The sequence below is a fragment of the Pavona decussata genome, unplaced genomic scaffold (assembly GCF_977016875.1).
Source record: "Pavona decussata unplaced genomic scaffold, jaPavDecu1.1 SCAFFOLD_119, whole genome shotgun sequence".
In the NCBI taxonomy this organism is placed as follows: domain Eukaryota; kingdom Metazoa; phylum Cnidaria; class Anthozoa; order Scleractinia; family Agariciidae; genus Pavona; species Pavona decussata.
In genome coordinates this window covers 1,023,618-1,147,500 of record NW_028145533.1, presented here as the reverse complement: position 1 = coordinate 1,147,500, position 123,883 = coordinate 1,023,618, and the positions used below count along the sequence as shown (strand labels likewise).

The 123,883-nt window shown below is 39.4% G+C and overlaps 6 protein-coding genes and 1 pseudogene across 10 annotated transcripts; 3 read left to right on the top strand and 4 right to left on the bottom strand.

Annotated features, from left to right (window-relative positions):
- Nucleotides 1–511: 511 nt before the first annotated feature.
- On the bottom strand, nucleotides 512–1,315 carry LOC146469782 (uncharacterized). Its single transcript, XM_085122856.1, has one exon. The coding sequence runs from the start codon at nucleotides 1,214–1,216 to the stop codon at nucleotides 512–514; it is 705 nt and encodes a 234-aa protein (XP_084978982.1). The 5' UTR covers nucleotides 1,217–1,315.
- Nucleotides 1,316–4,769: 3,454 nt separating this feature from the next.
- Nucleotides 4,770–32,792, bottom strand: LOC146469781 (nuclear factor related to kappa-B-binding protein-like). Of its 3 annotated transcripts, XR_014867164.1 has the most exons (31): nucleotides 32,536–32,792; nucleotides 27,656–27,733; nucleotides 26,930–26,985; nucleotides 25,623–25,690; nucleotides 25,332–25,402; nucleotides 24,500–24,556; nucleotides 24,327–24,379; nucleotides 23,534–23,596; nucleotides 22,938–22,968; nucleotides 22,144–22,183; nucleotides 20,798–21,027; nucleotides 19,882–19,966; nucleotides 18,807–18,963; nucleotides 17,745–17,838; nucleotides 17,311–17,337; nucleotides 16,625–16,724; nucleotides 15,909–15,974; nucleotides 15,472–15,554; nucleotides 14,827–14,870; nucleotides 14,505–14,565; nucleotides 14,050–14,130; nucleotides 13,268–13,411; nucleotides 12,168–12,224; nucleotides 11,215–11,338; nucleotides 10,684–10,757; nucleotides 9,760–9,907; nucleotides 8,522–8,872; nucleotides 7,870–7,932; nucleotides 7,187–7,304; nucleotides 5,082–6,377; nucleotides 4,770–5,044 (listed from the first exon to the last, which is right to left on the bottom strand). XR_014867164.1 is itself a non-coding variant. In XM_085122930.1 (30 exons), exons 1-29 carry the CDS (start codon nucleotides 32,632–32,634, stop codon nucleotides 7,204–7,206), a joined length of 2,706 nt encoding a protein of 901 aa, XP_084979056.1. In that variant the 5' UTR covers nucleotides 32,635–32,792; the 3' UTR covers nucleotides 4,770–6,377; nucleotides 7,187–7,203. The 3 variants fall into 3 exon arrangements, 2 of the variants coding, with proteins under 2 accessions (XP_084979056.1, XP_084979055.1); XM_085122930.1 differs by having other exon boundaries at nucleotides 4,770–6,377; XM_085122929.1 differs by lacking the exon at nucleotides 5,082–6,377 and having other exon boundaries at nucleotides 4,770–4,860; nucleotides 7,227–7,304.
- Nucleotides 32,793–32,831: 39 nt separating this feature from the next.
- On the top strand, nucleotides 32,832–48,601 carry LOC146469780 (histone acetyltransferase KAT7-like). Of its 2 annotated transcripts, none has more exons than XM_085122932.1 (14): nucleotides 32,832–32,965; nucleotides 33,373–33,529; nucleotides 35,238–35,366; nucleotides 37,069–37,181; nucleotides 37,892–38,305; nucleotides 39,420–39,530; nucleotides 40,401–40,679; nucleotides 41,795–41,971; nucleotides 42,602–42,691; nucleotides 43,130–43,270; nucleotides 44,140–44,233; nucleotides 46,742–46,888; nucleotides 47,024–47,130; nucleotides 47,958–48,601. In XM_085122932.1, the coding sequence occupies exons 1-14, from the start codon at nucleotides 32,951–32,953 to the stop codon at nucleotides 48,069–48,071; spliced, it is 2,088 nt and encodes a 695-aa protein (XP_084979058.1). In that variant the 5' UTR covers nucleotides 32,832–32,950; the 3' UTR covers nucleotides 48,072–48,601. The 2 variants fall into 2 exon arrangements, with proteins under 2 accessions (XP_084979058.1, XP_084979057.1); XM_085122931.1 differs by having other exon boundaries at nucleotides 35,235–35,366.
- A 340-nt stretch (nucleotides 48,602–48,941) lies between these two features.
- LOC146469779 (cysteine-rich motor neuron 1 protein-like) lies at nucleotides 48,942–76,808 on the bottom strand. Its single transcript, XM_085122933.1, has 17 exons — nucleotides 76,489–76,808; nucleotides 74,522–74,821; nucleotides 72,695–72,910; nucleotides 71,956–72,025; nucleotides 71,238–71,443; nucleotides 70,003–70,056; nucleotides 69,010–69,195; nucleotides 67,865–67,924; nucleotides 62,628–62,693; nucleotides 57,641–57,697; nucleotides 55,677–55,892; nucleotides 55,310–55,354; nucleotides 53,824–54,045; nucleotides 52,836–53,048; nucleotides 51,783–51,852; nucleotides 51,029–51,084; nucleotides 48,942–50,359 (listed from the first exon to the last, which is right to left on the bottom strand). The coding sequence occupies exons 2-17, from the start codon at nucleotides 74,799–74,801 to the stop codon at nucleotides 50,334–50,336; spliced, it is 2,043 nt and encodes a 680-aa protein (XP_084979059.1). The 5' UTR covers nucleotides 74,802–74,821; nucleotides 76,489–76,808; the 3' UTR covers nucleotides 48,942–50,333.
- A 3,121-nt stretch (nucleotides 76,809–79,929) lies between these two features.
- Nucleotides 79,930–103,215, bottom strand: LOC146469778 (uncharacterized). Its single transcript, XM_085122925.1, has 20 exons — nucleotides 102,862–103,215; nucleotides 99,077–99,505; nucleotides 98,227–98,273; nucleotides 97,897–98,010; nucleotides 97,038–97,097; nucleotides 96,046–96,172; nucleotides 95,066–95,197; nucleotides 94,151–94,217; nucleotides 93,105–93,210; nucleotides 91,843–91,892; nucleotides 90,679–90,796; nucleotides 89,971–90,086; nucleotides 88,617–88,716; nucleotides 88,162–88,312; nucleotides 87,245–87,311; nucleotides 86,543–86,603; nucleotides 85,585–85,694; nucleotides 84,949–85,075; nucleotides 83,886–83,927; nucleotides 79,930–83,085 (listed from the first exon to the last, which is right to left on the bottom strand). The coding sequence occupies exons 1-20, from the start codon at nucleotides 102,947–102,949 to the stop codon at nucleotides 82,246–82,248; spliced, it is 2,952 nt and encodes a 983-aa protein (XP_084979051.1). The 5' UTR covers nucleotides 102,950–103,215; the 3' UTR covers nucleotides 79,930–82,245.
- A 4,176-nt stretch (nucleotides 103,216–107,391) lies between these two features.
- LOC146469777 (E3 ubiquitin-protein ligase DZIP3-like) lies at nucleotides 107,392–111,786 on the top strand. The gene is made up of 2 exons (XM_085122855.1): nucleotides 107,392–107,519; nucleotides 111,126–111,786. Exon 2 carries the CDS (start codon nucleotides 111,151–111,153, stop codon nucleotides 111,784–111,786), a length of 636 nt encoding a protein of 211 aa, XP_084978981.1. The 5' UTR covers nucleotides 107,392–107,519; nucleotides 111,126–111,150.
- Nucleotides 111,787–117,894: 6,108 nt separating this feature from the next.
- Nucleotides 117,895–119,645, top strand: LOC146469776 (uncharacterized; annotated as a pseudogene). The gene is made up of 2 exons (XR_014867153.1): nucleotides 117,895–118,231; nucleotides 118,480–119,645. The product of XR_014867153.1 is annotated as an uncharacterized LOC146469776 (transcript).
- The last annotated feature ends 4,238 nt before the right edge of the window (nucleotides 119,646–123,883 follow it).

Genomic DNA, 123,883 nt, shown 5'->3' with positions numbered 1-123,883 from the left:
CGAACTTCGTCAGCCACAATTCAAATTTGAATGATAAATGGTTAGCATTAGCATCTAATATGATTAGTATTATTTATCATATCAAAATGTATTACAGTGGTTTTCCGAATTGAGTGTGCAAGGTACTCTCTCAGCCTTGTGATAAAGAACGTCAACTGATTATGTAACAAACAAACAAACGCGAAAGTCGTAGATGTTTTACGCTTGAAAAGTAACATTGCAAAAATGCCTTTTGCTGTTTGCTCCTAAATCAGGCAGTCTGAAGAAAAGTTATAACTTTGGGTTTCGATAAGCACTGTCAGATGGTTAGGTCTCCGCAATTACCATATATAAATTAATTACCAGAAATTTAGACCCCCTATGGTCTGACGCCTGATAAGCTAGCGACCACCTCCCGTAAGCGACCACATATCCTAGACATTCTGGGTGGTCGCTTACGAAAGATTCGACTGTATATCGAGGAGAACCCCAACCATACCCCCCCCCCCCCCCCCCTCTCCTCACCGCGGGCCTAATAATCACATCCTACTGGTTTTACCACTTTCCACCAGTTGTATGGATATAAGTGTGTCATGATCTCAACGCCACTTCTAGGTACTGAGATATTGAAAAATCCAAACTTGACCTTAGGCAGCGGTGGTTCCACCAATCGCGAGGGAAACGTGTGGTACAGTTTGTAATTGATTGGCATCAGCCATGAGTGGAGATCAAGCCTCGTCATCACTCCATTCATATCGTAAAAGACAAAGAGGTCTAGCGTTGGCCACGAACTGTCTTTCTCAGATATTACAATCAGCGAGCTCCGCCACAGACTGCTCTCAACGGAAAGCCCAAGGACGGTAAACAAGGCTTTAAATTCTTCGAAAGTCATCTGGCTGAAATTGCCGTCGCCGTTGATCGCAAGATCAACATCGTCATCCCATGGGAGGGGACCCTCTATACCACGCAAGGGTCCCCATATGGAACCGTACATTAACCAGCAATCGATTCCCACGTTTTCTAAGATGGCGTGCACTTTGTAAGTCAGTTGCACTAGTTGACGTATTTCTTCTCCGGAATTCTTGCATTTTGGCGATGGGCCCCACGGCTTATTGCCAGTGTAACGCCCTGGCGCCATGAGGTTTATTTTAAAGAACACTACAATGATAATAAACAATACTCCAAATCTGACTGCTGTGCAGTTATGCTGAATCGAGGAAAGTCCCGTTCTCTTCATCGTGATAAAGCTCAATAATTATGGCAGGCAAACTAGGAAAGAACAAACAGAATAAAAATTCTCATTTGGCATATCTAAAGCCAACGTCTTGACAATGTTAGTATATTATGGCCCAGTTCAGATTTGATACCTGTCATGTGCTGAACCAAATGGTATTTGCAGGAGATTCCACAGTGATACGATCAGATACGGACGTTTGAGTCAATTTGGTTCCACAGATTTGAATTCAGAACGAAAAAGTCTCAGGGGCATTATCTTGCTGTAAGAACTTGTGAAATTCACAGTTACGTAAAACAAAGGAAACAAAAACATCAAAGCAATACAGGGAAGAAAAATAATAACCTAACTGCGTCCAGGTCTCATGAGGCCGCCATCTTTAGTAATCAGTATGCAAACATTTTTGCAAGGCGAACTGTGATGGACATTATTAGCATAAGGACGTTTACAAGAACGGAGCGACGAAGCAAGATGTGCGAACTCTAAGTACAGCTGAGACATAAAGTATAAACGAGAGTCCGAAGAACTCAGAGAACTGCATCTCACAAATCTAAGATTTAGAGAACAAGGATGCGGGATTTAACAGAGCAATATTTCGTTGTATATTTCAACAACATCATCAGGCAATGATCACAAATATGGTTACAAAAAACAACGCAAGTGATTTGAATTTACAATTATGTTAGAACAATTGTAAGTCCCTGGACGCCTTCAGTTCCCAGTTCAGATTGGGCCGCGCTAGGATGTTTTTAAAATCATTAAGACCTCTTTTTTTAAAAAAGTAGCACATTCCAATGGTATTATCTTGTACCGTTTGTATATTAGATGATCTTTTGTCTAGAGAGTGCGGAGAATCAAGCTGGATTCAAACAACGTCCTGATAAACTATTAAAAACCTTCACGCTTAGATAGGTGCTCTTTAACAACTGTATTGTTGTCAAACTCATGCTCTAGTAAGCGTTTCTGTAGTGTTCTATTAGTTGAATGTATGATAATCCGCAACGTGGACATTTAAAATTATCCACAACAAAAGATTTGCTTAACAGCGGTATTTTATCCTTCAAGGAGGTAAAAAAAGGAAAGTTTAGCTGTCTGCTACAAACTGAACGACTATTACAGAATCAGATAGGAAAGCTTGATTCAATTTAATGGATGGTCTGAAATTAAACGAGTGCAGTGTTTTCCAAATGGAAGACCGGCCATTCCACTGTGTCAAAAGCTTTTTCAAAGTCACAATTAGTTATTAGCAAGAGATATTGTGTGCTGCAGTTTGATTGGTTATGCCATCAATTAATCTTATATTTTCTCCGATAAATCTTCCGTTAACAGATTCTTCGGAATCTCTCGACGCGGATTTAGTTTTCGGTATTGTTAGCATCCAATCAGGATAGTTATCCGTGTCGAGAGATTCCGAAGAATTTGTTAACGAGAAGAGAATATATGCTTCAGTGCCATGCATCAAGGACACTTCGGAACGCCTCCAAAGAGTATTTAGATCGCACGAGGTTACACTTGTCCACAAGCCTTTCAATTCCTTAAGATCACAACTAGTTCTTGATAAGGACAAAACAGAAAATCTTAAAAAGTGTGGAACAGTCTATCACATCCATTGCGAACCGCGAACCATGTGATAAAGATTAAGAGTATGTGGGCGAAATTTCTCGGTCGAGAAAAGGAACATCTTTCTAGGAATTCGTCAGCTTTTCATGCGTTGCCGGCTTACGCCGGGGTCATTCAGTGGATTCCAGCAAAACAAACGTTCTTGGGACGGAAAATAACACATTCAAACGTCGCATAAGGGAGGCAATTGAGATAAAATTACCTAAGCCAGCGTCTATGACACCATCTTAGCTCCCTCGGGATCATCATATAACCCTTCTTAACACTCAAATTTGCATTGTGGCTGACGAAGTTCGGTGTATCCGAACGAAATATCCCAATTTTAAGTTTTAATTGCGCTCTGAGTACATAATTTTTTATATTTTAAAATCATGATTCCAGAGCAGGAAAACAATCTTTTTGATTCTATTAGTGAATTGTTTGTGTTCATTTTTGTTCCTGTAAAGCGCATTTGATCATGCATACATTATTATTATTATCATTATTATATATTATTATTATTATTATTATTATTATTATTATTATTATTATTATTATAGGGCGGTGCCTCATTTTGCTACTGCGCATCTGTTCTGCGCATCTCGGGATGCCCGATAAACTCAGACTACTTGAGGACTGAGGTTACAAGAACAAAGATATTTTGTACGGTTTATGAATTTGCGGGAAAAGAAGAGCTTAGCAAGGTTTTTTGAAATCCCAAACGAAAATTAGAAAATAACCACGTATTTTCCAGAGGTAATTAGGCTTCAATTTGGAAGGAAATGCCACACATTGTTTTGTATTTACAACCTTTTTAGAATTGTTGCTGATTAATAATAATTATCTATGAAAATACATGGTTTATTTATGCCAACAGCCCTTGTTGAAATCTGCTTTTGCTGCATAGTCCCACCTGAGCGAAAATACCTCTTTATAAGAAAGTATCGTTATAAATGGCGGGAAACAAGCAGTGCTTGCTTTGCTCGGGAAATGTGCAACAAGATCGGAAGTCGTGGGGAAGCGAGGTTTTGATTGGCTGTATTTCTGCCTCCTATTGTCGCTTTGATTAATCAGCGATGGACGTGTTCCACGATTTTGTGGAGTATTTTTTGTGTTCTTCAAAGGAGACGGGGGTTGGGGGAAGGAGGAGGTTGGTTGATAATAGGGAGCTTAAGCAACGACGACGGCAACGGCAACGAAAACGTCACCCGAAAATATATCTTTGTTTCATTTGGGCTACTTCGCGATTATTTCAACCCGCTCAACTTTTACAAAAATGGCGAACTATCCAGGACCCAAATTGGTAGGAGTGGCGTACACGGTAAGAAAGAAAATGAAAAATTCGCCGCCGTGCGTTCACGTTCTCCACAAAACCTTAAATGTGGTAATTTCACGTTGTTGTTTTGCAGAGGACGGCAAAGAAATGTACCACGTGCAGAGCGATTGTTTTAGCTAATTAAACCTATTGTTTTGCGGCGTTGTCGTTGCCGTCGCCGTCGTCGTTGCTTAAGCTCCCCCTCTAAAAAGCGCCAAAATATAAAGCAACGTATGGGATTTTTTTCCTAAATGGAAGCTTAATTATCTCTGAAAAACGCATGGTTACCCCCTATTTTCTTTTGAGATACCAAAAGCATTTGCTAAGTTCTGCTTTTTCCGTATTTTTTTAAACCGCGCAAAAATATCCCTGTATTAGAAGGCAATACCCATAGGAAACACGAGTATCTCGAGAAGCGCAGAACGAATGCACAGCAACAATAGTAGGCACCGTCCTTAAAACGCCCTTCTGTGCAAATTCATTTCTTAACGATGACGGTATTCTCGTTCTTATATCCATTGTCAACCGGTCACTTTTTTCCTTTTCATTAGACAGATGTGGCAAAAATTCTTAGGATTCTCAGCAATTGCTGTTGATCTATCGAGAAATGGCCCATGTTTACAACAAAAACAAAGACAGCTATCCGTTAAATCAATTTAATTGATTTTGATAAACATTTTAACAAGGCTTGTAGTCTAATCCACGTTGCTGAAGTCACTGTCACTACCAGACCCTGAAAAAGAGGAATAATCGTCATCAAAGTTAATTGCAATGAAACAAATGGACACTTTTATTGGGACCTGGCAAATCTAGGAGGACTCGTCATTTGCAGAACTTTCAAGCCACAAAAGTGAGTTCGCAAACGAATTCGGTAATAATTTCAAAGAAAGGTTGTATGTCTACTTTTTAAAAACACCCTCAAAACGGCGCATATAATTTTTCAGAACGTGTCACTTAGAAAAACTTGTAGGATAGCGCATTCCATTGACAAACTGTTCGGTATAGCTGGCCAGTTTTGATTAATAGAAAGCGCCCTCGAACGGCAATCAGAAGTTTAACGTTTCTGTTTTGACGAATTCTGCAGCCGTTACATCCGTAATAACAAGTCACCGGAAACCAAATCACGCAGCCTCACTCCCAGGGGTGATCGGGCTTACCGAGCGAGCCGAGCTTCATGTTGCAAGCTAGGGACCGAAATCCAAATTGACCAAAGGCAAATGGTGAGCACGGGGTGCAATATTTTCATTTTCAGTCGCCGACTGCAAGAATTTCCCACGCAAAAATTCAAAGCAAACCATTTCAACAACCTGGTGTCACGAACGTTTTGAGTGAACGACATTGAAACGTTAATAATTAGAAAGGTCAATTGAATATTAGGTGTAAATTACTTTGACAGCTCAAAGCTTAAAAGCCTTTTGTACGATTGTAAGTTTAACAACGCATTTTATGTTTGACGAAAACGAGGTATTTGGAGGCCACGTCGTTCCCAAAGTCTTTCATCACTCCCTCTGAGGTGGGCAGATTAAAACCCTGGGAACGAGATTGACATGGAGCCTGGTCGGCGCCATGTCTTTGTTTACTGTTTAAACCTGAAATGTGTTACATACAGAAAACCAATCCACCTAAGGGTTCTAATCCGACGCATGCGCAGACGTTTGACCATGGCGGAGAGCCAGATTTCCCAATCAATTCAAGGGTGGCGTCACATTCGACTACGCGCCAATAACGACTGTAGAGGAGGGTGCAAAATAAGCGTTTTCCTCAAGTATTTCCAGTCATTCTCGAGAAGCCAAAACAAAGCAATGAAGTAATGTTTAAAAAACGAGCAGGAGTGTTTTATCGATAAAACACGTGCTGCGAGGTTTTGAACGGCTTCAAAAACATTCCTGGAAAAGCGTGTGTCAATAGAGTTCATAACAATTATGCTTTTGTGAACGTTGGAAATTAGCATACGAGAAAAGCACCGCATACTAATAAGGAGTGATTTATCAGCTGATAAAACACCGCATCCTGATAAGGAGGAGGTTTATAGTCACTGCACGTGATGTATTATCGACCATTTGATGGGTCAATAGGTTTATGAATTATCAATTAGTTTTTGAATGGGGGGCATTAAACATCCAGTTGTCCGCAACTGACGAACGTTTGCGTTCAAGTACCCTTGTCTCTTATATTTAGGTCACTGGTCATCGGATCTAGCCAGACATAGCGTAAGTTTTAAATGATGGGCTGAGCGTAAACCACATTAGCCTCCCACGCAGTCGTTTTTAGGGGAATCGTATTTCCTCCTCCCCACAAACGCCTGCTTACCCAAGCGCCACATTCCTTTCCGCCGCTAAGCCAATCACAGTGAACCTTCTAAAATCTGGAAGGTTGACCTTGACCTCAGAACGCCTCTCTCAGGAACAGTGAAAACATCACAACGGAGACAGAACTTGACCGAGCTTACGTGAGCTTTTAGCACCGTGTGCCCTACGTTCAAAATTTCTCGTGTAAATGCCTATCAACTGACTGCAATAAAAAAATTCGTGACGGTTTGCCGACTGGTTACGCAAAGTCGCTTTAATATTTATCAAGCTTTGCCTTCAATCTTGTCGACCTTGTCAATGTGGAGGAAACCGAAATATTACCCGATATGTCGGTAAACTTTAAAGATTTTGCAGTTGAAACTCGCTTTGTTGTTGCAATTTGTTTCACAAGAAGCGCTTGTATTCACATTCGATATTTGTTTTGGTGTTTCAGCCATGACCAGCCATTCCAGTAGCGAAAAAAAAATATATATATATTCCAACTTAACTCCCGCATCTCTCAAGACTGTATTAAACAGAGACTGTAGACACTGTACAAAGCTCGCGGGAAACGGAAGCGACCATTGTAACCAGCAATTTGATTTGATGTCATTAAACAATACCTCGATGGTAATTGGCTAGGGTGCTTGGGGAGTAAAACAATGGGAAAGGAATGTGGCGCTTGGGTAAGCAGGCGTTTGTGGGGAGGAGGTAATACGAGTCCCCTAAAAACGACTGCGTGGGAGGCTAAAACCACATCTGCCTAATTACCAAATTAATTAAACACTTTAATTTAAGCACGACAACTTACCCTGCTCGCTGCTCGTTTCTCCGCTAAACTTTGGCTCGTTAACCTGACTGTTGTCAACAGCATCTTCCACATCATAAGCTGTGGAAAGAATAATAACATGCCGGTCATCCTTAAGCCATTTATGCGAAGAAGGCGCGAACACTTAGAGCTTTGATAGAACTGTTGGTCGGAAGATCAGAGGGTTCGAGGCTCCCTCTTATTCCTTTACACAAGAAACTCAACTTCACATTCCTGACCCGAGAAAAATCACGAGAGTTGATAAGGTAATTTCTTGGCCACCGTAAAAGAGTTTCGAGTGCTGATGGATTCGCTCTAAAATGGGCTAACACTCGAAAGGCCTCGAAACAACAAAGCACACCAATATTTACACTGACTATCAAGAGTGACATGTTCTTGTAGTTTAAGGTAACCATTTGTTCGTAGCTTGCCGTTTGATATGTGCTAATGAGGTAACATGTTTACAATGATGTCAGAAACGATTCTCCCATAGATAAGTGGTTGAAACCAATTCCCGCTTTTGGTCATTTTTTTTTATTCAGAGCCCCAAAACCGACAAAAAAAGATTGCCTTGGACTCCGACGGCGTGTTTTATGCCCGCATCGTATAAGCTATTCTTTCAGCATTGCAAAACATTTCAAATCACCTCCGTGGTCCACTAACTGGCTGTCCTGTTGGTCTGCAGCTACAGCAAACATTTGATCTTCACCTAAAGAAAAACATCACTAAGTTAGGTCCGATTTATTTGACGTACATCAGCGGAATGGAATGTCATTCAAGCGCCAGACACAAGCTTACTCGGAAAAAATAATTCCAATTTCCACTAACAGGAGTCGAACCTGGCCTCCCGATTATTGGTATGCCTGTGTCACTGCTTGAACATTCTCATTTATTTACTGGGCTTAAAATATGTCATCACATTTTATTTCATTGTGCTTATGCCACACTTAGACACTCAAAGCTCCCATAAATCTCCTGAACTTAGTTTTATGGCCTTAGCCCCCAAGAGTCTCCTGAAGCTAGTTTAATGTCCTTAACTCCCACGAGTCACCTGAACCTAGTTTATGGCCTTAGCTCCCATGAGTCTCTTGAATCTAGTTTAATGGCCTTAGCTCCCACGAGTCTCCTATAGCTCAGTGGCAGAGCATCGGAAAGTCGTAGGTTTGAGTCTGGGAATGAAATATTAAAGTGTGACCATTCAAAATGAAAGGAAAGCCAAGCGAGTTAGACTTTCCTGTGGTGCTTTATTCTTTAACATTTTAGTCAGGTAAATATGAAACAACAAAAGAGGAACAGACCTGGTAGTGTTTTGCCTCCTCCCTGATGCATCTTAGCTTCTCTGTCTCCTTCACTGCTACTCCCCGCGGTTCCACTCTCGCTCTCATGATCACTAACACTGCTTCCATCTGTACTTTCTTCGTCGCTGCTCCAGCCTTCTTTTCGCGAGCCTTGTACCTCATGCCCCGACTCATCACTGACTAACGCATGAGCCGGCAGCTGAAGAGGACTTCCGCTACCAGTCTCATCAGCGGTATTCAGCACGCTTGTATGCGTGTTCAGGGCGCTTGTAAACTTCCGGCCAGGTGAGTCAGCAAGACCTGGGTCTGCGGTGTGTTGAAGTCTTGAAGGAGCATTCATGGAAGATTGATCTGCAGTGATATAAAATGGTCTCAAGATTTAAACTGATTACTACGTAGTTTGTTCAGTTGGTCGGTACTGTGTATTGACTTTTTTTAACGCCTTCAATTAGTAATTCGTGTATGTATGTCCTTAACACCGCCTGCCTAGATTAGCTCGCTATTTGCAGGCGTTGTTCATTGTAAGTAACTATTTGGAAAACTTTTTTTTTTTAATTTTTATTAGCATAATGTAACACTACTAATACAATACTAAACACTGCTAACACTGATTTACACTAATAGCGCTAATTACAGTACTGACTGTACTTACAATATAAGCATACTATGTACTAACAAAAAACACTATTTACAATAATAACACTGTATCTTCACTACCAACTTTTTTTTATACAATATTGCAACTGACATTTTTACATTACAGTACAAAAGCCACTTACATTGCACTACTAAACGTTACCTAGATAACAACCCATTCACGCACTCCTCTGGTTTTGGTTTTCATTGTTAATTATTTACAACATTGCGGTATGAATAAGTAAGCGAAAAGAAACGATCGAAAGAAAACGACAAAAATAGAACAACAACAACAAAAAAAGTAGTATTCTATAACATGACCTAGCGTTACAGAATCGGCTAATGCAGTGAGTCAGGCCGAGGTTTGCCTTAAATAGTGTGACACAATATGCTTAACTGACAAGACAGGTTAGCCTAATAAAGCAAGGTTCAGCGTGACAGAATGGCTTAAATCAGTGCCACAGGATAGCCTAACAAAGTATATGCTAGTATGAAGAACTCCCCTAAAAAGCGTGACAGGATTGTGACCTGAAGTGAAAGGTTGGCGTAGAATTGTGTGACAAATAGACCCATAAGATTCAAACTGTCACGCAAATACCTACCGTGATCATCTTGTGGGAAGGATGTGAGCACTGACACTTGTGCTGACATCTGCGCTGTGTGAGGCGATATCGACACTGAAACAGGTTCATCCGGTTCTTCTGGCACAGGCACAGGCGGGGGAGGGGTGGGTGCGCTTTCTTTGTTTTTCTGTCGGACAAAAAGCATGTGACTCTAAAGAGGGCACTTATTTGTTTTTTACACAAACATATGCATCTACGACTTAAATAACAACTGTACTCTTTTCTTTATAAGAGCAGGAACTCTCTTCAGCCTTCTGTTATATCGTAAACGAGTCTAAGTTCTTTTAAAGTGTCTCTTTAAAATTATCTACGATCCTGATCACTATTATTCCTGGTTTTTCTGTTACCTGTTTTGTATTTTAATGTATATATACGGAGAGTAGCATTTGAATGGAAATTAGATTTCCCCTTGCATCCCTTTGTTCTTTCATGTTGTAGTTCAATTCTGTTTTATTTTGGCAACACATTATTAAACATTAAAAATTAAACCCATTTTGTGAGAACATAAAGGCTGAGATTGATCCAGATTTTAAGAAGATCATAAGAACGTACGCAAGCTGAGCCTGAATAAGAGATAAAACATTCTTTTTCAGTTCTACACGTTAAAAACATTCAGTTTTGGTTTAGCCTCGGCAGCAAAATCAGACATTCTTATGTTAAAAAAGAGTACAATGAAAAATAACAAAAACTAGAACAGAAACGATAGTACCAATTTTTGAAAAGCTTTGCACTTAGCCTCGCTTCATTCCATAATGAGGTTAACAGCAACTCGGAAATTCCCTATTCTTTTTTGTGGTGCGATTTGTTTCCCAGATTTCTCCAAAGCACATTTTTTAAAAGAACTTTATCTTTAATGTTACTTTCTAATCGATTAAACGTTTAACAGTGTTCCCTCTCCCTTACCGTTTGTCTGGAAACTCTGGGTTTCTGTAACTTCTTTGCTCGGGCTGCCGCTGCATTGGCTTGGTGAATTTTCTCTTCATGAAAACAAAATTAAAGAAACTATGAGCTTCATAAAATCGGTTCCAATTCAACCACCAATATGCTGCGCGTTTTCATCAACTTTCGTCAGCTGTTATTGACTATCCAGCTCTCTTGCCAACTTTCACGAGTTCCACGCTCTTCCGAAGTCTCTTATGTCCTTTACACTCTAATCGAATTTCATGCATTCTTTCAAACTCTAATTCGCTCTGCGCTCTCATCAGCTTTGACGCGCATGCGCTAATGTCAACTGTCATGTCTGTCATGACCTCTTATCAACTTTCCTCTGAACTCTACACTCTTATCAACTGCAATGCCAAGGTATCGATTCTCATGTGCTTGGTCAAAGCCAAGTGTTTCGTTAGTTTCTCTAGTAAAACGTTCTCCTGCTTGCGTTCACATTACAAATGAAATAATCAAACGATTTCGCACGCTCGTTTCTCCAGATCTTACCAAACTCTTCCTCTGAACGGTCGCGATGAAGGTAAATCCACACTTTTCTGTTGCTATCGTATTTCACGCAGGGATCCCGTTCATAATGAAGCCTGTCCAAGGCACCACTGACTACTGTGTGAATCTTCAACGTGCAAAGGAACAAAATCAGTTTTGTGTGAATATATTAACACAAGTAAAATCTCCAAGAGTCTTGATTATCCCAACATTAATGCAATCTGCAATTCGGAATTTTCTTTTCCGATTATGCCTGTGTCACTGATTGCAAAAAGACATCTATCATATTTATTCACCAGTCTTAATACATAACATCCACTTCTTTCACAGCAACGTTCCTGTTGAGATATTCAGGATCGCTCTTTAGCGTAAACTTTAAAGCAAAGGATTGTGCACAGTCGCGGCCCTTGCAACATAAATTCTAGCACTATTGGTATCAACTTTGCATATGACGATAATTCATAACCAGTCCCTCAACTAACTATTAAGGTGGACTAAGAGAATTGTTGCTTCACATCACTGACCACTTAGTAAAGGGAAATATTAATTACTTCTTTGAATACAAAAAGAAGGGAAGCATCTTCAAGAGCCTTGAAAACACCACTACCGACCTTCTTGACATTACATTACTTCCGATCGAAAATGCGATAGAAAATCCAAAACCCAAACCGATTCACCACCAAAACTCCATTAGTGAGTACATAACAAGAAGTTAGTTTTATTATCAGTTTCAAATATCCCAGTCACTTTATGCTATAAACTTCAAGGGACGAGAGAAGTGGATTGCTTTAATCGTAAAGAACGTAGAAAAATTTTGCCTACTCATAAAATTTCTTGCGACTGTTTTTATGCAATATGTTTTTGGGTTAGCTATCCCCTCGCCTCTATAGAAGTGGATACACGATCGGATCCTTTCGGCATAAAAGCTGTGTGTATGCATCTTGGCCTTTACCAACCTGGGCGTCGGATGAATTTGTATTGAGGAACTGAGAGTCTTTTAACAGCTCACAAACCTACAAACGCAAAGAAATTACAAACAACAGTGAACGCATAACTTCGTGTCATTTAGGTGCAACTGGATATTGTTGGGACAGCTTGGCCGAGCGGTTATAGGGCATCGGACTGGTAATCGAGAGGTCTCGGGTTCAATTCCCGTGCTATCCGCAAGCTGGAGTTGTTTTGGAGTTGTTTTTTGTAACCCCGAGTTCAACGCCTGGGTCGCGCTTGTAAATAGCCAGCTGGTCCGCTGGTTATTATGAATATCAACATCATCATCATTATCAAAATTGAATGTCCGGCTGATTACAGCACAACATTTTGCCGTCCTGTTCTGCAAACTCAGTATCAAGTATGTGTGGTACATGAAAGTTTAAAAACTCGAACCGAGCTCGAAATTTCTTTCTTACGATAGTTTATGAGTTTTCTTTGATAATTGGCACGAAGCCTGTTTAAAACACCAAATAGCCAATGCCAAATTCTAATCCAGAAATAGATGGATTCATTGGAGAAAAATCCGCCTCGAAAGCACACTCTGAAATGCACAAACTTTGTGAAAGCCAAGGAAAGATCTCATTGTATTCACTGGTGTCTCAGCTACAAAAAAAATAATGTCAATTAGCTCGAAACAAGAAGTAATGCGCTAGCAAGCTCGTGGCAAAATGGTGGCCATTTCAAGGTCATTTTCTCTATCCACTTGCTGATTGCTTGACACTTTTCGTTTAGTATACACATAAAAGTCCCGTATGTGTCCCAGCGTCCTGTGCGATGACCGACAGCTAGGAAGGCCTTGCACGAAACGCTGAATAGTGTCCCAGAGTCAATTCACTAACCATTTACACTTGTAATTTTCAAGCTCTGTCGCTAGTTGGCAAGTACACACAAAACGAAACTCAATGAAGTGTTAAAAAACGAGTTCAATAGTCGGTGTTAAAGACTTCCAACAACGTTTATTAAACTCAGTTGACGCATGCCCGTGTAACCACGAGGGCAAAGAGTTGTTGGTTACAAGTCTACACGTTTTATTAAATTGGCCTCAGGAGTTTAGAAAACAACTTACCTCTGCTCTAGTCCCCTCTCCGTTTGGTAGCCTGGACGCGGCATCTCGCACCAGCGTGAGTATGGTGACGTAAGGTGGACGCGTTGACGTGAGAAGCGAGTGTTCACGAGCCTTGTTAAGATTGGTGTCTTTACTGAAAACTCCCTGAAGAGAAATGAAAAATCATTTATATGGAAAATTTCCATAGAATATAGATGTTCAACTGAAAGTTCCGTAATGCTTTCTCCTACTATACTGATGAGGACGTTGCCTCAAATATGGTGTCTGCATGTTGTTAAGTCCGGGTTTAACGTTCCAACAATGTTCTGCAACAATTTCCGCCTGAACAATTTTAGGTGATATTTGACCCAACTTTGTTCGGTTGGATGGATGTTTACGTTATGTTAAACTACGTTTATTGATATTCGCCCTTCAAAACTGTTATAATTTAACAATGTTGTACAACAAAGTTGGAATGTTTGAAAGAGGTCGTAAAAATGAAGATTACATTTCCAATACGATAAAGGTTTATAAATGACGAAGAGCGTAACAAATCCTGGCTGGGACCACGATGTCTTGCTTTCGTTTATGGATGTGACAGGTGTGAAGAGATCAACGCTGGACTGATAGCGGCTGCAGAAATGCTTTTCACAAGCAGTAGTCCCATTTTTCGCATGAACTGAAAAATGTGCTCTAAAATCTCAAAAGCAAATTTCTAGAATTTATGCGCCTTGAGATTAATATGATTTGGGCACCAAAAATCACTTTTATTATCATCACTTGTTAAAATACGGGTAGCTCACCTTCACCGGTCCAACCACAGATTCAAAGCCATGCATCCTAAATGTGAAGGCTTTGTGTGGATTTGCATATCTTTCGTTTTCCTGTATGGAAATAAACAGCAGGTCAATGATGTCTTTGTTACTGTATTGTAATGGCTTGCGATTTCAACTTATCTAATAGCCTACAACTGCCCTCCCTCCGCTCCCCACAAGGGATTCGTGTTTAAAACGCGGTAGGTCGCCATTTTCGAGCGTGCTCGAGTGTAATTGGTGCTCAATTATCCTTGCTGCAAGTAAGAGGCTTTTCTTTCTTTTGCTTTGTTTGTCTGAAAGTTTTCTAATTTTAAACTTACAGATAAAGCTATTCTAAGACAAAATTGGGGCACTTTTTGGTCAGTTTATGGAGCCTGTTGAGTAATCTGGGATACTTTACGTGCAACACAACCTGTTGGGTGACAAAGAGACAGATAACTTACCTGGTCTCTGAAAGCTGCTCTTTCGTCTTCCGTGCTTGGCCTGACGACAAAATCTGTTTTCCTGCAAGAAAGCAGCATCATCGTTAGGCTTGGTGTTCAAAATCCGATTAAAGGGGCACTATCGCGGCGATTTCACTGTATTTTGGTAAAATTGCTCAAATATTTGACAAAGAAACTTTTCTTAGGGGAGGGGAAATGGTCATGTACCCTGCCTCCTTCCCCCCTCCCCCACTATAAAGCAATATTTCAAAAATTGCAATGACGAATCCCTCAACTGGCGTAAAATCACAACAAAACCTCCAGGCAATACAAATAAACGTACATGCGTGCTGCGGGCGCAGATGTGTCTGTTTCTGAGGAAACACCCTGCAAAAGAAACAAAACGTTACAAAAAGATTATCGTACTATGTAACAACAAAGAAGAGAAGGTAATGTAACAAGTGCGATATGCGAGTAATATTAACTATCTTCCATTTGCATTAACCATTTTCTGGATCACAACCACCAAATCTACCGTATTTTCACCACGGTATTTCCATCTATTGCTTGAAATGTTTAGATCAAACTTGATCGATGTGATTGTTCCTTTGACACCAATACAAAGTGATTCTAGCATGACAAACACAATGCAAAAAAGTATTTTTGGGCCCGTTAAGTTATTGGGACTTTCAATTTATGCGCCCGAAAATCGATAAGTCTGCCAATTTTTAGGCATTTATTAGATACACTATAGCAGTATCCATTGAGAAAGAGTGGTAGAAATATCGGTCAAATTATAGCTTAAGCAAAGTGCTAGAAACCATCGTGAGCCACCTTAGCCTTCTGTCCGCTCCAATCTACTTTACTCCCCACCCTGGTGGACCAAAGGCGCTTTTTTGGAACGAACCGGTAAAACACCAGACATGAGATACAAGGAAAACTAAGGACACAAGAGTAAAGGCAAAGAATCCTCGTATTTATAGCTTGCCTTTTTGCTTGTTACTTCCCCTTTGATCCGGAGCCAGTCTTCACATAACGGCTCTAGTTGTTCGTCAGAGTCTCTGCGAGAGCCTAAAAACAACAACAAACAAACAAACCAAAAATTTTGCTATCACATGTTACGCGATTGAACATGAACATGATGGTCCTAGCCAGGAATGTTCAGCACATACTAGCACCTATGTAGGCCTGAGAAAGGGACGCGCCATTGTTATAATAAGAGAGATATCACCAGTCTACGAATAACTTTGGCTGGCAAGGTTTAGCCAGTTGTTGGTAGTGATGTGATTGATGATCATTGATCACAATCTACATTTGATCAGAAACGCTTAAGCCGTGTTCACTTACACCTCAACTACTGCAATTCAGTTACAATCGAGCTGTGTTAGATTATTAATTAAAAACACGCTTGTTTGAGGTTCTTACCTATCCACTTCCATTGCTGAGGCCTCTCTTTGAAGTCCACAATAGGAACAAAAGAAGCTGGCGTCTCTGCAAAGGAATTCACATGAACTGGTTTGGGCACCCGTCACATACTACTCATATATAGTGGGTTGGTGACATGGAGAAAGTTGAGACACCATTCAAATGAAAGCAACTGAGACATACTTTCCTGTGGTGCTGCTTACTATGCTGCAAAAGATGCCTTCAACGTTGGAAAAATTGGAGGAAATTCCAAAGCATAACCACTAAACTGAAAGCGATAAGCCCTTTTCCCAAAACGTGTGGGAATTGCAATTCATATGTATGGCTTAACAAGTCGCTCGTTTGTGCCCTTATTAGGAACGTCAACGTAAGACCTGCAACATTATGCGACAAATGTTGCGACGATGGGATAGGGAAGGTGTGTAACCTTCAAATATCCTCACACGCCCTTTTGCGAATAGGTCATAATACGCCTTTATGACTCATGTTTTTTACCAAAACACCAACTGAACAGTACATTCTTGTCAAATTGAAACAATTTTTCATATCCATTACCACTAAGTATAGTGAGGCAATGTTTCAAATAAACTTGAGTTGGTTCCCCAGGACGTAACCTATTCTGATGTGTTAAGTAATCTGTACAAAAAATTGGTGAATTAGTTAGAATGCGTCATGTTCGTCAGCCTAGTACTGTAAACAACAAAAAGCTGTCATACCTCCTGAACTGCCAGAGAGGAAGTTGAGGGCAGAGTAAACCAATTTGATCCAATCAGGTTCCTGTGTGCTCCAAGCATTAGCAGCACAAGATGGAGAAGCCTTCAAAATAAGTCACATAGGTCTGAGTTAACAGCAGTAAAACTCACTTTAGTTTACACTTTTCTAGATCTCCGTAATCAAACCACATTTTGCGCCTTCTAGGAAGGGGGGCGGGGAGGGCGCTTGCCACATAGGCTAGCCAGGCTTTTGCTTTGTGGCTTGATCCACTTGGTTAGAAAGAAAACGTTTGCAAAGATTAACAAGCTGTGACAGGGGTGAGTTTTTTTTATGGCCTTGTGGCCATTCAAAACCAGCCATATAAAACTTACTACAAAAATGGTCGCTTTCAGAGTCTAACTTAGCAACAAATTAGTCAAAGTAATTTTAATGGTTACTAGCTGTTTTAGAGGCAAATCATGTGTCCTTTATCTGACGTTACTCCTCACACGATTGGATTGGCTGGATTATCGATTGATTGCTTGGTTGATTCATTGACTGATTGACTGATTGATTGATTGATTGATTAATTGATGAACTGACCAACTGATTAACTGAGTGATTGACTGACTTATTGATTGATTGATTGATTAATTGAACATGTCCAGCTGCCTGTTAGTACTTTACAACAACAAAGAGACATACAAACCTGCCACGCCTTTACCATCTCTTCAATCTAGTGAAAGAAAGCAAATAAACGTATTACCCTTGACGTGATGGGTTTCTTTTCTTGGTCTTCTGGGGCCTGGGGGCAGATTCCACACAACCTCCCCCCTCTCCATTTCCATAAATGCAAAACTTGGTGGGTGAGTAGTATAATTATCCAGCGGCGTTTCTTTTGAGGCCCACAACAAGAAAAGATGACGTCACAGCTTGTCAGGACTATTTAGTGATGATTATGGGCGGAAAAGACTTTTCTTGAAGCTCGCAACTACTAAGCAGTCAGTACTGACTACTCTCGTGACAATTTGAGGGAAATACAGATAGGATGATGACAGGGCATGGCATTAACTATGGTCATCTGTAAATTACTTTCCTTGTTTGAAATTTGAGCATAGAATTACTTGATACTTTTGTACTTACTTTCTGTAAGTTGGCTTTAGAGTCAGGGAAACTGCGAAAAATCTCTCGAAGCAGGCTAAAGAAACAAGGTACTTCCTCTGGTAAAAATGAAATCCTAAGAAAAGAGAATACAAATCACTGAGAACCACACGAACATTTTTACAACATTAGTTTTTAATTCATAATTCTTGATTAGTTGTCCCCATCTGTCTATTAAATGTGTCTCCAAGACACCAGTTACAATTAACACCTAACTGGTGTATTCACGTACGTCAGGCTTGATTAACGATATTGAAGGGTGTGTAAATGCATGGTAAAGTGTTAAAACTCGAGTTCTCAAATGCCGCCAAGACACAATTAATCAGATTATGGCCACATAACTAAAAAAAGATCATTAGAAGCATTATTAACCAAACTTTCAGACATTTTTTTTAGAAGCTGACTTCAATGCAATCCGTTCAATTCAGATTGAATCTGCATATTAAGAACTTACATAGAAACCTGTGGTCTGCAAAGGCTGTGGGTCCACGTAAATGCATGATATTTTTGAACTGATATCTAAAAGTATCTTTCTTGTGGGATGTGACTGTAGATTACTAGAATGTGTGTCTATAGGTGTCTATCTTACAGAGATAAGTCTCTTTCTGAGCGGGACAAGTGTCTGTCTCACTGGGACAAGCGTCTGTTTTACAGGAACAAGTTTCTGTCTTACTGAGACAAAGGTCTGTCTCACTGGAGCAAGGGTAGGTCCTACTGGGGCAATGGTCTGTCTTACTGAGACAAGAGTCTGTCTCACTGGTTCAAAAACTGCAGTTTTGAGATATAATATTTTTTGCCTCTTTCGCACAAATTCCTCACAGAGTGTCGCTCTTAACTGTAACATACAAGTGCGTATTACAGTTACAAGCCTAAAAAACGAAAAATGCGAAAGACAACAAAATAAGAGACAGAGAGAGGATTTCTTTTCTCCCAGGGGTGTGTGCCTGTATAATTGAAAAACGACTGCCTGCCTTACTGCAACAAATCTTTCTGTTACAGGGATGACTGTCTTTTTGACTGAAACACAGATGATTTCTGTCTTACTGGGGTGTATTCTGTGGTGAATGCGTTTCTTCCTCCTTCTTCACCACTACACTCTGATCTGCTTTCACTTGCGCCTGTCTCTCTTGTTTCTGTTGAAGTTTTTGCTTCAATTTCCGTTTAACTTTCGCCTTCTTGTCTTTCTTCTTGGATACCTCGGCTACACACAAAGGACAATAGTAGAACGTTAACCATAAAAATCCCCAGAACTAGCTTCTGAAAGTCTGAAAGGGCTCAAATATAATAAGGCTAAATAACAGCGTATTAGCAATCTCTAACCATCAAACCGTAATTTAACAAAAAGGCGATGTTGGTGAGGGGATTCTTTCGGACTCGTTCAGAAGCATCTATGGCAGATCCGTCGAGACAATTCTGTGGATGGATGGATGGATGGATGTACTACTGTCTTCGCATAAATGGGAACCTGCACGTTTGCCTTTTTCGAATAAGTAAATGAGATGCGTATCTTAGTCTCCAGCAAATGAACATTGTAGAACACTTTCTTGGCCGGCTAAACCAATAGCACTTCAAAACTATGATATAGTAAACCTAAGCAATATTATTACTGCAGTCCATTTTTCTTGTCTCCTGTTCGTGTGTGTTTTTGAGTGTGGGGGAAGGGGTGAGTATATTTAAATTAGGAAACTTGTGTCCAATGTACTGTTCATAACTGTAACTGTAATGTATTTGCATTACTCGTTAGAGCGGTTTCCAATCGAGTGTCGTAAAACCAAAACCAAAGCAGTTACTCTGGCCAATCGCAACAGCTGTAAACAACACAACGAGCCAATCAGAATTCGAAGCAAATACATGTAACTGGTGCCAAGCGCGGGAAAACACGTGCGGCCAAAACACGATTGGTTTTGGTTTGGATTCTCATTGGTTGAGCAAGTGGCGCGAGTTTTGTTAGTTTTGTATGCAAAACCAAAGCAAACGCGAAATTACTTTCGACACTCAATTGAAAACCACTCTAATAAAGGTGCAATATGAAACAGTAGTATAAACGTTTATTGTCATAATTGGCAATGGATATAGCAAAGAACAAAACGTCCTAAGCGAAAAAAATTCTTCAACTTACAGGATTTTGAGGACTTCTTTGAAGGATTTGTTCGAAATATTATTTCCTGAATGGAAGTGAATCTTGTATCAAGCTCTGGATGATCCTACCATTAGAGGCAAAACAATGATGTTACTGATGATGTAACTGTGCCAAGGAATGATCAATAAAAGGTTTTCTAAAGAGTTGTATGTATACTTCTAACAATGCAACACGGGTAATTGCAGCTAGTAAATCAAAGCACACACCCCCAGCCAGAAATCAGAGGAGAATTACGTACTAACAATCTAACAAACTTTGTCAAGTAAAGGTTTGCTCTTTAGTCTAGCTTGTTGTGAGTAAAGCCATTGCTTTTGCATCCGTTTCAATGGAATGTATGTGGATTGAGTATGTTGCTGCTTTTCATCTTTGCTCGAAATGAGTTTCTTTAGGCTATTAAGAAAATCTGATTCAGTTACAAGTCTTAACTAAATGAAAGAATTCCGCAAGATAAAAAAAAATGGTCGTGCCTGTCTTAAAAAGTACTTTTGATACTCTGGGTGAGATCTGCCCGTTTTGTGGTATCGGTTGTTTTCATCTGAAACACACCCTTTTCCTATACTCTACTCTATGGTCACAAAGATACATTTAACAACTATTCCACGGGAGCTCGATGGAGATGAGATAATAGATAGCCAACAAGGCGAGTAGACTTTAATCATCTCCTATCCAACAAGCGTGAGCAGAATTGTTTTATTAAAAACAATCAAGAAATAATGCTAGATCTTGCCGATTTCGCTTTGCAAGAACAACCAGAAGATAATTTAATGGTCGCTATTTCTCGGGCTTCGTATAATGGCTCATATACCATGGCCACTAAACCGTTCATTTTGCTGTCATTTTCTTGCATAACCGTCTGCGGTCAAGACTGAAAAACATAGATGAGGAAATGATGTACCTCATCTGCCAGTCTTCGTTTTCTATGGACCTGGATCATTTTTTGAAAGTCTTCCTCTGTAACCACATTGGGTGACGGCACTCGATGACTTGCAGCTGAATGGAATGGGAAACCATGGTAGCTGGGATATGCCATGGTGCCTCCCAACATTGGAGGCATACCACCGAAAACACCAGGCATCATGTGATAGGGAGTCATGAACAAACCCATTGCAGAACCAAATGGGGCAGCTGTGGAAAGGAACAAGGAAGTCAATACAATACAATACTTTCTTGACACTCCCCATAGGGGTTTTTCAGTGACAATTTACAATACATAAATAAATATTAAAAACGATAATCAGTTTAAGTAATTGAAAAATTAGCTAAAAAATGGCGAGGGGGTAGCTCATTGTAAAAAGTCTTTCAGGAGGTACTTTCTTAAATTACACTTAAAACTATTCAAACACTGGCTAAGCTTAATTTCAGATGGTCCATGCATGCATATAATATCAGCTGATTAATACTTGTGTTCAACTTTTCAGACAAGACCCATTGCTCTATATTCTTCCTCTCCTCCCAGGCGTATAAATGGGCAACAGTGAACCATTAAGAAAACTTAGCAAACTGCTGAGTAGGGACGTGAGAGAGGAGCTAAAGCTGTGATGGACTAGGAACTCGTCCAGGTGAAGCAGTAATGCCACTACCTGCTCAAACCACACAAGGAGCTATAGTGTAATTAAGTAGTGACCAATGACAAAGGATGAGAGATCGTTTAATGCCCGTTAACATGCCATGACTTGTCAGCCCAATTTGTTGCAGTATCAGAATACGTACATTGGTTCATTTTGACACCAGATTTACCACCAACTCATGACGATAAAGTTGGCCTAATTCAGAATTTAATCTGTTGCAGCAAAAGAGCTTTAATTAAGCTGGGCCAAAAGTCTTAAAGGAAATACCATGTCAAACAAAATTCAAAATCACACTCGGTTGTCAAAATACCTATACATTAGACACCTGTGCAGGCCAATTTGCACTCCAATACTATCATGCCAAAAAATCGTAGTGTGTAAAGTAGATCAAGTGTGTTGTGATACAATGAAGACACACATGGCTGGAGAAAGGCTAGGATGGGCTTTATGTTGATGCCAAATTCTTTCAAAAGGTAGATCCAAATTGCATCTAACAATAAAAATTTACAATTTAATCGAAAAGCATTGGTTAATTTAATGCCTGCCTGCATGTCCATTCAAAAACAACTTTAAATGCTGCCTGGGCATCGTACAGAGAAAGCAATTGTAGCAAAGCAAACACGTTACACATGATAACTAAAGGGTAATTTAAAAAAATGGGGCATTAACCTACCCCCACCTCTTTCTTCATCATCTGATGACAGATTTCCACCCTGAAATGGACATTTAATGGTCCAAAAATTAATGAATTTTACAATACAATGTAGGTTCAAAGAGAATTCAAAAGTTTTTGTGCAAAGTGTCCGAAACACCACGTCTGCTAAAGCAATTTCATAACTTGATGGAATGCTCCTGGAACATTGCACCATCCAAATGGCACAAACACAAAATTCTGGCAAACGATGTCTCGCCTATCCCTCTCTTATTCACCACATGAATGTCAGTGCACAATTATAAGAAGACTCTAAACTCTAAACTAACTGTTACTGGGGTCCATAATAACAGTACTAATTATGGCCTATAATCAATTAAGCTAAATGACCCAAAATATGAGTGACATGAATTTTAAAGCTCACAGCTTAAAAAGTTTGTAATATTTAATCTACGGCTGTCTCCAGAGTAAGGTCAAATTAAAGAATGCAGCCTCCATTTGCCACCAGTGACAAATATTTCATTTGATTATTTTGTTTTGAAATTCTGAACCACTAAATGCAAAATTCAAAGGAGCAAATTTAAATTTCATTGTAAGTCTAAAAAATAGTCATACCTTGTCAGCAGTAGCATTTAATTTAATATTGTAACTATTATTATTATTATTATTATTATTACTACTTTTTTGTAATTTAGGTTAGTATCTTAAGTTGGTATGGTTAGTATTGTAAGTAGAGTTTAGTATTCTATAGTTAATAAAAATAAAAAATAAAAAAATCCAAAAGAGCATGTAACTCTAAAATTCAAATAATATACCTGGCACTGCTGTCGGCATTCTGAGAGAATCCTAAACAAAAAGATGGAACATAATGCACATTGGCTGACTTTTAAGCTATTAATTAAAAATAGTTGCACTTTAATGAAATATTCCCTTTTTTATTGAGAACAATGATCGGGTTTGAAATTATAATTCCATTTGCAACTATTTACTGCTGTGGGAAGCTGAGTCACTACATGTACTACACACATTGTAATGGCATGGTTTCCGCCTTCTTTTTGTTTTTATATATATATATAAAAAAACACATGTCTTGACCAAAGATATATCATTTGATTTTCTTGATTTCTTTTCATACATGGCATTTTAATCACCCAACCACCTAAAATTTACTGTCTGGTTATGGAATGTATCAGTTTAAGAGAGTCAGATATTATTGATGGCCCCATCTTCTAATGAAAATAGACACGATGCACCCTGATTATCTTCATCATGATAACTCTCGCGAATTGGATTTTTCAGCTGTAGATAAGTCCAAATGGTAAATGGTAAGTTGAAAACTGTATGCAAGTTAAAAATGAAATGCATTTTTAGTGATTACAATATTACAATGTAAAGAGTAACTATCAGATACCTTTTAAGTTTTCCATTGACCCTGTGTTCCATCATTGAAGAGTTTGCAGATGGTGTATGCCCACTAAATTTTATTTGAATAAATCAACTTTTATCAGAAACTGTGATATTAATGTCTACATATAACAGGGCTACGTGTACATTATTTTAGCTCCTAATCTCCACTCCGTAAACAAGAAGCAACATTATTCTGACGGATACTTTAGAAGATTCTGCACATTAACATACATTTGTAATACATGTACAATACAGAGCATTCTTAACTTGACATCCTCACCACAATTTAATTGTCTCCGTTATGAAGGCTAGTGCTTACTGTTGTACAGTGCAGATTCTTGTTTTTCAACAACTGAAGAGGAATCAGGACTTTTTTGGTTTGGTTTTTACTGTAGATTAGTGTTAGTCAGTTGGCTTTCAAACAAAAGGCCCTTTTCCTCTGCCACCAAAATGTAATGCTTACAATTGATTTCTCAAACCTTTGCTTGGCATAATCTCCACCTACACGAAGCTGCATGTAGGTGTACACATGGTACATTAAAAAAAAAAAAATCAGTGCATGGTCATGTGAACCAGAATTCAGCAACCCTGCAGAGGACATGACCTTTCCATGTGCATGAAGCTGCGTAGGAGAGTGGCAAATTGTTAAAGTAAATGTGCTTCATACTTTGGAAAGAGCTTCTAAGCCTGTCAAATGCACATGTACAAGTACAACCATTCCTGCCAGAGTTTAGCTACACAATTTAACATTTGTGCAGCTGTAATGAGGATTCATGTATCACTGCTGATGGATTAACCTGGTTTTAATTGGCTCTCCTGGGCCTTGTCTTCCAATCTGGTCAAAGATTTCCTGCAGAATAAACAAGAAAAAATTCTGATTGGCTGTGTTGGTCCTTTCCGGCCAAATGAATACAGTTGTACTGAACAATCTTTTTATTTATAATAAGTGATCAACGACAGGGAGGTTTACCTGACGGGATATCAGTATTTCCTTCAGCAGTTTCTTGTGGTACCTTTGTTGCTGAATCTAGAAAAACCACGGACCTTGTTAATTCAAGTATAATGATTTCATACACTGTACATGCACCTCACCATTCAGACATTAAGCATAAACCAGTGGGGGGAAAAACACTAATTAAGAGATGTTCCCTGACTTAATTGAAGGCCACAGGTATGCAAACATTCAGGCACTTTTGAGCAAAATGAAGGCATAATCAATGCAATAATAATAATAATAATAATAATAATAATAATAATAATAATAATAATAATAATAATAATAATAATAATAATAATAATAATCATAATAATAATAGAATTAATAATAATAATAATAATCATAATAATAATGATTATAATAATAATAATGAGGATGATGATGATGATGATGATGATGATAATAATAATAATAATAATAAATGTTATTTAACCAGGGTGACCTCTTCAGCATGAAATGCTGATATCACTAAGGGCCCTGCAAAAAAGAAAAGAACCTAAAAAAACCTAAAAGCGTAAAAACAGCCACTCAATTTAAAGTAATTAAAAAGCTTGTGATCTAAAAAATTCTAAAATACAAGTTTTAAAATTCATGACAGAGTTAAGATCCTTCAAAATTCTACATAAGATGGTTACATATTTGGCCCTTCAATTACAGTGTATTTTAATACACTGCTTTAAAAAGCCTAGCTTGACTCTTGCTTGTTAATGAGGATCTTTATTCACAGACCCTTTTAATTTTTCAACTTGAAACACTTGTTGAATGATTCAGTTCCAAAATAAATTAAACAAAAAACATACTGTACCTTATACTCCTTGAATTTAGCTTTCCGGCACAACTTTTTGTATTTCACCACATCTGGGTAGAAGTATCCATCTGTATACATGTAAAGTGTTTAGATTTAATAAAAACATGCATCAAATAAAATACTTAAATAAGATCAGCATTAATCACATGAAGATAAACAATCAATGCTATATGCTGGTAGCCACCTAACAAGTATGAATTGATTACCTCCCAGATTTCACTTGGTACTCATGTAATTCTTACATGTAATAATATGCATTGTACAGTCACACAGTATTTAGTGTTTCACCTTTTAACTTTTGTTGAAACTGCTGGACTGGATTCCCAAATCTGAAATTCTCCCCGCTAAGCAATGCACTAAAGGAAATATCAATATACAGTTGTAATAATCATTATAAATGATTATGAATCAATAATAATATCATGAATAGTCCAATAATCATTCATACCTGTTTATAAAGGTATGGTAATTAGGTTTATTTAAGACCATAATCACTGAATCTCTTATTTTACAGAAGGTATCTGGTTCAATGTCTGGAGAAGCTACTTCTTAACCCTCTCACTCCCACCGGCAAAAGCCATATTTTTTGAAAACAGCAACTGTGAACCCATATACCAAGTGTAATATACCAATAATTATTTAAAGGTTTTGTCTGAGACATTGCATATATCATTCTCGAAAGACAGAGGAAAAAACAGATTAGATTGAAAACACTGTCCAAACCAAAAACAAAAAATAAATATTAACAAACCTTAAAAATATCATGTCATTTCATGTGTATGTTGGGTACAGTGTATACCCCTAAATATAGCTTAATTTGCAGATCTCAGTACATAGTTTCTTGGCAAATGTTGCCTTGGTATTAAAAGCATAACAGAAAAATTTTCAAAAAATGGAGTGGTGGTTAATCATGCCTGGTATAGAAGTGGGGATGGGGAAGTGGGGGGTGGACCGGGTAAAATTTTATGCTTTCAATGTACAGGACGGTGCAGTGTATCACCAAGATCTGTTTGGTGTCCAAATGTGATATGAATTGACCCAATATTGAGCAAGTAACAACATCTTGTGCCATACAGTGTAATTTATGGCACTCTTGGGAATTGATAAGTTTTGCATCCTGGGAAACTTGGAAAAAAATTTCAAGTTACAGATGGGATTTGAACCCGCAACCCTCCGTGAACTAAACTGATGCCCTAGAACTACTGAGCTACATGTACTGGAGACTCCATGGCGAGCAAGGGTGAAATGTGGGTCTTTGACTAGTCACATAGTAAAATCATTACAGGCCCATATGACTCATAACTGCATCACGCAGTCATATTAAGGCATAATTGGCAGCATATGACTCATAACTGCATCGTGCAGTCACATCAAGGAATATCAAAGATGCAACCATCCAACCACCAAAGAGTCTTTTTGTAGAAACAACAACATGATAAGTTTTGCATCATGGGAAACTCGGAAGAGCTCTGAATTTTTTCTGAGTTTCCCATGATGCAAAACTTATCATGTTATTTCTACAAAAAGACTCTTTAACATTTTCATTATGGAAATCTAAAAAGAAAAAAAAAAGAGAAGGAAAAGAATGGACCAACCTCAGGTTTTCTTCCTGTGCATGTGGATAATCTGTGGGTAGCACTGGCAGAAATGTCTATAAAAAATTTTAAGGTTTTAGAAAATAATACTTTTAACATTCACTGACTGTAAACTACATGTACAGGTGTATGTTACAAATTAGGTCAGACCTAATTTACAATACACCAAATTCATAAAGATGGCTGCCATGCGGTTGAAACTGGGACCTAGCACCAGTGTGAGCATTTTAGGACAGCCTTAGAATCAACAATGGCTTCTGATGCGAAGAAATCAAATTCTAATGTAAATTGTTGTGTTCCAATGTGCAATCAAAAAGGAACGGTCGATCCAGAAGGGCATTAAGTAGGATTTTTTAGTTTCCCACCAAAAGGAAAGCTGAGAGATGTCTGGTTTGCTAAAATACCGAGAGACGAAGGCGAATACTTTAAGTTAAAGATACAACTAAAGTCTGCTCTTTGCACTTTGAATCAAGTGAAATCAAGAAAGGATTTGGTGGTAAATGGTTGTAATGTCATGTCTGTCCTAAAATACCTCAACTCCGTGTTGTCCTAACCCGCCCCAGGCTCAATACTGTGCGGCGGTCACCTTTATGAATTCGGTGTATGGTACTGAAAGTTTAAGTCATCAGATTTGACAGAATGTTTGCAGTAATGCACTAAATAAATTCCAAAACATACAAGTAGGCACATGTATTAATTTTATTCTTTTTTGCTTCAATTTCTCACCTCTAAATGTTTTCTATCTGCAGGACTCAGAACATTCTTCCATGTCTCCATGCTGACAACTTTGAAGAATACTTCTTTCTAAAATGTTTAAGTGGAATAAATTCAATCATTATTGACCACGTTTTCATGAAAACTCAGATCAATTACCTTCAAGTTTAAAGCTATGTTTTTCATTTAATACTAGAAATACGTGACTCGCAAAACCTCGCGAAGCTGGGGCTGGGTGGAAAACCCTCTTTACTCGTATTGTAGCATCAAATGAGGAGATTAAAAGGGGCATAGGTTTTTTTTTTGATGAGCATGGTCTTTCTGTAGTTCCACAGGCTGTTTGCGGTTTAAAAACTATTTCTGACGCGACGTAATGTACAACGGGCGTGCAGCGCTGTCGTGTTCGATGAATTTATTTCCCACGGAAAATTATTTTACCGCGGCCACAAAACGTGTTATTTCTTCAATGCAATCTTTCACAAAAAAGATTTCTAAAAGAAAGGGAAAATATTCAGGAGAGATAGTTCTGTATCCAGTGAATATTGATGAACATTGCAGTTGAAATTTGATCATGCACGCATATCTTTTCCGATGTATGCAAATTTTGCTCCAGACAACGCCAGACAGTCTGACGTCATTCAAGTGCGGACACCTTCAAGCACCCCCATATCAGGAAGCATTACTAAAGAGCGGTTATTCCTACAACCTTAAGTACCAACAGGCATCGGAAAGAACACCAGATCGAAGGAGTAGACGTCGAAATATCATATGGTTTAACCCACCGTACAACAAGAATGTGAAAACCAACATAGGAAGAGCGTTTATTAGCCTGATCGACAGGTGCTTTCCAGCCAATCACAAATTAAGGAAAATATTTAATAGAAACACCATCAAATTAAGCTACAGCTGCATGCCAAACTTAAAACAAATAATAGACGGACACAACAAAAATATCTTGAAGAAAGCCGACCAGCCTCAACAAACCCAAGTACCCAAATCGTGCAACTGTAGGGACAAAGCTAACTGCCCATTAAAAGGCGAATGCTTGGTAAAAGAAATCGTATATCAAGCAAAGGTTGCCACCAGTGACAACATCGAAACGTACGTAGGACTAACTGCCACAGAATTTAAAACCCGATGGAGAAACCACCAGCAGTCTTTTACAAACGAGAAAAAAAAAAAAAAAAAAAAAGAACGACACCGAGCTCAGTAAATACCTGTGGCAGTTAAAAGAAAAGAAGAAGGAGTTTACCATCACATGGAAAATTATTGACAAAGCCAGAGCCTACACTAACATTTCAAAGCGATGCAATCTCTGCATCGCAGAGAAATTCTTTATAATATGTAGGCCCGAGATGGCAACCTTAAACAAGCGTAATGAACTCTTGTCTACCTGCAGGCACCGAAGAAAATACATTCTTAGATACAATAGTTAAGTAAACGCGCGCGCTCGTGCATCTTTTAAAATTCTGTAAGCATTCGTTTTAACGGTCAAATGTCACGCGTTCATATTGCTGATGTAGCCTTTAACGATACTTCAGTGTGTATGGAGATTAACTGAGGAGTGGATCAACCTTGCGTTGATCTACGAAACAAATTTGTATTATGATCCATATGCTACTTCTTTAACCGCTCCTTTCTTGTAGAGCACTCTATTGGCTTCACCGGTGATCAACGCCTAAATTATATATATATATATATGTATATGTATATGTATATGTATATGTATATGTATATGTATATGTATATGTATATGTATATGTATATGTATATGTATATGTATATGTATATGTATATGTATATGTATATGTATATGTATATGTATATGTATATGTATATGTATATATGACTACCAGTGGATAAACTGAAGACTTCATCTGCTATAAAAGTGCTCAATGGTAAAACCAGAGCTGTGGATAAAAGATGAACTTTTGGAGTCGGACTAGTTCAAACACATTTAATTGCTACTCGGAGTTTCATGCTTCTAGCGAAGCAATCATCAAGCAACTGACAACAATAACGGTTACATGAAAAGATATACAAATTTGAAAATAGGGAACAATGCTTGCTTGCGTGATGTGTCAAGATTCTATTGGGCGGTAAAACTGGGCGCAATGGAAAACGATCGAGTAAACTAAGTAAACGCGGTATTTAACAGAAACCTCTTAGAGTGTCTGCAAATCGATGTCAGTTCATTTCTATGATTGAGTGATGACATTTCCGGTCTGCAAATTATGAAATATTTCTCCCATAAGCAGAGATTACATTTTTTGTTGACATTTGAATACGATCTAGCTTGCTTCACTTTTCTCCATTTAATCTGATAATTGATTTTCTGTTCCTTGAGACTCCATATATACTTGCTTAGCTCGGTTACATTTTTGTAACGTTCGTTTCTAAAGGAGCATGTATGGTTTCTGTAACGTTCTTTGAACGTTGTGTCACACAATCCGACGTAAGTTTGTATTGTCTGCGGTGTGACGACCTCTGCCTGGTAGACAATGTTCCGTACATTACAATTTCCCTCAAGTGGGCAAGAATTCTTGTTTCGGCAATTGCAGTTGTTTTCGCTTTCTTCGGATTGATTTGGCGATTTGCTTATTTGAGCTTTGTTGTGGCTGGAGATGACGGATTTGACGTTGTTCATACAGCTGTAGCTCAGCTTAAGAGTGTTCCGGTTGAAGATTTTGTGCAGCGGGTTGGATTTAGGGAAGTTCAGATCAATTAGTTGGAGAAAGCATTTACCGACTTTCGTTTCCACATTTTGACTGTATGGAGGGTTGAACCACGTGATATTTCTTTGGCGGTTTCTGCGCGCGCGTTGCCGTGATGCTTCAGGTGTTGGTGCTTTATACGACAGGTTGTACTTATAGCCGCTTTTATTAAGTGCGTCTTGGTACACACTTTTGGCCTTGTCGAAGCATTCCTTGTCAGAAGAAATTTCAGATAGCCGCTTGTTTATGGATTCGGGAATATTTCTAAGGATTGAAGGTGGATGGTTCGATTGCTTGTGTACGTACAGCAGTACGTTTCCTTCTTTGGTGTATGGGGAGTGTTTGCCACTTTTTAGGTCTAGGGTGACGTCTAAAAAATTGACTCTAGAGAGGTTTGCTTCTACTGTGATCTTGAGATCATTATCGCGGAAGATTTTGCAGATATCTTTCTTAATTTTCTCTATCTCTTGTGGTGTTTTATTGAATGCTGACAGCCCGTCGTCTCGGTAAAGGCCGATGTTATTTCCGTACTTTTCGGTGAGGCGTGATAGGATGTAGCAGCCAACCAGCTCGCATGTTTCTGCGCCATCAAACGACCCCATGGTGACATCGAATCGGTCGTTGGAGGACTTCTTTTCCCATGGGACATTTTCGCTAAACAGCAGTGACCTTTTAGCGTGGATTATTATGTCGCGTTCATGTGGGCTGATGGGTCGGTAACTGTTAGCGAAATCCAGCGCTTTGCAGAGTAGCTTCTCGGTTATTGACGGGTAAAAATCACACACGTCAAAACATATGAAAGATAACAATTCCTTGTTTTGCAAGCTGTTGAACCATTTAAGGACGCTGGATGTATTTTTCCATTGATTAATCTTCGTCTCGTTGATGATTGAGGTGTTGATGTCATCAAGGATGTGTTTACTTATCACGCCGATTTCAGACTTGGATTGATTGATTAAGCGACAGGTCGGGTGGTCATGGAATGCAGGCTTGTGATCTTTTAAAGTGATAAATGCTTCTTTTTGGGCTAATTTTTCCATGTGGTCGTCTAGTTTGAGCTGCTCAGCGAAACCATACATGCTCCTTTAGAAACGAACGTTACAAAAATGTAACCGAGCTAAGCAAGTATATATGGAGTCTCAAGGAACAGAAAATCAATTATCAGATTAAATGGAGAAAAGTGAAGCAAGCTAGATCGTATTCAAATGTCAACAAAAAATGTAATCTCTGCTTATGGGAGAAATATTTCATAATTTGCAGACCGGAAATGTCATCACTCAATCATAGAAATGAACTGACATCGATTTGCAGACACTCTAAGAGGTTTCTGTTAAATACCGCGTTTACTTAGTTTACTCGATCGTTTTCCATTGCGCCCAGTTTTACCGCCCAATAGAATCTTGACACATCACGCAAGCAAGCATTGTTCCCTATTTTCAAATTTGTATATCTTTTCATGTAACCGTTATTGTTGTCAGTTGCCTGATGATTGCTTCGCTAGAAGCATGAAACTCCGAGTAGCAATTAAATGTGTTTGAACTAGTCCGACTCCAAAATTTCATCTTTTATTCACAGCTCTGGTTTTACCATTGAGCACTTTTATAGCAGATGAAGTCTTCAGTTTATCCACTGGTATATATATATATATATATATATTCTTTCACAAGCATCCAATGCGTGTAGATGTTTTCTTCATGAAATTATATATCAAACACAAATGAAGACAAGACACTTTTTAAAGGAACACCTATATTTCGACCGACTTATCGGTCTTCTTCAGGGTGAATGAAGAAAAACCGTTACACACAAATCTATACGAAATACACCGAAATACGAAAATGCGCGCTACAACTATAACCGAAATTAACGGTAACAATTCAAACATAAACATAACATAACATATATATTACCAAACTAAATTCATGAATTAGGTTCAACACATGATTGGGGCAGCATCTGGATTCATCAAGACTCTGTCTTCTAATCCCGGCGTTGGCAATCGAACAGAATCGAACGGAATTTCAATCGAAATCAATTAATTGATCATGAGTTCGATTGCGTTCGACTGAGTTTGATTACAAAACGCTCGATTGCCTACGCCGGGTAGGACAACAGACAATTTTAGAACTAAACATCGTATACGGGAGAACACAAAAGCTTTGGTAGCTAATCGTTTACCTGTTCAATTAAGTCTAACGGAAGCGCCATTTCTGTTCCACCTAAGTTACAAACTTCCATTCCTTTCAAGTCGCTTTCTTCAAGATTCGCCGGGTCCATCTCGTCCAAGTCTTCTTTCCTTTCCCCTCTATTTTTTGACCACCAACTAAACTAAAAGTGAATGTTATTTTCCTAGGATGTAGGAAGCATATGTCCCCTTCTGGCGCAGATCAGCTTCGTTTGGTCAATTTCGGCCAGACAAGGACAGCGCAATGTTGATATTCGTAAGATGCGTCATGTATGGTGTATTCATTTGCTATTCCGCTGACCATCACCAATCGTCGCGTCCAATATGGCCGCTGCCATGTTCAGTTTATCAAGAGGTGGTTTCCGCTCTCAATTACTAGTCTTTTAAGGAGTCGATCCAGCCATCAACATGCCAAAACGCAAGGTAAGAATTCCTATATTTAGCTCCTTTCAAACAAGCGTAATCAAGACCATTGTTTTCGAAAAAAAATATCCTTGTCGATTTGGCGCCACCCGACATCTGACTCTTTGGGAATTGTTTTCGGAAAGCAGTTTGCATTCATGAAAAGTATTAGAACCAAAGCTTATCCACGAGATTCTTGAATAAAGAGTCAAGCGTCAAATCTGTTTTTCATACGGTGAGCGAAGTTAAAAGCCCGATCAGTCAGCACACACAGTGGATGAGGTCAAAAATGACAAGATTTCTGCACAACTCTATCCTTAATTATGCATACACTTTGTTGCTCCAGCTCTGTTGACGAATGGCGGAATGCTGCTTGTTACATGTAGCTAATCCTGTCCAAATTACAAGTTTGCTTTGTTTTAATTTAGCGATTGCAGGCCAGTGAGGGCTCATCAGATGATTCAGATTTTGAAGTGGATGTAGTGGAACTCTCTGATAGCAACAGCGATGCAACAAGAAGCCCTGGCTCACCTGGCAAAAGGCCATCAAGTCATCCACAGAAAAAACCGAGGAGCACACCAAGAGGTTCTGTAAAGGGTTTCAGATCTTCGTGTACATGTATAAATAATGACTGGTCATACAGTAGTTTGGGGGTGGCCTGGGATCATGTCAATGCCAGGAATCTCAGTTAATCCTAGCAGCTATGTTGGATTTAAAAAATGGTAGGGACTATCCTCAGTGTTCCTCTGCTTTTGAAATTCAAGATGGCAGCTATAATGTTCACTCACCATGAAAGGAGAGGGGGTAGTCTTTGGCCCCATCCACACTAATGCGTTTTCAAAAGTATCCGTTTTCATTGCGACAAAAACGAAGCAAAATATTCTCATCCCACACTAGCATTTTTGTATCATTTCACCTGTCCACACTAAAACGCCCAAGAACAATGAAACTACTGGAAGCTGGGATTGTGCATGTGTTAATCATCCTCTATCTTGGATAGATGCTTCAGTTTTGACTAGAACCAATGGCATGTGATGCTTGTTATGTCACCGTTTTTCTAAAGTCTCCATTTTCACCTGTCCACACTAGAAACAGAGCTTTTTCAAAATGGTGCGTTTTCAAACATCTCCACTTTTGATTGAGATTCCATTTTCAAAAGTCTCTGTTTTTATTGGCGTTTTTTGGCATTTAGCAGGGATGATAGGCAAAAACGTATCAAAAAGTATGCGTTTTCAAACGAAAATACATTAGTGTGAATGGGACCTTATTTCCTTGATATGGTTGATTGTAAATACATAAAAGGGCATGGATTTTTAACTTGACACTTTCACAGGCAGACCCTGCAAAATGACTCAAGGAAATGTTTTACCCCAACAATCCATTGTATCCCAGCTTAGAAATTTCCATCTGTTTGCATCCATCTGTTTATAATTAGTGCATCCTATTTCCAACTCAAATTATTAACAGGGTAGGACAACAACAAACGTTTTTGTTTTAAATGGCGTCAGCGCTCTGCTACCCAAATTTAACATAGTAATCCTCACGCCTTCCCCCCTCCCCACAAAATGATGGATTCACTGACTTTCTACATGTGACATCATTGGGTCACACAATGGTCAGAAGATTGCTTCTTGTCATTGAGCTTGAACATACATGTACCTTATTATAGGAATTTAACAATGAATTTGTAAAATTCACGTTAATTTTATGTAACCTTTATTTACGTCATTGTTAATTTAAGTCACACTATTAATTTTACTTCATTGTTATTTTAAGACACCTTTATCTCCAACAAAGTTACATGTCATCTACCTCTCCGTCAGGGTCAGTCGACACATCCTCATTCAATATTGATTTTAAATTGTCTTTAGATTCGTCAATGTAATGATCCAAGGGGATAGCTCACTATTTAAATACCTTTGTTCGTCTGACTACAGCTGTAGTTAGAATATGGTTTACCAGTAAAAAAACTTGAGTTTTGTTGTTTGACATTGTTGTTTAGTCTTATGAAAAGCACAGGTTGCTATAGAAATTATTACGCATAAAACATCAAATTTGCGTCAATTGAATGCATGTAAACATAATATACCACACGGAAATTTGTGTTAATTAAATGCATGTAAATAAAACTTTTCGAAAATTTTGCATTAATTTTATAACGCGTAGATTTTGTTCACATTAAAATGCTTCGTTATATTCCTATATAAAGGTAAGGTGGGGGGGGGGGGGGGGTAAGATTCCTACTAACAGTGGTTATCACTGTAATATTAATTCAAATAATTTCTGTTAGCAGGTAAAAGGAGATCCTCCCGGCTCCACACAGGAGATGTTTCAGAAGACAACACAGAATGTTACATTTGCCATGGGTTTGAGAACAAGATTGGAGAGGATTTGTTACAGTGTTCAAAGTGCAAAGCTCTTGGTACAGTCATTAAATCTCATTGATTTTTGTTAATAATACTCATCTTTGCATTCAATTGGATTTGGTTGTAGAGTAGAGTCAAGCCCAGCCAAAACTTTGTGAGTGATCACATTAATTTTTTTTTTTTAAATTCTTGAATGTAGTAGTACACAGTAGTCATATGAAGAAGGACATACGCTGTTAGCCTCCGTTGTTAATCTTGTGTTCTCCAGTACTCTGTAGATACATGGCTTTTGGGTATTCCTAGGAAGGGCGTTGAAGTTCAGTTCTTGTTTTGGAAATTTTTCAAGTGCTTAAAAAATTAGCAGCTGCTTTTTTTCGTTTCTTTAAACCATTGTGAATGGTGAGTTTTGTGCATACACTGTAGCTCATATGTACTGCCAATCGCCTGTGCAATTGAACAACTGCAATAGACCCTCTTCCAAAATGGCGGCTGAAAATTCAAATAACTTAAAATTAAAAACATATACACTGTACCACTAGAAAGAGCACTTTTACTTTAGTAACCCTGCAAAGTGTCAGCATATCAGGTGCAATATCACTGAGAAAATGTTGGTTGAAAAATGAAAAATTTACAGACATCTGCAAATTTGTCAAATTTCATCTTACATTTTCTAAGCTGATATAACACCTAATATGCTGAAACTTTGCAAGGTTACTAATTAAGAGTAAAGGTGCTCTTTCTAGTGCTGGCATCAGTTTTTCATTTAGTTCAATTTTAACTCATTCAAATCTGCTGCCATCATTTTGGAGAAAAGTCTATTTCCAGGTGAAATGAGTCAGGTGAAGTTTCTGCCCTTGCAGTTATATTGGGCAATTCCAGAAAATATCCATACCCAACAACGGACGGCTTCCATGTTTTAACTTCCCCTTGCCTTCAGAAATTCCAAAATGCGTTACCCCCCCATGCCCTCAGAATTCCATAATCGTGAACCCCCCCTCCCCTACAGAATTTCCAGTTTTTCTGGGAAGTACATTTTCGACTTAGCAACGCCTATATGAACAAACGAACATGAATTTATGCCTCCTCAGGGCAGTGATCTAGCGGCGCTGGGCGACAAGCTTTACTCTTCAACGACAAGAAAAACCTACCGCTAGTGGCCAGGCTGTGAAAACTTCTTTTTAAGTCCAAATTTGGCTATAATAATAAACACCATTTACGGCAGTTTTACTCTTCTTTGTTTTCGATTCTTGTGCTGTTTTGACGTTTACAAAAGCAGAATAGCTCAAATCCAGACGGTTAAATCTTTCAGCGGTCAAATATACCGTCGAGTGTTGTTGCGTCCATTTATACATCATGTAGTGTGCACGAAAATTGTTCTCAACCCATATGATTCATGTAGTGTACATGAAATGTATCATGATCTATCGGACGATCTATCGATGCTTGTCTTCTGCTTCCGCGGTCATACGTTTGTGGATAATTTTATTTACGAACTACAAAAGTCCGCTACAATAGCGTTTTTAAGGAACTCTCTCTACACTTTCTACCCCAGAAATCCCACCTGTGGAATTCACCAGTGCCTTCGGATATCCAATCATAAACACCCCCCCATGCCCTCAGAATTCCATAATCGTGAACCCCCCCTCCCCTTCGGAAATCCTAAAAGCCGTCTGTGGTATGGTATGGATATTTTCTGGAATCGCCCATTCTGTGAACTTGCATCAATAGCTTTTCTTCAATGTGTTGTCACTCTCACAGGTCACAGGTTGTGTCTTAACTTATCAAAGGATTCCTGCCCCTTATTAGACAGTTCAACATGGCTGTGCAAAGATTGTAAAGTATGCTACCTATGCAAAGCAGTTGAAAGTGAGGTGAGATCTTGCATATTCAACTACAGCATACATATACATGTAGGTGAGCGGTTGTTTAACAAATGAAAAGGAAAAAGTTAAAGAGAAACATTTTTTCAGGGTCAGGTTTCAGCTTGTAGTGCCATTGTGAGGAAACTAGATTGTTTAAGCTTGGAGCTGCCTGTAACATGTCTAATCCAGCCCTGGGGCCCGTTTCTCGAAAGTCCCGGTAACTTACCAGGCCCGATAAGTATCTTTTGAAATGTTTTTTCGCCGATTACACTGTGATTACAGGCATGGTACTTGGCCAATGTTATCATAGAATAATAAGATTTTAAAATTTAGTATTGAAAGCTAACAAGAATTGACTTCTGCTAAAAACTTTTTCAACAAAATCACTTATCGGGCCCGGTAAGTTACCGGGACTTTTGAGAAACAGGCCCCTGGGGAGATAAAAGTTTGTTCCCCCCTTTATGCCAAACATCACAATTGCCATCTTTTGTCTGTTAAGATCTCTAGCAAAGTGAATGTTACATAAAACAGTGATTTATATGTGTAAGTATTGTAAAAATAAAAAAAATGAAATTGAACTGAGCAAACCTACTTGCCAAGGACAGATATCAGATTGAATTAGGAATGTCACTACATCTGATGCAGGCAAGGAGGTATTATTGGGAGTGACATACGTGTAATATTATTCTCAACTGAGCACTTTGTATTTCCTTGGTCAGGTAGAACTGGAGACTTGTGTTACTTGCAACAGAGGGCTCCACTCATCATGTGTTGCACTTAAACTGAAAGGTGTGCAGCGAGGCCCAAGTGTCTGCCATGAATGTCCGTCAGAAAACCAGGACATGGCAGTCACTGTACAATCCGCTGACTTAGGAATTGTAAAGAAAAAACGCGGCCGCCCAAAGAAAATTCAAACAGCATCTGAAACATCACAAACTGAATGTGAAGCAGACACATCACCTAGTACATCATATAAAACTGGCTCCATAAAGAAGCAGATATTGTCAAAGAGAATGAAACCCTGTCCCACCCCTGGATGTGATGGGCGAGGCCACATGACAGGCAAATTTGACATGCATCATACAGTTTCTGGATGTCCAAAGTATCATAATATGACAGCGCAAGAGTGCAAGGTGCGTACAATGTGCTCTGTATGTAAGATACATGTATGGATGTCAAGCCTATGATAGAATTGTTTCATGTACACTATCTCATCAACGCGAGTTGAAATAACGTTACTTACTTACTTACTTACTAAAAATCGAACCTACAACTTGCTTACAATTAGCATGCGCAAGAATTTCTGAGAATAAACCCTCCAACTATGATACATCTAGGATTAAAGATTGAGTCTATTCACCTAAGACTTCACCGTAACAACATCATTGGGACAATGGAATTGAAATTCCTGAGTCATACATTGCAAATACCCACAATCAAACAGCACAACTGGCATTCATTACCACACCAGACCACTGAGGGAACAGCATGATTGTTGTCTGAGCAACGAGGATCGGAATCCTCCAATTAATAACACCCAAACGGAGGATTGAAATGCACCAATCACCACCAACCATGGTGCTACATTATTTAATTTTGATACTCAGACAATCAAAGCCATCGCCTGACGAAAGTCATTTGTATAGTGGTCGAGACATCACAATAGACCCTTCTCCAAAATGGCAGCAACAGATTTGAATGAGTTAAAGTTGAACTCAATAAAAAAGTGATACCAGCACTGGAAAGAGCACCCTTACTTTAGTAACCTTGCAAAGTTTCAGCATATTAGATGTTATATCAGCTTAGGAAATGTAAGATGAAATTTGACAATTTACAGACGTTTGTATGACTGGGGGTATACGTCATACCCCCAGTCATACGAACGTCTGTAAACTTTTCATTTTTCAACTCACATTTTCTCAGCTGATGTTACACCTGATATGCTGAAACTTTGCACGGTTACTAAGGTACATGTAAAAGTGCTCTTTCTGGAGCTGGTATACGTTTTTCATTTTAACTTATTTGAATTTTCGGCCGCCATTTTGGAGAAGGGTCTATTAGGTACAAAATGTAGCATGTGATGGCCACAAGTACAACTACAGTGCTGTAACTAAACTGGTCTTATACAAGACGGTGTGCATGGAGAAAACGAGATGTTGCAATCAAGCAAGATCGCTAATTACATTACAGTATTAAACGCACTGTGTAATTTTTTTGCTAATTTTCTGTCAATGTTATTACTGACAGGACAAAGCAAAAGAAAGAGAGAAGGAAATGGTTCAGTCACCGGGACCAAAAAGGCTGAGAAAGTCCAGCATGTCACCAAAGGATGTACCCAAGAAAACGCTAAGAAGCAAGGTTTGTAGAATTATTCCGAAGGAATAGATGAGATGGAAAGGGTCAATTCTCGCGCCGGAAAAACGACTTAATTTTCGATACGAATCGAATCGTCTTTACTCATTATTATTGATACATGTACGCGACTCAAGTTTCTGGGAAACAACTTATTTCATGAAAAACTAGTGGACGTTTACTGTTAATTTACGTTGAGCGGCGATGTTGCTATAGGGTCTGTTCTTGCCTGCGGGCAAGCTCTTTTAGGTCAGCCGTCCCCTCGCGGCTGTCCTTCCGCGGTTAACCTGAAAGAGAGTTTGCTCGCAGGCTAGGTCTGTTCATGCTTCAACAGCCTATTTTATAGTTGGGCGTTTAGTGACCTGGCCTTTGAGTGTAGGCGAGGCTGGAGTAATATGTTTCAAGTTTCAAGTTTCAAATTTATTCAAAAATTCAAAAATTTAGCAAAAAAGTGAGACTGGCCCGTAGGTAGTGAGAGCCAATCAGGCGGGCCAGACTTACAACTGTTTAAGGATAATATTAATATTATTACAGTTATTACAATCAGAGACATAACAAATCAGTAGAATTTAGGGGAGGCAAAGAGATCACGAGTAAAATTAACGGGTTGCAAGGTATACAACCTTATTTACAAGGGCGAGTCTTTCGATTGGATTTGACTTTGATTCGATTGGAGTTGACTTTGCTTGATACAAACGTTAGTAATTGACATACAGTATATAGATCGTCCTGTTCTTATGCTAACTAGTTTGCATTTACAGTACATAAGAAAAGCAGTGAGGTTTGTATCAACACAATGTCAACTCCAGCCTCGCTTCCACTCGAAGGCTAGGTCACTAAGCACACAACTATAAAATGGGGTGTTATCCAACACAGGTGCAGCTGTCCTTTATGCCTGAGAAGATCCGAGCTGCTGTCACAACCAAGGAGATTACACCAGAAGAACACAATCTAAAGAATAACCGTGCACGAACAAACAACGTTACATCCAAAGATGCATCCGTTAGTGCTACAGGCCAAACGAACGAAGGAGATGCTAATGGCACGCTAGCCATTGAACAACTGGACGAGGAGGCGCTCAGAGAAGTTACATCTGAAAGTGATTTGAAGATGTTCAAAGATGCTTGGAAAAAAGCTTTGGAGGCCAACGAAGAAGTAAGATTAATAGATATCTAGAAATGTTAGACCATTTTGTAAGCTCTGAAATGATATATAGATTGGTTACCAATGTTTGTTTTTATCAACGAACTTGACAAGGTAGTTTGGCCACGGTTAATTTTGCGAACATCTTTGAAGGAAATGACAAGTCCCTCGACACTTTAAGCTGTCTAACCATTCTTACGAACACATGACGGTCTGTGGCATTTCGCTGCACAGAATGCCGCCAAAGTTTAGAGCACTGAAAAATTCGTCTTCCAAATCGGCGCTGTTAATACACCCTTCTCCAAAATAGCGGCAACAGATTTGAATGAGTTAAAATTAAACTGAATGAAAAGCTGATACCAGCACTGGAAAGAATACCTTTACTTTAGTAACCTTGCAAAGTTTCAGCATATTAGGTGTTATATCAGCTCAGGAAATGTAAGATGAAATTTGACAAATTTACAGACGTTTATATGACTGGGGGTATACGTCATACCCCCAGTCATACAAACGTCTGTAAATTATTGTCTTTTTAACTTACATTTTCTCAGCTGATATTACACCTAATATGCTGAGACTTTGCAGGGTTACTAAAGTAAAAGTGCTCTTTCTAGTGCTGGTATACGTTTTTAATTTTAACTTATTTGAATTTTCGGCCGCCGTTTTGGAGAACGGTCTATTCCCGCGGAATAAACGAACGCTTTTCCTTCCACTAATTTATTCTTGTTTTCCACGTTATCATGCTCCCACCAATAGCGTAGCCCCACTGCTTACTATATAAATCACATGCAACCCGCAATTCCTTGATTCACTCTGACGAAGGGCTAACGCTCGAAACGTCAGCACTCGAATCTCTGTACGATGGCCAAATTACCTTTAGTTGTCAACTCTGTTGATAAACCAAACGTTCGTTTCTTCTTCCCACCAAGGCATTATCACAGTTTCTTTAGAAACTAACCCCATTGTCTATAAGTTTGGTTAGTTTTCTCTTAACGTGAGCGCTTACAGGCTTTATGCACACCCCAGTCGAAAAGCTGCAGACTTACCTGAACGTCATACGTTTTACTGCTGTTTAGCTCGCGCTGGTACAACTGACCTTTCACGTTACATCATGTCTCCTATCGTAGGAACTGCTGCCGTTAAACAGCAGAACTGGAAGCCGCTGTATTGAGTTTGGGTCATACGAGATCGATACGTGGTACTCTTCGCCTTATCCTGAAGAATTTCAGAGGCTGCGTAAAATTTACATCTGTGAATTTTGTCTGAAATATATGAAGAGCCAAACTGTACTGAGAAGACATGTGGTAAGAATCAAGTCTGTCTAATGGTGGATAAGGATTAACCAGAACTCAAATTAGTGGTCGCAAATGTACATTTTGCGAGTAATTTGAGACTATTTGCCTCCAATCAATCAATCAATCAATCAATCAATCAATCAATCAATCAATCAATCAATCAATCAATCAATCAATCAATCAATCAATCAATCAAAAATTCAATCAATCAGTAAATCAATCAATCAATCAATCAATCAATCAGTCATTCAATCAATCAATCAATCAATCAGTAAATCAATCAATCAGTCAGTCAGTCAATCAATCACTCAATCAGTCACTCAATCAATCAAGCAATCAATCAACCAATCAATCACTCAATCAATCAATCAATCACTCAATCAATCAATCAATCAATCAATCAATCAATCAATCAACCAATCAATCAATCAATCAATCAATCAACAAACCAATCAATCAATCAATCAATCAATCAATCAACAGAAACCTTTAAATTCTAGTACGAGTACGACTATGAGTACTAGATTGAACTTCAAGTTTTTAGCGAAGTAAATAAAAAGAGATATATCCCAGGAAGCTTCATTTTACTCTTTGTCAATGACGAACTTGACGACATTTTTGTGCATTTTGACGTTTAAGGCAAAATGCAACAGCAGATATCCACCAGGAGACGAAATCTATCGAAAGAATGGCCTTTCAATCTTTGAAGTGGATGGAAAGAACCACAAGGTTAGTTATCAAAGGAATTGCAATCAGTAGCGAGTAAGATGGAGGTACATCTGTAATTCTACCGGTCCTCAAAGAATTATCCTACATGTCTGAAATCTTGGTAAATGAAATAAGGGGCAGTTATCTACAAACGTCGCCGCAAACGTGCGAAGTTCCCTAAGTAACGCAAACGGTGCGTATCTCTATTAACCGATCAGAGGTCAAGTAAAGACCAATCGTGACATGTGCACTCATGTTTTCCCTCGCTTGACGGCATTGACTTGCATTTGGTGCGAATTCTGTTTGATTCATTGTGTTGCTTACGTTTGTTGTGATTGGTTAGTAATAACTGCTGGGTTCACGATGCTAAAATGACAGCAACTCTGTACAATACCAAGCGAGTCATAACAGCCCTGTTGTTGACGACCATAACCAAATCATCGCATTTCCTTCCGTAAGGTCTACTGCCAAAACCTGTGTCTGTTGGCCAAGTTGTTTCTGGATCACAAGACGTTGTACTATGATGTGGAACCTTTCTTGTTTTATGTCATGACGACTGCAGACTCGACGGGCTGTCATATGATTGGCTACTTTTCCAAGGTAAGAACCCATAGGTGTTCAGTGAAGTTCTGTAACACAATCGACGTTTTGGTGCGAAAGGTTGTTGGGTAACACGCGTCTACGCGAAAAGAAACTGGAGTGAGCGAGAAAATTACGATTAGAGACTGGCAAGAAAAATATTAGGGAGTTTATTACGGCGACGGCAACGAGAATATCGCAAAACAAGTGATTTCAATGAGGGAAACAAAGGCCCTGTATGTGCGTTATAAATTTTGGTGCATTTCTTCGCCGTATCGGGCGAAACAGCAACGTGAAATGACCAAATTCAAGGTTTTATGGAGAACGTGAACACGCGACGGTAAATTTTTCATTCTCTGTCTCAACCTGAACGGAGTTTCCACCTGTTCTGTTACTGGTCAGGATAGTTCGGCCACATTGTGCAAGATGAACGAATTGGAAAAATCCTGAAGTAGTGCAAGTAACGCGAACTTGTATTTTCAAGTGACGTTTTCCTTGGGCGTTTCCATCGTGGTTTTTAAAAGGCCTTATCGATAGAAAGGAGAGATTGCCTCGCGTTCTATCCGCTAAAGTTTATTCAATAATTGGGGACGCTTTCCAGTCCACTAACTGCTCCACTTTAAATTTTTCTGAAGTTTAGAGGCGACTAATGCTACAACACTTTGTGGTTGACTCTCAGTGAAAGGATTTTCTGAGTGTAACCGACAGTGCAATGACTTCAAGGCTTTTTTTGTGTGATGTTTATGAAAGAAGGAAAAATTATGTGATTGGGTACACCCATACGGTTGTCGCCCACAGATGGTTCAAAAGATTTGAGTTCTTCGTTGTTGTCCTCGTCGTGCTAAACTGGTGACTGGCTGACCTAATATTTGTTTCTTCTGTTATCGCAGGAGAAGAAGTCCTTCCTGAATTATAACGTTTCCTGCATACTCACTCTACCGATGTACATGAAACAAGGATATGGCAAAATGCTCATCGACTTCAGTAAGTCTTGTTTTGTTTGTTACGGCTCGTCCTATAAAAACACTCCTATTCTCACAATAGCAAATAAGGTTTAAAGGGGAAGTATCACGCAAATTTGCTGTCATTTCAAAACTAAAAATGCTTGTCTGTCAGCGGTAACAACGAAATAATTGTCAAGTTTGTTATAAATTATCACCCCAGTAAAATAAAACAGTCGATCAGTGCCTCTGGCCAGAGACAGAGTAGGGCGGTATGGATTGAAACTTAAAAAGTGTTAGGCTAATGTTTTTCAAGTTCTCGCATTTTTGTTTCCAAAATGCGCTAGAACAGATCACGAGTTTTTCGTTCCTCTCGTCATTCTAAAATTTTGACAGGTCTGTTTTCATCATTCTTAACAAAAGATATCAAAATCCCCATGACACTTCCCCTTTAAGCTAGAATCTGCAGCTGACGCTGAGCGCAAAGCCGAACGTATTCAATTCAAATAGCTATTGGCCATAATAAGATTTGGATGTATAGACTACTAATAGAATTATGATTGGTCAAAAATTAATTTTTCACATCGACTCATACGAGCAAGTGATGTACATTGAACCTTTTGTTTGCTGATATTAATCTCGATATTTAAAAAGATAGAACATTTTGAAAGGGGGTTAACGTTTGTTACAGTGCAACGAACTCAACCGAGGCCACCCAACATTGATCAGCCAATCACAGGTAACGTTTACAACAAAGGAGTCTGGCTTTGGTAGTTTTTAAACCAATCAAAAACGAGAACATTTCTTTAAATTTCCAAGTGTCGGTTTTCTCGGTGGCCCCGGTTGAGTTCGTTGCACTGTAATAACTTGTAACTGCTCGTAATTTTCTTTTCTCTTGTTAAACTATTTCCTTTTGGAGTTTACTTAGAGACCTACGTAATAGAATGTATCAGAGATGCTAAGATCCACCGTACGGAAAAGGTGGCGGTAGTACATTTTGTCACAATACTGTACCTTGCGAACCTAACAAAACCAATAGGCAAGTAGAAAGCCATATCTTTTTGGGCAAAATTCATCCCTGTACTAACAACATTGTGTATGCTGGGTTTGAAGTTTTTAGAACTTTTCTGTGCGTTTGTATGAGGGTTTTTAGAGTTTTTCGTACGCTAAGAATTATGGGTAAATGTGCTAGTCGCCATCTTTTACGATACAGTGGATTAAGTTGGATCACATGTCAGTTTGTTTAATATAGCAACAACTAAGGCAGCCCCATAGGACACCATTGATAAATAGTGTAGTTACATTGGTTTTATTCACCACAAGTTAATCAAATAATTCAATCACAAACGAACAAACAGGGCCGGGTTCTTTAAAAGCCGATTAACGTTAATCCACGATTAAAAGTTAACCGAGGTTTTCTTCTCGCTCGTTAAAATTGTTTTTAAACTCTTATGTTAAGCAAGTGGTAAAGAAAAGTCAACGTCAAACTGAGGGACAAAAATCTTTTTGAAAAATCTTTATTTAGTGTAATTAAACTCGAACCAAAGTTGTTGTTAATCCAGAATTAGCTTAATCGGGCTTTGAGCAACCCGGCCCAGATGTCTAAATAAATCGGAAGGAATGAAAGAAAACGAATGAATGAACGAATGAGCTACCGAACGAAGGAATGCACCAAAAACTAACAGGCGAACGCCAACTAAATAAAAGCACTGGATCCTGTATGAAGGATCTAATCAGCAATAAATTTTAGAACAAACAATGTAAAAAAGAGCAGGGCTGAGTTATCGGTTAAGGTAATAAATTGATTCCAGTGGCTCGAAAGACACTGCCTTTCTTCTTCAGGGCCCGGTTTTTCGAAAGCCGATTAACACTAATCTCAGATTAAAAATGAACCGAGGTTTTCATCTCGCTCATTGCAAAATTTTTAGAAGCTAATTTTACGCTAACGGTAAAGAAAAGTCTAAGGTAAAACTAAGGAACAAAAATCTTGAAGAGTTTTCGTTAATTAGTTATTAAACTCGAATCATAGTTCACGTTAACCCAGGATAAGTTTGATCGGGCCTATGGTATTACAGAAAAATTAGAATCAATGTTCATGTATTGCCCTAAACGTGAAATAAGCCTTGCTCCTTTTACATTGAATGGATAAACGAACGAACAAACGAACGAGCGAAATGTGTTTGGAGGAGAAGATATGACTTGCATTGGAAATAATAACCTCCCGTTAAGAACATAACCAAGTTAGGGTTTAAGAAGATGCATCTTAATTTTATGGATAGAAACCTGAAACGCCAATGCTCTACAATCTATTTAACAATTATTCCACGAGCGCGCGTTCAATACAAGATGATAAATGGCCAACGAGGCAGTGTATCAAACAAACACGAGCGGAGTAATTGTTTTATAAAAACAACCACCAAAAATCGCTAAATCTTGCTGATTTAGTGACATTCTCTTTTTCCATGGCCGCCAAACCAATCAAAACTCTAAAACTGTGTTATTCAATGAGTCAGTATTTAGTCAATAAACCCTGACTGTTGTTTATCCTCAGGTTATCTTCTATCAAAAGTTGAAGGGAAAATTGGCTCTCCAGAGAAGCCTCTATCGGATTTAGGGCTTATTAGCTATCGCAGTTATTGGAAGGGCATTTTACTAAAGTACCTGGGAAATTTTGGTTTCGACATGATCTCCATCAAAGGTGAGGTGAAGACGCGTTTAGGCCTTGTACTGTCCAGTTTTTTCCTTCAAAACGATTCTCGGTTTTTGATTATTTGTGGTCGTTTCTGTTTCAAGGTGTGTAAACTCACCACAAACTTGCTTTTGTGACTTTCAGATATCAGTCTGGAGACAGCACTCCACCCCAGTGATATAGTGAGCACTCTACAGTATCTCGGTATTCTGAAATACTGGAAAGGAAAGCATGTCATTCTGAGAGCCACCGTGAGTCATCATAACCTCAAATTTAAGTCCATTCAAATTTAAGTGACAATAATAATTTATGCACATTTTTGCTGATGTACGCAGACACTCTCGCCTCGTGCATTTGACCTAGTCTGAATGCTGCACGGTGTAGATATCCCACAGCTGTTTTCTTAAATGCATGGATGTTTTCCCTTTTCCCTTCTATTTCATGCCCTCTCATCTCATGTTGCTACGTTTCTCTCGTCGTAATTGATCCGGCCGTGACCCTCACTAAATTACTAATTTTATGAAACAAATTGGTGAAACGTAAAACGTGACAACTCAACCCAGCCATTGAGCCATTCTTAGCCGAATCACGAAAAATAAAAATAAAATAGTGAAACTGTGAGCATAATCGCAAACCCACTTTGTTGGCATACGGGTGTTACCATCACTGTCTTCTTTTCATATATGTATATCACCATGCAAAGTTGTTGGGAGAGATATAAAATGGACTCACCACAGTATCCAACGTTAACGTGGGAATCCGAGTCGGGTTGTGGGGGGTGGGGGAGGACACTATTTTAGCCCTCACAATGCGTCTTTCTGAAGAATTTTCGGTTTCTTTCAGGGTTAACCCTTTAACCCCTAATACATGTATCAAGGAACAAATTCTCCTATCTTGTCCCCATATTTTTCTTTTCTTTTCTGAGGTGAAATATAAGAAAATTCGCCTTGGATGATCAGGAGAAATTTGATGCTGACAACTGTCAGGGCTTAAAGCGTTAAAGTCCCAGATCGGTCTAGGAATAAGGGGGAAATGTTTGGTTGTTCGCTTTCATAATAAAGCGTATCGATGCTTTTAGGATCTCTTTGATGAATATGAGAGGAAGGTTTCATCGAGGCCAGCAAGCTATCAAGAGATTGATCCCAGCTGCTTGTCGTGGATGCCACCAACAGCACAAGATGGAAAACCTTAAAGCGTTGTCTCCTTGGGGCATTTCAAACACAGCTTATTGGAAAAACGAACATCATTGCGGAGAAAGATAAGCAGGAGCTTTCGTCTGAGTGGTCCCAGACCAGGATTTCCGGCATCCAAGAAGCCAAACGTTTAGAACGTAAATAGTACCACATGGAAGGTTAAACTTTCATTTGAAACGTTTAAATGGTTATGCGTTGGGACTTGAATCATAAAATCATAAGCGATAGTAACGCAGGACAACACTGTTGAATAGCTTTTATTGGAAAGGCCACACTTTAGGATTTCATCCACCGACTCAAAAGTCGACACAATCTTCCACAAAATAGACTGAGTACCACAGGAATGGAAGCTTTATTGTGCACACTTTAGGATTTCATCCACAGAACCACCTTGTACAGCATAATAAACAGCACCACAGGAAAGTACTCCTCAATAGCTTTTATTTGAATGGTCACATCTTAGGATTTCGTTCACCGACTCAAAAATAAGAACCACCTTGTACAGCATAATAAACAGCACCACAGGAAATTGTTGCTCAGTAGCTTTCATTTGAATGGTTACAATTACAAAAGTTATAAGCACGTTGTACAGCAGATCAAACAGTGCCAAAGGAAAGTACTGCTCAGTATCTTTCATTTGAATGGTCACACTTTAAGATTTCATACACAGACTCAGAAATTAGAACCACCTTTGTCTGGCATAATAAACAGCACCACGGGAATGGTTTCATCCAACGTTTTAAAAGTTAGAACCGTATAGTACAGCAAAACGAACTCCACCACAGTTAAGGATTTCATCCACAGACTCAAAAGTCAAACCCACCATACACAGTAACAACTGAAAACAAAGTCACTTAAATTAACCCAACTGGATTTTTTTCATCGATTTTATTTGTAAATTCTCAAGCATATAATCACACTACCCTGCTATCGTATAGGCAACATGCAATTATGATCAAAAAACAATTTTGCATAAAAATACATGTTATCGTAATAAAGAAATCTGAAATGGCAGTCAATTTTGCATCGATCCCCCATTAACAAATAATAGCAAAAAAAAAAAAATCAGCAACATCTCACTGTGGCGCTCTTCAAAACATGAAACTGATTACAATACTGTCGTCAGTTTTTACCCTTTACTGAGATGCTTATATACACTAACTTTAAAATGAATTGGTCGTGTAATTTCTGCGCTCCTGTCCAATCACAACTGTACCTCATAAGACAACGAAAATCAAACAGAAAAGATATTTTTACGAAGTGTTTGTCTTTGTTAAATCTGGGGCATTTGCTAAAAATGCAGCCATTTCCAAGAAAGTCACTGGTTCTACCTCTCGGATCTGAAGCTATTTTATTTGGACAACGTTTCAACTGAGACTCGATTTCTTTTCACTTGAAAACTACAGTTTAAAATGTGTGTTATTTTATATAGGAACTAACTGGGTAGGTTTGTACTAAATATTCCCATTAATCTGAATGGGTAACTGCGTTGGAAAAATCGTAATCATGTTTTGGTAAGTCATTGATACTTTCGAGAGATGCAGGTTAGGTTCTCGTTGGTTTTGGTAGTCAAAGGCCACTAGCCAGGTCAAACCCTTCACAAGCCGTGCTAAAACAAAACAAAAAAATCTGAAAAGAACATTTTGTAAAACATTCGGAAGAGAACAGCACGATAGAAAAGGCTGCACTATAGACCCTTACCACTCAGTGGCAATGTTGAGTCTCGGGGAAATAAACAGCTTTTGTTTTCGCTCGGCAAGCCTCGGCCAGACGCGAATTCAGTGCGAGGCTTGCCGCGTAAAAACAAAGCTTTTTATTCTCCTGACTCAACATGGCCGCCGAGTGAGAAAGGTCTATAGCTTTTATTTGAATCATTGTGAAATTTTATCTGAAGAGTCAAAATTGGAACTACCCTGTTCAAGGAAAACAAAAACATACAAAAAAAAAATAGCTCAAGTAGATTTCTTTTCCATGGTCACACTTGATAATTCCATCCAAAGATTTAAAAGTTAGAACGGTCATTCACCAGTACACCTGAGGAGTACGGTGCCAGAATCGAAAACAACACGAGCGGTGAAGCTACCGGCCGCAAGCAATTACAAATGCCCCAAATTATAAGCTCCGTCAAACAGCAGGCAAAGATAAAAATACTATTCTGAGTAAACATAATAATTTCAGAATCTAGCAGGGATCTAAGGTTACGCTTTTCCAAATGACGATAATCAAAAGCTTGCTTCTGTTTCTGATTTGAAGTTGCATCTTTAGTTCTGCCCTCCATCTTCTTGCACTGACAAACAACAGAACACAAAATGCACTTTTAATACCGGCATGGTTGTTAGGTAATGTTACATCGACACCGTGAAGACACGTATTTGACCACGGTCAATCGTGAAAAAATGGAAGGACTCACTAAACCACAAAATACATGGTGGTCTCTACCTGCACCCCCCCACCCCCCCAATCTTCCTCAACCTCAAAAGATGGTGTCTTTATTGCATAGTCACCCCTCTATTCAGCAGTAAAACAATAACAATGAGACTCAAACCTCACTTTTCTTGTTTCTCTAGCAATGCTGACTCTTTCTAGCTGAATATTTCTGTGTGAAGTCAAATTTTAACGCCAATAAAATTTTGTCGGTAATGTTCATTAGAAAGGTGGTGTTTTCGATAACTCCCTACCCCAAACAAGGTGGGTCCTCTTCCCCATGACATCATCACCAACTTGGCGACATCGCACGCACCATCCCCCCCCCCCCCCCCCCCATCTTTAATTATTACTAGTTTTACAGTGTAAACGTGCCTTAGAATGATTCTGGTAATAAGGCATAAGTTCGGTCTTGGAATGTTTATTGCATGGGACCAGGGTTTGTTCTATAATGCAGCATTCTGCGGTTATCATAAACAAAAGGTATGTTGACGTATGAGAATATCCACCAGCTTTTGTAACAATAACTTACTCTGTGAACCCAAGCACCTATCGGTTGCACAGTGCCAATCACCATTATCACAAGTACTGCAAAAAAAAAAAAAAATACGACAAAGAGTGGTTAAACATCTGTCATTAGTTGGAACTAAGTAAAGGGTGACCACGACCGCTTAATAGAGGTCAAAATCACAATCACAGTAATTAAGGGACGTAATTTTCTGAACTTTGACAAGTGACCGTTTATTAATAGAGGGTGACCGCTTAATACGTTGCCGCTTAATAGAAGATCGACTGTACTTCTTCATAAAAGCTTGCAAGCTTCTCCAAAGTGACAATGTTCTCCTCGATTTGTTTTATTTCGCCTTAAAGTGATTAATGCGCGAACTTTGTCAAAGTGAATCTTAATTACTTTTCTAAATGGACGCAAGAACTTTAAAACTGAACGTTTGTCCAAGCAAAAAATAACAGGCAGACCAAATATTGACAAAGCACCGGACGCTTATCAACTGAGGGATATATGCTTTATGTCATAACACTCGCCAAATATGACAATTCAGTTATGTCTGGTGATTGTGGTGATTGGATCTCCACTAACGGCCACTCTTTGCAGCGGCCATATTTTCTTGTCGTTGCTTATTCATCATTCACACAATGGTCTAACGGAAAGCTCGTTACTCTCAGAACTTAACGGTAATGAACAAGTCAAAGTCCTGGAATACGCTACAGTGAAAAGTAAAAGAAATCTGTAATTTTTATTTTCATGATATCCGACAATAAATACTCACCACAATGTGCACTTATCCAACAGCAGTTTGGAGTCTCCGTGCAGGAATTTCTGTCCATCATACATACAACCTGTCAAGATGAATAGGTTATGCAGTTGACGTCTAACTGACATATTTATAGAGTGTTTTCACATGACGTCACGGCGGCCATGTTGGTGTCCCAAAACAAAGAAATGGCGGCCATGTTGGTGTCCCAAACTAAACCTCTGGGAATTGAACTCTATTTTTAAGTTAATACTTTCTTTTGTTTCAGTAAACCAATATGGCCGGTAGTCACGTGAATGAAAACACTCTATTCTTCTGTTCTGATTAATTCCTCTTATTTAATAGTGATGCTTACAGGGCTCAAAGTAATCTCGGAATTCGACAGACATTGCTTAGGTGCAGAGGCTGGTACACAGGAATTGTAATTAAAAAGTAAACAATTGAGTCCGCATATCCATCTAAATTTCCTCATGGCTACCGGGGCAGTAGACCTGCCCCCTTCAAAAGCTCCATTTTCACTGGACCCTTGTAACCTGCAGCTGCATTGTTTTTTAGGGATGGGAACTTTGTTCTGTTGTTTGTTATTTTGCCCTCTCGACCAACCATGAATTTCGGTTGGGGTGATTAAGTTGAGAAGATTTTCGGCGGAACGCTCGGCTCTGCCATGTTTGTTAATTTTTGTCCCTAGTAATAGGAACTTCCGAGCGAAGGCAGTTTACATGGTGCTAGGATCTTCCTTCCTTCCATCTCTCAGCCAGGAAGATCCTAGCGCTAGGGCCAAGAACAACATTTTGCACGCTGACTGAATACAGAAAACATATTGTGCTACGATCTCATCTTCCTCCCTCCATGTAAACAGCCCCTAAGGAAACAACACAGCAATGCAGAAACGAACTTAGCCTCGAACCACCAATCCTCCGACCGAAAGTCCGACACGCTAACCACTATACCAACGCGTTTCCTTTTTGTATAAGAACACCGCAATTAGCTGTAAATCGATTCTGTCTTAGAGATAAAAGAGGTAAAAACAACCTTCACCAGCTGGCAAATCAAACTGCAAACACTTACCTTGCTGGATGTTAGCTGGACAAACAGGGCAACATCGCTGCTCGATCTTCATGGGCGCGTTGCAAAACACTGGTGGACAAATAGTCTCAGTGCAGACCGGTTTCCGGTCATTTCCGCAGTAGCACGAGGTGCATTCGTCTCGTTGCCACAGCTCAGCTTCCCTGTAGTATTTCTCTGTCACTGTGTCGTAGCACTTGCTCGTAGATTTCACAACTGTACAAAGAAAATTTTAGGCAAGACCCAAGTTAAAATTTTTAAATAATGTCTTAATTTAAAAGCTTTATTTAAAAAGTAGAGTTAGCGTTTTAATGTTCTAAAACCTGGATATGATTATCGTCTATTTCCGCTTTTAAATTTCCCGCATTTTGCCGCCATTTTGGATTTGAAGCTTTGCTTAATTAGCCCCAATCCCCAATCAAAAGACTGCTCCGCAGGAACTCCGCAGGCTTATTGTTCGGCACTGTAGCAATGAAATTGATACCTTAAAAAAAAAAAATAAGTGTCGACAGCAATTGAATAAAATCATTTTCGTATTTCAAAACTTCTCAAATAACATATTTAACATATTTTTAAAGGCTTTTTCAAATGCCTAGCTAGTGACGATTTTTCCTATCTGCTTTTCTATACTTTAGCATTACTTTCCCCTTTTACATATCTCCAACCTGACAAAGGTATCCCTGACGGGAGGAGCCAACTCGTATGGTCCATTTTAAGGATTACCCATACCCCTCCCAAAGGGAGGGGGGGTGGGGGGGAGGTGATATTCTTTCAATTTACGTTGCGTTAGGCAGCTTTAAAACGTTCCTTAGTTGGTCGACATCCCAAATGGTATTTTAGCGATGTGACGAGAAAAGATTACCGCAAGGAAGTACCTCAACGCAACTTTCCCAAATTCAAAAAACAAACCACCTTACCTGAGTTGGGGTAAAAACGTTTAGTACTGTTACTATAACAATAAATTATCTTAACGAACCATTAATATACCCACCATCTTCATCCTTGCATTTAGGGCAGCACTGACTGTTGTCGATAAGGAGATCCTTGCACTTTGGGTCTCTCTCGCACATCTGCACAGCACAAGCCGCTTTGCCGCTTTTACCACAGTAACAAGTCGTACATTTGTCCAACTGCCAGCTCTGACCCACCAGGTAATACTGCCCTGAGCGTATGTCCCGACACACATCTTGCTGGCGTCCATGATTGATGCTCACTAAACAATGAAGATTTTTTTTAGTTAACTTGTAGTAATCAGAGAGCCCATGAAAGAATCATGTTTTGAAAAAATCACATGGCAAGATCGTAAAACAGCTCAATGGATACGTGAAAAAACCACAGTACGAGATATCATGTAACGATAAGCGAACTCAAATGGAATTGGGCTGGTCATGTTGCGAGAAGAACAGATAACCGTTGGACAACCCGCACTACGTCCTGGACTCCCCGGGACACACAATGAACCGAGGAAGGCCAAGGACGAGATGGAGGGACGACTTAGATAGTTTCCTAAAGCACTGGCACCGTGTCGCGCAAAACGTGGTCCAGTGGAGGTCAATGGAGAAGGCCTACGTCCAACGACGGACATTTAGCGGCTGAAACTGAACTGAACTGAGTGGTAATCAGAGATTAGGGGAGCGCGTTCAATGACATACACCATGGACTTCTTAAAACATGCTAGCGTGACACGAGTCAAAGCCTTGGCGAATGTCATCCTCGGAGACCCAGGGGCAGCTAGTCGGGAGGAAGGGATTTTCAAGGTGCGAAAATTTAAATGTTTAACTTTCTTTTCTAGCTGTCCCTGGGTCTCCGAAAATGGGCGAATGCGTGACCTTGCCCTCGCAAAAAAAACAAAAGAATCTTCCGGGAGGGGGAGGGGGGGTTTAATCAGCCGTCCCGACACCATTTGTCTGCGTGAAAGGCCCAAAGCAACCAACACGCAGTTAGGATTTAATGAGGAAATGTTGCAGTTATTGACCGTCATCATTTGCCTTTGAGTTCTAAAGAGCGTTTCCCGTAAACGTTTGATTAAAACTTTCATGAACGTGGGAATCTTGATAGTAGCCTATCAGTTAACGATGTCCCGCAGACGACACTAAAAAAAAAAACACGAAAAACCTGCCCATGTCTGCAAAACATAAATTCGCCATTTACATTTTTTTTGTTACCGTTTTTATGTCCTCCAGCACTGCATGCTGTCGACTTAGTGCGCATGTCAGCCCTTGAGGGTACATTTTATAGGGTCCATTCGAAATATTAAAATTCAGCTTGATTGCGAGGCCTAGAGGTCACAAACAACAGAAATGAATAAACATGATTATTCAGTGTCCTTTGTTTGTGTCCTCTAAACCTCATTATAAAGTTGAATTTTAATATACCGAAAGAAGCCTATTACTTTACCATATCAGTCATATCCCTTGAGCGAGTCTTTTTTTTACATTAAACAGTACATGGAGAAAGCAAGACTTAAACCAACACACCTAACACTGTGTCCAGTTTGTTTCCCGCGAATGCTTTGATGAGATCTAGAAAGAAGATGCGTGTTAGTACTAATGTAAATTAAATTAAACCAGGAAGATAAGTCGATACCAGTTTTTGAAATCGATGCGATAGCTAGCATTTTTTCGATATCAATTTCCGATATAAATATTATGACGTACTCGTTCATGAATATTGCTTTGACGTCATCAGTTCAGGTAGTGCTCATGTTCAGGCTATACATGAACGAGTGGTGAACGCGTAAGCAGTATCGAAAGGTATCGTAAAAGCGATATTTATTGCGAGTATCGATATTTTTCAAAAAATTCCAATTTCGAAAGATAAAGAAGATTGTCGATGGCTTCTCACCTGCTTCGTTGTGGTCTGAAGAGCTGGGGTCGATCAATGGACAAACGGGGCAGCACTGTCCCTTGATGTACAGCGGCTCCTTACAGTCTGGGTGGCGGCACACAGTTGCCAAGCATTCTGGAGTTCCATTACGGCACACACAAACGGTACAATCATTTGGTTCCCAAGACTCGGCCTCGCCGTAAAACGTGTTGCTTGGCGAATCATGACACTTAGCTGGTGTCAAGAGAAAATAAGAGTAAGCAAGCTCCATTACTTTTGCTGCTAGACTAGAACGGAAACAGTTGACGCGCTTCGAACTCGCGACCTTTGCACGCTACGGTTGGATGCCATACCAAAGTTTAGTACTGGACTTCATCTTTCAAAATGGCAATCTTAATTCCCACGGAATCAACGAACGCTTTCATTTGACCAATGGGCCTTTGCAGCTAATGGTCACATGGTACAAAAAAGATCTTGCTAGAGAGCACGCTACGAACTGGGACATCCAAAAACAAGGCGAATTTTCTTGCTTTTGAATGTCCCAGTGCGTAGCTTGCTCTCCAGCAAGGTGTCTTTTATACCATGTGACCGTTCGCCCAAGGGCCCATTTTGTTTTCCACGTTACCACGCTCCCACCAATAGCGTAGCTCCAGTGCTTACTATATAAACCACATGCAACCCGCAATACCTTGATTCGTTCTAAGGAAGGGCTAACACTCGAAACGTCAGCACTCGATTCTCTTTACGGCGGCCAATTTACCTTATCAACTCTGTTGATAAAAGCAAACATTCATCTCCACTCCATACCGCAGTAGACAGGCCTTCACGTTTGCTAATCTCTATGTTTACTGACTAGACCCAGACAGACGCAGAACCCATCAAAATCAATTATTACCTCCAATTTGTCTAAATTTGTTTTTAACAAATAGCCAAGTGCATAATTACGGTACCAGAACAGCCAACCACTATCGATCGCATTCTTGTCGCACAAATCTTAAGCAATTTACAGTCCTTTACCAAGGTCCCAAAATCTGGAACTCTCTCCCACTATCAATTACTTCTTCATCTAGTTTTTTCACCTTTAAGTAAAGAATGTTGTAGTTTTTATCTGTAAAATCATGAATTGACCAAGCCGCACTTACGCAGCACCCTATTTTCTATTTATTAATGACAGCCGAGGTGGCCTCTCTTATAAGCCTGGTGGTTTTTTAAGGTCTCCTCGCCATTACCTTGACTCGTAAATTGAATGATTTCTTTTTTTTTTAGTAAGGCAAATAAATGATGATGATGATGATGATGATCATGATGATGATGATGATGATGATGATGATGATGATGATGATGATCATGATGACGATGATCATTATGAACCCCAGCTTCCGTAGCCAGGTCATTCATGAGACTTTCATGAGACTTGTCATCATAATATGAGACAGTGATCAGATATCTTAGTCCTTGCACGTCTTGCACATCTTGTAGCGTAAAAAGTGGTTTTACGAGCGATTTTTACGATTTTTTACGAGCGGATAAAGTCCGCGATCATAATGCAAATATTTACTTGAAATACCTTCCGTCGTTGCCGTCTAATGGGAAGGGAATGTAATATCGAATGACTGAAGCCATTCGGGTTAATCATTTAAGCCCTAACAGTGATCAGCATCAAATTTCTCCTTGTAATATCAAAGCTTATTCACCCCCTAACGTCATGAGAATTACGGATATGATCACCCGAGGTGAATTTTTCTTGATATTTTAATAACTTTCGCCGAGTACTTTTATAAGAAAAGTATGGGGACAAGATAGGAGAATTTGTTCTTTTATATTTGGGGTTAAGGGTTTAAAGGGCAGGAATTTCTTGATTCTTTTCCATGGGACAACCTTGTTGCAAAAAGTCAGCGAACGTTTACTTAACAAACGACAGTCTCAGTAGATTGTAAAAGTACGAAAGAAAGTTGAAAGTAAAGCCAGAGATTTATACCTACCAATGGGAAGTTTTCGTGTTCGGGGCACCGTTACTGGCTTCTTGCTCCTTCTTTGCTCTATAAAAAAAACAGTGATTATAAAACTGAAGACACCTTACTTCACCGCAAACTTAAGTCTCCCTTAGGGACTTTTCATCCCGGGGGGTGGGACTCTCATATGAAAGGGGCGGGGATGCTCGTCGGAAATTTTGAATTAAGCCCCTTAGGGAGACAAATCTGGGCGTGACCACAGCTTTTTTTTCTTACCCTTAAAAGAGACCATTTTAAAACACAGACAAATATATATTTTTACATTTCTTCGCGTGCATCCCTAAACGAGACATTCACGGCTAAATATAATGGCGTTTTTCCCAGAGAACCCTAGACCAAAATCCGAAATTTACACCCTTATGCGAGACTACGAGCATCCCCGCCCGTTTAATATGAGAGTCCCCCCCCCCCCCCCCCCCAGACTGTTAATATGGGAAAACATTTACCCGTATCGGCGGGTTACCCTCCTTATCGGGTCACCTTTAGCAGAGCGTTCACACGAGAAAAGTCATCCCGGTTGGCCGAGTTAAAGTTAAACTTACTTAATTGAAAGTTTACCGAGTGACGCCTTCATATGGAGACAAGTCAACACCCAAATTCACACTTTTCTCTCCTTTTTGTCCTCTTTCCTGTGGCGTTGACGACTTGTTACAAAACACACTAATATATTGTGTATTGAAGCCGACAATCATCTACCCCGTTTAACAAAAGCCGGATCATTTCCAAATATCCAACTGTATGACTCAACTTTACGTTAAATGAATCTTTTGTATACATTTGTCTTTCTTCAAATCTAGGCTTTACACGGTGCGTTTCTTGAACATTTTTTGCCAGAGTCTATAGCACGGTCTCGTAAATGCTATGTCGTACAACAAAGCACTTTTAAACTGAAAATTTGATCATTGGACAATACAATTCCAGAATTCTGATTGGCTTAGCGGCCATTGGAAATCAGCCATTATATTATGCGCAGGAAGAAGCGGCCTTTAAATCGTCATTCGGTCTTTCTTGGCAAAATAAAATCAGTAAGATCTATTATACGTTTTTCCAGGTTGCACGCGTGTTAGGTGTGGGATGATGAACGTAGCACAGTCAAGGCGGCACTACACTCTTCGTTCGCTATTTGTCATCTCCGCTGCGAGACATTCAACAAGTGCTTATGGAATTGTTCATTATTTCTTCTGTATGTAACTTGCCGAATTGCAATTCAAAGAAAAGGGACCGCAGTAAAGGTTATGTGGTGACGAACACGTCGTCCAAAGACTTCTGTTCAATAAAACGAGAACATCAACTACTTACCTGATGGGTGAAAGCGCCTTTAAAGGAAAAGGTTCAGTTTAAACACTAGCACTTGTAAATTTAAGTTGGTGCGTGTGCAGGATCTATTCTGGAAATTAGTTTCTGACGTCCCGTGGGCCCCCTTTTCAGATTTTGGAGGGTCAGTGCTCACAAAAGTAATGCGGCACAAGACATTTGAGTAATATATCAAACACGAGGAACAGTGTTTCATTCAATTACCAAACACCAAGACGTTTTACCCAACTTCGAGTTTGTTTGGAAATGGGATGAAACTCTCTTATTTCTCTTTTTTTTTTTTTTTTTTATAATAGACTCTCAAACCATTAATAATTCTTGGAGAATCAAAAGAAGAGTTCACTAAATTTTAGGATACGTATACAGTCGAAGCTCTCCTTGCGACCACTCTCGTAAACGACCAGCTCTTGCTACGACCACCATTGTGAAACCCCTTTATTTATAATCGAAAGCTCTCGTAAGCTACCGCCCTCATAAGCGACCGCGACCACTTTTGGGAATTACCAACTGGTTTTTCCCTTTGTTTTTGAGCTCTCGTAAGCGACCACTCGAAGATTCTGATACGTATTACAACAACTCTTTAATAAAAGTATGCACTTCGTTATAGCACTGCCTAATAATACTCTTAGATTAAGATCTCGAAACTAAAATTCAAGATGATTTACTGCTGAATCTAGAGTGTTACCCTGAGACCGAGGTAGAAAGCTTTATGCTAAGAGCTCTGGTAAGTGACCAGCTTCTATTATTTCAGCTTTTGGTTTCTTGCGAGATTGCATTCTCGTAAGCGACCAGCTCTAGTTACGACCACTTTTTCCAATTCCCGAGGTGGTCGCTTACGAGAGCTTCGACTGTGGTTAAGATCACATTTCCGAACTTCCTTCGCGGTAGTTGATGTTCTGTAAATTATCAACTCTGTTGATAGACCAAACATTCCTTTTTACTTCCCCCCCCCCCCCCCCCCCCTTCCTGACGCAGTTTTTCCCTGTGAACAGCAAATTATCCCTGCATGCCCAAGCAATCTTCTGTTTAAATCGCTGACCTCTGGTTGATACGAAGATTGCTTCTGAATTAGCTGCTCACACAAAGAGAACAGGCCATATCCGAGTTGCTTTGAACCTCGTTATGAAAGCGAGGCTGAGTGCAAAGTTTTTATTATGAAAATTAGGTTTCATTCATATGCAAACAAACTAGTTTTTGCACATAGCTTCGCTTTCACAATGAGGTTCACAGCAACTCGGAAATGGCCTATTTTCTTCTTCTTTTCTGTGTAAACTCACTATTTCTACTAGTGGTGTAAAAAGTTGGCATATAGCACCACAGTTACCAGGTACACTAAACACAAGCCAACCCTAAGAAGTAACCGCAGTTCAAACACGAATGCAAATACTGCATGCAAAATATTGTTTTAATAACAACGTGTCACCACATGTCCCTTGTATCTAAAAAAGTGCATTTCATGGGTGCTTACCATTTACATGGAAAACCCGGAAATTCCAGTTGGAAAATCAAATGGTACGCATAATTCCATTTGGAGTCACTTCTGAAATTATGGGCTTCTGGTCAAAGTGATGCATTTTTATTACTCCTTTTGGGATTCACAGCTGATGTTCATACATTTCGCATGTTATCCATCTTCTGTTAAGACAAGCTAAATCATTTCGTATTTATGCCGAAATTTCCATCCGGGTGGTTTGCGTAAATGGTAAGCACCCCTTGTTTACATGTAGCCCAGGATTCCCAGCGACCAAATCCTTTATGCCACAATTACGAAATGGTGTCAATTAAAAAAAAATCCACCAAAAACGAGAGAAATGCACCTGTCAAACCTCCCGACATTTGATCAGGACATAAATGGGTCCGTTCCCTCCCTCCTCAGTTTAAAACATGAGAGTCGTAGGTTGAGTAATGTTTAAAACACGAGCAGCAGTGTTTTATGTAATATCTAAAACACGAGCAGCAGTGTTTTATCAGGATTTAAAACTATGAGGCGCAGCCGAGTGGTTTTAGACCCGATAAAACACGTGCTGCGAGTTTTTTGAACGGCTTCAAAAACATTCCTGGAAAAGCGTGTGTCAAGAGTTCAAAACAATGATGCTTTTGTGGACGTTGGAAATTAGCATACGAGAAACAATATTAAACACCGCATACTAATAAAGAGGGGATTTTATCGGGTTTTAAAACCACTGCACTGATGTTTTATCGACCATCCGATAGGTCAATGGGCTTATGAATTATTAATGAGTTTTGAAATGTAGAAAAGGCAATGAACAAAAAGTGATTGTTCCCACTCAATATAATTCTACAATGGAAAGTTCTGAACATTTTAATAAGAGTTTTTGAACTTTTTGTGAAAGTAGTTTACATAAAATAATATGGAATACAAGTATTATTCCTACAACCCTAATGTCGAATGTGCGATTCTGTGGTTTAAATTCTCAAGTATGACTATGCAGATGTAAATTTTCGTGAGACTCTGTTTATGCCATATAACGCGTTTCTAACGTATGGGTTCATGGATGAAATCGTGAAGTGGGAACATTCACGACGAAAGCTATTGACAAAAACCGTTCCCGGTGGTTTCTCGTGCTATACAAAGCGCGCTTCTAACGTTTCGGTCGATGGATAAAATCCAGGTGTAAACTTGATTCTAATAAAGGTATTGAGCAGTATGATCCGGCTGAAATGAACATGTCTCGCAAATGTTTTAGTTGCAATCACCATTGCATGAAGTAGAACCGACTTCTACTTTTCGAATCTGTTCTTCAACAAAAGCAGATTGCGAGAGAAGTCCATTTCAGGGCTTGTTACTCTGAGCAACCATTCGCGCAACTTGTGTCGCAACAAAATTGCCAGGCAAGTTGCAAGAAAATTTCCCTAGTGTAACAGCGCCTTTACGATCACTCTACTGATACCCAAGGGTTTCAACTAAACTAATCACACGCAAAAAATGTCCCAGACATTGTGGTGACCAATGATAACTGAGATTGATCTTGTGACCCACAAAACCGTAAAGTTTTGCAGAGGATCTCCGTCAGTCACTGAAGAACTTAACACTCGAATCCCTTATTGCCAGCAGCACAATCAAAACTCGTGGAATGTTTTAGGCGTGTGCGGTTTAGCCACACTGTAAACTATAAAACATTTCAGCGAGTAAAGGCTGTTCGACTTACAATGCAAGTGCAAAAATAAGCGGAAGAATAAGCAAAAGAAACCATCCGTACGTGTAAACACATGAGGTGTAAGCACAACTACAAGAATAAACGGAAGCGCAAGAAGAGCACATGTTTGCTCGTTTGCAATTGCGCTTATGCCTACTCTGTTGTGCCTGCGTCATTAGTTACCGTGACAACGCCGGCATTGATTAAAGCAAAGTGCACTGTCCTTCAAACGGGTCCCGTTGCATACAGCGGGATCGTTTTAAGGCACTATGCCTGCGTATTTCACCATTTGCGGGTGCCAATTGTACGCGTGAGTATCAAAATGATTATGCTAGCGCTTAACATTATGCTTGCATTGCTCAGGAGTGTAATCATATCTTAAGTTATTTATGTACCCTTCAACTGTCACAAACTCATAAGCTGTATTTTTATGTAGGTTTGTTAAAAGGGTAAGTTTAATAGAGAAGGAGTTCGTTGGTTCTCACCTGACGTTACTGGGGCAGTAGTGTCGGAGGTCAAGCTATACACTGAAGTGGTTGACAGTGGAGAAACTGTTGGGGCAAGAAAAGAAGAAAATACTGCGCTTAGTTTCAAAACGTTCACGTGTGAAGTCGTTGTCACTTAAATGCAGCTTGTAAGTTTGTGATAGTTTAAGGGGAAACTGCAGAAGTTCACATACTGCTTTATTTGTTAAAAGCTTCTTTATTACATCCTACCTCAATTATTTAATTATAGGTGTAGACGACTCGACCAACATCGCTCATTACTATCAACATCATCTTCCAAAACATCGTCATCGTCACAGTAATTATCATTATCACACTATTGTCGTCATCATTACTATTACCACTATTTTAACCACCACCACCATCATCATCATCATTATGATAATGACCATCATGATCATCATCTTCACAACTGTCAACTGCACAGCAGTCAGTCCTATTCACAGGTGTTCAGCACACCTCAAAGCAAGTAACATCACCCGCTAACATATTACGCCTGTGCTCGTTCGAATGCAGAATAACGAAAAATCTTAACCAAATAATTAATCCCCTAAATGTAGGATTACACTAAGTGCTAAGTCCAAGGGAATGTTTGACGTAAACGAGAAGGAATCTTCCCAAAACTAAATGTAACTCTTTTTTTAAGTATGATATACGGGATTGCTTACTGAGGTGTATACATGTGTGTAAATATTAATTCATGAGCCAAGAGCCCAAACACTGTTGGCACTAGTGACCCTCCAGTTTCAGTCACAACTGTTAAGAATCAAGATGTGAAGGGCAACAGTGCGGACGTAATTATTTGTTCTAAACGCCGATTTGATTGGTTGCTAGGTCGCGGTTCTGTAATACATTAATCATACGTTGAGCTATTTACTCGCTGCCATGGAAACTCTACTAGTTGTTAAATCCACTGTAGTCAGATGAGCGTCACAGCTTGAGGATATCTGACCTGTAACCAGCTGAAGTGTAAGTGCCAATATTGCTTAATTCAATGCTAACCAAAACCTGATTTACACACTAACTTATTATAAGTTTTCGCCTTCGCCACTTTCTCTTAAAATTCAATAGTTGAATTGTTAAAATGTGTATATTGATATGTAGTCAAGGTAACTCCACTTTTAGCGCAAAATAACTAAAAATTACAGATAATACAAGGGTAAATAACAAGTGCAAAAAATTACATTTTCATGCAAGTCAATCGAGCGAAGTCACATAGCGTTCCTATTTTACAAGTTAAGTTCCAATTTGAAATCTGAGTTTAAATGTCGAGTTTTCGTGCATTGATAGAACAAAATGAATCGTTTTTCTCACGATGTGTAGCGTAGGTGTTGATCGCAACGTTTCGACCATTATACAACTGGTCTTCCTCAGGCGATGGTGTCAACCGACTGTGTATTAATATAAGTAGCATTGTCCTTGATGGTGCTTGGTGAATTTCGATCCTCGTTTTGCGTGATGATTGCATTGTTACGAGCATAAAAATTACTTAGTAAAACTGGGTTTTTTTTTGCCCTGTAAAATATAGTGTAAATGGCACGTTCATTATCGGCGAACCATGCAAGGTACTTTTTGTTCGACCTGGGCTAAAATATTTGTGATAAAAAATGTTTGTTCTATACCACTTTTTTCACGAATCCGAATACGAAGCCATGTTTTCCTGAAGTATAAATGCGCCTTACCTATTATCAAATGAAAGGATAAAGAGAAAATTACCTTGAAAGAACTCGAGAAACCATCATTTCTCACACGGGCTCGTGAAACGAAAAAATAAAAGACAAACTTTTGCACTTTCCTCGCTTTCTTTAACTCCGTTGTCAAAACTGGAAGAGGACTCAACATTTAAACCCAGATTTTTCAATTGAGTACTCTGGAGACGCCGTAAAACGTATAACGAAAATAAAAGAAAACTTTTGTATAATCTCTGCTTTGTTTTACTCCGCTTTTAAAACTGGAAGGAGTATGCACATTTAAACTCACCATTTAAACTCAGACTTTTCAATTGAGCACACTGGACACGTCTTGATGAAATAAAATTCTACTCAAAAGGTATCGTACTTAAAACTGGGACGATTGTTATTCACATTTCTTGAAACTACAACTGAACTTCACAAAATTTTCTCATCATAAATAGAGCACTTTTTCTGTTATTAACTCGTTCACTTGCCGCAGTTTTCTTGTCTTTCGCAGTTCAGTCGACATTACACCATGTTGTTCAAGCAAAGTTAGTCAAGAAAAGATGATTTAACGTCACGCAATTTTAGACAGACCCAAAGTTGCATATGTCTCGGTTATCTCAAGGCTACACCACGAAAGGTGTGAGTCTTATTCCCCATATACACGACTATAAATTGATCTCACTGGGAGAAGTCCCATATAGCTAACACAAACGTCCACTTAGCTCACAGTACCTTTACGTATATACGGTATTGTGTTATGATTATTAGTTTAACATAGATCTCTATATGTCCTCATAAACAGTAGCTTGATAATATCTGGTTGTAGCGTTTCAAGTACGTTTCTCTGTATATAAGAAGGGTGTTACGTGCCGGCTCTATTTGCACCCAGCTAACCATTGCGGAATTTTCTGTTCTCAGCACTGCGTCGCCTTAGCGCACCATACCAATGCACAGCAGTCCTCGCACGTGATTTTACTCTTCGTCTCATACAACGCCTCTTGCATTCTGCCTTGGTGCGAAAATTGTTCATGTTGCCGTTACACCCGCCGTAGGTGAACTTGAAGCATTTGTTAGAAAACGTGTCATAATACCAACGGGGATTAGAGGCACGACAGGGGCCTGTTACCCGAGGAAACAAGCAGGCTTCTCTCCACACTGCAATAGGTGGTTCTGCATATAACGGAAAAGCACAAACTCACTAAAAGAAATCGGTACGCACAAGCGTACATGTGCAGCTTCTAGCTACGACCTAACTTACGTCACTCATCCTTCAATACATTAAATGGCAGTCAAAAAAAGTATTTGTCTGTCCACAGTAACAAGCCATTAAGGGAATAAATAAGTGAGCACAAGGTAAAACGCGGGTGGTCTCGTCCCGACCCGTAAAATTCCCTGCTAGGCTAAACCTCCTTAAATTAACAAGTATAAAATGATGTACTGCCATAACTGCCAGTTCTGTTTGCAACGCAGGTGATGAATAAGGCCGTAACATGTCTCCTTCCCACTGGAGCGCACTTAAACAATCTTACACATTGTCTTGAAGGAGACCAGCGCACTTAAGTTCCAACATACCACATGATCGGATGTTACTGTTTCTCTCACGGTGAGCAATGACCTGGCCACCATCTGAAAGTTCGTGAATCAGTACGGTGAACCAGGAACTCCCACGTGCCATGAAATAGACCCGCTGCAGGTTAGCCACACCGATGTGATGCCATCTTCAAAACTGTAACACTACCCATTTTTGTACGGCCACAGCAGCTCCACTTTGAAGCACCTTCGATGACAACGATGTATTCAAGTTGCTAGAAGCAATCCCGTGCAGCAGACAACCATCTTCTTTAGTTACTTTCCAACTCACTCAGACTCTGGAAGACATTTTCCGTTGATGCTCATAGACAACATGACCTAGTATTGCTCACCTGAGACCCGAGGGTGCGTTAGTTTTGTTAATTGGGAAGAATGTTCGCCTAGTTGTAGAACAGCCCGTAAGCTGTACATGCCACCTGAATTCTTCACTATCTCACTTACAGCCAGCAGCTGTTTACTGCGGCTGGCATCTACAGTGGAGATGATCGGCTACTAAGAATATGGAAGGCAACGGACTTGACAGACTTAACCAGCCACTTGTGCTGTGTATCCGACTTCTTCATAGCTTCTTGATAGCGCTACACATCAATCCCGCAACAATTATTCCGATGAAAATGAGCAGCTAAGTTTCAAAATAGTTGCCATGGTAAAATGCAAAACCCCTGAGCATCATGGCACGATACATACGTTTCGTCATAATTACGTAATTTTTATCAAGGTGATGTCACGTGGGATTATTTCCAACGATTTTTAACGTAACAATCGCAACAGTAACGGAAAAACTGGTAACAAACCGACAAATTTAAAACGAACACTAAGTTGACTGAAACTTGAAGAGACTGACCGATGCCTGTTACGTATCGCCACACAAACAACAATGTTTCAGCTTTCTTTCGACTCAAGTCGCCTCTTAGGTCATTAGCCAGACATGTCAACACTGACAGCTTACAACAGTTCATGTTTCAACTGCTAATAGCCAACTTCAGAGTAGCAAAGTTGTTCTTTTTAACTGCTAAATGTTCCTTCAGAGCAGTGGCTCAAAGATTTTCTTTTTAACTGCTGAATTTTTTTAACATCGGTAAGAGCGTCTTGATACAATTTGATACAATTTATAATTATATTCAGATTCATAGGCGGCGGAGCAGGGGACATGGGGGCTACAAGACAGGGGGGCCGTTTTGGTGCCGAAAATATCGCTAGCGCAGCATAAAATTGGCAAAATATTCGATCTCGTGATCTTTTCACAAATCGTTTTATCAGCATCGCGCTTGGCGAAATAATACGTTGTAAAACGTTTGATGCAGTGAGAACTGCGCTTCCCGAAGTACGTCAGGTTACAAATATACGGACCATTTGCGAAGCTTTCAACAAAACTCCTGTCACCAAAACACTGTTAGGAGAGGGACACAAACTCTTGCGTATGTATTTGAAGTAACCAGTAGCATCCGCCTGATGCATTGTCACAAATCGATTACAGACACACTAGACACTGTAAAGATTGCAAAGAGGTTTGCTTGTGCCAACGAACAACGCAAAGGGCATTTTTGGAAAATTTGAGTAGGGGTGAAAGATGACCCCCCCCCCCCCCCCCTCCACGTTTCAAAACGCTCCGCCACCTCTGAGATTCATTTATTCACCAGCTACGGGTATAATGCGAAATCACAAAATCACGATCTCCAATTAAGCTGATTTGATAACTGAATTGCTGGGGACATTGCACCGGTATCGCAGGTCGGTATCGGTATGAACCGGTATCGCAGGTCGGTATCGGTATGCACCGGTATCGCAGGTCGTGAGTTCGGATCGGGTTCAATTCTACATTTATTCAAGTTGTCTTTGCAGCCACTTAAGTAGCAATCTTCACTGCAAGGATCATCTCTCACTTTCAAAGTTACGTTAAAAATCGTACTATGTGACATCACCTTGACAACATAAGCCACGCCCTACCTGGTGTGCGGGTCCGTCTAGTTTGTGGGGGCGATGTGCGTTTGACAGCAGCCACAAAACCTAAGTAGAAGATCATTATCATACCTTGTGATTTCTCACCATTCTTTATACTTGCTGTTTATAATAAACAGTAATTCAACGAGACCCGTCGGATATGAGATGATAGATGTTGGCTATAATCAACTCATATCCAACAAGCACCAGTCTTATAATTGTTTTGTTAAAAAGGAATCAAGAATGTTGCTAGATCTTGCTGATTTAGATCTTGCAAGAATAATCAGAAGACAGTTTGATGACCGCTTTTTCTCGGGCATGGTATAATACCTCATATACAAGGACTGCTAAGCCAATCAAATTCCTGGAATTGCATTAAACAATGATCGAGTTTTTACTAAAGCTCAATATCAAAACACTTCTCATGACGACTTCAGCGCGGTCAAAATATTTGGGAGCTTAAGCAACAACGACGGCAACGGCAATGAAAACGTCACCTGAAAATATAGCTTTATTTCATTTGTGCTACTTCGCGATTATTTCAACTCGCTCAACTTTTACAAAAATGGCAAACTATCCAGGAACCAAATTGGTAGGAGTGGCATACAAGGTAAGAAAGAAAATGAAAAATTCACCGTCGTGAGTTTGCATTGTCCAAAAAATAACTTTGTTTTGATGAACACCGAGTTTTTCGGACCATCCCGAGATGCGCATTGGCAGTAGGGACTTTAAGAAACCACAACGGCACCGCCATCGCGTTACTTGTACTACTTCGCGATTACTCTAATTCGTTTAACTTGTACAATGTGGCCGAACTATCCAGTAACAGAACAGGTAGAGACGGCCTTCAAGTTGAGACAGAGATTTAAAAAAAAATGCCTTCATGTGCTCACGTTCTTCACAAAGCTTTGAATTTGGTTATTTCACATTGTTTTTTGGCCGAGCAAGGTGGAGAAATGTACCAAAATTTATAACGCACATGCAGGGCCTTTGTTTTTCTCATTATATCCTATTGTTTTGTGACGTTCTCGTTGCTGTCGCCGTAGTAGCTTCTTAAACTCCCTATTGCCTTTAATTCCGTTTTCTGGATCACGACACCAGTCGAACATCGTTGAACTCTGGCTACCGGTAATTATATGAAGGATACTTACTCCTGTTTTGCTGCATGCAAAAACTTTCGCAGCCTGCTTTAGTCTGGAAGTTGTTGGAATTGCCATCGCATCCTCCATACAGGAACTCCATACACTTGCGCTCGGCCACATTGTAATACCAACGTGGGAATGCTGCTTTGCACGGGCCAACACTGGGTGGTTGCTGGCACTCATCCGGTAAACTAGCTGGGGGTCATTAAGAAAGCACACAGCATAAAAGTTAGGTAGGAATCCATCTTTGCTTAACAGATCTTTGTCGCTAACGTAATGTTTAAAAAACGAGCAGGAGTGTTTTGCGCCTCGTGGTTTTAGCCCCGATAAAACACGTGCTGCGGGGCTTCAAAAACATTCCTGGAAAAGTGTGTCAAAAGAGTTCATAACAATTATTCTTTTGTGAACGTTGGAAATTAGCATGCAAGAAAAACACCACATACTAATGAGGAGTGTTTCATCAGCTGATAAAACACCGCATACTAATGAGGAGTGTTTTATCAGCTGATAAAACACCGCATACTAATGAGGAGTGTTTCATCAGCTGATAAAACACCACATACTAATGAGGAGTGTTTTATCAGCTGATAAAACACCGCATACTAATGAGGAGTGTTTCATCAGCTGAGAAAACACCGCATACTAATGAGGAGTGTTTTATCAGCTCCGCATACTAATAAGGAGGAGATATATCGATATTAAGTCACTGCACATGATGTATTATCGACCATTTGATAGGTCAATGGGCTTATGAATTATTAATGAGTTTTGAATGCCACTGAAAGTGAGTGACAAGTGAGAGAGTCATGAGATGAGTGAAGCCACGAGGCAGAAAGTGAATGGATTCCTATAGCCTTACTGCCAGCTGTGTTTGCTGCAATCTGTGAAAATAAAGCTCAGATATGTGACTTACCCTCCCCTCCCTTTCCCTCCCTTCCCCTCCCCAACCTTTCCTTGTGTTGAATATCGATTCAACTGAGAACTAAGTAAAGTTTCATGTACCTCGTAAACGAGCAGCTTGTGTTGGAGCTCTAGTGGTTAAAGAAGCGTCTCCAGCTGAAAAAAAAAAACGATGTGCTGGAAATTAGCATACCTGTAACTGTAACTATAGCAACCCACAACCCTAACTACTCTCAGTCAAGTACAATAATGTGTTACCAATTGCCCCAATGACCTTTGCTCCATTAAAATCACAGCTTCTATCACATACCATTGTCAGTAATACATCGGCCCCAAGCCAAGCTTCCAAAACTCAGCAAATAACAATGACTTGTCCCTCCCACACTCTTCAATGCACACTAGCTGCCCACCACCAGTCCCACAATAAAAGAGGCTCTACTACTTCCGTCACTGTTCCCATGCACTCCAAACCACAGAAAACAGAACCTCCATTAGCAAGCATTAACACTGCCCACCCTACCCCACTAAAAACAGAAGCTCTACTACCTGGCATTAACATTTGCTCACACCACCCCCACTAAAACAGAGGCTCTAGGTACCACAACCACAAACACTCCCCAGATCCCTACCCCACTCTGTCACCTTTGCCCTCACCCCACCCCACCCCACCCCACCCCACTAAAACACAAGTTTTATCACCTGATGGTAACACTACCCCCCCCCCCAACCCTTCAAACACATACACTTCAACCTACACCTCTTCCACCTACAAGTAACACCACTTCCGAACCATTCCTTTGCCCCAACCCCACCCCTGCAATACAAACGAAAGCCTCTACCTCCTGATTCATACCCCACCCCACTAAGGCAGAAGCTACTCATATACCACTTGGAAGTCACATTGCAGACCCCCTCCAATTATCTCACTTTAAGGTGGCTAGCACTGGTTTCCATCAATACAACCGCTCTTCATGAATTGATACAACAATAATATATGGCATCAAAAACATGCCTAAAAACAAGTTATGGTCATTGTCTCAACATAATAGCTTACCATAGCAACAGTACAACCTGCTAAAACACCCCTAATTTTACCTTCAAACAACTATAACTCAAAACCAAGCCCGTGTAGTGATCTCCATTTTTTTGTGGAAAGTCTGTAATCAGCATGCATGTTCAGGTGCAACTTTTTGCAAAGTTTAACAAAAATTATTTGAAAGGGGTCTAGAGCCAACTTAACTGTTCAGTTTTTCCAACCTCTCTTTCCTCCACGTTCATTCCCCCCCCCCCCTCCCCTACCCACTCCTTATGCAAAGTAAGTAATACAATCAACATACTGGTTGGCTTTCCGGGTACACACACAGCTACCTCAGGAATACCAGCATCTGGGATTCCTGGAATTTGAACCTTGCACCAAAAGCCTCTGGGACAGTCAGACTGAACACTCCTCCCAAGGGAGTCTGCGGCAATAGTGCAGCTTTGTGGCTCCTGTAGCTCACACTGAGTTGCCTTGCGACACTTCCATTCGCCATGAACACAATTACTGTCACACAATTGCAAAGAAGTTAGGAACTATATTACGGGTCCAGCATTACAGTACAAAGTACAAGAATGCAAAGTTGATGTAATTGTTGTGTGCCAATAAATTACAGTTTAATTGTAATTCTTAAAAAAAAAACATGCCAGATCAACACTTAATTTCCATTGAGCTTTTTATCATTAATTCAGATAAAAGTGGTAACACCACCTTTTTTTTGCACCAGAGAAGTGTAATTAAAGCCAATTAATTAATGACACATTGATGCCAAGATTGAAAGGCTTAGATTAGCGCTTTGGAATAATTAGCATGGGGATACAGCACAGAGATAATCAGCATTATATAAAGTAATAAACTAAAACATCCTGAAATAATTTTTTATTTATTTTTTATTTATTGTATTTCTCACCACCACCTCATACGTAAGATTACAGTAGTTTCAATGTGACTTTTACAAGAACAGTTTCATAAAATAAATAATTTCACCAGTTGATGACAACATATCAACATACACTTACCACTCTTCACATGGTCTTTTGCCTCTTCTTGTTTCACCAAACAAGTACACCTTTCCTCCATGGTAACACCCTGACAAATGTAAGTACAGCTGACAATAAATTACATGTATTATACAAATTGTACATGCAGTTAAAGGTTCATGGTTATTAAGTTCGATAATTTTAATATTTAATCAGTTTCAAAACAAAGAACCTAGTATGGCAGGGTTATGGACAATAATGTCTGGAAGAAAACAATTACAGTGCAAAACCGCCCTCCCTCCCTCCCTCCCTCCCTCCAAACCAGTGGGGGAGAGGGGAGGGAGCGGTCAGGAGGTCTCAAAGTCTGGTGGACCAGATCAGAGGGTCCACCCTAAAGACCTTTGAATGGAGACCTGGGTACAGACCGAGCGAGTTGTATTATTGTCATTCTGTTTTGAACTTTGAAGGCTTGATATCTTGCATGAAACCCAGGAATTATAACCATGTACCATCTCAAATAACCAGCGTCAATACATTTTCTGAAACCACACAGTGATTGGCCAACAATGAGAGATTACAGTGTAGGCCTTGGTCTAAATCAGGTTCTCCTAACAAGTACTCCTAAATACCAGCTGAAATAAAAATCTGTAGAGACTACAGGTGTAGAAGGAAAACTAATTGTGTACACGTTTACTGTATTCATGGCTGTTAAGAGATCAAGGGATTAAGTATTAAGGTGGTCTATAGCTAGGTAACATGGACACAAATAATTACTAACTTTTGCAAGGTCCTTGCATGACACCTATCACAAGGCCAGAAGTACACTCTTCTTTCCGCAGTTCACATTCATTGTTGTACTGCTTGCCATTAGAGAAGCCACAGACTGTTTTTCGCTTGTATTTGCCACAAGTTTGAGGGCAGGAACAAAGGGGAAACCCATCATTCCCTAAGGTGCACACTTTGCGGAAACCACACCTCTTTCCCTTGCACACAGCTTTGACAGAGAAAACAAGTAGACACCAGATTAGGTTGCATTGGCAGGTTTGAAAATGAATACTGACCGAAAAAAGTAAATAAATACACATAACTGTATATAGCTGATGATTTACCACTGAGTTACAGGAGACTCGTGGGAGCTAAGGCCATTAAACTACTAGGTTCATGGGAAAAACATCCTGCATACTGCTAGGATTGGCCTTAGCTCCCACGAGTCTCCTGTAGCTCACTGGTAGAGCATCCGAACTCGTAATTGGAAGGTCTTAGGTTCAACTCCTGATTAACACTTTGATTTTTTTGTAAGTATGCCACTGTCATTTACTGATTAACGCATCATTCTCATTTATTCACCAGGCTTAACATATTCCATCACATTATTTACAATTGTAATTCTCTTATCAATAAACTAGAAATTAGTCGACTAATTAAAAATCATTAGCCCGCCTTAAACCACCCCGGCCCTCAACCCCCTTCTCCATTTCTTAGAGGCTGAAACCCAAGAGGGGTATACTCAGGTATACAGTGACAGGCAAATGTGAATGATGCTAAGTGCTTGGACCCCAAAATACCATAATATTCAACAAGCAGGTTAATTAGCTCCACTTTTAAGGGTTGTGCAAATTTGGATCTCCTTTGTTATTAGAACTAAGGAGGTTTTTTCATCTAGCACAGCACGTGCATTAACATTCCATGACAAAACATGTATCTGTGAAATCTGTGGCAGATGAAAGGTAGATTCCTTGAGGATTCCTTAACATATGTCACCAATGAAAGTGTTAGGGCATCACATATTTATGAATTCTAACATATATGCTATATGGTCTGTCAGTCCCCTCTTATTTATAAATCTGGATTCACTTCTCGCTGTACATGCAATGAACCCCCTGAGGACTAAACTGAGCTTAAGTCAGAGCTTAATTCATTTGAAGTTGGTACCTTACATTGCCTTTTTGGTAAGAAATGCTAACGGTGCATGCTTTCCATTTTTCAGAACAAGCCAGCCAGTACATTTATTTCACACATTGATCATCAATGCACCAATTTGAAGGACAGTTTATATGCCATATTTTTAAATTGCTTCAAAATTGTGGTCAGTCATCTCTCAGAATGTGCCAGTTTGAAGAATTCAAAGAATCAATCCTTCAATTTGGTTCAAACCTCCATTTATGGACCAGTCAGTTTTGACAGATTGAAAGTGCCTTTAAAGGGGCACTGTCATGGCGATTTTGCTGTATTTTGGTCAAAACTGATCAAACATTTGACAAAAACCTTTTTCCTAACATGAAATTACTTTTAGAACATAGGGAAAAACTCTTAAGGGATTTCTACAAGGAAGAACTAATTAATAGGTTTTTAGCAAATTCTCTACAATACACAAGAAGAACTTGAAAAAGCTGGCCATTTTTTTCAAGTTGTAATCCATTTCCATCCTAACCATCCGCAGCCAAACATAACTAAAACTAGTTTCTGTGACTAGATATTGTTTACAAAACTGAACCATTATTTTAATGATTCCATCGGTTGACTGAAGTATGTTTCTTGGCCACTCAAAGTAACACTAAAATAGGTGACACTGCCCCTTTAATTAAGGTAAATTAATTTAACTAACCAGGTTCACAGGTTCCAACGCCAGCCTTTGAACGTCCGTCTCTTATAACACAAGTAAGACCAGAGTCGCAGCGACCCTCAACCTCCCACATTCCTCCGCATATTTCACCTTCCACCTTGGCACAGACAGAACAGCAACCACAAATACCTAAGACTGTGCCTCCCTTGCAGTTGACAGGAGTTGGACATGGTTCAAGTTCAGAACATTCCGGACACGTCAAAGACACGACTGTGTGACAAGCCAGCAGAAACGTTCCAATGAACAGCAATGCAACTTTCATTGTCGAGATTTTGCTGAGTGCTAAAAGAACAGATACAACAACGATCCAATGAAAATTCATTTCCAGTTAAATTAAAACACGTGTTCGCTTTATTAACCTTCAATCCTGGGCAGATCATTGGAGCTGTTAGCCTAATACTGAGAACATTCTAGACATGATTTCACTACTTGTTCTACCACCCCCCCCCCCCCCTCACCACCATGCACCCAACCCCTCCTCCCATATACACATGTCGTTGAACAACACAGAAGGATCAATGCGACTGTGATGTTACAAGTGTTAATGCTCAACACTGAACAGAGGATGGAAGATTTTCCCTAATATAACCAACCGGCCACAGAAAATATGTTGATGCTATTTAATAGCATTATTCTTGCGCAAATTGATGTTACAATATTGAAGAAAAATCTGTGGAAATCTTGTGAAAAACCTTTGAATTTTAAATCTGTGAAAGCAACTGTGAACCTAAATTAATGTAGTATTATTCCTTAGTATTGTATTTGTCATGTGCAGGTTAAGTGTAGCTCACTATTTATATTTACCAAAAACTTATCTTACCTGCTAATATGATACAACAGTGCAGGCAAGTTTGAGAGAAATCTGACATTTATCGTGTCTTCAGCAATCAATTTTAATGTGATTAGCTGACTTTCTTATCAATTTTATTGGGAATCACTATCAAAACCGATATTTTTAGCACTTGTTAACAATTCCCCATACCAATTGATTGATATAATTGATCGCTTATCAGTGTTGCCAATTCGATTAATTAAGCTAATCAACTATAATTGAGCTTAAATTAAGCTTATTTTTTTTCTTATTTTAAACCTGAATGGTTGCAAAACTTAGTTCGACGATTCAAATCTTGAGCACACTCATTCCCACTGTTAACCGCTCTGTAAGTTTAAAAAGCTCCAAATACAGCAGACTATCGTATAGATTACACGAGTTAGAAGCGACTGGCAGCCTGCCATTTCACTCATAATTAGTTCTACAATCTTCTATTCCAAAGAGAAACCCGAGCCCTGATCGTTCGACGTCAAATATAAATACAAGCATTCCTTCAGCTCCAACGAATTGGAGTACTTGTGAATTAAAAAGTAATCTAAATAACTCATCGTCTGTTGATTCTGAACGGTGAAAGGTCTTTGATGAGCGACGAAATCTTGACGCAAGCAGCATACTGCATGGTGTACGGCCTTGTTTGCGCAGAAAACAATAATTTGATAGCACGCTGAGATGGAGCTTTGCATGCGTAAAGAACAGTCAGTCTACTGATCGAAAATTGTGCACAGAAAACACCGCCCAAGCTTTATCTGTAGAGTGCACAAAAAGTCAAACGAAACTAAAACAAAAAAAACGGAAAAATCATCGTGTACGAGCGGAAATCCGATTAGAATACGTCGCACTCCTATTCTTCAATACACGCGCGCATTTTTATTGAATGAAATATTTTTCTTATTACCGTTTCAAGACTCTGCTCACGACCTACTTACGAGAGGCTTGATCGGAGAGAGAAAAGGCTATGAAAAACGAGCGTTACACGTGAAAATGCTCCAACGCACGCTTTTCAAACACTCGAAGAAAATCTCTGCCTGGAGTCAGTGTCAGAAAAGTGACGAAAAGCTAATTTGTCGAAGTCAATTCTCGCAATTTTCCCCCAAACACAGTATTAGAGTAAACCTACCTATACTGAAGCGATAATTTCCTCTTTGAATCAGCGGTATTTCAGGATTCTTTCTGCGTAGTACAAGAGCAATCCTCCATAAAGCCACTAACAATACGCTAACGTGTGAAATTGATATGTGTGAAAATTAAATCTATACGTAGGTTATTTGGTACCGGAGAATGTCAATCAGTCATGCAGTCTGGAAAGGTCACGTCATTAAATTTGGCAATGAAATCGAGAAATGAAGATACTGGAAGTAATTTCCTAGAAAACTACTTCCTTGAATACTATAGGGGTCTTCCGGCCACAATTTCAAGAGAAATTTCGCGGAATCGACACTACGAAGCCCAAAATTATTTCGGCTGCTCCTCGGTCGGCAGCTTGGGAACTGGGTACCGGAGTTGAAAGGGTGAAGTTAAACGAAGACGGGGGGTCGAACGGCACGGGCCCAAAAATAAAACGGTGCAGAGGAAAAAAACAAAATTGCAGCGACGAAAATGCAAATAATGGAAGTCGCGAGTTAAAGAGCTTTTCTTCTACTTACAACATAACAGCTATTTACCCTCGATTGAAAAACTCAAATCTGATGATCGACTGCGGTCACTAAATACTGTTTATATAAACGCATGTGGAATGTCTATTTTTGGAGGATTTTGTTTACGTCTTTTGTCGTTCCAGTCGAAATGGATACGGATAGATCAGTAAAAGTTCGAGCGATACTTTATATCATCACTATTGACTATTTGTTTGACCTCTTTATTTCGCAATTTCTTCCAAACTAGCCATACGTCCAACGCTGGGGTGCGCGCAAACTATGCCCTCGTTTAATGATTTTGGGCTCTTGTTTAGTCTAAACCGTGCGGTGTTTATTAAAAACAGGTTCTATACTCTTTTTTCGGATCAAACAGCTGTATTTCAGGTTATCCAAAAATCACAGCGGCGTTGTTTGGTGTTTTATGTACAAATCGATAAATAGAGCGGCGATACAAACTGCCTTTTAATGGAAATGACGGTAGACAATTTTTAATATTTTGTCTAGAAAGTTGGAAAATCGAAGATAATTTTGATTTTATTTAAAATAAACATCAGTCGTCTGTCAGAAACCAATCAACTATCAAGATTCACGTCATAACATCGTGTAGCTCACTTTTTAGTTGTTATTTATTATTATCATCCTCGGATTTATATCAAGCAAAGCCTTTACTTTGAGACAACGGTAAGCGAATCACCTTGCCCTCCATAATTTTGAGCACATCGTGATAATCATTGTTTTCTATTCGCGTTGGAGGATTTAATCAGTGAGTTGTAGTATTTACTGAACTGTCTTTCGATCTTGTCGCAGTTCATGCCCCGGCTAAATGTTCAAATTTTGGACAATCTTTCAGATTTGGTTGTGGCTGGTCCGAGATACCAAGCCTCCGACAGTAAACTTTTTACACATTAGATGGTGGTATGAAGGCTGCAAATGGATTGGAGTCTTTTCAGTATTTTTTTATGTCTTTTGTTTTTACCGAACGTTTGCTCAGCCCAAAGGCAATAAAAGTGAGGGAAAAACACTTCTCTTCCAAGCCACTTATAGCTACACTACATACTCAGGTTACGTTAGCTGGTAAAAAATATGTAGGACTCTAACACGCGGCATTCTCTTGCATGGAAATGTGATCAGTAAATAAATATTCTAAATCGCGCCAAGCGTGCTGAAGCCCCCGATATCCGTTAAATGATTTGTTATATGCAAATAGCTTAATTAAATGAAAGACGGGATTACTACCGTTTTGGTTAACTCAATGATGTTGATAGAAACTAATCTGCCAATGTGATCATATTGAGCAGAACTGTTATCTTTGTAAAGGGAAAATATTGGATTATCATCGTTTACAAAGGTATGTGTCGTGAACACTTTGGGAAGAGAGTGTAGGATTGAGTGTTTGATCTGCAATTCACTTTTTTATGTTTCTTTTAAAAGACCTCTATAAAACGCGTGCAATCTCGACTACTATCACTGCAATAAAAGACATAGGAGTTTGTTGGCAGTGGTTAAATGCGTTTTTTGTGCCTCTTAAAGTTATAGCCCCGGGCTGCACGGCTAGCCACAAACAGGCGCTGACTGTAGACTAGGGCCGACAGTGGTCAAGTGGTCAAATGGGGGAGTGGGGTGGGGCGTGGGGGAAAAGAAACAGGACGCTCAACGACGAGTCATTGATAAAGGGTGTACGTATTAGCAGTTTCCGTTATTATGGGAGACCGATATCGGCAATAGCGGGATTGTCCGGAATAGCAGGGCTTCCGTAATCGCCTGTCCTCAAAGGCACACTGATGGCGAAGTAAAGTTCGTGGTACCTAGAGGGACTGGGAGGGAATTGTAGGGGCGGGGGTGGGGGTGCGGGAAGGGAACACACATGGATCGGAACTTTATACCCGTTCCCTACTCCTGCTTAGCGGGGGAGGGGGGTTACTCAACCCAAGCCCGATACATGTGCTGCCCAGGTACAGTATCATGTTATAATGTTTTGCTGTAACAATTAGCTTATGTTATTGTCTCCCCCTTATCTCCAATCGAAGCAAATTTTGCCCAAGAGTCATTATCTGTGAGTGGACAGTCCGTTGTGCCTTTCGAAATATACCGTGATATCAGCCTTCATTTTTTTGGTATCATGTTTCTTCAACCCTGACCTCAGTCTACTATGACAAAATAATTCACTTGGTCTTCCTTGTTTATGTTAGTTGACTTCATGAATCAGTTTACAGACAGACTGTTTAAAACAACATTGCAATCGGTGGAATGCAAGGTTAAGGTTCGAAGTTGAAAAGCAGCTACCGTCACGAAAAGTATTTACAGCGTACCCTGTGCTGTCTGTGTCCTACCCTGCGAGCAGAGTCTCCTTCGATCTTCCTAGATAAGTCTTCCCGACTTATCAACCACCAAAGTTCTATCTATGAACAACCAGACTGGAAAACTTAAACTTATACTATACGCACGATGAAGCGGACCGAAGAGACCAGGAGACCGAGGTTAGAGTCCTCGCCGCCGAACGATATCTTTACACAGTATATCTATTTCCCATAACTCATTAATAATCCACGTTAATAATCCATGACAAGAAATAAAGGAGATCACTACCGTGAAAGAGGTAGATGGGAAATGTGATTTTAATTATCATAACATGTGGTGAACTTTTGCTTTGAATATCTCCACGAATTATTAATGGTTTCAGCTTTATCAATCACTCAAAAGAGGTTTTGATCCGATTTCCAAACACCTCGAGGTTGGGCAAAAAAAACTTGGTTGGGACTCTTCCTTTTTGCAATCCACTTTTAGTAGCTAAATAAAGGGGTAGGTTTTTAGGGTGTTTTTTTTTTCATATGGCAATCTCCCCTCCCCCAACCCTCCGGTCAGCTAAGCCGCCGACTGTTATAAACGAGATTAGTGTTCGACTTGTGTTGACAAGAGGAAAAATTATTCAAATTTGACACTTCTATCATGTCTATAGGCCCATTGTAATCGAAATGAGGTGTTGTCAGAAACACAACAACTCCCTTGACTGAGCCTTCCGGATTAGATGCTAAGTTCTGCGGTGCGACATTAGTTTGAGTTCACTTAACTTCTATTTATAGAACCTAAGCTCTAGGAAATCTCACGTCTAAGCGGTTATTTTTTAACTTTGTAAGTATTAAACTTTTGTTGTTATCGTTTTATTTTCAAATAGGATAGTGTCTTTTGTCTACATTTGTTATTATTTCACTCTTCATCCAGTTTGCCGCTCGCAGCAAATCCCGAGAACTAGATCAGTGTACTGAGAGACTTCCTTTATATATCATGCAATGTCATTTAATCGAGATCAGATCGAGAAGTAAGGACCTTTAAATATTAGCTGGGTAACCGTGATGGCCTTGTTGCAGGGACAAATATCTTCTGTTCATATGGGAAATTTCAGCCCGGCTATCGAGGTGAAAAAGGCGCGCTTAGTTCGCTTTGGTCTTCTCTTCCCGCTGAAAAAAAATCCTGCAATCATACAAAGTTTTGCAATCTCCACTCGCAGCTTATTAAGGCTTAAATTATAGGCCATTCTTGATTGCTGCCGGTAATCGTGTGTGGAGATGAAGTTCAGCCTTCAACTTCTAGCCCGGTTACCTAGACTACTCGGTCGCAAAAACCGAGGTCTCGGTTACTGGGCTGGTCCGTCTTCCCTTGTGAACACAATGAAATCTTCACTAGGGAAATAGTGGTGTACCCTGCGACCAGAGTTGTGTTCAAAGCGAGATCTTGGAAACCAGTCCAGCCCGATTTTATTAGACCGGACTTATGATGACGCCCTTGTGGTCGCCGGTTTATTCTTTAGCTGAGTTTATTCTTTAGCTGGTGAAAGAATTGAAGAACTGGACATACTTAGAAGGAAGGGAAATGAAAAACGGGTTCTTATTTGGCTCGAAGACAATCGGTTTACACTAAACCTAAAGAAAACAAATAGTATTGTATTCAAATCACACACAAAACAATGGGAGAGATTTGTAAACATTGTATTGAATGGAAACCAAATAAAGTGAAGTCTAGCAAGCGCACGGAATTCCAAAGAGTAATAGCTGATGAACCAATTAACGTAGAAATATCATATTAGTTATGTTACAAGCCAAAGTTGCAAAATTAGTCATAGGGATGAAATTTCTCTTTGAGTCACTCTCACTGCTGAAAGCCCCGGCTACACGAGCAATTTTTATATGGCAATTTATGTGGCAATTTTTATTTTTTATGTGGCAAATAAAAATTGCCACATAAAAAAATTGTCCGTGTAGACGAGATGCCATATAAAATGTGACAATTTTTTCAACGTCATCTGTAGAACCCAGTCCCTACAGTCCCTAACATTTGCGCATCCAGCATGGCGCCATCTTGCTTTTTCCCTTTCCATGGTCATCTCCGCTGTGCGAAATTATTACTGACGCAAATTAACAACAAATATTTGTCGAGCCATCTACACGGGCAAATAAAAATTGCCACATACAGTTGCCACATAAAAATTGCTTGTGTAGACGGGGCTTAACACACAATTCTGTCAGCCGCAGAGGCAGTCTCGTGAACTTTCATTATCAACTTCAGTGATCTACAGTTCTGTCTTGAAGGCAGTCCAGTTTGTGGTTTATAGCACACAAATTATCACAGAAAACAAATTTGAATCTGAACTATATCGACCTTTTTAAACTGTTTTCTGAAATCAATTTCCAGACGATGTTTAGTTTAATTTCTCCAAGAAGGAACAAGACTACGCTTTCTACATTTTCGATGTTCTGTACCGGCTAACTGTTTCAACGTTTTAAGAGGCAACCATTTGTTGTCCTAAATTTTTCATTCTTTGATCTGATTAATTTTAATATTACGGGGATGTTACTACGTTTTGATCAAATCTGCACAAATGTTTGAGCAAGAACCTTGCTCCAACATGAAATTGCTCTTAGAGCAACAAGACGGAAAATATCAATTAATTTCTTGAAGAAAGAACAAGCCAAACTCAGTTACTAGTGAATTTTCCCAGTACATAGGGAAATAACTTGAAAAGATTGCCCAATTTTTTTCAAGTTGCAATCCAGTTCCATCCTCGACATTTACAGCAAAAGATAACTAATTCTCGTTCCTTTTCACTAGAAGAGTAACTGTTAACAAAACTGACTGTTATTTTAAAGTTTCCATTCACAAAAATGTTTAATGGCTGTTTAAAGAGGCACAAAAATTGGTGACACTGCCCCTTTAAGCAAAGATCTCTTTTAACACAATTCACACAGCTAAAATCGGGTGTCACTCAACTCGTTCTCAACATGAAGTTGGTCGTCGTCGAGGTTTGTCTTTTGAGGAGAAACCAGGTTCTCTCCAGTATCGATTCGTAGCAATTGGTCCTCGTTATTTTGATAGGGAGGAGCCAAATTTTCTTCTCCATCCTGTTGGTCTTTGTACTTTTCTTGAGAAGAAGAACAGTTGGGCTTCGTTTTGTCTTCTGGTTCATTTGCAATACTACAGAAGCCCAAGTGATCTACTGCCTCGTTACTTGGTGAAACCCAGTTTTTTAAATGGCCTTGCTGTTCTGAAGGCATTTGTCGAGAAGAAACCAAATCCTTTTCAATACCATCTTGCTCTTCTCCGGTGTCCTCCTGATTTGCAGGACGTTGACGAGGAAGACCATCAAATTTATCCTCATCGACTTGCTGGTCTGCTGAACTTTCTTGTTCGGACAATAATTTCTTTTCTTTGCCATCGTCACATGCTCCACTTTCCTGAGGACAGACCGAGATGCCTTCGCGATTGAGTGCTGCACTGCTTCGTGGAGCTGCTTCTGAGCCATCCTTGTTTTGCCGGTCTACTACTTGTTCTTGAGGGACACCAAAGTTGTCATCGTTGTCTTGTTGCTTGGCAGCCCTTTCTGGAGACCCTAGCGGGTTCTCTTTATTTTCATCTTCATGTCTATTGCCTTGTTGTGGAGAAACAAAATTGTGTTTCATTGTTGTACCAGGCTTTTTGTCACTGGAGGTTCGAGGTCTTCGTTCAGAGGAGGAACGGGTGGACTTTGTGGACGAAAAGCTAAACAGCCTTTTCATCCTGGTGGACGCTTGGCGTGCATTTTTCTTGATCTAGTCGAGGAAAGAAAACGCTTCATTTAATTTGTATTAACGTTATCTCTGCTCAAGGGCCCGTGTGAACATGAGGGGTTATATTTGAGGAAGGCTAACGGGCAACCCTGATATTGTATCTTGCATTGTTTGTTTTCATAGGTAAGAACACGTTCGTTTCAGTATTCCAGTCAGTCTGACTGGTTGCCCTGGTAAAATAGGCCAGTTTCACTTCTAAGTGGCCAAACCCACAAAGCAGGCCAACCGCACTCCAAGGAAACAGGCGTAATACAGGTAAAATTTTACGACCATTCAGCTAGCTCTCGGCCTGGAAACTTTTTATACAAACGTTATGCATAGGGCTTGCAAGTATCGATCGGTCCTGTAAATAGTTTTTACTCTATACTAAAAATGTCTTGGAGCGATACCGTTATTAAAGTTGTCTTTAACCCAGGGATCACTTCAATGAACATTTAACACTCCTATAGAGCACAAACTGACACTTACTTCTTACAAACCCAAGCAAACAGCCCCTAAACAATGTCAATAAATAACGCGCTTTTAAATACAAAGGACAAATTTGCAAGCTACAAGTGTAAACGTTTTGTTGAATTGGCCCCAGCAGTCTCAGTAATCTGGCTTTCGTAAGTTGTCCTGGTGAGGGTAGTTTTCGACAAAGGACTGTTCTGTTGGTAACATTGACTATCAATGTTCATGCATGCCTTCAACAGGTCAGGACCACTTTAACTAGAAGGATCATAATAGACAGACTCAAAGTATATTCCAATTAAAGCTAGTAACATCCCAGAAATAATACTTACATCGTCATCAAAGTAGTATTGGGCGATCAAAAAATAGATTCCCTGTAACCAGAAACCATATCATTAATGCCAGAAGTCCTACTTTTCCGCTATGGGTTTAACAGGAGTAAGAGCGAAATAGAACGTTTTTTCTAAGGTCATAGAGTTCAGTGAGACTCGTTGTGAACTAGCTCATTTACTAGGATATAGTCAACTTTTTTCCGCTCAGTTTTCAGCCTTATTTTGTAGATTTGCAACGGCCGTGTGTAGGAACCCACTCCTCTTCTTTCATCCTTTCATAACAATAGCCCATGGATTGTTGGTTTCTGTAACCAAGGCCTTATCGGGGACAGCTGGGTAGCCCATCTCGGCAACCTCCACCCATCTCTGAGATATCAGTATCGTATAGTAGACGAGAAAACCAGGAACTCCGTCTCGTACTCGTTGAATTGCGAGAAGTGCGTGGGTTTTTAGCTTCCCTTTCAAGTTTTAGATGCGGAGGTGAATGAGATCGACAAGGCCAGTGACTAATGCCATCCCCCTTCCCAATGATTCAAATATGTACACTGAGGTAGATGTTTAAGAGAGAGATTTGTAAGGAAGGAAGTACAGGGTGTATAAATAAGACTTTACCGATTACTTGGGCCACTTCTCTACTAGTCAGATTAATTTGAGTTGTTACATCTGTGTCAGGGAGCCAATTGAGGGCGTTAAGAAGCTTCTTAAAAGCTCTATTTTTTTGGACCCGGTTATCACAAGGAACCATTATTTTCAGCGCTAGGGTTATCTTTATTACTTTCACATCCAAGACGTTCCCAGAGCTTCATGGTGGCACGCCAGGGGACGTAGGGGACGTAGTTCCCGGTGTTGTGATCTGGTCTTTGTGTGTATATTCTCATGGACTGGGTGGGTAAGTGCTCGGAGATATCAGCCGCATAAGCTACTCTAAAATCTGAGGGTAAATGAAGATATGATGACGATGATATGATGACGCCAATCATAGCGTGTGTTTACTCATATCCAGAGCTAATCTGTATATAGTTTCTAGCATTTGCAAAGATGTGAAAACTCAAAATTCTCATACCTGCGTGGAGTTGACAACAGCAAACAGATACTGGAATGTGAGAGATTTATCATGGATGGATATAAACCCAAGGAGCCAGGTCACGCCCAGCAGAGGCACTAATATCACTATTGTTTTAAACGCCGCTCTAAGTATAAAATGAGAAAGAGAAATGGTGTTGATTAGGGAATACGGCTGAGGCCACTTAGATTTGACTAACTTGCTGACTGGTTGATTGATTGATTGATTGATTGATTGATTGATTGATTGATTATTTCATTGATTGCTTAATTGTTTGATTAACTGACTGGCGCCTGGATGATGATATATACTGACTGACTGACTGACTGACTGACTGACTGACTGACTGACTGACTGAGTGACTGACTGAGTGACTGAGTGACTGACTGACTGACTGACTGACTGACTTGACTGACTGACTGACCGACTGACTGATTGATTGACTTACTGACTGACTGACTTACTGACTGACTTACTAACACTAATGAATGAATGCAGGAAGGAACAAAGAAAGGAAGGAAGGAAGGAAGGTATCAACAAAAGAAAAAACGAACGAACGAATAACGAATTATTCGACGCTAATAAATTTAACCTAACTAACATCCGACGAGACATGTAGGCATAGAAAAAAAGTACCTTATTTCAACTTGGAGGTCTGACATTCGAGTGTTTTCTCCGGGTTTAACTTTGTAACGAGCTCTCCGTACAACGATCTTTATAGCCACCAAGAGGACAGTTAAATTCACCTGCGCAAATATTGAATAAAATAATAGCTGGTATGATGAATATGTCCTTACTTGTGTTTCTGTGGGAGTACTATCGGCTAATAGTTACCCCGTGGAAATTTTCATTAATTTCATTGATGTTGTTAGCACTACATTGTGATGTCTTCTGTGATGTATAATTGAACAGAACCACAGCCAAATGAAATATTTTTGTTTAATACAATGCCAGCAACATTTCTTTAACCATCGTCACCGTATAATAAAATCGAGTGTATCTATAAACAGACAAAAAAACTTTTCAGTCTTTCAAGTAAATTTATAGATATCGTAGACGTCAAATTATGGCAACGAGGAGGCACAGTTAAGCTAAAGGAATAAAGAGAGTAAAGATGTAATTCTTGGCTGGTTATACTTGAGTTAAACCAGTTAATTTTGTGTTCTTTCCTCGTATTTGTGGTATTACTTTTCTTAATTTACGTTGCGCGTTAGAGTGGCTTTCAGCTGAGTGTCGAAAGTAATGTGGTAATTGTTTTCGTTTTGCCAGTTACTGTGCTCTATAACTGGTTGGCAAAGTTCGTTCACTTCCAGGAATGAAAAGCCATTAAACCAAAACCAATCAATCGTGGCTTGCTGGCACGAGCTTTCCCGCGCTTGGCCCCGGTTACATGAATTTGCTCCAAATTCTGATTGGCTCATTGCGATGATTACGTCTGTTATGATTGGTCAGAGTAATTCGGCTTTGGTTTTGGTTTTGCGTCACCCGATCAAAAACCGCTCTAAAACTAGGATAAACAAATATGTTGATCATGGCACCTTGACATGACAACAAGGCGAAAGGTGGGATTTATATAGCACGAATTTTTACTAACTGCGAGAATGCAAGCCACAGGACCAGCAAACGCCCAAATTAGCTCATGAGAAAGCCAGCAACTGCAAATGAAGAATACAAAAGTGAGACATTCTCCTCGGCTGTACCTTCCTTCTAAGTTCGACTGCCCACCTACAACGCATTTACAACATCGGAGAGGTTTTCAATTGAGTGTGGAAAGTAATTTCGTGTTGGCTTTGGTTTTGTCTTGTTACACTCTGATCTATAATTGCTTAAAAGAAACCTCCCAATACTTTGTCAACCAATAAGATGTAAATCTTAATCGAAAATTAGAAGAAAATCTCCCTTTTTGTCTGACAAAAGCAAGAATCTTAAGAATGCCAGCATCGATATCTTTCTTAATGGTCCAGGGGGCTAGCCAACGGAACGAAGAAACACATTGAGAAAAGTTCAAGTGATCAGTTGTACCCTCTCCACATTCAAGAAAGAAACTGCTTGCTGTCTAGCTAGAGGGTTAAAGAACCATTGTCACTAGGCACTGCCTCTATTATATTAGCTTCTCGGTGATAGGCGAAGCTTAAAGACTTCATGACTCATAATATAACCTGTGAGGCATAAGCAGTATCCACAGAAACTACCCAATACCTTTTTTGAGTGGCCATGCGTTAGGATTTCACCCATTGTCTAAAAATAAAATAAAATGAAATAAAAATTGAAACTGAAAATCCTTTTTGTGACTTACAAGTTTTCCCTTAGGTACTGATGGCGGAAAATACTGGGTATTACTGCTACAAAAAGCGCAGGAAGTCCTACAAGGACAAGCAAAACAAAACGATGTTAGCAATCACACGCCCTTACCCGTCCCCACCCCTCCTCCTTCAAAAGTAGGTGGTGGTGATGGTGATGGTGGAGGATGGTGGGGAGGGGGGCGGGGGGTTGGCATCTAGCTATGACTTCTAAGTGTTTCATGTTAACCTATCCTTATTCTCTCCTCGCTTTCTTAGCTGTTTTTTTCTCAAGTGTTCCTTTATTCCGCGTCTTGTCCCACCTTGATTAGTTTGGTAACTATTTGCGTGACAAGCCATTCATTCTGTTATTTTCAAATAAATTGTTGTTGTTGTGTTTAACGATGAAATAAAGTTGGGTTATGGCTTTTTCTAGTGTTTAAAGGGATACGTTCTGGGCCTTCAGCTATGGCAGGCCACAGGATGGTGAGGACGTTACCTTGCCTTAAACACAGACTTACCATGCATTGTCTGTATGGAATACTGTGTTTTGAAATAGCTCTAAAACAGCCTTCTAAATCTAAAGACAAGGCTGAGAGGCTTTTGAAACGGATTAAAGTAGTATAAACACGTGAAAAAATATTAAGAGATTATTTGGCTTAATTGTTCTGGTTCTATTTTGTTGATTTGATGGACGCAAACGCGGCAGTTTCCAGATTTAACGTTTCACTCAAGTATGAACTCAATCTCGTGATCTCGTGAAAAGAGACCTCAGGCTCTTTTGCCAGCGGTTACCTCTCTCTTCAGGCGACTAAGCACTGGCCAAAGAGCCTGAAGTCTTTGCACATGAGATTGGTATTATTTCCAGTTTTATTTAGCATACAATAAAGAGGTCTCAGCGATCGCAAACAAGTGTGTGCCATAATGGACTCACCCCAGGCAAACAGACAGTAGATTCTCAGTTGGCTTGTAACACGGAACACCTTCACCAATCCACGCAGAAGATTCATTCCTTCCACCAACATCCAGCAAAACGACGCCAGTTGAAAATAATACAAAAGAACAGCAACGGCAAAACAAGCTTCCTGTACGAACACCATTGCGAAAACAAACAGAAAGGATGAGCAATGTCAGCGAGGTGACCTGAAGACTTTCAGGATAGAGCATTTAGTTATGTTATAGTGTAAAGTTCTGAGAAACACAAATGAACGGGATTGAAAATCAGTACAATAGTAATCTATACACGCTTCAAAAAAAGCGAAGAAAGATTTCTGGGACGAAATGCAATACTCTCTCCCTCAAGCTTGTGTTACAGAGTAGACAAAGGTGTATTTACATAAATTATTTTAACATTCTTATTATGGGGGTAACGTACCCCTTCATGCTCACCTTAATTCTCACGGCAAGATAGGCGATAAGGAAAAAGAAAATGGCGAAACTCTCTGCCGCTGCAAGGTTCATGTGGATAGACGAGGTTTCTGTTTTTCGTCTGCGTACAGTTCCATAAAAGTAAAAATAAATACATTTTAGCTCGGGCGGAACGCAACGGCGAGTAGTCAGGTAAGGATTCGATCAGAAAGCTAATTAAAAAATGGTTGCGTTTGGTCTGAAATTGCCATGCTCCAAAAGGTTATCCATGTCCGTTTCGTTAAGGTACCGGTTAACGGAACCCAGGGAAGGCAGGGAGGGGGAACTTGAAGGCATGGATCGAAGCTTTGATCAGCAAAATCTATGGAAAGAAGTCTTCAGTTTACAGGGTATCAATTTAATATTTTCAGAAATAATTCATGGGGTAATTATTTACATACAAACATCAAAATTCCTGTCGTGTTTGACTGATTTCAAACTATCGGTCAATAGGTGGTTTGCATCGCCGCCATGTTGGTGGACAAAACAAAAGAAAATTTGTTCACAAAGTGTGCATAAAAATGGCAGTGAACTCCCAGAGGAGAAAAATCTTATTGTTCCTGTCCACCAACATGGCCGCCGTGACGTCACACCATTTCCGAGTAGCTTTAAAACCTCATTACGAAAGCGAGGCTAAGTGCAAAGTTTCTGCTATGAAAATTAGTTTTCATTCGTATGCAAACAAAACTAATTTTCGTATGAAAAGTTTTGCACTTAGCCTCGCTTTCACAGTGTGGTTCACAACAACTCGGAAATGGCCTATTAAGTCAGCGACCTGACCTTTGGGTGGAAGCGAGGCTGGAGACCTTTTCGTACGGAAATACAATCTTCTCAGCATAAGAACAACATGACTCTTATATGAAAATCAATGAGGTTTGTATCAAAACATGTACAGAGTGAACTCCAGCCTCGCTTGTTCTCAAAAGCCAAGCACACAACTGTAAAATGGGCTATTCGCGTGAATAGACTAAATAAAAGGAAATCGTTTCATTTATAAGTGTCAACTGATATTTAGTGGGGATCGATCGTGGGTACTACTTGGAGACACTATCCAGATCCAATTGGAATTTGGATATTTTGCTTCTAGAGGAAAGGAGAAAAGAGTGGAGCGCCCGGTGTAACACCTCTCGGAGCAAGGACAATCAAAACTGAACTAATATGTGAGTCTGGCAATCGAATTCGAGCCACATTGTTGGGAGACAAGTGCTCTTACCATTGCAACATCCCTACTCGCCTTAGGCTAGATTTATAAAACGTCGAAAACCATGCTAAACCCTGTTGGAAATGTTGTCTCGGACCATAGCAAAACGAAAATGTAGATCAATTGAGATCCTACCTGAGAAAGTAAAGTGTGCACAGCAAAAGGATATAGCAGACGAAAGCCACCAGACATCCTACGATCGATATCGTAGTTAACGCCAGCTTATGATCGACAGATATGGCATCAGATTCCTGTGGAAATGACATTCTCTTTTCTATGAGGTATTAAAGTAATAGACTGCATGTTCAATGGTTTTACCGGCGTATTAAACCCCCGCAAGATTTTGGAAGAAGACGAGAAAACCTTGCGAAAGGTTTCGAAAGCTTTTCGAGTGTTCTCCTAATATCCCAAGAGGGTTTATTACGCTGGTAAACAAATAGCGGAACATGCCGTCTACTGCTTTTATAAAATAACTTCAATGAGTTTAACGGTATAATAAACCGCGTTTTTGACCAATTAGAACGCGCGTGATATCTAGCTAAGTTCTAAGAACATTTTAAAACCAAGAGTACGGGGTAGCTTTTTCTTGAAGAACTTGCTATTTTATTGATTAGCTTCGTTGGTGCGGTTGATGGTAAGGAAGCGAACGGCACATCTCAGTGTAGTCCATCCCTTTTGGCGTTCTCTTTTCCCTAAAACCTGGACTCCACCCTTTACAATAATGTAAAGGTATCCATACTAAAACCGAAAAAGGGCAAGTATCGGTAAATGTCTCAGTCATATCGTATCGATTTGGGATACCGGTATCGGTCTATTCTTATAATGAAGTATACTATAACTTACGTAAGCTCCGTGGACATCCATAAGAACAGCAAAACTAGTCATGTGATAGCAGTGACACTGAGTACGCGAGGCGTCATGGTGATGTACAACGCACCCATTTGATGACCAAGATGGTGGGCTGTTGGGAAAAAATTCAGATGAAAATTGTTCGCGCAGTTTTCCTTCAAGCCATTGGAATGAATAATTGAACACAGTTTTCTTGATGAAAGTAACTAAGACCCGATGTAATCCCCGCAGGAGGAACAGCAGAACCTATCCAAGATCTGATTCATTCCTGGCAAGATTCAATTTAGGCTCGATCCTCGAATCCGGCTTTCCTCCCCGGGAGAGACTGGGGTGAGCGTGGCCTCATTCCCGAACAGAGGCTGGTAATCGAATTTTTGTTTGGTCGAGGCTTGCCGTGCGAAAACAAAGGTTTTTATTCCCCCGAGACTCAACATGGCCGCCGAGTGATAAGGGTACGGCTATTAGAAGAATGCATGGGACGTAGGCCTTTAAGAATTGTTTTAAGAAGTCCCAAGAAAATTTGGAACATTCTAATCGACGAATTTGTTAATTTTGTATCAACGGATGTGGTCTCCTTGCAAAAAAATTCTGAATCACTATTTTTTACAGCTGTTTAAAAGTACTTGTACGATTTTGACGACTCTATCCTGGAAAACAATCAACCTTTGTAACTCTGACTCACGTAGCCTTACCCGATCCTTTGTCATCTTGTTTTCAGTTCTTCGTTACGGTAATTATGCATACCAGCTTTCTTCTTTTATGTTTAGAGTGCGCGCTATTTATCTTGTTTACTCTGAAGCAGATTTAAACTTTTGTTTCTGTCGTATTGTGTTGTTTTTCGTATATTTACAATGGCGTATGGCGAATACCAGCTGCAAGGCCTTTAAAGAAATCAAGAAGAGGACATTGTGAAAAAGGTAAAAAAAAAAAGCAGAGAACTATCTTGAAAGCTACTTAACCACGTCCGGCACAGAACACGTTCTCGACTGGTTTTGCCTGTCTCTTTTTGTTTATTAATCTGCAATTAGAGAGGTATCAAACCCTTTGACTATTTTAAAGTAAAGCTACTGAGCAAACACTTTTTTTTTTGGTTACCGTGCAATGCATTTGTGTAATGCGAATACGGTCCATTTTGCTTACACAAAAATTTATACTTACTCGGTTGTGACATCCAGAAAGACACAAGTTCGAGAGCCTTTAGCTTTCGCCTGAAAGAAATTCAGTTGTTTCACGATTAGATACACGCCCCGGTTATTCGGCATGCACCTAACTGTAGCTTTCTTAAGAAAATAATAAGAGAAGCAGCGCCTTTTTCATGATAATGTTAAGAATATGTTACTGTTACGTGTTTGCTTGTGGATACGCGGTGGTGTAGTGGTTACCGCTTCAGACTTTGAAATCATCGGAGGGTCTGAAGATCGTAGGTTTGGTCGTTCGAGGTTACATTGCTGTGTTGTTTCATCCGAGAGGAAACTTTATTCCACATTGTCTCTCTCCACCCAGGTGTATAAATAGGTACACGTGACATACTGGTGGGGGTAACCTTGCGATGGACTATTATCCCATCCAGGAGGAGTTTAAATACTCCTATCAAATAGATGAAAGATCCTCGCAGTTAGTACGCAACTTAAGCAGTTGCGAAAAGAAAGCCTGAAAAAAATTCAGCCTGAATTTTTTTTCAGACTCTCTTTTCGCAACTGCTTAAGCTGCGTACTAACTGCGAGGATCTTTCATCTATTTAAACTTTCATCCGCAGTTCAATGTATGATGTTTCATATATTCATATTCATAAATACTCCTAGTTGCTTCATTTTACAGAAATCGGGATAAGTCGATCCGAGTGCGACTTAGTAGTACTAAGTAGTATTACTGGAGATAGTTAATCTTTATTACAAAAGTGTTTTTGTTTGATGTTCCCTCTTAAAACAGTCGCCTACCCATCAAGTCTTTGCTTTTTCCAGAAAAACCATTACGTGACGTGTCCCGTGATCTATATTGCAGCTTATTGTGCTTACAAATGTTCAGGATGATAAATCCTTTCTATCTGCCAAATTTGGGTTCAGTGTCATTCGCTTTGTTAAAGTAAATAAACCATTATTATTCATGAAAGCCCTTTATCCAGGCCTTAAACTGCTTGAGGACTACTGCTGCTTCTTCTTCTTCTTCTTCTTCTTCTTCTTCTTCTTCTTCTTCTTCTTCTTCTTCTTCGTCTTCTTCTTCTTCCTCTTCTTCTTCTTCTTCTTCTTCTTCTTCTTCTTCTTCTTCTTCTTCTACTACTACTACGACGGCGACAACGTCGACTATGTTCGGGGACACTACATCCACTACTACCTTTTCTATAGCTGTTCCTTCTACCGTTGCTCATGCTCATACGACTACTTCTTCCGCACTTTATTAACTCGTTATAGCAAGAATCCCACCTTGTTAACTTCTGAGAGATTGATCACAACAGGCTCGCTCAAATTGTTAAATTTGCTTCCGTTGTTGAACAAGATGGTGCTTGAAATAATCCCGGAGCTCAAAACCCTGTTGAGGAGAGCAAGTAGGAAACCAGTAATTCAGTTTGATGACTGTCTTTCTAGTCACTGTAGTCACTACACTCTAGTGCGCCAGTCAACAACAAAAGGGCAAGGTGCACCGAAGGTAAGCGCGGGAACTGATCGTTCTGATCCTGACTGGTTGAGCTGACACCTTGGTTTTATCTGATTGAGTGGTCATAAGAAGATTTTTAAACAAGTTGCGGAGCTCTAAAAGGCGATAAGGTCAAAGGCATAATTTTTGTAAACAGGTCAAATAGATTGCTTTTAGTACGAATCTGGGTAGACTTGGAGGAAATCAACAGCCCTATTAAAATTGGGTAAGGCTGCAACGGCTAGAAATGTCGGATCTTTCGTATACGAAGATCAGTACAGTATACTTGAGATAATAAATTATAGACAACAAGAACTGAGCTTTACGGTTGTCCTTCCGTCCATACTTAGAATTCATTATCTGCTGAAATTGTCTACGCACTTTCACTTACTATTTTATACTTGTATCCTTAAAAGAAGCCACCTTTTGTTATTTTCCTTGGCTTAAAGACCAAATAGTTTTTTTTCGATCACTCTGAATAACGAAATCCTAAAATTTGACTTTTAACCTTAAAACATTGACCGGCTTCTTTCTCTTCTCGCTTTTTTCTCTTTTTAATCTTTTTTCTTTCGTTGAAGATTTGATGTTAAAAGCCCAGAAAAATAAAACAGTTTAAGATTTAGTTGTATAAGACGAAAACAGAAAAATTTAGCTGATTTGATTATTATCCCCTTAGTTTCCACTGGAGAATGTTGCACCTATTATTTCCTAGACTATTCCTGAATAATTCATAGCCCTTGACTAATGCCAAAATGTAGAATTTATGTGGGATATATCTGCTACCATTTTGATTTGGAATCTTACAAAGAGGCAAAAATGAATTTCAACGATTTACCTTTTGGCTTGTGGATCCGCTGATGCACTGACGTTTGGGAGGAGCAGGCTTGTGATGGAGACACCGTCTGTTTAACAAAGAACAAAAGCAAGTTTTCATTAGCTATACCAAGTACTTGGTTTGCATTTCAAACACGTCTAATATTTGACTGAATGTTCCTTCTTTGAATTAAGTATGAGCCTACAGTGGAATTGCGTATCAGTTGTCAGCTTTCGTAGGCGCTATTACTAGTAAGGCCCATTCTTTCCATGAACAAATGCGTGGCACTAAGGATAGTCGAGGTCAAGTCAAATCAGCCTTTGTTACTTCTTTAACAGTTGCCATCATCATCATCATCATCATCATCATCATCATCATCATCACCTCTTCCTATTTCTAGATGCCACAGAAAGCTGGAAGGCAGCATCTTTTTGCTCAGGTTTTGAAAACAATGGGAAGGTCAAACATATCGCAGATGTCATAGACAAAAAAAGAAGAAAAAAGAAAGAAAGAAAGCCGCACAGAGATCTAAACATTTCTTGCTGATGCTATAGCCAAAATGGCTCCATCCTTTTTGCACATTGAAAGATAGGCAAAGACTTTACCCTTTCCAGAGTCAATGACGGCACCTAATCGACCTTCTACTTCAGCTATGTTTAAAGACCCGGCTTACTTTGATCCAGCTGAGAGTGGAACCCTCCGGTCTGAGTGAACTTTTATTGAGTTAGTTTTTGGGAAGAAGAGGGAGGGGAGAGGAAATGGCAGGAGAGGAATGATAGGCAGGAGCAAGAAAGGAGAGAGGAGCTATAGATGGAAGGAAAAGATGGAAAGGGGATGGGGAAGAGAGGAAAGAATGAAGGGGGAGGTGGCAGAAAAGAATGCCACACCACTTGTTTTAGAAAAAAATATAATTGTTAGTGTATTTACAGTAGTCACCTGATTGCTGTGCTCTCCATATCAGGGAAGCTGGCAGCTTGATCTTATCGTTTGTTTTGCTGTCTTGTGGAAACGAAACAGATTCTGTTCGGTTTTGTGAAGGCACGGGAGGTAATATATCCACTCCAAGAGCTGTCAAAAAACATTTAAACAATATGTTTTAACTACTGTCTTTCACAGTATCTGGGTTTAATCAAGAAAGGTGTCATTTATATATGTTAAATGTGGGGTTCACTAAATTATCAAAGTAGCATCAAAGTACATAGTCGCTTTGAGACTGCAAAAATGTTCAGCTTTAAAGTAATAAAAGGAGATTGTAAGGAGGGGGTAGGTATGCATCACTTCTATTCTAAGGTTGTGGTTTACCAACCGGTTTGGACAGAAGTGGTAAAAAGACCAGGCCCCGGTTGTTCATAGGGCAGATAACGTTTTTCAGCGGATAAGTCGCTATCCAGCGGATAAAATGTATTTGTTGGAGTTAACATTTTGTCCGCTGGATAGAGTTATCCGTTTCTTGAACAACTGGAGCCCAGCCTATGGTGTGTTGTTCTCTGTGCTGGGGCCTTACCCTTTTGTAGGCAAGTAAAAGTAAGATGTTAGTTTGGAGTGGTCTCCAACGCAGTGGCTGTATTGGCTAATGTGTAATTCTTAGTTTAGAATGGGCGCTAACGTACTGGCTGTATTGGCTGCTGTTGTTATTCTTAGAAAGAATGGGTGCCAACGCGATGGTGCTGTGTAATTTTGCCACTGGTCCGGCATAGGTAGGCATAGCAAGGACTCTATTAAACAGTTATTAAACTACAGGTAGGGTTGGAGCTTCCAACTCTGGGAGACACCATCGTGTCTGAAAAGGAAGGGGGTTTCTGCCAAGAAATGCTCCTTAAAAGGCTTATGCTGTTTTAGTTTTCAAACTCAACGTACAGTTGTTGAGTGAAGGGAAAGGTCTAAAAAAGATTAAGAGAACTCAACTGATATCTTACCCAGATTGCTTGTTTGTATTTGGACGCTTTTTGGTTCAGTTGTATTCCCTCCTCGCTTCAATCCTTTGACTATTAACTCCCCAATCTTCTCGCTCATCTCGACCACTGTTGATAGTTGAGCGATGGACTGAAATAGATAACAGTAATGTTGATATAACACCCTCAGTGTTTTATAAGTTTTATAATCACTTTAAAGATTTTCTTTGATTTCAAACGATACCCATAACTTTACAGCATGGATGACCAATCTTGTCACCCTGCATTAGTTGTAAAGGTGCGAAATAATGCCACATTATTTTCCAAAAACAGAATCTTTTACGCATCAGGTCGCAGATGCATGATTTATAACAGAGTAGTATTAAACACAGACAGCATTTGTAGTATAAACTGTTTCTAGTTATATCTCCATAACGCCGCTCCCTATGTCACGCACTTGCGTTATTGAGTTATAATACAAGTAGGATAGGGTACTAGACAGTGTATGTCCTCGAAAAACTTACAGATGGAAATAATACAAAAGACAAGAATAAAATAAGTAGATCCAAAAAATGAAATTTTGAGATTGAAAAGTCGTTAATCCTCCGTCAACAGCCTACGAATCTGAAAGCGAAAGCAAATCCTACACGTTTTTGAAAACAGAAATACAAAAAACTTGTGCACTACTCACTAAAATTTTTAAGAACATTGTAGAAATTCAAGCAGTATTCGCCTTCTCTAGGCACTTCTCTCGCGGTTTTAAAAATGTATATATTTTCGGGAAAGGAATGTAGACAAATATACCGTTTCCTACCTTAGTACCTTAGTACCTAGTTAATCGCATTACGATACCCTTGAATATAACATTGTCCTTACGTTCTTAAAAACTTGGAAAGATCTCGGAAATATTTTCCAAGATTTTTGATGTTACTGCATTGAGTTTTTTAGCTATGTGCATGAGAAAAACGTTTTAATTCACCGCTGTCTTTGATTAGCGTTTCCGTGCAGTAAAATACCTGGGGTTCTGGTTTGTCCTGGTTGGAATCAAGAAGATTATCCAAAAATGTACCTAATTCCTGCAAACAAATAAATAACGTTATTATAATCATGACGCTAAGAACTACACTAAATTTGTTTCCTCGGTAAATGCTTTGGGCTCGTATGTTCAGTAGACTGCAAAACTGATGGTATCTCAGAACTCAGAAAAGATTTCTTAAAGCGAATTATGCACCTTTTTGAAAATGAATAAGAAAGAGATTTAAGAGCTGCCGAGGGGTGACTGACTTGAGGTGCTCCGCACGAGTTACCTATCAACGATTTTTGCGCTTTTAAAATATTTCAATTACTTGAATTTTCTTCGATTCTGATTCGTTTAAAATGATCACGTGGTATGCTAGTTCTCGTCCTCGGAGAGATGCTATCAGCGCATTGTGTGCATCCGCCAAAAATACCCGGACGGACAGTACTGCTCGGCGAAAGAACAACCCATCCATTCTTTCAAACGTAGCGACCGTCTGTAAAACACACAGGGAGAACTTGAGAAAATTGGCACATGTTTTCAAGTTGCAAGCTACTTCCATCCTAGCCATCTGCAGCAAAGTATAATTAACAATTATTCCACGAGCGCGCGTTGGATATGAGATGATAGATAGCTAAGCAGCGTGGCGCGTAGCGCCGAGTTGGCTATCTATCTATTCTACAAGCTATCTATTCAAAAAGCGCAAGTGGAAGCGAAAGGCGAAATTACTTTTGTTCCTCAATTAAAGGCCGTCCTAATAGTCTCTCTGTATATATCTAACTCTTGGTTGACACAAATGTAATGAAAAAAGGCAACGAGATCAACAACAACGAAGGCAGAAGTCTGTCGTAAGTTACCTTCATTTGTTTCTCAGCAGATTCATCGGTAAGAGAGACCCCCTCCAGTGAGCTAAGTAGCTTGTTAAGCTTTTCGATAGTTTGATTAAAGGATGGTTTCCTTTCAGGAGTTGACTGGAATGGCACAAGAAAGACAACAGAGTTAATTATTACGCATTTATTAGTCATTCTGTAAAAAATTAGATATTTGAATTCTGTTGATAGTTGTGCTGAGGAATCAGGCAATGTTCGAAATTAAAAAAAGCTGCAACCTCGTACGGGGCAAGTGATAAATTCTGCTGTTGCAAAAATGAACCCAAACAACACTGGGATTTCTGTCGATGAACTTACCAATGAAGGGGTAGAAGTACTTTCCTGTTTTGTATCACTGACGCTTCCTGCAAAGAAAAATAGTTCACATTATAAGATTGGTGTAAAATTTAACAACAATCTTTATTCGTCATTTGAACTAAAAATAATAGAAAAAAAAGAGCGATAGTTCTACAGAAACTTGTTGGTGCCTGAGTTCGCTATAGACATAACAAGAAATCATATCCACGTGTTACCAACGAGGTGATCATGCCTCAGGCGAATTTCGCGCGCGCTGCTCCACTATCTGTCGGCGAAAGAAGAATTTCTTGAAGTCTAGTTCACCTAGGCCGGGACTGGATGATTAAGCAAGTGATACACGGTTGAACATTCGTTGACCGACAAAAGTTACGACAGCTTAACTTTAACAAATGTTTCGAAATGCTAAAACAATGCATGTGGGTGGGTGTGGGACTCAAGCTCTATATTTGGAGTTCTCGTTGGAAGGTCAATTCGTGACTCTGTTACATAAAAACGTTTACCGAATGATCCTCCTTTCACACACATAAAACAAAAAGTGCACCCTTTCTTACACCCCAAAGTCAAATCAAAGACTCTTCCGCCTTATTTTTATTTTGTTCTGGGGCAGATGTAACCGTTGCGTTACACACAGATGAACACTGTTGGTTTCTCATACCACAGCAAAAGTTCAAAGTGTGTGCTATGCTTCTCGGAGACACAGGGACAGGTGGGTGGGTTAGAAGGAAGTCAAAACGGGTAAGTTTGCAAGAAAAAACGAGCGTTTTTGCAAAATCAATCGTTTTGACTTCCTCCTCACCAACTATCTGCCCCTCGGTCTCCATCGATGGTACTATGTGGCTGATTGAAATACCTGTTGGCTGCGGCTGTGGTTGTTGTGGTTGTGTTTTACAGATGAATAGTTTTTTCGTAACACATTTCCCTTCCAGTTGCCACCGGTGAACATGATTGTAGTAAATGCAGTTTCCCGTGCCTTGGGTGGGGGCCGGCTCTATGCCTCGAAACCAGTTGGTGTAGTTGAAAGGTTGATTGGTAACCCATTTCCAACTGCTATCTCTGAACCTCAAGCCAATGTAAAATGTCTCATTAGGCCGAAGGTGTGTCTTGTTGATGAGGTAATCTAGAAAATGGTTTTCTTCCTCGTTAAAAACGGTTGTCAGAGAAGAAGACTCATGATCTCTGCACCACTGCTTTGCGCTCCAAAATGAAAGTCTTTTTGATGTGTCAGCGTAAACGTAGTAACATGAACTGCCATTTCTGACCCAACCATTTGAACAAACAACTGGAATAACATAAAACAACAATAAAGTATTAAACGTCAAGCAATTCAATGCCCACACAAACAACTCGAACTTCCAAACGAGTTCAGGGCCTAAAGCTCTGGGCCCAGAAATATAGGGGTCTAGAACTCCAGGTCCCAAAATGAAGGGGACTGAAACATTGGGGCCCTAGAGTTCCATTTTTGCCAGAATCAATCCATTTGTCGTGGCTCCAAGTGAAGAGAACAGAGAGGTGTTTGGGGTACCAAAAGAGGGACGGGGGGGGGGGGGGGAGGGCAAGTAGGTAATTTTGGCGTAAAAAAAAAAAAACATGCAAAATGCAATCGGTCTGATTAAATGTACTTTCCTATCCGTGTCGGATGATTGGATGAATTGGATGATCTGATTGGTTTCAAGGGAGAAACAGAGGCTAGCGTTCATGTTACCAAAATAGCTACCTAACGGTTATCGTCTTTCTAAAATGAATGAATGAACGAATGAACGAATGAATCGAATGAATGAATGAACGAACGAGCGAATGAATGAATGAATGAATGAATGAATGAATGAATGAATGAATGAATGAATGAATGAATGAATGAATGAATGAATGAATGAATGAATGAATGTGAATGAATGAATGAATGAATGAACGAACGAACGAACGAACGAACGAATGAGTAAAAATAGCCTTTGTTTGACCAGAGACGTGCATTATCTTCATTAGAAATGTTGGGTTGATAACAGTTAACACAGTCCATCGATCACACAATATATTTTTTCTATTTTATTATCGAGTCTGTGGTTCTAAAACGTTTCTGTCTGAGGCCGAGTTTTGTCTGACGAAGCGATTTAGTGAGCCTCGTTGACAAGCATTCCGAAAAAGGATCGACGTTAACGAGTCAAAAATTGACAAAAATCGAAAAACACGATTTTCAGGTGATATTTACACCATTGCCAATACCTAGTTTAAATTTTAGAACATTCGTGACAGTTATTTTCATTCACGCACTTCCTTAAGGTACAATTACATTTCATGACTCAATGTTTGACTACAAAACTAAAGAGGTTAATGACAGATAAATAGCTTAGTAGGTTAGGGTTAATCCTTGGTTTAATCCGGCAATTTATCAACACCACGATCGAGACTGGAGACACATCGACTATCGGCGCTCAACTCCGGCTTGATTTTGTAACATTAAGCTACAATAAAGGGCATTTTTACTTCTCCTATGAAGGAACTCAAAATTCCAGTCCATCACAGGATACCCAACACGAGGTGACTAGGAGAGTCAGAATAATACGTTCCCTATGGATGGTCTATGTGGCCGTCGTTTCGTTTCGCTACATAAAACGACTTCGGCTGTGTATCAGTGTAATGTTTGTCTTCACCCAGTTGAATACTCAAGCAGTTAAGGAATATAACTCGAGGCTGGGGTAACCCTAACTAGGGATCCACCTAGTCACTTTATGCTGAGTATCCTGTGATACAGTGTTATAAAAGTTGTTCGACAGCAGGATAACCTATATGTTTTTTATATTATTTTATTTTATTTTTTATTTTAAATAAAAGAAGAGAGAGAATTGCATGTTTAAGGAACCTAAATCAAAATCAAGCTTCTACTTGCTGTAGGCCTAATAACCCTTAATTGGTTGAAACAACCGAGCTTATGTGCATTGCCACAAAGATACAAATGCTTGGACATGATGGTGTCAAACATTATTCAATAACATTTATTTTTATGCCACAAATAGTGTTTTGTTACAAAAAGGAACAAAGAAAGAGGAGAATGGCGGGTTTTTATTAAGTTTCTGTTGTGTTTTTTGTTTGTTTTACATACATGAATATGCGAAACAGCAAGGAGCAATGACTTTTGTAATCAACTAACAGCGAGACATTAACGAATTTTCTAAGATCATGTTTGATAAACATTTTATCACCCATCCTAGTATAACCAAAAATACCAATTTCATGCATAAATTTAAAGACCTGGTTTATATTTAGAATGAAACATTGAAAATAGATTTTGTTAAGAAGGAAGAGTTTATACATCTTTGTCTTTGACACAATTATCTTTCTAGGGTTCTATTCTCAGGTTTTTCCTTAATAGGCTTAAATGCTTGTCGATTGAATTAGAAACAGATCTTTTCCTGTGAAATAAGTGTTGTTTTCGTTTAGGCTTTGTCGTGAGCTTTGCCTCAGGCAATGGCCTTATCTAAAAAAAGGTCTGATTTATAAACTGCCTAACTTTTATTTAAAGCATGATTGAGTTCTATGAATTAATTATGATTATTGACATAAACTGAGTAAGGAGCAGATCTGGTATGATTTAGCTCCTTTTTTCTTCCTAGAAATCTAAATCAGTTCGAACACAAATATTTCAGACGCAAACTCAAACCAAACTCGTGTTGTCAGAAAAAGGATTTTAGCTGTGGCAGCTGGTAAAATGATAAATAAAAATCCGAACTCTTGTTTATTGCAAAATACTTTTATTTAACTTATGCAACATTTCTTCCGAGTTAAATGAAAACATCATTACAAGTACCAAAAGAAATGTTTCCTAAAGTATTCTTACGATTTTGTCTTCAGTACATGCCACGAAACCGGTTTATAAGGGCAGCGCCAACTGAATACCACTTGACCTTAAACTTTGTGACGGAAATCATCGAGCCATTTCTAAAAACCTACGAAAAAGGGATCCTTTTATAATACCCACGGAGTAAACAAGTTCTTTGAAGAAACGTCATTGTAGTTACTCTTGCTGTTTATAGCTTACTTTTGTTGGGAACCGCGTGAGTATGATAATTCATAACACGGAGTTTTGCAATAGATCTGCTTTATAAAGTCAAAGATAATTCTAGAAACCAGTTCACCTATACTATCCAGCAGGTCAAATTTTAAAGATGCCATTAATGTTAACACGATGAGCAATCCTTCAACTGGATATTCATGATAAATCTAAGGTTTACTGAGTACGAGCGGTGGTGGTGTTTCAACGCCGCCGCGCTACCTTAAGTCAGTGCTAACTTACTTTGATTCAATCTTATCAACTCTTGTATGCTCTCCAGTGTCAAACATGCAGATTTGGATTAGTACAATTGACGAGTGCTTTTGTATGCTTAATGCGCGCGAGAATCACACTTCATATCTAATTTTTCCATTCATTTTGTTAGGTCAGTTTGCAAACTCCCCTGAATGTCTGTCAGTTCGCCGAGCGGGGCAACCGAGTCAAAAATCTATCGTTCAACTTTCATCTCGAACTCGTGCCGACTATCTCCAACATACGGAGTTGCTAAGCTTGCGGTGGTTTCAACAGAGATTTTACTTGGCAACAAAAAGTTCAGTTACAAGTTTCAAACGCAAACTTATTAAACTCACCTTCTTGCGAGAAAGCCTGACAAACTCCTGATAGCAAGCCAAAGTACATTGTAATTATTGCAGTAAAACTTCGTAAGTATCGTTTCATGATCACAGATTGAAATAAGCGACTGTAGATGTAAATTTGTCGCCAAAGTATTAAGTTTTCTGCCTTCCTTCGCGACAAATAGTTCAACCCCTGGGGGTTTGCTGCAAACAGCTTGAATCAGACTGATTAATTTAATTCGCCACAGCCGCCTGTTTCGTAGGTCAATAATGTACGAAAGGGAGTTTTTAAAATTGCTGATCTGGTTAAGGCATACCGCCTGCGAGCGTGTCTATAACCATAAAACTTAAAACTCGCGGACGACGAGCTCTTTTCACATTGGATTAAATTTTTGAGTTATTGCATTATCATCATATAATTATAACTGGATCATTCAAGGTTTTGTTCTTCACGAACATTCGAGATTTCACGGTAGGTAACTCATTAAAGTTATTCATGAAATTGCACCATTCTCTATTACAATACGGAATTGCTTTGGCTACGAGCAACGTTTCATCGATCACAATTGTATCTAGCACTTGAAAGCAAGTGTCCTGAACACCTCGTTTCGCGCAAACGTTTTTGGGAATGCTATAAACTGCAAACTTTGTTCCGAGTTCAAAGAGCAGATAATTAATTAATTTTGATAGCAGATAAATCCTGATTCAACGGATGAAATAAACCATTTGGAGTAAATTTTAACCGCTGGATGACGACTTGCCATCTCTGAACGAAGTTATGCACTCTTTGAACAACTCAGTCAGGTTAAGAAACTTCCAAGTAAGAAGATATGAAAGACAGCTACCACACGCGTGGTGCGCGTGAACTCTCGTGTCGCTTCCACGTTCCTCGCAGCTAGGTTTTGTTTCGGAGGGGTGCACAACTGTTTATCGTAGATACCAAATGGTTTGTGGCAAGAATCACAAAATGTTTGAGAGTCTGCATGAGGTTAACTGATACCTAAGGATTGGCTAAAATTTTAACTGTCAGCTGAAAAAGAAAGTTTTTCAATTAACTGATAACTGTCAACTGGGTTGTCTAAACCTTGCCTGATTACAGTGTGAATTTTATTTGCAAATAACTTGCCACGGAACGAGTCGTTAATAACTGGAGAACAAGCTGCTAACGGACATGACTCGGAGATCCTCACAGGTTGTTTCTACAAGCGTGGTATCGATCGTTAGAAATTAAGAACCTGTGTTCTTTAAGTCTCGAAAGTGATTGGAATCACTCGTAAGTTCTTCGGTATTCTTCGGATGATACTCAACACTGACGGGCTGGTGAGAGGGAGCCAGCTGATGCGATACAAAACCAATTGAAAAAAACACGTGAGGAGTAAACGTTAACTGAGAACTGTCATAATTGGCCCATGCCTTAGAATTAGTCGAATTTTTAGTCGATAGCTGAGAGAAATGGCTTAAAAATTTAACAACTCACTTAGAATCCAGAACCCCTATGCAGAACCCCATTTAGTGCTTGCCGGCAGTGAAATGAAGATGATTCAGCGACAAGTATGTACTCGCAGCCAAACAAACAAACAAACAAACATTTGGAAAAAAAAGTGACGTACAACGGCCTAATGGTGCCATCAACAAGATCACAGGCTCAGAAACGAGAAAGCTTCAGTGTGGTGACCTCTGAGCTAAGCGCGACCATTTTTCTCTTCCCTTCCTTTACGGAACCAATAGCATAATTCTTGCCATAATTCTGTCTTAGACGTCGGGTAATGCGTCGAGGTAAACACGAGACGCATTAATCAGGCGAATATATCGAGATTTTTCAACCTCGTAACAAAATAGTAGATTCAATGAGTCAGAACTCGCCAGTTCGAAATTTGAAAAAAAATTGGAGCTATTCGCTGATTTCATTTAAGCCCCAAAATGCTCACGATTTTCCTGACTCGTGCGCAGTTGTTTCTCGTAGTCTAAAATCTTGAGACGTGGGAAGTGCATGATGGGAAGGGAAAACGGAGTCTTATTCAGGCGCATCTTCTCATAGAGGCGACTCGACTGGGGCCATATCAGACTATTGCAAAGATTTTCCCGTAAATTCAAAAAAAAAAAAAAAATTATACGGCAAATGTTTTGTTCGTGTAAATATTTGCTATAGCAAATGTACGGTCTCTTTTTATTTGTCAAAGAAAATTTGTCAAATCTGAAATCTGCTTCACTCGCGTAGATCATAGTCTGGCCAGCAAGGACAGTTTGTCAAAGACTTGTAGAAAAATCCTGTTTTTAACAGACGTATCAGCTACCGCGCGAGTATTGTTAAAGTAATTATAGAACGTGGCAAAGGCAGTAAAAAAGCAAACGCAGATGTATTTTGACACCTAGCTGAAAAGCACTGCAGGCCTTTGCCATGGAGATTGTGGAATACGACCGTGAATTTTCCTCTTCCTTTCAGCCCCTGGATAACGAGTGGCAGCAACATGATGCAAATTAAGTTACCTGTAAAGAAGTTAGAATAATCTGGAAGAAGGTCAAGTAAAGCAGGTTTTCACCTTTAAGTGAGGTCCCGATCCCCTTAAGTTATGGCTTTTTTTTATTTTTTTACTTTTTTATTGTTATTTTTTGGCTTTGTTTTGCTTGGTGATGGGGGAGGGGGAGGCAGGGGAGAGGGAGAAGGAACCTATATAGCCTGAGACGAGACGGGAGCGTCACTGATATTGAGCTTCTCACTCTTTATTTTGATGGCTTCAGTTTGAAATGTTTTTCAGTCGTCAAAACACGAAAATAACTGCAATCACCTGGCATGATGCTCTCAAACACGAGTGTAATAATTGAATTTGCCGATATCAATACTGGCAGGTATACAAGTCACGATAATGCCTTGCTCAACTTGAGCTGAATATGTTAAAATCACCATGGATTCAGCATAAACGATACGCGCAGTCACTCTGACTTTTCAATGTCGTAGCCGTCGGATTTTTCAAGTCTGGCCTTCTCCATCCGGTCCTATAAAGCCACAAAAAGTATCACGAGTAGTAATAACACGAGAGCTTACTTTTCACTGCGAGACCTCCACCTTACAAGAAGTTGGTTTTCGATCGATCAGCCACTGATAAACTCCTTAACGTGCGAATAATATAAGCAGCGAATAACATAAATCAGCTTAGTTGTTGCTAAATGAAGTTAAGATTATTCGGCGAATCTAGTTAAATTTAACTCAAGTCTGCCTTGTTAACTGATTTTTCCGTCCTTAGACAATGGCATTTCATATATTGGATCTGTAAGACCGGCTCAAAATATTTTGCAGGATAGCATCGCTCAGCTCCTCTCAGAGGTTTGTACAAAATTCAAGTCATGAGTTTTATTAATCATGAGCACGGATCACAGACCGCAATGGAAGAGACGGCGTCCTGTCGCTGATGAATTATCTCTGTAAAGAAAAAGAAATGGAGAAAACAGTTTCAGTTGTGAGATAAGTAAAGGGAACATTTGTCTAATGACAAGCAGTGTATAGTGCTAGTGTTCTTCGATTAAAATAATTACGACCCTCGTATTTCAGCTTATTGCTTACTTTAACCCAAATCATGTCATTACTTTTATACCAAACCTTATCAACAACAACAACACCAACAACAGCAACAAAACGTTTATTTATTTCACAAGCAAATATACTAATAACAATTGATTGTATATAGCTAACTGATCGAGGTGGAGGAAGAAGAAAAAAGAAAATACAAATATCGTACTAAATAAAATTGTAACTAAGTTACAATACTAAATTAATAAGTCGTGGCACGAGAGAACATAAAGTCTCAGACATTCTATGATGAAGCGATCCTGAGAGAAAGGGGAATGGCCAGAAAGATATCGTCCAGGCCTCAAGTGAGGTCAAGACCTAACGACGTCTCTCAGAGAGCAACAACCTACGCTACTGAATGAAGCCGAAAGAACCACACAGATTTGGAAAAACTAAAAACAACTCAACTCTCGTGACTACCAGATGGCTAAAAGATCAGATTTTCCGTGCAAGCAAAATCGAGTTGAACGCTTGGAATTTGGATGGTTATTCGTTCGAATCAGAATTTGAGTTTGACAGTACATTCATCAGGAACTGCCGAGCTCTTATTGACAGGCCAGTGGATAAAACCTACATGGTATTAAAAACGCATCCGTTCCTCTCACGCAAATACATAAGACAGGGATTCTACGAGATAATACAAAACGTCGACGATTATGTCGCAAAGGAAACCAAGTTTGCGATTTTTTTAACTGACAAGAAGAATATTTGACGCGGCTGATTGTGAACTGATTGTGAACTGCTGCAGGATTTTTCTAGTTTCAGTAAGCTGTCAGCTTGCAAGAGGCATTTCTATCTGCACCCTGCCTGCATTAGCTGGATTTTATACGCGAGCGTGCTCTAAACAGTTCCTATATTTTCATCCATCACTTGAACCTTCCCCGGCCCTCGAAGCAATTTTTTTCCAGCAACCGGGGAGCATTCGGCCCGAATTTCTCATTCCCAAATTTCCATTTCCTACATTTCCGTTTCAAAATATGCATTTGGTCGGAGTCGATGTTTTCTTATGACACGGTACGTTCCTGCATTCAAGACGCCATTCCTTTTTCAAGTACAAACGTTGAAATGCTTAATTAAACTTCATTGGAAACTCTGTCGATCAAAGAAGGTAGGAAAGATGTTTGTGATTTTAAAATAACGGTATAGAGAACATAGCAGTATAAAATACGGTCAGTTTGATATGAAGCGATAACTTTGTCGGACGACGGACCTGGACGGACGACGCTAAACAACATTATACATTATAATCAAGCAGCCCGGTCGGAAAGGTAACTTTCTCAATGGAATTGCAGTATAGCCATATTGTGTTCGTTGAAGATGGATTTAACATTTAAAAACTTCGAGCAATTCCGATCTCGGCAGCAGTTGTCTGTAGTAAGTAGTGAGAAGGAACTGGATTGTCTGCTTTGTGATCATTTACAAATCGGTGGAAGCGGAACTCAAACACAATAAGTTATTATAATAAAAATTGAATTATTTTAAGCTGAATTCAATTCGTTTTACTTGTTGACGCTTGCTTTTCCCTTTTCTCATACATATAAAAGTTCCTACTTGGTTCAAAATACTTTAGGCATTATCGCACGTTCAGTGGGAATCTACCATCGATTTCGCGAACTCATCTTGATCAAACTAAATTCATACATGTAAGTGACCTAAAGTTACCCGGTTATGGCTCCTGGATACAACATAATTTTAATAAATTTGATTGTAATCTTTCCTTTCCTGGAGAACGTTTGTTGTTAACATTTCTTTATAACCATTCGGGGTTTCAGGATGGTATCATTTAGGAATAAACTGTAAATTTTCAAGCATACTTCTGTTGCTACGCTATCGTGACATAATACTAAGGTCCTCGCTTCGGTCTGTTGCCCGGAAATGGCACGACTCTTCAGAGCTTTTCAGAGCTTGAAGTTGATAGCTGTTTCTAAACAAACTACTGAAAAGTGGTTGTAAGAATAAACTCTGTATAAGTACAGTAAATCCACCTCAAAGTGCATTACACTGTTATAATTTAACGAATGCAATTGCAATTTGGACGCTGCATGCATAAGCGCCATGTGCTATAACTCTGATTGTGACTGTGGCTATTGCTCTGTGACCTACTCTGACTGTCTATCACTATGGCTATAACTATAACTCTGACTATGACTATGGTTTTGGCTGTGACTTTGACTATGGCTATGGCTTCGGAACCTTATGATCTTGGCTAAGGCTGGACCATGGGTAGATTATAGCTTCTTTGATATGGTTATGGCTTTGACTTTGACCTTGACCAAGGCTATGAGTATGCTTAGACTTTCACTTTGGGTTTGCCTATAGTTAACAATTATTCACCGAAGTGGAAGTGAATAGTGATGATTATTTACCTCGCTGCTTCGCGGTTCGGTAAATATCCGTCACTTTTACCAACACTGAGGTAAATAATTGTTTTAGTATATACCACACATGCTGAATAACTAGCGGACCAAAAAATTATTTTATTTCTGACAATATACCGACAAGCCACAGTTAGTTAGCCAACAATGTGTTGTTTTCAATGTAACCTCGTGGTCATCTGCATGCGCGCGTTGTTGGCTACAACAGCACTTCATCCTCTGTGCGTAAACATTATGATAACGATCACGCGAGCGCAGTCCCTGAAGACCTCTTTAGCTGTTTCAAAGTACTGAAAAAATGTAGGACAAGTTTGATTGTTTAATTAACGAAATGCTGTACATCAAACAATTAAGACCACGCTTGAATGTGCAAACTGATTCCATCTGCGCGTATTTATTTAAATTACTCCATTATGTAAATCTAAGATCTTACTCCGTTGAACTCGCTTATATTATTCATTCCTTGAGAATGACGTCATGACGTCGCCGAAACGTCGGAACATTATATCGCTAGTTTTTACTTGCCTATGTAAACCGACAAATGGTACGAAATTTTAAAATCTCGCGCGTCACGCGGCAAGCGATTTCTTATTGTAGAAAGTTCCGTCTTGCTTTCTTGCAGACAAATAAAACTTTTGGAGACACTTGTTGAGTTCCTACATAGTCATTTCTTCAATTTTTCTGTGAAATTCGTCTTGTTGTTGAATCCATGCTGAAAAATTTAGATCTTTCACTGTTTTCACTGTAATTTTAGTGCTCGTCAGCTTTCGTAAACAATGGATTGTATTTTCATTTTTCGCCTTAGAGTATGAGGTTGAAAAGATTAATTGACTTACCATTTAATGTCGTCAAACCAAACCTTGCTGCCATTTGCGTATTTTTTTAAACAGCGACCTCGATTATCGAAATAATTTCCTCTTAAGTAACCGTGACGAAACATGAAGCCATCTTGTTTCTCTTCGGCTGCTCGGAGGTGAATAGTACTTGAATCACATCCGAGCTAGCCGATCAGCGCGCGCGAAAAGTACTATTCACTTGTGTGGTATATTCATGGATATGGCTATGACTATTGGCTATGGCTATGGGTTAGAAAGACCGTGGCTATGTAAGTATGACTATGACCCTTGAAATTATAATTACCAATATTATTACTATTTATGTTTGACATTTCAACATCTTTTGTCGGTATTCAAATTATCCTGACTAGCCTCGTTCAAGGAAAAATATTTTGATTTTTGAACACAAGAACGAGGTTAGTTCCTATGAATATGACTATGACTATGATAAAGGCTATGGCTATTCCATCTCGGTGCAAACATTTGAAGTGGTTTGTACATAAACCTTCGCTTTTCAAGGAAACTGCCATTTCAAAAATTGTCTCTCGAGAACGAGCCGCCTTGATTTAGACTGATTTTATTGTATTATTTCTAGTTGAAAGCGCTGTACGGTATTAATAGCTTTGTATTACTTTTTGTTTTTGTTTCAATTTTAGCGCCTCTTCCCATTGAGTTTCTGTTGACGCGCGCAAATTTCAAGCCCGCCGTCATAGTAACTGATCCTAACTACGAAAGGCCAATTCCTCTGGTGCACCATGATCCGAATGATATTGGATCAAAAACTGTGATCCGAATCACCCCAAATAAACGCACCCTATGTCTGACTAGGGCGAGGACTATGGCTGTCGGTGTAACCGTGTTATGGCCTTAATGTGATTGTGACTATGACTTTGACTGTAACTAAGGCTTTGACTATGCCTTTGACCATGACTATGGAAATGACTTTGGCTATGGCTATGGCCATAACTTTGGCTAGGACTGTGGCTATAAGTATAACTATGACTATTAAAAGTTATAATGAGTACAATGCGCATTACTGTTGTTATTGTTGTTTGTATTATTTTTTTTGCTTTTACAGAGACAGACAATTTCTTTTTTTAGTTGAGGTGTAGATTAATTTAAGTTTAATTTAACGGGAACTTAGTCTTTAGTTTAATCCACAATTAATCGCTGTTTGGTCCAAACTTGTGCCAGGTCTTTTTTATTTTTCATAAGAGCAAGTAAAAGCTTCCCTGAAACCGGTTTAGTCCAGTCTTTATTTTTGGTATAGTATGCTGTAGGATGTATAAACAACGGCTAATCTTTCTAGATGGCAGGGTAGTGCATCTGTATAAAATAGCAAGGGAGCTTAGTTGGTGTATCCATACTAAATTGTCTTGTACTCTCATATCATTCTGCCTTTTACTTTATGCTATGGGTGAAACTAGATTATTGTTTTAGTTTTCCAATACTTTTACATAGTTTACATACTTATGCTTGCTTGAAATGAAAATACTTTTGTAGGTTCGTGCACTCGTTCATTTAACTCATGGCTACTGCCACAGCACCATTTTCATCCAGCAAGGAAACAACGAACTATGCTCGTCTTTGCCGTCTTCTGGTGGGTGTGGGAACCCAAGCCCTCAGGGACACATTTGACAAAATCCATCCACCAGCAGGTCTACATGCGGCTTTGGGATCGCATCGGCCTATATTGCAGTCCCTTAGGAAAAGAAGAATTATACATCCTACGCAATGGGAAAAGTTGTATCCCACCATCTCTTCGTCTGTGTCATCAGTAAACTTTGACATCACGCTACTGGTCTTACTTCTGAGGAATATATGTGGCTTACGTCCTCCCACCACAGGCTGGGACAGTCTTCCACCTGCTGCAGATATGAGTATTGAGGCTAACATTGCCAGGGTGAATTACTACAGAGATATTCTCTATGGTACCAACCAGGCGTCTCTGGATGATATTACATTTGATAGATACTGGAAAGATATCAGTAGTGCACTGGTAGGGCTGGGAGCTGGAGTTAATTATGTAAATGATATCAGTAAGCTTAGAACTGATTGCATGGATCCTGACAACGAAAAGCACTATGCATTTTTGTTAAAGGAGTGGAAGAAAGATGAAGATACTACCAAAGACAAACTCGGAATAATAGAAGGTATGTGGTAACGATTCTCAATGAAGCAACAGGACAATAAACAAACACTAAAACAGCACAGTTTGTGAGACGCTTTTAAATTCGGTTAGGACGTTGGTAAAACAAATTTGTAGGAAACCTCAGAATAATGATTTCAATATATTGAAAAATACTGTGGTCAGTAAGTTTGCAGCTATTACACATTGAGTGATGTAGATATTAATTGCAGATTATCAAGGGAAAATATGTGAAAATTCCACTGAAAGAAAGAGGGGAAAACTATTGCATACAATATAAAAAGAAACTAAGCAGTCTGAGAGTTGGAAGTAGCTACAATCCAGGGCCCGGTTGTTCGTAAGAAGATTAATGCTAATCCCCGATTAAAAATTAACCAAGGTTTTTATCTTGCTTGTTAAAAATGTTTTTAAAAGCTCTAGACATAAGATAAAGTAAGTCTAAATCAAAACTGAAGGGCAAAAAGTTTTTTGAAAAATGGTTACTGATAAGCAATTAAACTCCAGTCAAACTTCACGTTAACTCAGGATTAGATTCATGGGGCTTTGAACAACTGGGCCCTGGATGAAATTTCTTGTACAGAGCACTATTGTAGACATAGTATTCTCCTCACGTGAAATGTCACTTATGCTGTTTCGCCCCTCCTCATTATTATATCAATGTTAACTGGTAAGTTGCCATCATGACACACGAAGTTAAAGTGCCCATAACGGGATTTTTTTTTTATTTTCTTATCTGAATCTAAACATCACCCGAAGAACTTCCGCGAAAAAATTTTTTGATTTGCATAAAACGCGAATTTTTTATGAATTTTACAAATCTTTGAAATCCTATTTTCTTGCGGTCAATCCGCCCCGCTGATAAGAATGCCGACGGGCTCACAATAGGGCCCCGTGACGTACATTCAGGAACTCTCGTATCTATGCACTCACTTGACCTTCAGTAAAGTCCGTTCGCAGCAGAAAGAAAATCGTCAGATTCACCGGTAGGGAGGAAAAAATTAGCTCCAAATAAGTATATTCAATGGCAGAAAACTTATCTGACACGGAAAGTGAGCAAACCGCTGAAGAAAGCAGCTAGGACGAATTTGAAAGCGTCGAAGTCGAGCTGAGGCGATAGATGGCGTCCACGAAACAAGAAAAAAATACGTGTGAAGATGGTAATACACTCGAACTGTACGCGGACGAGCCGATAGCAGACGAAGAATGGATAAAAAGATATCGCAAGGAACAAGAGGAGAAGCGACGACTCGAGGAAGATTTGACGAAACGCTTGGAGAATAGAGTGCGTGTTAGTGGATGGTAAAGTTCTTACCTGGCATTTTGCATACGCGCTCTTCATTATCATCTGTCAAAACTATGGCCAAGTACTCACATACATTCGAACGAATTATTTTCCATGTAGGTGTACTTGTGGTAACTGTAGCCGTGATCTGCTAGCAAATATCAGCGAGTGCTACTACTGCAAGGAACTCGAAGGCAATTGGGAAGCGCTGACTACAGCTGACTAGCGACATTGTTCTCGCGGAACTACAGGAAGGACACGAGTTGAACTGTGATAATAATAATAATAATGATAATATTTGTATACAAGCTTGTTGCATCCATTGATACCAAGATAGTATCTTGAGAGACCTTGGTCTTTCCTATAAAGTTTACGAAATCCATTGTATCTTTTAGGCGCATAGGTCTTGCGAAATGTTCTAAGTCTAACAAGAGTTGGCGTCTAATGTAATTCGCGTCTGTCACCGGTGTCGGGACAAATTTGAGCCCTTTAGAAATAACGCTAACAGGCTGTCGCTAAGTTGTTGGTTTGGAAAATTCTTTATCAATTTCTCGTGTTTTTCTCTTTGTGTCTCAATCCGTTTTTTAACCAATTTTTTTCTGCGCTCTTTGCGCTTGTTATTTGTTTTGTGCCCTTTTTTATTTTGAAACCCCGTTGTGGTGGCTAGGTTTTCAGAGATAACACTGTTATACTTTTCAACATTTTTATTGTTTGCAGAATTCTGCAACACATGTGTGTACAATATTTGTTTGAGCTTGTTGAATTCTTGCTGCAGTTTATCTACCTTATCTACATCGTGGTTTACAATGTTTTCTGTGTTCGCCAAGTGCGACTGTTCTCGCTCGATCTATTTACATCAGTGCTAGCATTTGTTCTAGTATTTTTTGAGAGCTTGCCTTAACGAAACTTCGCGGATCTCACGATCTATGAGAATATATACCAAAACAATTTCGCCATATTTTATAAAACTTGTGACTGAGTTAAAGTGCCCCTGAGACGAAAATTTCATTTAACATCTTTTTGCATTTTCGTGTAGAATATGACCTTCTTACTCATGTTACCAAATTTCAATCCTTTACGGCGATTGGAAGTATTTTTTTCTTTAGCTTTTTATTCGAGATTTCACGGCCGCCATTACTTGGCCTTGTTCCGGAAGTTAAGGCTCAAATTACAGGAAGTGACGTCATTGGCTCAACACGAAAAATTCCACATGGCTTATTTTCATATGGATTCTACTTCATAAACTGTATTCTGCTGTTGCGAACTAACCTTTCAGTGCAAGCGCGGTATTGAGTTACAGGCAGAAGGTTGAGAATGTCAATGAGCGCCTTATATATACATGTAAGGCTTTGTAAGGATATAAAATATTATAAATTCTGAGCGTAAAATAAAGCTATCAGCCAACACTCATTCGCCAAAATGAATAAAACCAACTCATCTCTGGCGCATTCTTATGTGGCTTGGGGTTATTTTGATGTTTCAAGCTCCCTTTGACACCACTATTATTCCCTTCATAGGACGAAGTCAAGGCTGCCCACTTGGTTTCGGCCGTAATCCACTTGAAGGCAGTTTGCGTCTCGAAAATCCATCTGAGTGGCAATTGTTTTGTTTACAGCTAAACCCCGTTATTTGCAAAATTTGATAAATGCCTTGTCGCGAAAATCCCCACACATTTGTCTAAAAATGAACACTTCCTCCATCTGATTTTCTTACGAAGGGAATAACAGTGTTGTCAAAGAAACCCCCAAACAGTCGGTCAGTTTAAAATGCAGACTGCAGACTGCAGACTGGGGGTAAAATGCAGACTGAACATTGCAGACCAGGGGTAAAATGCAGACTAAATTAAATTAAATTAAATTTTGTTTGGTTGGGCAAGTTGTATCCCGGAAAGTATTCATTCATTTTAAACCGTGAGAACTGTTTTTATTTTGGTCAGCCTTTTACTTCAATGTTGAAATTTGTGGAAATTGTAGCCAATTTACCTGCAGATTCCACAGATTCACTGGACAAGGAAGAGCCGGCCACATCGGTGGAACAAACAAAAGAAGCCTTTGAGAAAACTTTCATGAAGAGTTCAATTCGAGTTCAATTCGATCGTAGACCGCTGAGTTTATATTGCGTTACGATTGCGTTACACAAAATATTTACCGCCGGCCAAATTACTGTGGGCTGGGAAGTTGCGCCCGGGAGCCGGTAATTGCGGTTTATGAAGTAAAAAAACAACATGGCGAACGAACGTGGGGGCCGATCGAAAGGATATTTATGACAGTTTTATGGCAAAAAGGAAAGCAACAAACGGTTAAATTGGATTTAGGAGTTCATTGTACAAAGCCATGATCGAATTGAACATGAGTACAGTCCTCGAGTGTTTCTAAAAAGATAGTCTTTATAATTTAATCTGCATTTTACCCCTGGTCTGTAGCGTTCAGTCTGCATTTTACCCCGAGTCTGCATTTTACCCCCAGTCTGCAGTCTGCATTTTACACTGACCGCCCAAACAGTGGAATAACTTCAAGCCATGTAAGAATACGCTGGAGATGAGTTAGTTTTATTCATTTTATCGAATGAATGTTGAAATATAGCTTTATGGTTCGAGCGAGAGGTCGATATCTCCATATCTCAGCCATGTTCCAGCACCTATGTAATTTGAATTCGCACGATCAGCAAAATACTTTGAACAATGCAACTATTGTTACATATAATAACACTTTGAATCAGTTCGAACCTTTGTTAATTAACCCTCACTCCACCTTGGTATCGGTATTAAGGCTGCCAAAGAACTTGTATTGTTTTAATTTTTGTAATATTTAACGTTAAAATTATTATATTCCTCATCACCTTATTACTAGTGGCCCTCTAAATGCTTTGCCCATCTTTTATTGACCTTTATGGCATTATGATCATTATCAGTGGCTGGGCACAGACCCTTATATAAAAAAGACCAGTTATATAACAAAAAATGATAGGGCGTCTTATATAAACACCGCTTATAAGGAGTCTTAAAATCGCCATTTATAAGGTCTTATAAACGCCGTTTATGAGGAGTCTTAAAATCGCCGTTTATAAAAATTGTAAGACTATCAGAATAGAAAATGAAGTTATAGTGGACGTCGAATGAAAAACGAAGGGCTTTTTGGCTCATCAGATTATCACACGATTATCTTAGGACACCTGCCTGTCTTCCTTTTTACAAAAAAAAAAAAAAAAAACGTCACAACCACTGAAAGATTTCCATCAGGCGAATTCTGTGTGTAAAGCAAAAGTCGCTGTTTATTCGAGGTGCCTCTTTTTACTGCTTATACTGCTATTTTATACCAAGATTAGAATCCGTATAGATTCTAGAGATCTAACCAAAGCTCTGAAACTTCCCACGTACCAGATGCACACATTAGAAGAAATTCTCCCTAGACTGGCAAAGGCCAAGGTATTCTCCACTCTGGATTGAAAGGATGGGTTTTATCACATTGGTCTAGACGAGCAAAGCAGCATGAAGGCAGCATTCTGGACTCCGTTTGGGCGCTACCTTAATTTACCTGCAAATGTCATTTGGTTCAATGCAAGCATTCACGAGACATGAAATGACCTACCGGGGGTAGTAGTCTTGCGAGCCAATAATATTACTCTAGTCATGGGGTACGGAGAGAAGAAGCAGTGAATGACCTTGATGATAACCTGCATGGTTAGACGCCTTGGAAGAACAAGAGAAACCAACTTGAAGCTGACCAAATCCAAGATTAACCTTAGAAAGCCAGCGGAAAAATTCATAGGACGTGTCGTCACAGGCCAAGGGCTAAAGCAAGACCCTTAAGAGCTCCTGACTGTAAATATCAAAAATCCAACGACAAAGAGAAAATTTCAGATTTCATTTTATTTCACCTAAATGTTTTTCAAAAATCACAATCAAAAGTTCCATCGCTCTTTCGTTTTTCTAAAAATTAGAAAAGTTGAATTTACGGATTCACGCCCGTTTCAGCCCCCCGGAAAAACGGGAAAATCGTGCATCTTTACCAGCCTCGCACACAGCAACGATAACTACTCCCGTTTTTTTATCTCGGCTGCAAGTAAATCTTTCTATTATCTCTCATTTAGTGTAAAAATGAAGTCGCAAGTCCTATTTTTAATGGGCTAATTCACTATAGTTGAAGACAGCAACCTTCGAGGGTTAGATTTCGAATTGAAATTAGGGCCGATTTCAGAGGCCTATATCTGTCCCGGTATATGTTTTCTGGAGCAAAACTATAGGTTAAGTCTAACCTTAATCCTTCCTTTTCACGCTCTCGAAGTGCCTTTTTTGGCCCGCTAAAAGCGAAGTGTCCAGAATAAAAAGTGTGCAGGGTATTTCGACTAGTTCGATGGCTCGCTGTCACTTATTACCGTCGCGCAAATCACTTAACTAAAACCATCCACTCATCTGAAGTTAACGTTTTTATTGTACTCAACGACAAATCTCGAAGGCAGGTATTTAATATTTCAGTTCCTTTACAATACCTCGTCATTATTTCAAAGTTTGAAAGTAATAAATATTAGAAACCGATCCACCGTGGGACTCGATCTACATGATAAATTTTGCCGACATATTTTAAGCGCCCGTCACAAAAGTTGATGTCGCACTATACAAACTTCCTGTCAAATCTCACCGAATTAACTATTATACTCTTGCTATCTACATAAAAAAAAAATCAAAAGATAAATGGCTCATCTTCAAGACATCTACTAGCTTTCTGAGTCGATTTATAGGGTTGAAACACAACAACAACACATTGACATACCGCACAGGCAATCACGGGTTAATTAAATTTATCCGAAAATACATTATAAAATAACTAACATACTACGCGCGTTCTGATTGGTCAATAGAGTTGCCAAACCTATGTACTGTTGTACCGGTAAACTCCCGCTGCTCTCCCGCTGGAGATTTCTCGATAATGGCCGACGAGCGCGACGAAAACTTTCCGAACTTCGACATATTGTCAGGCTTTGATGTGCTTTTGCCGCACAATAAAAATTCGGAGCCAAATTCTAAAAAGGAGAGCTTAAATACTGAGACAGAAGAAGAAAGGTCGAGCAAAAAGAGAAGATTTGCCGATGTGGAAAACGAAGAACTTGACTCGATCGTCGAAAATGCACAAGCCAAAAAAACCAAGCAGGCAACACAGTGGGCAGTTTCCGTATTCACAGGTTGGTTTTAATTACATGAATAATCTTTTAGCCTGGCTTTCCACTGAAACTGTTATTTTATAAAATAAACGGCTTAAACAGTATTGATAAACAGTACAAAATTTGTCATTTATTGAAGGTTATGCCAAAGTCAAGTTGTTTACAAATAACTTTAAGCGTTTAAAACAATTAAAACCGACTTCAACCCGAGTACAAGGTATTTGATCTTAACTGCTCAAATCACAATTCCTCTTTCTCTGTTCACCTAGAGTGGAGTAAACAAAAGGCTATTGGCGTAAGTCTGGAGGAAATGGCGGTCGAAGAGCTGGACAGGAATCTGAGGCAATTCTACGCCGAAGCAAGAAATAAAGAAGGCGAAAATTACAGCCGCGCGACTCTTCTGTCCTTAAGAAATGGCATTGAGAGATATCTAAACACACCACCACACAGTTTAGGAATAAGGTTCACTCACGACCCACGTTTTGTCCTCTCAAACCAAATGCTTGACGCAAAAATTAAGCAGCTTAAACAAGAAGGCATGCAAAACACCAAGCACAAACCAGCAATAGAAAAAGAAGACCTGACTAAGCTCAAAACAAGTGAACTTTTTTCACTCACCTAGCCGCTGTCCCTCTTGAGAAACGTCTGGTTTCATGTTTCTCTGTTTTGGTGTCGTCGTGGGTTTGAAGGCCAGAGAAACCTCAAGAAAACAAGCTTTGCGTTTGAGAGAGATGCAACAGGCTGCCCTTTCGTCACCATGAGGCACGACGAAACGACAAAGAACCATCCAGGGGGAATTTCAGAAGTGGAGAGCTTCGAAAAAAATGGCCGAATGTACAAAACCACCTGTCCAACCGATGGCTATTCTGCTCTGGAAGTCTTCCTCACAAAGCTCAAACCACAATGCGATGCACTACTTAGTATCCGAAGAGAAATTGGCGCCCTTCAGATAAAGTGTGGTATGAAAATCGGCCACTCGGAAAGAACAAGTTGTCTTCATTCAGTTAATGAAAGAAATCAGTGCCGAAGCAGGTCTGTCCCGTACCTACACCAACCATTCGGTGAGAGCACAGCCATAACGCTGTGGGCCAACGCCGGATTAACAGATCGAGAGATCATGGCAATTTCTGGCTACCGCAATGAAGCGAGCTTGCGAAGCTATCACAATCAGCCATCAGTAAATCAGCTTCGAAAGTGCAGCGACGTTTTGACAGTGGCTCTTTGCGAAGTTGAAGGAGCACAAACATCTGCCGTTCAGCAAAGTACAGCTACAAGAAGTCCATTTCAGCAGCTGCCGAGTACAAGTTCCACCATGAACATGAACAGCTCCTTGACAGGAATGGCAAACCACAGCACAGTTGTGACGTCCACGGCATACAGCAATATGTTCAATTCATGTAAAATCGGCAGTGTAAACATCACTTTCCATCAGTAACTGCTATCTGCCGATAAAAGCATTCTTTCGCCATGGCATTAACCTTTTTTTAGCCACATTTTTGTGAGAGTTAGACAGTAATTTAACTTAAAAAACACTTTCATTCATTCGCTCAAGCTGCGATGCGTCCTTCGGCGATTCAACAGGTTTATGCTCAAAATAGATCCCGATTTGTGATTGGTTCTCCCGCCTTACTGATGAATTTGAAGAAAATAAACAACTTGATCAAGTTACAAAATAAAAAGCGCCGATTTCTAGGTGTTTTTGTCCAAGTAGTTATTTCATAAAAGCAATAGACCGCACTTTCCAGAAGTTTACCAGCGTAATAAAACCAATCGGGATGTTGGGAGTACACTCGAAAAGCTTGTAAATCACTCGCCTGCGGCTCGTGATTTACAAGCTTTCTCGTGTTCTCCCAACATCCCGCGTGGTTTTATTACGCTGGTAAACTTCTGGAAAGTGCGGTCTATTGCTTTAAAAAAGAGCTTTGTACTCTACGTGCTGTAATTAGTATTTGTTTTATCTACTCAATGACAGAGGGCTTACCTCACTTTCTTAAATGTTTGACTGTAAAGTTATATTATAAAAACGACAAGATTGTTTGCATTTCTACTAAAGAATATACTATCCATAATCGAATCCTGAAGGAAATAATTATAGAATAGGAATACTCTGACTGATTGTCTCACCACTCAACAGGAACGTATTCGTTTCCTTTGGTCGATTTTATGACTCTCGAACCCCATTTAGTACTGCTGAAATCCGTTAGTTATGCTGTCCCATATGCCGGGACAGATATAGGCCTCTGATATCGGCCCTAATCTCAATTCGAAATCTAACCCTCGAAGGTCGCTATCTTCAACTAGTGAATTAGCCCATTAAAAATAAGACTTGCGACTTCATTTTGACACTAAGCGAGATATAATAGAAAGATTTACTTGCAGCCGAGATAGAAAAACGGGAGTAGTTATCGTTGATGTGTGCGAGGCTGCTAAGAATGCACGATTTTCCCGTTTTTCCGGGGGGCTGAATCGGGCGTGAATCCGTAAATTCAACTTTTCTAATTTTTAGAAAAACGAAAGAGCGATGGAACTTTTGATTGTGATTTTTGAAAATAGTTCACCAAAGGGAACATTTAGGTTTTTTTTTTTTTTTTTTTTTTTTTTTTTTTTTTTTTTTTTTTTTTTTTTTTAATTTGCAAAACACAAAAACTGCTTACATTACTTACAATACAGATCTCTTACACCACTAACATTACAATAACTCTACTTTCAAGATACAACTTACATTACTTACATTACAATACTTACTCAACTTAAAATACGGTACAATGCTTATTCTACTTACATTACAGCACATTACATCATTTATTGACAAAATAATTTTTTCATCGGTTTCCACTTACTTAAAATTTTATCGTGATGAGAAAAGTCATGTGCAAATTTTTCAATATTGTAATGAAACTTAACGTAGCTCTGTACGCCAGCGAAATCGGGTTCACGTCCCTCCATTTTGCATTTGTATATGAAAAACTTGACTACTAAAATAATACAATTAATCGCATTCTTATAAGGCATACAGTTTGTATAGCCCAAGAGAACAGATTCAAGAGAAAATTCTATTTCAATGTCTGTTGCCGACCAGATCCAATTTGCGAGGGCGATCCAGAGGTGGGATATCCGGTCACAGTACCAAAAAAGGTGCTCTATGGTTTCAGGTTTACTGTCACAAAAAAAGCAATTATCGTGATCCTTAATACCCATTTTCATTAACAATACATTTGTGGCAATAATTCTATGGAATATCCTATATTGAAAGCTTCTCAGCTTACTAGCACTCGTGCATAAGAAAGGGATACTGTAATAGGTAGACCAATCCTCTACAGGAGATGGTAGATATTTATTCCATTTACGCTGCACCTTAGTTGGCTGTGTGGCAACCGATTTTCGCAAAGCGTCATAAGTAAAGCTGGTCACCTTTTTTGTCTTAAATAACCTATCTATATTTTGGGATTTGACCACAGGTAACCGTTTACCAAACTCTCTAATCTTTGACTTCCATGAACTTGGAATTGCGCACATAATACCATAAGCTTGTAAAAAGGTACAAGTTAGGCTAAACTTATTAATCAGTTTGGTTGGTGACATAAAAATGCCGGATTCGTCTACAAGATCATTGACGTAACGTAAATCTTTTTTGTACCACGACTTATAAAACACAGGTTTATTTTCTATCTTAATAAAGACATTATTCCATAGTGGCTGTGACAGAAGGTCACCGGCTTCTACAGTTTCCTGAACATAATCTGCCCATGATTCAACTACATTCCTCCAGAAAGTATTTGTCCCAAAAGAGCAAGCCAGGCGTGATAATGATCTTTTGTTTAGTAACCAGACATCATTCCAGTAAAGGTGATCGGAAAGCAGGAGCCTTTTCCAGTCTGCCTGATAATTTACGTCCCACACTTTCTTAACCCAGGAGATCTTCAGAGCCTTGGCAAATGATCGAATATCGGTCATCTTCAATCCCCCATCATCTACATCATTAATGATTGTTTTCCTTGCTATTTTATCACTCTTTCCATCCCAGATAAAGGAGAAGAAGAGTGTTTCTAATTCTTTAAGAAAAAAGGCATTTGGAGTAGGAAGTGTTGTTAAGAGATGAACAAATTTAGATACTGCGAGAGACTTAATTACCTGTATTTTGCCTATGATACTCAAAAGTCTCCAGGACCACGAGTCTAAAAGTTTTCTGACCTCCTGTAGCTTTATTTTGTAATTGTACTCCACTATTTGCTGGGTTTCAACAAAAAACGTTATCCCTAGGATGTCAAAAGGTTCATTAAATACCCATGCTAAATTTTTCTCCGGAAGTAATATGACCTTCGAGAATCTCTTACTACCCAGCCATACCGCCTTAGTTTTTTCTACATTCACCTTCAGACCTGAGCACTCTCCAAAGAGCTCCAAGGTGTCTAGGCATTGGGATAGTGAAGTTTCAGTTCCATCTAAAAGGAAAAAAGTGTCATCCGCATACTGTCCAAGTAAAAATTCTTCATTATTAACAGTGATGCCCTTAATTTGACCGTTTTGTTTTATTGCATCTGCGAGAAGTTCAGCACAAATAATAAAAAGGTATGGTGACAGGGGGTCTCCCTGTCTAACACCTCTTGAGACCGAAAAAGAATTGGAGCAATGACCATTGTATAAAATGGAGCTATTAATATTTTTGTAAAAGGTTTTAACCCACCGCCTTATAGACTCTCCGAAATTAAAAAACTTTAAGGCTCCGTCAAGAAAGTTCCATTCTACCGAATCGAATGCTTTTTCAAAATCAATTAATAACAGTAAGCCCTCTTCGTTGTTAGAATTTAGTTTATCTATAATATCATAAATTAGCCTTGTGTTTTCGGCCATAGACCTGTTTTTTAAAAAGCCTTTTTGGGTGTGTGAAATGATGGATGGGAGAACCTTCTTAATACGATTTGCGACAACAGCTGAAGCTATTTTATAATCAACTCCAAGTAAAGATATCGGCCTCCAATTTTTCAGATAGAACTTTGTCTTATTTGGTTTAGGTAAGGTAGTTATAAGCGCGCTTCTCTGAGTGACCGACATTTCGCCAATGCTATATGAGAAATTAATTGAACGCACTAAATAATGGCTGAGGTCATTCCAAAAAAATTTATAAAATTCCACGGTAAAACCGTCCATCCCAGGACTTTTTCCATCACCCATAGCTTTTAGGGCATCTAAACATTCTTTAGCAGAAATGTTACCCTCACAAGAGTCCTTTTCTTCAGGAGTCAACTTCACCCTTATATTATCTTGATTGAAAAATGTGGCAGAATGATCAGCCCTGAATTCAGTTTTCCTGGAGGTATAAAGCTTTTCATAAAAACGCTCCTGCTCCCTAATTATATCTTTTTGGTCTGTGATTTCGGTAGCATCCTCTAAAACTAGCTTAGGAATTAATTTGTTTGTGTAATGTCTTTTCTCCAGATTCAAGAAGTATTTAGTGCTTTTTTCACCCCTAGTTATCCAATTAGCTTTTGACCTTATAACTATACCACGCATTTTATGCTCTCTCAGTTCTTGTAACTCATTCTGTTTTTGGGCGAGTTTCCTTTTGGTTGTTTCACAGGGAGATTCATTTAAACTCTGATGAAGAAAATTTATTTCCTTTTCTAGAAAATTTTCAGTCTTATTTTGCTCTTTTTTCTTCCATGCTGCATAAGA

Coding starts and splice junctions, on each gene's coding strand:
- LOC146469778 (XM_085122925.1), bottom strand. CDS start 102,949: ATGAAACGATACTTACGAAGTTTTACTGCAATAATTACAATGTACTTT. Junction 88,313..88,616: donor ATCTTGCCGTGAGAATTAAG/GTGAGCATGAAG, acceptor GTGTTCGTACAG/GAAGCTTGTTTTGCCGTTGC. Junction 87,312..88,161: donor CTACTGTCTGTTTGCCTGGG/GTGAGTCCATTA, acceptor TTGTCCTTGTAG/GACTTCCTGCGCTTTTTGTA.
- LOC146469781 (XM_085122929.1), bottom strand. CDS start 32,634: ATGGACCCGGCGAATCTTGAAGAAAGCGACTTGAAAGGAATGGAAGTT. Junction 19,967..20,797: donor AACGAAGACTGGCAGATGAG/GTACATCATTTC, acceptor CTCTAATGGTAG/GATCATCCAGAGCTTGATAC. Junction 10,758..11,214: donor CCGTTCAGAGGAAGAGTTTG/GTAAGATCTGGA, acceptor GTTTTCATGAAG/AGAAAATTCACCAAGCCAAT.
- LOC146469782 (XM_085122856.1), bottom strand. CDS start 1,216: ATGAAGAGAACGGGACTTTCCTCGATTCAGCATAACTGCACAGCAGTC.
- LOC146469777 (XM_085122855.1), top strand. CDS start 111,151: ATGGCTACTGCCACAGCACCATTTTCATCCAGCAAGGAAACAACGAAC.
- LOC146469780 (XM_085122931.1), top strand. Junction 37,182..37,891: donor GCAAAGCAGTTGAAAGTGAG/GTGAGATCTTGC, acceptor TTCCTTGGTCAG/GTAGAACTGGAGACTTGTGT. Junction 40,680..41,794: donor CTTTGGAGGCCAACGAAGAA/GTAAGATTAATA, acceptor CTCCTATCGTAG/GAACTGCTGCCGTTAAACAG.
- LOC146469779 (XM_085122933.1), bottom strand. CDS start 74,801: ATGAAAGTTGCATTGCTGTTCATTGGAACGTTTCTGCTGGCTTGTCAC. Junction 71,444..71,955: donor AAAAGACCATGTGAAGAGTG/GTAAGTGTATGT, acceptor ATTGTGTGACAG/TAATTGTGTTCATGGCGAAT. Junction 50,360..51,028: donor TAGGTGCTTGGGTTCACAGA/GTAAGTTATTGT, acceptor GTTGTTTGTCAG/TGCAAGAAGATGGAGGGCAG.